Below are 144179 nucleotides of genomic sequence, written 5' to 3'. Positions count from 1 at the left end.
CTTTTACCCCGAGCGCTGGGAGCGCTTTATTCGTAAAGGCCGGTGTTTACCCGTCATTGTCCTCGTCGGAGGGAGCCTACCCCTCGTGTGACCCCGTGTATTATTTAACTCGAGGGAGCCTACCCCTTGGTTCATTTAGCCCCCGCCTCTAGTGCCTGGACGGGCCGCCGAGCTGCCCGCGACGACCCGGAAGTGGTTGGCCGGCCGGCCCATTGGAGCGCGGCCCGGCCGGAAGTCCCGCCCTGCAGCCGTGGAGCGAGAAGGAGCCTGGAGCAGCTGTTCCGTCTTCAGCGAAGCCCCGGAGAGTAGGAGCCTCACCCGCTGCACCAGCGAATCTGCCCGGAGGAGCTCTCCCGCCTGCCGACGCCGCTGACTGGGAAGAAGTCTCCATCCTGCAGAAGTCCCGGTGAATGCTGCTCCGGTTCGCCAGGCTCCAGGGGCATTGGTATTTCGAGCTAAGAGGCTCCCCACAATGCGAGGCATTGTTGGTAGGACCCTGAGAGGGCTCCGGGGGCCATTGTCATTTCGAGTCCCCAGGAGGGGGACTCTGCTGATCGTCCCGCATCTTGGTGCCAGGGCCCGAGGCTCCAAGGCGCCCACAATTGTTTGACGAGCCGCAGAGTCTCAGGCGGCCCATTTGTTTTAAGAGCCTGCGAGGCTCAGACCCGGCCTCATTGTTCTTCGAGCCCTGAGAGGCTCTTGGGCCCCAGTTGTTCTTTAGAGCCCCGAGAGGTTCCTGAGTGCCATTCTTTTGTTTTTAGAGCCCAGAGAGGCTCACTGCCCACAGTCATTTGATTTAGAACCCAGCGAGGCTCTTGAGGGACACAGTCAGTTGGTCAGAGCCCGAGGCTCCCACGCTGTGTTTCGCCCCACCATTGTTCTTGAGCCCACGAGTCTCCAACGTTGGCATCATCATTGTTTACAACTGCCCAGCACTTAGTGGGCAGTTGCCACGTTTAGGTTTGTGTTCTTGGCTGCCTGCGCAGCCTGCCCTGACATTTTGGACTACGGGCATTTCAGCCCTTGCAAGGCCAGTTGGCCTGGGGGACAGTTCTAGTGTTGTGCCATGTGCACCTTGCGCAATTTATGATTTACTTGCCAATGTGACCTGCTTAGGTGATTGTTCTATGTTATTACCTTTGCTAAATGTGACCTGCTTAGGTGATTGTTTTATGTTTCTTTACCTTTGCTAAATGTGACCTGCTTAGGTGATTGTTTTATGTTTCTATGGGTCCTGATAATAAGGTCCTAGTTCCCTGCGTGATTTTCCTAAGGTGGTTAGGGTTGCGTAGGAGGTATTTACCCTTTACCAGTAATTACTGGTTGTGTGCTACATTTACTATTTTGGCGCTACAGTCATTATATGTCTATGTGCTAAGTGTTATACCTACAAGTATTATTACTCCTACAAAGTGCCAATTACAACAAGTACAAATTCTAAAAGTGCCTACCCCTGACGGTGGTCCATGTGGCCCTGTCCTGTACATAAACTGGAGTCGCATCACTTTGGATGCGCTCCAGAAACATCTCAACAACTCCCAACCCTGCTTGTCAACCGACCCTGACCAAGCTATTAACGAACTAGACACATGGATCAGTCAGGCCTTAGGTGCACTGGCCCCCATAAAACCCGTCAAATCTTACAGGACGGCACCTTCAGCCCCCTGGTACTCCAATGAACTTCGGCAGAAAAAGACCTTCTGTAAATCGCTTGAACGCCGCTGGAGACAGAACTACTCTCCGGACAGTAAAGTCATCTATAAAACTGCCCTCAAAGACAATCGGAGAATGATAGAGGAGCACAAACGGGACTTCCTGGCCTCTAGAATAAAACTCGCCAGCAATGGAGCCAGGGAGATCTTCAACATTGTTAGATCCTTCACAGACCCCGCTGCGTTGACCAGATCCCAGCCCGCCTCACAGGCATTATGCAACAAGCTTTCTCAATTTTTTGAGGACAAAATTGAGAACATCCAAACATCCTTTCCCCCTTCTAATACAGAAGGAGACGACGAGCGATCCACTCCTCTTATACCATCGCCACTCTCTCTGACTGAATTTGCGGTAATATCGGAAGCAGATTCTATGATTGAGCTCCTTAAATGTAAATCAGGCTCCCCTAACGACCCTTGACCAGCAAAGGAATACAAAAAACTGGCACCCCTACTTAACCCCTATTTAAATCACATCTGGAATGACTCACTCCGTACAGGATGCTTCCCTACCAAATGGAAGCATGCCTCCCTAGTCCCCATTCTGAAGAAACCCAATTTAGATCCTGACCTCCCCAGTAATTACAGGCCCATTTCCCTCCTGCCTGCCCCAGCCAAGGTCTTGGAAAAGCTGGTTCATTCCCAATTGGCTAGTTTCATCGAATCCAATGGGCTCCTTCATGCCTCCCAGCATGGCTTCAGGTCGGGCCATAGCACGGAGTCGGCCCTCATTGAAATGGCTGACTCTGTGAGATGGACGCTTGACCGAGGGTCGAGGGCGGTGTTAGTGCTGCTGGATCTTTCAGCAGCATTTGACACCGTCTCTCATAAGATCTTGCTGGGAAGGCTGGAGGACTTAGGGCTAGGCGGCTCTGTTCTGAAGTGGCTGTCATCTTACCTGTCTAATCGCACCCAGCAAGTCTTTACCCCTCCCTTCACTTCCTCTGCCAGGCCACTTAAATGGGGAGTCCCACAGGGTCCTCCCCTTAGCCCGCTTTTGTTTAATGTTTATTTCACCCCTTTGGCTAAGCTGATCTCCCAGACTGGGATCAAATTTACATCTGATGCTGATGACATCCAGCTACTTTTCACATTCGATACCCCTTCTGCATCTGCTTTCAACCCGCTGAAATCCTGCCTAAGAGACATTTCCAACTGGATTGATGCTAATTCCCTCCGTCTCAACGCAGGTAAAACGGAGATTCTGTTTTTCAACTCTCCTTCTCCATTGGATGCCAGCCTGTGGTGGCCTGAAGACTTGTGCCAGGCCCCCACGCCTAAAAACTCGGTGAAAAACCTAGGAGTACGCTGGGATACCCATCTCAGCTTCGATACCCAGGTACAAACAGTCGCAGCCTCATGCTTTGCCAAAATCAGAACAATCAAACGGCTTATTAACTATCTGCCGGAGGAATGCCGCAAGACTGTGATCCAGGCATTAATCATATCCCACCTTGATTATGCCAATGCCCTCTATCTTGGTATCACTGCAGGCCTGTGTTACAAATTGCAGACGGTTCAAAACGCCGCCGGCCGGCTGGTGGAGAGAATTCCTGCCAGACATCATATCTCCCCTCACCTCCGTAAACTGCATTGGCTACCCATTGCGAAAAGATGCGTATTTAAAGCAATGACACTGGCATTCCGTGCATCTAAAGGCAATGGGTCGGGCCATTTGAAAAATACTCTTCACCCTTATGCCAAATCCAGGGCACTACGCTCCAACTCCTTATTTTTCCTAGAAACTCCCCGATTTAAGCGTTCCCGTGCTGGTGGAAAAACCTTTGAGGTCTGTGCCACCAAGCACTGGAATAAGCTTCCCTTAGCTCTTCGCACATGCCAGACAGAACCAGTATTTCGTAAATCCCTTAAAACCCTTCTTTTTTCCTCTTAGTTTGGTACCTCCGACCTGTCCCTCTAGTTCTCAGAGTCTCCCAGCGCCGGGATGCCCCGTTGGGGCCGCTGTGCGCTTTACAAAACACACTAATAATCCTCTGTAAATTCTGCCTGTGCCTGTTGGCACATTGTAAAGTGTGTGTTTATCTAATGTGTTTTTGCTGTAATACAAAGGCTATTTTTTATATAACCTTGTATGAAGTTTCCTTTGTAGTGGGCCTTGGGTGTTGTTGCTGGGTGCGCGCGCAAACGCTTTACACATGGCCTCCGAGATTAGCCTTGCTGCTCGCGTCACGTTACCTAGAGAGTGAGCAGAGGTTATCTCGGTGTGTAACTCCCTTGCCCTGACTTGGGAATGGTGATCCCTGACTGACTTTGGCGCGAGCCTTGGCGAGCCAGGGGTCCAGTTTCTAACAGTATCTATAATAAGTCTCACGTAATACTTGTGCAAGGATAAACAGGCTACAGGCATCCTAAACTCTCATTTGAGCTATCAAGAAGATACCTACCTTTTATCCACATTGCAAATAAAAAATTTGAAATCACAACAGCAAAAACCGGGTTGGTGTCTGTTTTTAATATCCTAAAGATTTCTATATAATTTCTAATACCCAGGTTCCTGCACAGTTGGATCACCCACTTAGTTCGGGGACTCTTGTATGCTGGACAGAAGAAAACCACGTGTATCACGGTTTCTTCATCCACTAGACACCCTGGGTAAAGACTGCCCTTGGTGCCTCCCCACTTATTTGTTCGGGCGTTGAGCGGGGGAGTCCCATATCTAAATTGGAGATACCATTTTTTTACTAAAACAGGTTGCATAGTGTCTAACACTTGCTCAAACTTGTAATGCCACTTAAAATCAAGGAACCTGTAAGTTAAACTAGAGGGGTCAACAGTCTGTACAATGCAAGACAACTTGTATTCCTTCACAGCGCATGCTAGGGACTTTTTTGAAATTTCCACACATGAGATTTCTGGTTTAGTTCATTAATCTTCCAACCCCATTGTTCAAAATGTTTCCCTAATAAAAGCCAGCCAGGGAATCCTACCCACCCCAACGTAGACAGTACCACTCTTAATTCGTCCCTATAATGGGCCAGTTCTGGGGTGCACCAAAGACGTCGCCAGTACATCAGTTGGCGTGCTGATATTAGATCTGCAATGGGGCAGATACCCAGATCCATTCTGAGTGGTACAAGGGGAGTATTTTTTGGGAGGCTTAAAATCTGTCTCATAAAACTATTTTCAGTTACTGTGAGAGTATTCATTGGGCAATGCCCCCACAGCTCAGCCCCGTATAAAGTAGCTCCCCTAGCTTGTATTTTTAAAATTTCTAGTGGCGGAGTTATATCTTTTTGGGCCGATGTTTTATACAATTTGAGGATCCCCCCAATAGCTTGGGTTAATTTTAGATTTTCCTTATTAATTTGTGGTTCCCTCTTCATTTTGTCACTTAAAGTAAGGCCTAAGTAGTAAAAGATGGAAACCCTATCTAAAGGGTAGTCATCCATTATGGGGTGTGGACGATTGGTGGAATTCACGTTAAAAAACATGTATTTTGCCTTTGTGATATTAACCACCAAGTTTCTCCTCTTGCAAAATTGGTTAAATTCCTCTAAGACACGCTGCATCCCCATAGGTGATTTCGAGAGGAGCAGGGTGTCATCCGCAAACATTAATGCAGGAAATTTGCGGTTTGCTAGTTTAGGTGGATCAATATCTTTAACAGCACAAAGGTCTTCAATCAACCTGTTGAGAAAGAGGGAGAAAAGAGTAGGTGCAAGCACGCAGCCCTGTCTCACCCTCTTTTCAACGGGGAAATGTGATGTTAATTTGTCATTCTTGGCGAACCTGACCCTGGCAAAAGTTCCCTTGTGGAGGGACCTGAATTAATGGCATAAATAAGGTGGGGCACCCATGCCTAGCAAGATGGCCCACAGCTGATCGCGATCCACCATATCGAAGGCAGATTTTATATCGACAAATGTGAGATACAAACTTCCACCCTCAAGGACTATATGCTTCCAATAGATCAGTTGTAGCCTAAACAACTGATCTATGGTCAAAGTTTTACTCCTAAACCCAGCTTGAAGGGTAGTTAAGATGTCATGATCCTCCATCCATTCATGGAGTCTAGTCAGTAAAACTCTAGTATGTATATTTTTTGACACATCAATGAGACTAATGGGTCTATAGTTTAAGGGATCAGTTGATCTTTTTTTATAAATTGGAATGATCTCCGCCCCAGCCCATGTGGGGGGGGTGGAGACAGTCCATTAAGGATCGCATTAAAAAGTAGTTGAAGGTATGGGGCCCACACTGCCTGTTCACTTCTGTACAGGTCCCCTGGGATTCCATATAACCCAGGGGCCTTATTTGGTAGTACCTTCTTAATTGCTGATGTTACCTCGACTAAAGTACAGATTGGTAGATCCATGTGTGGGGCTAAGATTCGAGCATTGTATATATTCCCAGTTACGCTTACGGCTTCGTTATAGCTAGAATATAATTCTTTAAAATAGAGGTGCCACGCTTCCTCACTAATATTAGGCTCAATAGCAGTCTTGCCTTCAGCTCGTCCAGTATGGACTAAATTCCAGAAACTTCTGGTGTCTTTATGATCTAAGGCATTTTTAGATGCCTGTCATCTTGCCAATTCCCAGTCTGCTTTCGCAGAGGTAATCGTTTCTTTAAAAAAAAAAAACACTTTCCCTAATACTTGTCCTATCACCCTCTTTAAGGCATGACAGGAGCACTCTTTTTGCGTCTCTGCATGCCGAATTATACCAAGGACTTTTCCTCTTGATTGTTTGTTCTCACTTAGCTTGTTACCGGGTAGGTCCTGCGCTAGGGTTCTCTACTCCAGACCAGCTCGGTTGCGGCTGACGGGACCCACGTCACACATGGTCTGGATCTGACACATAGCACACAAAAGCCTTGGATGGGAAAAGAAACAAACGCAATCTACCCCCCTATGGGACTCATACTTTTTGGGAACCCTTCTGACTACTAAGGGCTTTGATAAATGGGATCTTATTAGGCTCTCTAAGCTGGGGGCGACATGTGGAGAGATGGTAAAGTGATCGAGTTCGTATTACAGCAAGAATATGACCTAGCAGATTCCGAAATATTTAAATAGTACCAAGTCAAACACGCCCTGTATGCATGCCTCACTGAAGGGGAGACGTTGCCTGAGGCAAATCTGCCTGAAAACAGGCTTCTTGATGTATATATGCCCGATAAATCAATATCCCTTATATACCAAAAGCTCATCAATCACGCAACTGATCCTCTTATAAAAGTTCAGAAGAAATGGACCGATGAGCTATTAGAACTAGATGACGAAGACTGGATAGAGGTTCTAGCTTCTCCCAGTGAGGTCGCAATCTCATCAAGACTGAAATTAGTGCAATTAAAAATCCTACACAGGACATATTATTCCAGCACTGCCTTGGCCCTGATGGGCAATGGGGACGGCTTAGGGTATAGAAGAAACTGTGGGAGGGAGGATACTTTTATGCAAATCCTATGGGAAGGCACCAGGATTTGTATGTATTGGACGGAAGTGCTCAAATGTATGTCAGAGGTGCTGGGCATGGGCTTGAACCAAAATACTAAACAGTGTCTGCTTATTATATGGGGGCCGACAGACTTGACAAGTAAAGAGAAAACATGGGTAGCCCTGGGACACATGATACCCAAGCGTAACATTGCTAGATTATGGGGAGCGAGGGAGACCCCAGGCATGCATTTATGGAAGCAAGACATGGATTGGTGTATGTTGAGGGAAAAGACTGTCTGCGTTTCTAGAGGATGTCCCCAAAAAAGGATTCATATATGGTTGAAATGGAACGAGTATCATGATAACATTTGTGCTCCACCCTTCTTCCTACCCTTCCCCTCCTTGATGAACCTGTACATGCTGAACACTGCAATACCTAATTGTAGTTAATTGTGTAGCACCTATGCCATCCAAAAAACTGTTTGTAAAAATGGTATGTCATGAGAATCCAATAATATTTTGACTGTAACAACCTTACTGTCTTTAATAAAAAGATTTTTTTTATGAAATAGCATAAACCCTGGAGGCAAGCATAATTGTGTATGTTGAAAAGTATGTGGTGCACTGTTTACAAGTCACTAAAACGTGAGGTGTAGGTATTACTGCCTTTTAAACAAACAAAGGCCCAGCACACCTAATATGGTTGCAGAGGTATGTTTGAAAGTAGGCTGAGGCTTATATCCAAATCATGTCCCAAAAATCTTGTGAGAGAGGCCAAACCTTCTGTTCACAGTAGATAATTCATGAGTGTATTGATTGAGTTAGCTGTCAATGATAATCCAGAGGTTCTTGATGTGGGTAGTGTGGGTGGACATTGGTGTTGGTTTGAGTTCAGCTGGCCATCAGGTGGAGTTCTACGGCAACACGTTTTTTCCGAAAATCACGACTTCTGCTATGTTAGTGTTCAGCTGGTCTTCATTCAATCAGTAGCTTCTGTCATGTGTGGGTGAACTTGGTTCGGGTGAAGGTAGTTTTCACCAGGAGGAAGAGAATCCGCTTAGTGTCATCAGTGTAGGATAAGACGTTATCTCATGAGTGTGGATTCTGCTTGCAAGCGGAAACATCTAAATGTTGAAAAGGGTTAGGCTGAGAGATGATCCTTGTGATACACCGATAAGCTGTGAGTAGGAACACTGAGGGTCTCGGCTGACTGATTTGGATCTTCCATTTTGGAAGCAGCATATCCATAAGAGTGTGGGCCCTTATATTCCAATATCATGTAGACATTGGATGAGGATTGGGTGAGATATAGTGTTTAATGATCCAGAGAGGTCCAGGAGGATCAGGGCTGCTGCATCTTCGCAGGTCAGGATCATACGGATGTCATCTGTTGCGGCGTTGAGTGCTGTGATTAGGTCTGTGCCATCAGGAAATTGGTGCACGTTGAGATGGTTGGTTTTGCATTAGTTGTTCAGCTTCTACAGGACTTTGGCTGAGTATGGTAGCAGGTAGATGGGTCAGTAATTTGCAAGCATAGTTGGGTCTACAGATGACTTGTTGAGCAGGGAGAGCACTGTGGCATGTTTCCAGGCATTCAATAGGGGGCTGTTATGATGAAGGGATTCAGGATTTCAGGATAGGGGTAAGTGTTGAGGCAATGGGTAGTTCTTGGGCAAAGACGTGGTGTGAGCCAGGGTCCAATGATACTCCAGAGGGCTGTATAGTAGGGCGGTTTCATCCGTGAAGATGGCAGGCCATATGCTCAGTGTGGTTTCCTTTGATGAGATGTGGAGTCATGTTGTGAGGTCTGTTGGGATGGGGTCAAAGTTGTTTATGCTGATTAGTCAGCTGGAGAAGAATTAGGAAAGTTTGAAGCAGAAGTTGTTGTGAGGGAGTGATGCTACTGAAGTGACTGTTGCAATGGTGAAATCTTTCAGGATGGTGGAGATCTCTTTGCTGCTGCTGGTGTTGGCATCAATGTACTCCGCAAGCGCTGAGTGTTTAACCCTTTCCATGCGTTGGACGGCCCCCCCATCTGACGCCACAGTGGACGTGTGCTGAGGACGGCTGGGGGCCGTCCGAACCTCACCCACTCATTTACACCGCGGTCAATGGGTTAAAGTTGCAGATCTGCTGGTGATAGTGTCTGAAGGCAGATTTAAAGGTTATCTTGTCTGTGTTGTCCTGGATCTTTTTCCAGCTGAGTTACAGTTGTTTGCAGTGGTGCTTAATCATCCTGAGCTTCTAAGTGTACACAGTTGATTTGTGCTGTGAATCTATCGGCTTTATTGAAATTGAATGGAGTCATGGTGTCAGCACAGGCAGTCATACAGTTGTTAAAGTTTTTGATGGAGTTGGGTAGGCACCTGCTCTGTTTGGTCCAGTGTTCCATGAGATTGGTTGACCTGTCTTTCTCTGGGATTTTTTTCCAGTCCCGGTGAGATGTTTTGGCAGTGTGTAGATCTGTACTGATGCAGGACGGGGATGGTGAATATGACAAGGGCGTGGGAGACTGGAAGAGAGACAGTGTGTGAGCATAGCTTGATGGAGTTGGGAAAGCGTTAAGAAGCGCGGGCAGTAAGAGGGAGAGAGAAGGAGCAGGAAATCTCAAGAAGGGGTGAGAACAAAGAAATTAGCGAAAAATAAAACAAGTTGAAATAGGAAACAGAGAAGACATGAGCAAGATGTGAAATAGTAATCGAGAATGAAAGCAAAGAGCAAACAAAATCACATAGAGCTGAGACAGAGCAGAGAGAAGATAGGCAAGAGTGAATGTGAAATGAACAAGCAAAGAAGGCAGAAAAAGAATTAAAATGGCATTAAGAAACAGATAAGCAGAAAAACAGTAGTTAGTGGCAACCAGCAGGTAAACAGAAAGGCAAGCAAATAAACAGTGGTGATAAGAAAACAATAAGATGCAAATCAGAATAGAGCGTGGAGCAAGAAAAAGAGAGGGATAGAAAAAGAGACAAGAGAGAACTAAAGAGAGAATGACAGTGAAGAGGTAGCCGGAAGAGAGGCAGGAGCCTAGTCCTAGATGTAAGTCCTAGGCAGTGCTTAATTTGTGCCTGTGCTTTCCGGTGCTCAGCACCGGCACTTAATTGCCAGGACCAGGACTTATGACTGTCTGCCACATGGTTGTGATGTCTGCCAATTTAGGTACTCCAATTATTAGTATTTGTCTCCAAAGCCATTCAGATAGCTTTGGAGCCCAGTAATAGTAGGAATTGTCACACTTTTAGGAGTGTGATGATTAGTGTGTTGGTGCTATCCTTTACAGTGCTGCCAGGGGCAACTAATGGTGCAAGCTCTAGTGTCCTCCTGTTGAGGGCCCAGGTACTACATTTTTTTTTTACAAATTAAGCAATAAATCAATCAATCAATTTTAAAGCGCACTACAAACCCGCGAGGGTCTCAAGGCGCTGGAGGGGGGGCGCTACTGATCGAACAGCCAGGTCTTGAGTATCCTCCTGAAGGTCAGCAGGTCTTGTGTCTGTCGTAGGCTCAGTGGGAGGGTGTTCCATGTCTTGGCGGTAAGGTGGGAGAAGGATCTCCCACTGGTGGTTGTTCTTTGGATGCGTGGGACGGTGGCAAGTGAGAGGTCGGCGGAGCGTAGCTGGCAGTTGGGGATGTTTAAGGGGAGCCGTCTGTTGAGGCAGGCTGGGCCAGTCTTGTGGAGTACCTTGTGTGCGTGGGTGAGGAGCTTGAAGGATATCCTCTTGTTGACGGGGAGCCAGTGCAGGTTTCTCAGGTAGGGGGTGATGTGGCTGTGACGTGGTACGTCGAGGATCAGTCATGCCGAGGTGTTTTGGATGCGTTGCATTCGTGGTGATGGTGATGAGCTTGGTCGGGGCTCCCGCGTAGAGGGCGTTTCCGTAGTCGAGTCTGCTGCTGACGAGGGCCTTAGTGACTGTCTTTCTTGTATCTTTCAGGATCCATCTGTAGATCTTGCAGGGCATGCGGAGGGTGTTCCAGCAGGAGGAGGAGACGGCATTGACTGCCTTGGTCATTGAGAGCGTTGAGTCGAGGATGATTCCCAGCTTGCGTGCGTGCGTGGTCGGTGGTTGTCGGGGCTGCCCCCAGTGCCGTCGGCCACCAGGAGTCGTCCCAGGCTGAAGGGTTGGAGCCGAGGATGAGTACCTCCGTTGTGTCCGAGTTCAGCTTCAAACGGCTGGTCTTCATCCAGTCGGCGACGGCCTTCATTCCTTTGTGTAGTTTGGCTTTGGCTGTGATGGGGTCCTTGGTGAGGGAGAGGATCAGCTGAGTGTCGTCGGCGTAGGAGATTATGTTGAGGTAGTGCTGTCGGGCTACGTGTGCGAGTGGACCATGTAAATGTTGAACAGCATCGGGCTGAGGGAGGATCCCTGGGGTACGCCGCAGATGATCTCGGAGGCTCTGGTCCTAGGGTAACTAGGAGGAGACTATGAGGCACCTGCCTAATCTTATATTTTGGTGCAGATTTACACTTGGAAATAGTGAATAGCGCAAAAGTCTAGATTCACACTTAGGTGAAGGAGTAGATGTACCAGTAAGCTAAAGTATAACTGTAAATTTAGCTTTTTGAATAGGCCCCTTTGCATTTCAATCAGGATTGCTGGCGCTATTTGAACGAGAGCCTGTCTAGATCAAAAAGGATCATAGAGCGTTTTGACAGCCTAGCTTCTCATAGCCTAAAGGATTTCAATTCCAGGGATATTAGTTTACTCTGTGTAGAACCTCGTGGCGAACAGGGCTTTGTTTCCATGAGTCAGCAAGGTCTCCATCCTTGCAAAGGAGCCCTGAATGTAGGCAGGGGGACTAAATGAATATATTTCCTGGTGTTTAAATACTTTCTGGCATAAAATAAATCCCAATCCTTGAAATATGTGCAACATTTGCGAGGGAAAACATGCATTTGCATAAAAAGATACTGCTGGTTGGCACACAGTTCAATTGATATCTCCTTAAAGCCGAATTCTTCCTTTGGAAGTGTCTACTCGATTTGCAAAATGCATTTTTCATGAAGCTCTTGACAGTCCGTGATACTGAACACAATGCACATTTTATTCAGACTCTGCTACAAAATGAGCAGACGCGGTGACCACGTTATCATGCAGAGATGTGAGGGTCACTTGCAGTTTCTTTTTTATACGCTGTTAAATAGTGGCTCACACACCTCTACCTCTCACACACCTACACGCACCACTCACTCTGTCACAAACACATACACTTGTAGATTTTCGTTTATACACCCGCATTCATTTTCGGTCTCTCTCACACACACATTTATTACGTGCACACAGTCACACGTGCACTCTCTCTCCAAAACACACTCACTGTCTAGATCACACATGGAGAAAAAAACCACAAAGAGAGAGAATTGTCACTCTAGACGGCGCCTGAATGACATTTTATCCTCAAATCTGAGATAGATATTTTTTCTTTATTAATACATTTTTTTTTTACAAACTCTTCAATGTTCCAATGGGAGGGAAAATTCCACAAACCATTACCGAGCTTTCCTTCAGAGGATTAACAAGGCAGGGCAGCCAGCTTTGTCTTATTAGCGGAGACACTGACTGCCAAGAAAGACCAATGGCAGACAGATAAGACTCGAGCCGCATCACTCCCTCTCACCGAGGCGCGCGCACAGCTCATTCTCGATTCCAGAGCGGGGACTCCGTCAATTGTACCACTCGAAAAATTACTCCTGTTGGTGCTTGGAACACCTCGGGGCTTTCAATGACATACTATCACTTAGAAAGGGAGCACACATGATATTTATTGCAGGGGTTACTTGTAAGATAAGTTGAAGATTTGCTGAGAGAGCTTACACTGATTCATGCTGTGCTTGTGTATGAATAACAATGACTTTGAAAAGCTGCAACCGATGCCGTGACACTGTTCTCTATTGTTCAGTGACTGTCTCCACGCTGTTGCAACAAGCCGTCGACATACATTGTGAGAGCGGTTTCTCATTTTATGGAGGACACGCGATGCTTTGTGCGTTTTTTACCTGGGTAAGTGAGACGCAAGCTTAGAAAAAAATCAAAAAGTATAAAAGCAAACCGCCGCCGCACGTGGCTCACAGAACAACATTCAACGTGCAAACAAGGTCATGGGGTAATGGGGAGAAAGGGTAAAACATATTTCCTCACACAGTCTGTGTACATGCAAACAGACGCCCTTGCCTCTTGTGAGTATTTTACCTCAAAATCCAAGGTTAACTGATAATGGGAGTATATTTATGATGTAGTGGGCGTGTACTAAAGAAGAAAATACATCAAACCCTCTCCCACTTACGTGGTTGATTTCATCAAGTATGGTGGGGGGGACTCCAGTATTTACTTTTGAACTAGGAGGCAGTCTGGATTATTCAGTCATCAGGAATGTCCAATGGCATGAGTAGTATGGAAGGTTTTTTGGCTGATCCTCACTGTTGAACCCCACCCTATGGGCCTCATTTATGAGGTTTTTCCATAGGGAAGCGCAGGAAGGCTTCCTGCTGCACTTCCCCACGGCAAAAGAAAAGGGCAGGAATGCGCCGTATCTATAAGATACGGCGCATTCCTGTCCTTTTCCCCTGCACCAGCGCGCAATGGGCTGCTTGCACCAGCGCAGGCACCTTTGCACAATGGTGCAAGGGTTCTGGCCTTGCGGGGATGGTTATTTTTGTACAGGAAGGAAGGGAAACCTCTCTGTACAAAAATAATCACAAGAGACTTTTCCTCTTTCAAGTGTGCTGCAGAATGCTGCACACATAGTTTTCAAGTTTATTTTATTTAGCGGAGTGACTTAAAACCATTGCTACAAAATATCTCATTACGTATCATCAGTTATTAAAAATATTAAAAACCAGTTAAAAACATAATAACCAAACAGTGTTTACACTACATTAAAGGAATAAGCAGTTATTTACCAGCATCCAACTTTTCCTTGTCAGCTATATTGCTGTTCTGACTAAGCATTTTCTTCTCCACTTGTCTTAAGAATTTTACAAAGCGGCACTTAAGCTGCGTGTCCTCTGGTGCAAAACATGCCAGCACAGCCTGTCTCCGTCTGCAAATACCTCTCTGGTTAAAAAGTGGCTTTAAAAGCTGTCTCCTTCCCTTTGGTAGTTCCTTGCATGTGCAGAGGAGATGCAGCATATCTTCTTGCGATGTACCACATAAACAACATTGGGATCAGATTGTTTTTTCAGCCAATTTGAAAAGTGCTTTGTGCATGGCAATAAGCCTAATCTGTATTTTAAAATTTTAATTTTTATATGTTTGGCAAAACCTGAAGCTAGATACTTTTGTGCAGTCAGGGAGGAATAGAAGCTCAAGATCATCCAGCCATGCGAGCTTCTAGTTAGGGCTGCCTTATCTTTAATCCAAGATTGGTATTTTATTATTTTCTTTGTTGATTTTTTAAGGAGGCTATGATTTATAGGAGTTGCCCAAATCCCGGTAAGACCCAGAGTGGACACGCTAGTTACTAGCTATTTTGCCGCTGGTGACGCTTGTTTCTGTTGTAACTCAGCCCACAAGTGCCAATTTAGGGTACCTGGTTTAGATTTCCTTGCTTTGTCCCAGAAGATAACTATCGCACCTTTTCTTGCAATGGTCTGTTTTTGAACACCAAACTCGAGCCTGATTTGTACTAGAGAGACTCTTGTTGGCAAAGCAAATATTATTCTGTACACTTTTGTGATCACAACATCCAAGAGCTTCGAGTCCCTTCCCCTTTTTGCTTTGCTCCCGTAAGTTATTGTGGGTAGGAGTTGTGCTCGTATAACTTCAACTAGTGGGGCAAGTGAGGGGCCCGTCAGTTTGGAATTGAGGTCTCTCATTGAGACGGCTAGGGCTATGCCCTTCATTTTAATTGTATCTCTTTGGGTTACAAAGTGCCTGCCTTTACCCCCAAATATTTGTACTCTGTAACTGAGTCAGTTCGAGTCTAATGCCAAAACCAGACAGGTATTTTCTCAAGGTTCTTTTTAATTGTCATGGTTTTAGTTTTTCCAGGTTAATATTTAAGTCGCGGGCCTCAGAATATTCAAACGGGATATCAAGCAGCACACATAGAAAAAAGGAAAAACGAGGAGTAATAAAGATATTTCTTCCCATTGCGCACTTTTGGCACTGCCTTAGATTTATGATTTCTCGTAAATCTGGGGCAGTGTCAAAAGGCCATGGATGTTGGTGGGAACACCCACAACATCACCCATTGCACGCCCCTTTAACACAGAACACTGCGTTAAAGAGACTGATATTTATCAGGTAGCAGTATGCCAAGAAAAGTGGCTTAGGGCTGCCTGATAAATATCACGCAGACTTCTGAGCCACGGAACTTCACAAAAAGCGAAGTTCCGATGGCGCAAGGGGCTTCATAAATGAGGCCCTATGTGTGTAAGTGTGGAATACTGAGCACAGCTGTACAGTCAGCTACACTATAAATACAGTCACCCTGAAACTCCGTCAACATGTTGTAAGGAGGTATTTGAACCTTAATCAACCAATCTCAGCAAGGGTAAAACAACTGAAGAAGGTGTCTACGTGGCAGTCTCATGTTTTAATCGGTCATGCTGGGTGTACCTAAAAAGAATTAGGTTATATACGTTGTCCACAATATCGTTGATTGTATAGTCTCTAAATTGATACAGTGGTACCTATTGAGACTTAATCCTAAACATTAAATCACAACTCATGGGCATCTCATATAAACCACACACTATTGTCTCATTAGGCTGTGATTTCATAAGAGTAAGGCAGCTGTGTTTAGTCCACAACAAGGGAGTGCCTGACAATCAAGCGCGGTCCACATATTTTCTACAACTTAGCCACATCAGGCCAGTGGGAGACTAACAATTTTAGCGCTCACGTTGATCGTTCGTATATTTTGGCCCACATCTAAGTTGGCCAAGCATTCTTTGGTGCTAAAACCAAAGAGCATAATACTTAACAAAATGAACTCAAAATGCACTTCTTTTTCATTTCAGTAAACTGAAATATCAACTGTGAGCATCCGGGAGGCAGATGAACGCAGGGTTGTAAGTCTTTTGCATTTTGCAGCTCCCTGGATCTACAATCAAGGGCACAATGGCCAGATGAATAGAGATAGCCCGGCATGGGAGGATGCAGTGGTTTAAGCTGTGCTAAGCAGTTCGAAAGCTACATGTTGAAGAGCAGACACACCACAGTCATGGTTTTTCATCTCTCCATTTGGGTCTAGGAGTGGTGTTTCTACAGTGTTAGAATTAGATTAAACACCTGGTGGTCCTGAGAGCCATTGTTGAGATCACTGGACTCTTCTCTCCAAAGATGAAATTAAGTTGTTACTCGAGACAGGGGCGCTCTTCTCCTACTCTTTGCCTTTGTGCTATGATGTATAGGCAGCAGATAGGAGGCACTGTGATTACCCCATAAGGAAATAAAGCTTCGTCCTCACTTTAGGCAAGCTCAGCACAGTACACTGAGTTGGTCAAAGACCACTTAGTGTCGTGGTGGGCTGGTGGGTGGGGGTGGTGGGCTCTCAATGTACTTTGCCGGCACCCCCTCAAGTTTCTTTGCGTCACTGTCCGGGCACTACTGCACCTAGAGCTTCAGTTATGATAGACCAGTTTCAGAAAGTTGTCAGATTGAACGTAAATTTGACTATATTTGAGATTTTCCCTTGGGAAGTCCTAGTCGACTGAATATATTAGAAATGTAGGTTTCCTCGTACACAAGGATAAGGTGGAGGCAATTACATCCAACCTCATTTCCATTCTTTCATTGCCTCAGCAGAGATTGGAGAGGTGGATTCGACTAAGAGTATCTCTGGGGCCCGTTTCACTAAGACCAAAATGATGCTTTTACACACCGTTCTGTATATAGTCAGTAATTTGCCACTTATTCTGAATGGGGTTTTGAAGGGGCGGCCGACCAACGGGAGGCCTGTCACCCCGGGGTTATTTTGGGCCCGGAGGGAGAGGGGGGAAGGCGACCATGGGGACATGGGTAGTTGGGCTCCTTGGGCTGGTGGCGGGTGCGTTGGGCTCCTTTTGGGCTGGGGCTTGGGCTAGTGGGCTGGGGGGATACTTTAACGGCCATTTTGCGTCACTGACCACCATTTCGGTGGCATTGACACAGCAGCCGGAGGGGGTCCTGTTCTCGTGTTTTTGGGGTCGAGGGTATGGGTTGGGGGGTCAGGATGATGCGGGTGGGGTCAGGGGGTTGTGGGTCCGAGTCGGGGGCATGGGTTGGGGGGAAGCCTCAGCAGGCGGCGTGGGGGGGATGGGGTGGGGTGGGGTTGGCGGGTTCGGGGGGGTGGCTGGAGCAGCCGATGAAGAGGGGGGGCACTCCGCGGGTTGGGGACCGGGGCCACAGTGGGGAGGGGGTGAGGGCGGAGACTTTGGGTGCCTGGGGGGCGTTTTTTTCCCAGCATGCTGGACTCCACGTTTTTTCCTTGGCAGGAGTGTTGGGAGAGGAGCTCGGGTGAGCAGCTTGTGGCTCCAGTCCACCGAGGGGATGGGCTGGCTCTGCCTTGTACGGGCGGTCGTGCCCCACCGAGGGACACAGCAGGAGAGCACAAGAGACGGCAGTGCGATGGGGCTCCGCCTGCTTCACCCCAAAGGGTTGAGACGGCCGCCGGGGGTAGAGGAGTGCACAGTGAGGTGGACACTACAGCTTGCTGGTCATGTATGGCGGGCAAAAGGAGAGTGAGTGTGGATTTGGGTGCGTTGATGAGGTGTGTCAGGAGAAGGTGGGGTTGAGTCGAGGGGGCGACCAGGAGCCGCGGGGATTGCACGTGGAAGAGGATGGAGAGTCTGAAGAGGAGGGGGAGCTTCGGGAGGGGGGGACAGTAATGCTGTTGGAGGTATATTGCAGGTAATGCTGTGGCTGGATGCACCCAGAGTGACGGCCCCCTCAGCTCCACTGGTTAGGCGGCGGGATCCAGTGCGGACACCGGCCTTGACACTAGGTAAGGTTGGGGACAGAGCGGGGAGTGGTGTGGGCAAGAAGCGCAGCGCGCAGGTGTGGGTGGGGACGGATGCAAGGGGGAGGACTTGGTGCGGCTGGTGAAAGGATGATATGTGACAGATGCGGGGGTAGGTACGGAATGGGTGGGACCATCGAAGGGGGTAGCGTCGGCGAGCACCAGGGTGGACGGCGGGGGCAGTGCAGCAGTGGCGGGAAGTGCGAAACCGGACAGGGGGCCGCCGGGGGGAAGGAGAGTTGCGTGGTGCCCGTGCATAAGCTCCCAATATGGGGGTGACAAAACCGCTGGGGGCGCTCCTCTCGCTGGCGACGAAGGAGAAAATATGGAAGGGGAGTATGTGGAGATGTTGAAGCTCCTTCACAGGGAGCTAACGTCTAAGGAGGGGTCCAAGGAGGAAGGGCAGGAGTTGGCGGGGCGCCCCAAGGCGCGGCTGACGATTGACAATTGGTCGGCGGCATTCCTCATATACGCTAGCGTATACTGCGAGAAGTATCTTGATAGGGCCATTGCTTTGTTCAAAAACATGGATGTGGTGCGGAGGGCGCAGGTGATGCACGGCGGTTACACTTGGTCACATTATGATGAGGAGTTCCGGGCGCGGAAGGCGTCGGACCCGGAAGAGAAGTGGGGGGAATTGGACTCGGACTTGTACCAGCAGACGATGGGCTAGGCAAAGTTCGGGCGCACCCTATATACGGTCAGCGGCCTGCCGCTCGCGCCAAGCCCCTTTTCTGCTTGCCCCATTCATGGGGGGGTGGGGCAGGGGGAGAGCGCAGGGCAGAACACGGTTGGGGCTTGTTGAGATTTCAACAAGGGCGCGTGCGGTTGGCAATCGTGCCGTTTTCTGCACGAATGCTCAAAGTGCGGAAAAAGACACCCAGTGGTACGCTGCTGGGGAGTCGGAGGTCCGTCGGGACAACAGCCCGTGGCATTGGGATACCAGGCTGGGGGGAGGGGGGAGGCAGAGGGGGAGCGGGGGCTCTGGGAAAGGGCTCGTACACCAGTTGGGCTGGACCGGCTGGAGCCATTGCTGGCCGCCTATCCGCGGGTGGACGATACGGCTGTCTTGCGACGGGGCTTCTGGGAGGGCTTTTGTAGTAAAGAGCTGGAGACCACGAAAGAAGTACAGCTGGTTTATTGCAGGAAAGCAGCAGGAAGCAACCACGACACAAGCTGGCCAGGCACAAACTGTCGCAGGTAAGAACACAGGTAAGGATCGTGGTACAGCATAGAAACAGAAGAAAGGTAAATATACAACACATCTCCTTCCGTAGAATAAAAAAGAAAACATGTCACAAAAAGGAAACTTAACGCATAAAGTAAACATGTCATGGAAAGGAAACTTAGCCAAAACTAAAGAGAGCTAGCCGAACTAAAGAAAGCTAGCGATGTCAGCAATGTAAATTGAGCAATCAAACAAGCAAGAATCACCAGTGAAACTAAGCATTGAAATGGACACACGTCACCCCTCTAAAAAAACTAATCACAACAGAAATCATTAAGGTGTGCAGGGGGTCTACGGCACCTCTGAGGCCTGGAGGCAGACAAAGGAGGGTTGGAATCAGGAACAGGGTTGGGAGAAGAGAGAACGGGATCAGGAGCATCCCCACCCCCATCGCCCCGCACCAAAACATCCACAGGAGCAGACGCAACAGGAGCTGGATCCTGAGAGGGAATGAACATGAACCCAGAGGATGGGGAATCCTGGGCAGGAACAGAGGAGGAAGGTGAAACAGAAACAGGACCAGTGCCAGCTTTCTGATAGAGAGCGACCCTCCTTAAATTCCATTTTTCTCCATTAGAGAGAACTACATAGTGAGGATAGACCATCTTTACAAGAAAGGGACCACGGAATTTGGACAAACCACCCGAAAGGCGACCGGACTTTATTTTGACGAGATCACCTTTGGCAAGTTTGCTTGAAAAAGGTCCAGGAGGGAGGCACCCAGAATCCTTACCAGAAGGCAGACACACAGAACCCTTACCAGAAGGCTTAGGAACACCTTGGGCCCGTATAGGACGACTACCAGAAACACCCTTAGTAGCTGGTAGGCTCACAGAACTCCCACCAGGAGAATACTTAGTAGGCAGACCCATGGAACTCTTACCAGGAGGCCTTGGAACACCTGGCATCTTACCCAAAACTGACTGACAAACCATGTCCTTGAGCCAAGAGGGAATAAGCTTGGTGCTGGGGACTCTACCCCTCATCATTTCAAAAGGGGATTTGGACTGAGAGGCATGAAGAGTGGTACAATACGCATACACCATCTCACGAACAAGGGAAGAGACAGAAGAACTGCTGGAGAGAGCCATCTGAACAGTGCCTTTCACCAATCTATTAAGGCGCTCACAAAGGCCATTGCCTTGGGGATTGTAGAGAGAAGTCCAATGGTGAGAAATACCGCAATCAGCCAACAAGGCCTGCATGGCATGCGAGACTAACTGAGTACCATTGTCAGTTATAAGAACACTTGGAAAACCCTCCATAAAGAATAGGGACTTCAGGTGTTTGATGGTAGTTTCCGTAGTAATATCCTTCATGAACTCCACGGACAACCATTTTGAATGGCAGTCCACAATGACAGCGGCAAACCTCTGTGAAAGAGGTAACTCGGCCATAGGACCTATGAAATCCAAACAGATGGTATGCCACGGGATCTCTGGAAACTGCAACGCACCCATTTGGGACCCCACAGCAACCTTCAGTCTCTTTTCACCCACCTTGCAAGTATGACAGTCCTCAACCCAAGAAGACACCATAGAGTCCATACCGGGCCACCAGAAGTTTAACTTGAGACGTTGTTGTGTCAGGGTTTGGCCAAGATGACCCTCATGGGCTAAAGAAATGAGTTTGGATCTCAAATCAACAGGAGGCACAAACTTATCACCACGCATCACAACATTGTCACTGCATACAGACAAATCATCAATGACTTTTAGGAAGGGCCGAACCAAAACGTGGACACAGCTCTCCCTGCGGGAACCAAGTTTAACAGCTGGATGACTTCCTGTAAGACACTATCCCGAGGCATGGCATCCACCCACTCAGAACGAGAGAAAGAGCTCTCAGTTAGTAGAAGAACATCATCAATCCAGGCAACATTCTCATCAAAGCCCTCCAAACTAAAGCCAACATCAGCACCAGACGGAACAGCCAACCTAGACAGACAATCAGCCTGGAAATTCCTCCAACCAGAGATGTGGGAAATGTCAAAGTGGTACTCCTGGAGTTTGGAAGCCAACCTCGCCAACCTTGGAGAACCAAAAGCCCCCCCGCCAGGAGAAAGGATGCGGATAAGGGGTTTGTGATCCGTCTTAAGATTGAAACGAATGCCCCATAAGTAGGGTCGAAAATGGTGAACACCCCACGCAGCAGCCAGAGCCTCCTTCTCAATAACAGAATAATTCTGTTCACACTTTGAAAGAGTGCGTGAAGCGAAAGCAACCAGCCTGTCACCATCCCTATGAGACTGCAACAAAACAGCGCCAAGACCATGAGCACTGGCATCCACCAAGAGAGTGGAAGTCTTGGAAGTATCAAAGGGTGCCAGCACCTTCGCACTGCAAATAGCTTCCTTGATCTCCTTGAAACACATTTCTAGTTCTGGGCCCCAAGTAAATTTGCAACCCTTCTTTAACAAAGCCCTCAGAGGCAAGGTCTTCTCCGAGAACCTCTCCACAAATTTGGAGTAGTATTCGATTAAGCCCATGAACGACCGCAACTGGTCCTTGTCAGACGGGCAAGGGGCTAGGCGTATTGCATCAAGAAGATTCTTCTTTGGTTTGACTCCGTTGACTGAGATCTCATGTCCCAAGTACTCAATGTTCTGGACGAGAAAAGAGCACTTCTCCTTACGCAAAGTAAGGCCAGTGTCCCAAATTCTGTGCAAAACATTTCTTAGCACAAGGTTGTGGTGCGCCACAGAGTCTCCAAAAACCAAGATGTCATCTTGAAAGAACACCACGTTCTTCAGCCCCTTGAATATTTCACTGACCAGTCTTTGGAAGACACTCGCTGCCGATATCAACCCGAAGGGAAGGCGAGTAAATTGGAAAATCCCATCAGGGGTGATGAAGGCAGTAAGGTGTTTCGAAGATTCATGGAGTTTGACCTGATGGTAGGCACTCTTCAGGTCGAGCTTGGAAAAATATCTGGCCCCTTGAAGAGTGGACACCATCTCTGCAATGTTGGGTAAAGGGAAGGTGTCCGCAACGACACACTTGTTCAGGGACCTGAGGTCCACACAGAATCTCAATTTTCCGTCTGATTTTTTAGAAATCACGACGGGCGAAACAAATGCTGATGCTTCTGTAGGCTCTATCACACCGGATTGAAGCATCTCCTCAATCAGGAGTCTCACCTCATCACGGATAGAGATGGGAATCCTCCTTACACGATGCTGCACAGGCAAACTACCCTTCTTTAGTTTAATAAGATGGGCATACCCCCGAAGCTCACCCAACTCCTCCCTGAACACAGACCCAAATTCAGAGAGGATAAATTCGATAGAGTCATCATCTACAACCATAATTTGATTCTTTGCCCTTGGATTGATAACTATATATAGGTCATATTGATGTACCCAACTCAGAATGGGGGGACCATCAATCGAAACATAAACCTTCCCAAATATAGACCTTTTCTCAAAGACAATCTCAGACTCGAAGAAACCAAGGATTTCAATCTTCTGACCATTGAAACCCTTAGGGGAAATGTCACTGTCATGCAAATTCACCCCCTCCCAAAAAGCGTCAAAGGTAGACTTTGGTATGATGGTATGGCGAGAACCAGTGTCAACCATCAACAGCACCTCATGGGAATCGATCTTAAAAATGGCTTTGGGTCTGTTTTGTCTTGGATCATCACAGATAACATTGACATCATCAATGACCAGGAGTCTATCAGGTTCAGTTACAGAGTCATCGACGTAGTCATCAACGATAGCAACTCTCTGCCTAGCTTTTGCCTTGCACATTTTGGAGAAATGTCCAACCTTGTCGCACTTCAAACATTCCTTGTTTGCGGCAAAGCAAAACCTAGCGTCAGAAGAGTGGCTACCACTGCCACACCTATTGCAGAATCTACTTGTTGGTTGTTTCTTAGCAGGAGGTTTGGGTCTGTTTTTCACTACAGCAACATTGTCTCCACAGCAATGCTCACACTCCGCCACAGTACCTTTGTCAGAAACAACAGAGACCTCTTGATGAGGGGAAGACTTATGTGAGTCTAGGACCTTCATGCATTTGCTGGACTCCTCAATAACTTTAGCCAAGTCAATTGCATCTTTCAAGGTCGGGTTCTTAGCAGCCCATAACCTCTCTTGAATCTTTCTGCTTGAGCACTGGACCACTAGTTGGTCTCTAATAAGTTCGTCGTTTATAGCACCGAACTTGCACTTTATAGATAACTCTCTAAGTCTAGCCACAAAGTCATCTATTGTCTCTGAGTCTTTTTGGCGTTGTGTGTAAAATTTATAGCGGTTCATAATCAGGTTCTCCTCCTTGGCAAATCTGATCTCGAGACGATCAACCGCTTCCTTAAACTCATCAATATCTTGTGGATTAGCTCCTAGTGTGATCGGTAAGAATCTAAAAATTCTTTGCCCTTCCTTGCCAAGAGTACTCAAAAGGATAGCCTTTTTCCTTTTGGGCGAAAATTCCTGTCCGTCTAGCGCTTCAAGATAATTGTCAAACATTATATACCAGTCTTCCCATGGTATCTCAGGAACCCCAGGCTCGGGTAAAAACTGAGGAGGTAAAGTAACCACAAACTGTTGTGCCATTTAAAAGGTATAATAAAGTCAAAATAAGGTAAAACAAATGAAATTAGCACAACCAGGTTAGAGATGTGATTATAGTATAAGCATACCTCTGTTGCATGGAGATTGGCAAAAGTCCGCAAAACGATGCCTTAGCGCTGTGACAGCTGTGACAGGAATGAGGAAGGAAGGGTTTCAGCGATGAAAAATCACGTTCAAACCAGCTAAGATGGCCGCCACCGCAACTCAATCGAAATCGAGGCTTGGCAGACAAACAAAAGGAGCTAAAATGGCCGCCGCTAGGCAACAGCGAAAACAAGGCTTGAAATCCGCCTATCGAGGCTTGAAACGCAAGCTTGAGCGTTGACGGAGCTTGCCGATGAAGGGTCTCCTAGGCAACAAGCGCCAACAACAGGGAGACGATGACGTCGGAGCCACTGCCGTTGCTAGGGCTAACGCTGCGCTCGAGCTTCAAGAAGTACTCACAAGTACACCACAGGAGCACCATCAGCCGGATTTGAGGGGCACCACGTGGAAATAGGCAGAGTCCACACGCAGCAGGTTCGTTTCTTGTCGAGGATGTTCCGCTGTGTACTGCTAACTGGAACGATGTCTTCAACACATCAAGCACCAGCTGGAGGTCTACAAGGCTTGCTGGCCAGCGTTCAAGACGTCGCCAAAAATTGTAGTAAAGAGCTGGAGACCACGAAAGAAGTACAGCTGGTTTATTGCAGGAAAGCAGCAGGAAGCAACCACGACACAAGCTGGCCAGGCACAAACTGTCGTCACCTAGAACACTAGGAGGGAACAGAGCCAACTACATTCTGGAATGGAGAACACAGGTAAGGATCGTGGTACAGCATAGAAACAGAAGAAAGGTAAATATACAACAGCTTTCAGTCGGGGTACGAGGGGCCGTGGATGGCGGTGCACGCGCGGAAGGAGGTGGTGCAGGAGAAATTGTTCAAGGAAGTGAGGGAGTGCCGCATAGTGGGCCGCTTCGCAGAGCCTCCTTTGCCAAACCTGATTATCTCCCCAATTGGGGTGGTGCCCAAGAAGGAGCCGGGGCAGTTCAGGTTGATACAGCACATGTCGTGGCCGGAGGGGTCGTCGGTGAATGATTTCATTTCGGCGGAACTCACGCCGGTGTCGTACTTGTCGGTGGATGTGGCTCGGAAGATCGTGGCGGCGGCAGGGCGGGGGGCACTGATGGCGAAGTGCGACATTAAGTCAGCTTTCAGGTTGCTCCCGGTGCATCCGTAGGATCACCAGTTGTTGGGAATCCAATTGGATGGGGGTGTTTTCGTGGACAAGGCGCTGCAGGTGGGGTGCTCGATCTCCTGCGCTTTGTTTGAGCATTTCAGCTCCTTCCTGCAGTGGGCTTCTTCCTGGCACACAGGCTCTGAGACGGTGACACACTATCTGGATTTCTTCTTTCTGGTGGGACGGCCCGGTTCGACGGATTGTCAGCAGCAGCTGGACAATTTTCAGGACTTAATGGGTTACTTGGGTGTTCTGTAAAGGGAGCAGGATGCACACCTAGTATTCCTCTTTTTTCAAGTTCATCTTCTTATGTCTGAGATATGCGTGCTGATTGTGTAAAGTGCTATGCCCTGTCAGCACTGAAATTATAGACATCACTGTAGTGAGGCTTCATCTCGCCCCAAACAATCGCACTGCTGAATGTGCGAATTTCGCAAGTGTATATTTATTTATTCAACCATATTCCAAGTTCATCAATGTACTCCATGATAATCCATATTCATTTTAACTTCTTCTCAATTTTTGTGCGAGTCCACATGCTATGTGTCAATGCCATTTCCGATTTTTTACTGCTCACTCCACGTCTATCCGGACTTTTTAAATGAACAGGACTGAAGCATAAATTCATGTCAGGCAGCGTTTATTTTAAAAAAGTACCCAATGCATTTCGGGCTCAACGCCCTTCTTCGGGGGTCACTGTGAATAGAATGATAAATAACCACAATCACTCATACTGCTTGTAATTTCCATAAAACATTCCCTGTTACTAACCCATAATAAATATGTTGTGTAATAGCAAAAGCGTTTATATCACTTTAACAAAGCCTAGCGCGGTGATTGCATATATTGCAAAAATGACAAGCAGCCTACCTCATCCTTTCTACCCTGCTTGTAAAGTTTTCCTTATTTATCAGCTTCCGATATTTTGAAACCACCCTCTCCCCCGTACCAGACACATTGATTTCTAATAAACCTTCCTACATCCCTCCTACCAGACAGCGTGTCAATTATGTTTCACTTCCAACCTTCTGCGCATTTAATCTACAATCGCCCTTACTCCACTCGTGACTCAGTTTGTGAAATGCCATAAACATATCTCGCATCTCAACTCCCCCACTTCCGTTCTAAAACCACCATTGTTTTATCATTCTATTCACAGTGACCCCCGAAGAAGGGCGTTGAGCCCGAAATGCTTTGGGTACTTTTTTAAAATAAACGCTGCCTGACATGAATTTATGCTTCAGTCCTGTTCATTTAAAAAGTCCGGATAGACGTGGAGTGAGCAGTAAAAAATCGGAAATGGCATTGACACATAGCATGTGGACTCGCACAAAAATTGAGAAGAAGTTAAAATGAATATGGGTTATCATGGAGTACATTGATGAACTTGGAATATGGTTGAATAAATAAATATACACTTGCGAAATTCGCACATTCAGCAGTGCGATTGTTTGGGGCGAGATGAAGCCTCACTACAGTGATGTCTATAATTTCAGTGCTGACAGGGCATAGCACTTTACACAATCAGCACGCATATCTCAGACATAAGAAGATGAACTTGAAAAAAGAGGAATACTAGGTGTGCATCCTGCTCCCTTTACAGTGCAGTTTGTTACAGATGCCCTACACCAGGATTGCACCCAACGGATGAAGATTGAGACGATAGATAAAAGGATTGATAAACATGATGAAAAACCCGAGTCTGCATGCCAGGAGTAACAACGTGGTTCATTAAGGACGGCCGTAGAGACGCTCAAGGAGCTTGCAATGACTATGAAAACGACAGTTAAAACATTCACATTCATTAATACTTGTACTGTGGGATTTACCATTATTTTACACTTTTTTATTCTGAGAGCCGCATTGGTTCACTCAACTGCGATGAACTGAATTGTGGTAAATGCAGTCACTCATTGAGTAAAATTACGTGTAACACAAAGCGGGTGAGAGGGCGGGAGATTGAAACAGAAGAGCCTCATTGGGCAGACATAATGATTGGTTAAATAAAAGAGGGATCATGGGAAAGCAATTGACGAGAAGGCAGACGGAGTGGAACAGATGGCTTTTTATAACGTATGGCAGGTACGAGTTAAACAGAATGTTTCTGAAGGACATGACTCAGGGGATTGATTACCGAGGGTGAAAGGGAGTGAGAACACGTTGTAAAACAATGGTGGTTTTAGAACGGAAGTGGGGGAGTTGAGATGCGAGATATGTTTATGGCATTTCACAAACTGAGTCACGAGTGGAGTAAGGGCGATTGTAGATTAAATGCGCAGAAGGTTGGAAGTGAAACATAATTGACACGCTGTCTGGTAGGAGGGATGTAGGAAGGTTTATTAGAAATCAATGTGTCTGGTACGGGGGAGAGGGTGGTTTCAAAATATCGGAAGCTGATAAATAAGGAAAACTTTACAAGCAGGGTAGAAAGGATGAGGTAGGCTGCTTGTCATTTTTGCAATATATGCAATCACCGCGCTAGGCTTTGTTAAAGTGATATAAACGCTTTTGCTATTACACAACATATTTATTATGGGTTAGTAACAGGGAATGTTTTATGGAAATTACAAGCAGTATGAGTGATTGTGGTTATTTATCATTCTATTCACAGTGACCCCCGAAGAAGGGCGTTGAGCCCGAAATGCATTGGGTACTTTTTTTAAATAAACGCTGCCTGACATGAATTTATGCTTCAGTCCTGTTCATTTAAAAAGTCCGGATAGACGTGGAGTGAGCAGTAAAAAATCGGAAATGGCATTGACACATAGCATGTGGACTCGCACAAAAATTGAGAAGAAGTTAAAATGAATATGGATTATCATGGAGTACATTGATGAACTTGGAATATGGTTGAATAAATAAATATACACTTGCGAAATTCGCACATTCAGCAGTGCGATTGTTTGGGGCGAGATGAAGCCTCAATACAGTGATGATTACTTGGGTGTTCCCCTGGCACCAGAAAAGGCGCATGGTCCCAGTTTGGTGAAGTCCTTCCTCGGTATAGAGCTTGACTCGGCTGCCAAGGAAGCAGGCCTACCGGAAGACAAGAAGGCGGCAATGGTGGCATTGGTGGCCAGCATGCTGGACAAGTGGAAGGGGACGGTGCTGGACGTGTAAGTGATGTTGGGGCACCTGATCTTTGCGTGCCGAGTGATGCGGGCGGGGCGTACGTTCTGTCGTCACCTAGGTTTGGCGTTGTCTGGGTTGACGTTGCCACATCATCACTTGCGGTTGTCGGCGGGGACGAAGGAGGATTTGCGGATGTGGCTGGCTTTCCTGGGAAGGTTCAATGGGGTGCCCATGGAGCCAACGAAAGACTGGGAGTGAGATGTCACGTTGTATTCTGATGGGGCTGGTGTTGGTGGCTTCGGTTTGTACTGGGCGGGTCAGTGGTGCGCGGAACAGTGGCCACCGCATTGGCAAGCAGGGGGCTGCAGCATTGCATTTCTGGAATTGTTCCCTCTGGTGGTGGCGGTTTCAGTGTGGGCTCTGGATTTGGCGCACAAGCGGGTCCTGTTCCGGGTAGACAACATGTCCGTGGTACAGGTGGTAAACAGGCAGTCGGCTCGGGACCCGCAGGTGCTGAAATTGATGAGGGTTTTCGTGCTTCACTGTCTCGAGCATGACATGCTTTTGCAGGCCTGGCATGTGCCTGGGGTGGACATTGACATTGCGGATGCTTTGTCTCGTTCACAGTGGCAGAGGTTCCATGGACTAGCCACGGAAGCAGAGGAGACCAAGACGCCAGTGCCGAGGGAGCTGTGGTCGGTGGGAGACTCTATGTCATTCAGCTGGTGAGGGCGTCGGTGGCAGCGTCCACTTGGAAGGCGTACGTGCAGGCTTGGAAGTAGTTTCGACAGTATGGTGCCGTAAGGCAGGGGAACAAGTGGCGGCGGGAGGAGCAGGTGGTGCGGTTCATGTTGGCCTTGATGGATAAAGGTTTGTCGAGGGTGACGATTGCGGGGAAGTTGTCGGCGGTGGCGTTCATGGGGAAGCTGTGGTGGGGGTATCCTCCATCCGCGGGGGAGTTGGGGGTGAGGCTGTTGGAAGGCTGGGCACAGGAGAGAGGCGCGAGTGTGTGTCAGCGGAGGCCTATAACAGAGGATATGCTGGGATGCCTGTTGGCGACGTTGCCGTTGGTTTGTCGAGACGGGAGGGAGTTGGTGTTGTTTTCCACGCTCATGTCCTGGTTGTTCTTTGGGGCGTTTCGGGTCTCAGAGTTGGTAGGTCTGAAAGGGGGGGCGGGGGTCTTGTGGGAGGAAGTGGAGGTGCAAGCGCGGGAGGTGACGGTACGCTTGCGACGCTTGAAAGCGGATCAGCTGGGAGTGGGGACGTGGGTGGTTCTAGGGCTGGGGAGGGTGGACAGGGTGTGTCCCGCGGCGTGGGGCTGGCGTTTGGCAGCCGAGCAGGGGTAGTCAGGAGGGGAGGTGTTTGGTAGGGGGGGACGGCAGGGTGATAACGGGGCAGGTGTTGTGCGTCCTGCGGCACGCCATGCCGTGGATGGGTGAGGACCCAAATGTGTTCGGGATGCATTCCTTTAGAATATGGGCGGTGACGGACGCAGCACGACACAGCTGGGGGAAGGAGGACATTAAGTGTTTGGGTCGGTGGAAGTCGGATTGTTACAAGAAGTATGTACGGTTGCGGGGGTAGGCGAGGGGCAATGACAAGGATGATTTTCCACCCTCTTACATGTGTATCTTTGCAGGTGCTGTGGCAGGGCCAGCTGCGGCGGTGTTGGAAATTTACATTGTGGGACATTCCTTTGTCAAAAGAGCAGAGAGGGCCGTGTGGGACAAACATCGGAAACTTAATTTGGAACTGGACAACAGATTGTTTAGATGTCATTGGAGGGGGAAAGGGGGGATGCGTTGGCATGAGTTGATGTCGTTGTTGAATAATGTGGTCAGGGGGGGGGTTTGTCCTGATGTGGTGATCATTCACTTGGGGGAGAATGACCTGGTGCTGTGCAAGGGACTGGCTCTTGTGAAGCAAATGAAACAGGACTTGTTGGAGATCAGGAAGAAGTGGGCGGGATGTCATGTGACATGGTCCAAATTCATTTCTAGAAGGGTCTGGCGGGGGGCGGAGCGCCCAGGGACTATCGACAGGGCAAGGAGGAAGATCAATAGGGAAATGAAGGAATTTTGTGCAAAGGAAGGGGTAGGGGGCATGGAGCATCCTGAACTGAGATACGGGGCTGTGTATTTTTTCAGAGAGGACGGGGTACACTTTTTTCTCGGTATGGGATGGAGCTATACATCGTTCAGTTGCAGGAGGCCTTTGATGTAGCTTTGGGTGTGCGCAGATATCCAAGGGGGGGGTTTCCTATGGGGGGTCGAAAGTCAATAGTTGGCTTCCGAGTGGCGCTTTTCCTAGAGAAAAAGGGGCTAAGGGTAGGAGGCCTGGGTTAGTTTCACATGGGGTTGGGATTCCAGAGGTCAAGGGATGTGTTGGTCTGTAAGGAGGCATGTTGCTGTTAGAATGTTGTGGTTATGTTGGGATTATATAGAGAATGCCGGGAAATCATTTAAGGGAGGGGGTGGGGTTGGTTAGGTACTTCTTGTTTAGCGAGGTTTAGTTTTGTTCGGCACAGGCCAAGGTTCTGTTATTTAGGATGCACCTGCTTCCAATAAAGCGGCCTCTGTCACACCTTAACACTGTGTCTGTGGTCGGTCTCTTCCCCCCTGCCCTCCTGGTGGGCCCCAATGGGGTTTTTGGGGGGTGGTGACCAAGGGGAGGCCTGTCACCCCCGGGGTTATTTGGGGCCCGGAGGGAGGGGGGAGGCGACCATGGGGACATGGGTAGTTGGGCTCCTTGGGCTGGTGGCGGGTGCTTTGGGCTCCTTTTCAGCTGGGGGATACTTTAACGGCCTTTTTGCATCACTGACCACCATTCCGGTGGCAGTGACACAGCAGCCGGAGGGGGTCCTGTTCTCATGTTTTTTAGACCGCCCTCCCTCCCCGTTGGCTGGTAGATTTGGGGGGTCACCTCCCAAGGGTCTATTGTCACTATCCTGCTGCCTGGGGGGAAGTACTGGGTCTGTTCTGGGTCAGGCGAAAGGGGGGTATTGTTCCCAGAAGGGTTTTCTTGGAGGCCAGTGCATCAGGGATCGGGTGTTTGTGGGTTATCGTGTCGCTGGAACAGGTGCAGGTGTGCAATATAGGAGGTTGGTGCTTTTCTTAGAGAAAAAGGGGCTAAGGGTAGGAGGCCTGGGTTTGTTTCACATGGGGTTGGGATTCCAGAGGTCAAGGGATGTGTTGGTCGGTAAGGAGGCATGTTGCTGTTAGAATGTTGTGGTTATGTTGGGATTATGTACAGAATGCCGGGAAATCATTTAGGGGAGGGGGTGGGGTCAGTTAGGTACTTCTTATTTAGCGAGGTTTAGTTTTGTTTGCCAAAGGCCAAGGTTCTGTTATTTAGGATGCACCTGCTTCCAATAAAGCGGCCTTTGTCACACCATAACACTGTGTCTGTGGTTGGTCTCTTCCCCCCCGCCCTCCTGATGGGCCCCAAAACTACTTTTTGGCCAAATGTGACTGGCCCCTCAATGACTCGTCTTATATGTCATGGAAAGTGCACTAAAATGGTGTATGATACACTGGCGTGACCTGGGGTTTCAGGGGCGATAAAAGCTTCAAACATGTGTTCATGTTTTTTCAACTGCCCATCTGTAGCATACTATATATCAGTTTTGAGAAGATTGAAGGCTGCCACTTGTGTTAATGGAGTGTCAATGATTTAGTGCATATAGGCGGCGATCTTGGCTCATGTATCCTGAAAACCACCACGCAAGTGGATAAGTCCCCAGACCTGTGGACCCTCAGCATCCGTATGCTTGCATCGTGATGCTTTGATGTTGTGTCATTCACAGTGACAGCCTACTTCGCCAGTAAAGGGTTTTCAGCATGATGCTGTGGGTCGCGATTGAGGAAGTTGCCTCGGCTAGGTTCATGCAAATATGTATAGTCTGAAACATCGTTTTAAGGATACAGTTTTAGGAGTTATAGTTATAGGAGGTATAGAAGATCTTAATCCCTCATTAGGTGATTTGTCCATATATATTATTGGTTATGTCGTGGTAAACGCTTTCATGAAAACACTCTGGGATGTGATACCCCTGGGACCCCCAAAGTATCAGTTCTTGAATTTCTTATTAGCAAATAGATTTTTGTGTTGGCTGGTTACCATTATGAATAATTTCTGATGGGCTGTAGTGACACATTCTCTTATTATTTTCTGAGTGAGATGACAGCTTAGTCTAAACTGTGTGCTCATTAATTACCAGCAAAATTACATTTGTGATGTGAGCACCTCTAAATTAGGCCCACTAGTTCTGCAATTGCGATAATTCATGATCGTTTTTTAACAAAAACATACCATAAGCTTGTCTTCATTAGCAAATTTTAAATATGCACCCTCTCTTGTTAAAGAAGATGCAAAATACCCATCGCAGATTTTTTTTTACAAACGATGTAGACTCTCCATTCCCCAGCCTGTGATTGGTCAAATGTTCTGGCAGCCATAGTGAAAATCATTAGCTTTCAATTACTACAAGGCCCCATAGTAGTTATAATGGGATTGTTGCCACCAGGTTGACGTTCAGATTTTCAATGAGTTTCTGCAACAGAGGGCAGCAAGTGAAGTTGATGCGCTACATTGCATGACCGGGAGCAAGCCATACTACGAAATATCTTCAAAGAAATGGTACAATTCTACTCCCTCTATATGCTGTTGCACTTGTGGTTGCCTTTAGCCAATGCATGTGTCCTTATGCCATAGTGCAAGGGTGTCTGCAATAAGGTCAGGATAGTTCCTTCCTGCACAAAAGCTATCCTTTGAGGCCATTTCTTCTTTTTATGTGCTGTAGAATACAGAACACATGCAAAGAGGAAATTATCAGGAGAAAGATATATTTCATTGTTACTACTAGCATGGTAGATGTACCATTTTGGCACAAACTCATGTCTACAAATATTTATAGATTTGGGTTTGCGTCAAAATCCAGGGATGAATGCACAAAAACTCCCATGCACCACCCATGGATGTCTACCTTATGCAAAGTAACCAAAGATAGAGCAATCCGCTGAGCTCTGTAATTTGTTTTAACCCCTTCCATGCTGAGGACATGATGGTTGGGTTGCATCCTCGACTTTGGTGCTGCTGTGCTAAGGACATAACCATTACATCCTCGACACAGCAGTCAGAAATCCCTCTGCAGTGAACAGCAGAGGGATTTATTTTTTTCTTTTTCAGCCTCAGGAGCTGAGGAAGAACTTCCCAGCTGCCTGATGCCTTTTTCCCCTTCATTGAAGTGCCAATCGTCACGCATGGCACGCTGATGAAATTACACTGAAACTCAAAGTGAAATGAGCCAATTAGCTAATTTTACTTTCACTGCCTATATGCTCCTGGTGCTATCTCAGCCCGGAGCATGTAGGCAGATGGGAGAGGTATCATTGGAACAGGGAAAATTTCCCCTTTCCAATGGTATCCTTCTCTAGTGTATCCCTGTTTGGGGATCCTGTAAGAGGGCGTTCCACAATCAGGGATCCACTCACTAGACACCAGGGAGAGGGGAACGGAGAGCAGGTGGGTGTTATTATCCCTGAACTGCTCCCCAGGGGGACAGAAGGCCCCCTAGACACCAGGGAACCTGCATTTTGCTGGCTTGTGTGTGAGAGCTTGTGTTTAGCTGGCAGTGTGTGTGGACTAGCATTTGGCTGGCAGTGTCCGTGTGGACTGTCACTTGGCTAGAGGTATACGTTGATGGGACATGTCCGGCAGTGTGCATGGACTGTCACTTGGCTAGGAGTGTGCATGGATTGTTGCTTGAATGGTGATGTGCTTAAATTGCTCTTGCTGCCGTTGTGCGTGCATGGCGCTCGGCTAGTGGAATGCATGAATGGGCTTGGCTCGCAGTGTGCCTTGCTTGGATCCTCCAGAATCTTATTACCCAGAAAAACCTGCAAACCTCAAATTTATCTAACAATTCACACTTTCCTCACATTTTGGTGTGAAAAATGTTACAGATCACAGGGCTAGCACAAATGTTCCACCAAGAAAAACTGCTATATACAAGGGGTCTCAGGGAAAAATGTAAATACCTAATGTGAATATACTCCCCAACAACATATGAAATAGCAACACAAATATCCACAGGTCTAAGACAGTATAAAACAATTGGAACTAACAAATGGATCCTACGCCTCAAAGAAAATTTATTTGGAACAAATGGATTCTCATCAGTCACCAAATGGTGACATATTTCATCATCTGGGTCTCCTCCTAAATATCACATTAGTGACACTCAAAGCTGCACCCTCGCTGATAGAAAGGGGAGCTCGTGGATGTTATTAACTATTCAAAAGAAATGCTAGTTAGACCTCTAGATGTAGGTGATTAGTTATATGGGAATCATGATTGCAGTGCAGTGTCAAGTGACAAGTGAGTGTAAATGTGAATTAAAATTGACCAAAGGGAGACAAAATTATTTATTCACGCCTCCCAAAGATCAAGCATTACAAACAGTGCAAAAAGACAGCCTGAAAATAATAACTGTCTAGATGAAAAAGGTCAACATGTTTCATCAATTTGGATAATTCATCCTATGCCTTCACCAGGACCAATGATGTTGCTACTGCAAGTGAAAAAATGTGTGAATGAAAAAAACGTTATACATAAACACACAAAATCACAGGTGTAAAGAGATGGAACTGATTCAACCTCTATACCTGTGGTTAAGGATAACAATTCCTCTGAAAATAAAGATTTATGTTACAGAAACACATTTTTCTTTACAAAAATGATTCCAGTAAGATCTGCTCCAATTTAAATATGTATCCATTGGGCGAATAAATTCTATTATGCCCACTCCGTATACAGCTGTAGTATCTATGATTTCAGCTTACCTATTTTGAGAGGTTAAGACCTCGCATAACCTGGCCACGGCTCAGGACATAGGATGCACCGCTCTATAAACAGTAAGAAAGAAGAAAGAAAAACCACATCTGTGTATCATCACAATGGGTCTACTACCTTTCTACTATGTAAATATGTACAACTTTTCACTATGAATGCACCAAGTCGGCACTAGTAATACACCTAGCAAGGGTCGCAACCTCCAAACAATTGCCGCATCCACATGCTTCTAGCAACACAAAACTGGGACTGTATCACTATATCACTATATCTATATGGCCCCTCATAATAAACTGTGTTAAGTTTGCAATCTTCTGTAGAGTTATACTTAATGTTCACTTCATCTCCAATGGACAAAGTAATCAGAAAGCATATCTGCATCTAAAATGTTGCTGCTGAATTTCAACCGCTAGTCCAGCGTTACATCATAGAGACATAAAGATCTTAAAAAAGCGGCAGGCTCAACTTCACCACATAGGTGCATAAGACATAGGCCTCATACATGGGCCCCATAAGTAGTAAAAAGTGGAAAAGTAAAAAAGTCTGGACGATCTAGCGCCAGCGTTATCTATCAGCCCTCAGCAGTCTCTGTAATTGAACTCAGAGCAGTCTTTAGTAAACCAATGTATGTCCTCTCATCTTTTTATGGCCGCCTACCTGTCCGTCGGTACCTCTGGTGGTTCCAAACGCTGTCAGGGAGGTAACTGCATCGGTAAGGCGCCATCTTTCATTGTGTTTCCTTCCTTGTACATCATGGCACGTCACAAACGGGGCGCATCTCTCGCGTCTACCACGTGACTACATTCAAAGGGACACCTGGGAAATGTAGTAATATCCAACGATGAAGCCTCAAAATCAATGAGTTACATCTACTGGCATCGTACGTCAATCAAACACAATTACGAAAAAATAACGGAATTATTGATCATGCACATCTTTTTGGATAGTGTTGATCTTATGCACATTTCTCGGTATCTAGAGAGTATAACAGCCCATGTTGACTTGATACCGTGCACATTTCTCGATATCTACAAGTATACCAGCCCATGTTAACATGATACCATAACGTACACCGCGATCTCGATGTATTATTCCTAGCGACCACGTTCTACAGTGTAAAAATCACTACTGGTCTTGCAAGCTTTGATTATCATACACATCTATCTAGATGTTGATGGATGTGTGACCATATTGTGATTTTGTTTTAGTGACCAGTAACCATAAGTGTCAATTACAAGCCTGCCGGATGACCTGTCTACCGGTGTGCCTGTCGTCTAACTTTACACTGAACTGCATAAGGCAGGAACATATCCTGCAAGGCAAAAACAGGATGTCTGGTTGGACACCTGTAACTCATGTTTCAGGTAGACAGCCTCTTAGATCAAAATACCCAGGACTTGCATGTAAGCACAATTCGGTTTGATGTTTAGCTTATAATAAATTACTCATCTATATCTATACTACTATTATAAAGAGAGAACACAACCCTTTGAGCCAGGTAAACTCGGGAACCACAGCGCCAATACACAAACCCGATACATCCTTGAAATTGTCAGGGTGTGTAGATGGACATAGGCTACATAACATTTAAAAAAAAGTAAATTAAAAAAATTAACTTTAAAAACAAAGTAGTCCCCTGAAAGAAGTGCCGGCCGCGACGTCTGCGTCATGACATCGAGAGCGCGGGGAGGAGCGGCGTGCAGGAGCAACAGGAAGAGCGGAGGACATGTTCGTGGGGAGGAGCTGCGGACAGACGGGGAGGAGCAGTGGACAAGCGGTAATGACCAGCGAGAAGCGGAGGAGCAGTGGAGCGGTAAAATCAGCAGCGCGAGGAGGAGCGGCGATTAAGGTAAGTGAACCATCCAAGAGCCGCGGTAAGTGAACCATCCAAGAGCCGCGGGTGCGCAACGAGGGACGGGCGGAGGGACTGGCGGGAGCCATGGGTGCACGCAAGCCTGAAATGCTGCCCCCAGCCCCCTTCTGCCCCGGGCAACACTGCCGCAAGCTTGAAATGCTGCCCCCAGCCCCCTTCTGCCCCGGGCAACGCCGGGGCGGGCTGCTAGTTACTATTATAAAGAGAGAACTTGCACCTTTTGGCCAGGTAAACTCGGGAACCACAGCGCCAATCTACACACCCGATACATCTATGAAAATGTCAGGGTGTGTAGATGGACATAGGCTATATAAATTACAAAAAAAAAGTAAATTAAAAAAATTACGTTTGTAAACAAAGTAGTTTCCCCCAGAAAGTAGCGCCGGCCGGGACCTAGCGCTGGACACGACGTGACGTGCGTCATGACGACAAGGAGGAGGGCGGTGCAGTAATGCCTCGATTGCAGTCTCTCAGGGCCGTGTCTCTCTTCTATGACTACGGCTCTGCAGCGAGCTGTGTGCGAGATGGCGACAGCGTGGGAGCCGAGTGCCGGGCTGGAGAGTCTGAGGGACGAGTGCGGTAGAGCGGAGGGCCCACACTTGAGCGCACTGAACGGAGAGTTCCTCTGCCGCTGACATCTGCCGCTCAGAGCTGGCGAAGGTTGCGGGGCCCGGGGAAAGGTATGGAGGCAGCAGTTTGGGAGGAGGTAGGGGCATGAGTGAGTCTGGGCGGGAGGGGAGCGGGAGTGAATCTGGGCGGAAGGGGGGCGCGAGTGAGTCTGGGCGGGAGGGGGGCGCGAGTGAGTCGGGGCGGGAGGGAGTCGGTGCGGGAGGGGTCGGGGCGGGAGCGGGTGTACTACCCCCAACCCCTGTCTGCCCCAGGCAACGCTGAGGCGGGCTGCTAGTAGATTATAAGAGTAAAGACAGCCTCTAGTTTGAACAGATTACTCAATGAGGATAGTGCTCACAGTATTGTCCAAGGTATGGCATCATTCAACTTATGTAACTCTGTAATCTAAACACCCATTTTTGTTTTTATCAATAAAAATCTTGACACATTGGTGATGTGTCCCAGAATCAATGGTTGTTCCAAAATATTCAGTGTTAAGTCTTCAGGACTATGTTTCATTTCTAGAAAATGGCTTGTTAATCTTGTTGATTGTTTTCTGCACCTCACCGTACTTTTGTGCTCTAGAATTCTCAATTTCACTTTGAGGGAAGTCATGCCAATGTATTTTAAGGCACATGGACAAGTAATCATATAGATTAACTTCTCGCTGTTACAGTTAGTAAACTTCTTTTGTATCCAAGGCCTATCTGTGCCTGTGTTCACACTTTTAGTGATTTTAGTTTGGGAGCAAACAGCGCAGGAGGCACAAGGGTAGTGACCTTGAACTGCCGGTAGATCCCACAAGGTGCCTATTGCGGGAGCAGGTTTAATCCTTGGTCTTGTGTGTACCAAAAGATCACGAAGATTGGTACTCCTTTTGAAGGCAAACATAGGAGGTGGTATACCTTCATTGCCTATATTCGAAATTATCCTGTGTTTCCGAACACTTTTCTGAATTCCCGATGACAGTGTACTGAAAGTATTGACAAATGTCATCCTGTTAGCATCAGATTTAACTGCTTGTAAGTCGAACAGAGCCTCCCTGTTGTTATTAGAGGCCCTTTTTAAAGACCATCCAACCAATTTTTGGGGGTAATTTCTAGACCGAAGTTGATTCGAAGTTTGGAGGCATGGTTCTCAAAGCTCTCCTTCGTGGAACAATTTCTCCGAACCCAAAGAAATTGTCCAAAGGGCAAATTATCTCTAAGAGATTAGCGGTGATAGCTGTCATACCTCAATAAAGAGTTTCTGGCCATCATTTTGTTGGATAATTCTGTCTCTATGCCAGATGGTGTTGCCACAATAAGTAAATCCAAAAAGGTTAGTTCTTCTTTGTTGGATTCCACAGTGAATTTCAAAAATTCATTGCGGCTATTGAGCCATGTCAGGAAAGGTCAATAGACTTTCTGTCTCCTCGCCACACAACTAGAATGTCGTCTATGTAGCGCCTCCATAGACGTATTGAATCACAAAAAGCATTAGTCTGGGTTATTACATGTTCCTGTTCGAAACTATGCACGTATAGATACGCCAGGCTGGGAGCGAAAACGCTTCCCATACTGGTTACGATACGTGCAAATATATGGTGTCTTCGAACTTGAGAAAGTTCTCCTTCATTGCTAGTTTAGCGCAGGCCATAAATAAGCTAACTGGAGTGATGGAGTCCAGATCTCTTTCTGACGAGAGTTGTGCAATCACATCTAGCGTCTCATCTTACGGAATAGACGTGTACAGGGACTCTACATCGAATGAAACCAGCACATCTGTTGCAATATCAAACTCCACCTGAGGTAACAACCGGAGTACATCTTTTGTGTACTGCAGGTAAGTAGGCATTTGCTTGACCATAGGTCTTAGAAAATGATCCACAAAAGTGGATAAAGGTTCCAGAACAGATCCCAGTCCTGATATAATTGGTCTTCTCACAGGAAGTCTCTGCGGTTTGTGTACTTTAGGAAGTACGTAAAAATAAGGCATGACTGGATATGTTGTTTGTAAAAAGGCTGCCTCTTGGGTTGTTATCCAGCCCTCATTTGTAACTTCTTCAACCATAGTGGAGATCATATTACTTATTCTTTCGGTCGGATCATCTTTGAGACAATGATATGCTCTCCTGTCTTCCAATTGTCGCAGGCACTCGGTAGGTAAATCTCTGTGTCGAGCACCACAATAGCCCCGCCTTTATCGGCTGGCTTAATAGTGATCTTTTCGTCATCAGTGAGCTTCTGTAGAGCCAACTTTTCTCTCTTTGGAAGATTACAAAAAGAGTTCTTTGCCCAGTGCTGCAAAATCTTCATACACAGCTTTCTCGAACTTAAGTACTTGTGCGGCGTCAAGTGAGCTGGAGGATTAAAAGTTGAACGTTTTTTAAACCAGTATTGGCATCCAAAAGGATACTCTCTCTCTTCGTGCTACGCCTTTTTGAAAAAAAAGGTCAAACAAATTTTCCAAAAAACTTCGAGAGTTCACATTGAGTCTGGAAGGCATCACCTTTGTAGGTAGACACAAAATCCAAACCACGGTTAAGTACTCAAAGTTCATCATCAGTTAAAGCACGTGAGCTTAAATTCATAACTAAATTGTCTCTGTGCTGGTCCCTCCTTGTTGAGGAGTCTACTTCTTGGAACTGGGGAGGCTCCTGGGAGATGGTGGATGGCTCCAGTGCACCTGGGCCTGATGGTTCTGACATCTCCCTTTGGATCGCTCAAGTCCTACCCCTAAAAAAAGCTGGTTATTATAATTATTAGTGAAGTGGGGCGGTGGAAAAGGCCCTATGGGTGATTGCATTGCTTGATGAAACGGTGGGTCTGGAATTCCCCAAGGATTGGGTTGCCACCATTGCTGAAATTGATTAGGCGGGCGTCCTCTCCATCTTTGTTGGACTTTATTCTGTGAGCCGCCTTTCAAAGACAAATCTGGGTCACTGGACCACTCTTCTGAGCTAGAGGTGCCGTAAGATGAGCCCTGCCTCCGTCCTTTGCTGTTAAATTCAGGTGGAACATAAGTCTCACTTATGTATGGATATACTCTTTCATTAGTAAGTGCTAAGTCCTTCTTGAATTTCTCAATCTTGGAGAGTAAGATCATATCTTTGAACTCTTTGTTGGCTTTATTTGATTCCTCTTGATTTTTCTTAAAGATTGTGCCTGTTATAGTAGTCTTAATCTGGGATTCCAATACTTGGATTTCAATTAAAATAGCGTCTGGCACACGCTTGGCCATACTGATGATTAAAATCAGCCAATCGCGCGTGCAGCACCAAGCTATTCGAGACCAGTCCTTCAGAAAGGTCTTCTCATGGAGAAAAAGTCTTGGGGCATTAGTCACTAAGAGACCCGTTGGCGCACAATTACTCCCTTTGATCCTTTCCTCACCCCCTCACTCCCAAGCCCCCTTGCACCCAATCAGCCCACCCATTCCCCTCCCTATTACTCCACCCTCCTGGCCCTCTCTCACAGTCTCCCCTTCCATTCCTCCTCTAACCTAACATAACATAACATAACCCCCCCTCACTCCTCCCCTCTCAACTAATCCTCACTTATGCTGAATCACAATACTCCTCACCTAGATTCCCCTGCCATTCCTCCTCCAACCCCCCTCACTCCTCCTCTCCCAACTCATCCTCACACCCGCCGAATCACAATACTCCTCACCCTGATTCCCCTTCCTTTCCTCCTCCACCCCCTCATTCCTCCCCTCCCAATTCAGCCTCGCACCCTCTGAATCACACTTCCCCACACCCTTCTTCTCCCAGCTCATCATCTCCCTTCCTGAACGACACTCTCACCATTATCCTCCCCTCACTCCTACACCAATCCGCAACTGTACCTCCTTGCTATCTCCTAACTTCTCATTCACAGAGGTCTCATCTCCCACCTACCCTGACATGCCACTCCTTCTCCCCTTCAACTACAGCCCTCCCTACCTGCCTGCCTCGGCTCATCTCCTCCTCAGAACAGGCCTCCTGCCTGCATCTGCTCACTGCCTCCTCAGAGCAGACCCCCCCTCTGCAGCTAACGCCGAACCCCTTTTGTCCTCCTCCCCCCCACACCCTATTTACCCCCTCACTCTCATCTCAAACACCCTTCTCAACATCGAACTTAACCTCTCCACTCTTACCAGAGATCTCTCTCGTCTTATGAACGATTTCCTCAACCTCAAATCCAGAGACCTCCCTCCCCGAAGAAACACCGCTAGCCCTTGTCTAATAAACCCGACCACCCCCAAACCATGGAAAACAACTCCCTTGCTTTGTCGGGCTCAAAGACCACTCCGCACCACCTTCACCCTCTCTCACCGGGGAGATTTCCGACCTTCAAAATTCCTACCCTCCATACTCCTCAACCATGAACACCCCTCCCCCCTTCTCTAGCATCACCGTCATATTAGGGACTAGTCGTATTCCCCTTTCACCTGTCTCACCTAGACCCCCTCCTCATCTCACCTCCATCCATGCCCTCCCATCTCCTAAACCCACTCAAAAACCCCTCACCTACATGCTTGTTAACTGCCGCTCCTCTGCCCGACATGCCATAGAAATCTCTGAAACCATCCTTAGCGAATCCATCGACATTGCGTTCCTTACAGAATCTTGGCTTAATGTCCACTCTACAAGCATTCTTGACCTACTCTCACCCCCGGGCTACTCCATCATTAGGAAAGATAGACCCATCCGAAAAGGCGGTGGTGTAGCTATCATCTTCAAAGATGAACTACAGCTCTCCCTTATCAATAACACCGAATATGCCTCCTTTGAATACCTTATAGACAGACTCAAAATACAGGGTTCCTCCCCCATCCGCCTCCACAATATATATAATCCGCCTGGAAATCACTACCCATTCATTGACGAGCTATCTAACCTTCTTACCCAATCCTTACTTTCCAAATCTAAAAACATCTTCCTGGGAGACTTTAACCTCCATTGGAATGATACCAAAGATCCCTCAATCTCCCTCCTCTCTGACCTTATCGAAATTAATGACCTCAAACAAATCTGTCAATCACCAACCCATTCCAAAGGAGCCCCCCTTGACGCTATCATTACCAGCAAAGATCTAGCCCTCCTATCTGACATCATTCTCATTGACTGGTCAGACCATCACCTTATCCTGTTCTCCATAACCACCTCTGCCTCCCCCCCTCCTTCCAAAACTATTAAACCCATGAAAATGATCAGAAATCTCAGTCATATCCCTCCCGACTTACTTGAATCCAAACTTCATGCCCAGCTTCTCGCTATCCCTCCCTCCCTTAACACGAATGAACTAACCGAACAATATAACAAAGCTGTCACTGCTACCCTTGACCTTCTAGCCCCTCTCAAACTCAAAAAACAAAGAAATATCCCCTCCAAATCCTGGTTTAACACTACCTAAATAATGAAAGACGTAGACTCAGATTAACTGAAAGATTATGGAGACAGCACCCCTCTCCCTCTAACCTGGCCTGCCTCAAACTTGCTAGATCGTCCTACAAAAAACACATCTTTAGACAAAAAACTTCATTCTTCAGTTCACAACTAGATCGAGCTCAAAATAGGCCAAGAGAACTATTCAACATTGTGCGCAATCAAACTGCGTCCGCTCCCCCTGTCACACTGGCCTCGACGACCAGATGTGAAGAAATAGCTCTCTTTTTTTCAGACAAAATTAAACTAATTGAGCAATCCTTCCTCTCTACTGCGCTTCCTACCACTAACCCGAACCTCTCTCTTAATATCCCACCCTCCTTCATAACTCGCCCTACACCTACTACTGCCCATCATAACTCTGATCTCCCTCACCCCCCTTTGCCCTCCATTTTCCTTGACTCCAATCATCCTAACTCTCTTACTAAAAATAATGCCACTTGGCTTAACTTCCAGCCAGTCACTGAAAGAGACATCTTTAACATCATTTCCAAACTCAAGCCTTCCTCCCACACCAAAGACCCTCTCCCCTCCAAACGTGTCCAAAACCTAAAACACATCATCACCCCTTCCTGGACCTCTATTATCAACAGCTCCCTTGCCACCGGCTGCGTCCCCACTTCATTGCAACTAGGCCAAATCACCCCCATTATCAAAAATCCTTTGGCAGACCCAAACGACCTCAATAACCTTCATCCCATCTCCAACCTTCCCCTTCTTTCTCAAGCCCTGGAAAAATTTGTTCTTCTCCAACTAGATAGACACATTGAACACTTTAACTTACTAGACCCCTTCCAATCTGGCTTTAGGAAAGGATGCAGCACTGAAACCGCCATGCTGAACATTGTTGACGACATCCACCACTCACTTGACAATGGTGAATCTAGCCTTCTGATCCTCATTGATCTCTCGGCAGCGTTTGATACTGTAAACCACTCTGCTCTTCTCAATGTTCTTAGAGATTGTTTCGGCCTGAATGGTATGACACACAAATGGTTCGTCTCATACCTACAACACCGTTCTCAACAAATCAAAATACAAAATTGCCTATCTATTCCTACCTCCATCTCCTAAGGAGTTCCGCAAGGATCCATCCTCTCTCCCACACTCTTTAACCTTTTCATGGAACCCCTCACACTCATTCTTAAACAAGCCGGGATCAACTACCATCTCTGTGCCGACGACACCCAACTCTATTATAAGATTAAAACTAATGCTGAAGTCCTTCACCTCAACAACACTCTCATCAAGATTCAAGCCTGGTTCCACATTAACCACCTCAAACTCAACCATAAAAAAACTGAAATTATTATTTTTTCCCCTAAAAACAACCAGCTCCCCATTCAGAATTGGATCTCCGACCTTAATGCCCTCAACTGCTCCTTATCTTTGTCCTCCTCAGTCAAATCACTAGGGATCTCCCTTGACAACCTCCTTACACTCAAGGTACACATCAGTAATTCTGCCAAAGGAGCTCTCTTCATTCTCCGCCACCTACAGAATATCAAGCCCTTCATCCCTATCGATGATTTCAAACTAGCAGTCCAATCCCTTGTTCTTTCTCGCATCGACTATGGCAATGCCATTCTCACCGGAATTCCCAAGATCTACCTAGCACCTCTTAAATCTGTGATTCACCTTGCAGCTAGGCTTACCTTAGACTGTAAGTGATTCGACCACATCTCCCCTGCCCTTAAAACCCTTAAATGGCTCTCCATTGAAGGTAGATCCACTTACAAAACAGCCTGCATTACACACAAAATTCTCCATCAAAACACACCGGCCTACCTCGCTAACAAACTCACTAAAGCCGGTTGCTCCCGTTCCTTGAGAAGTACTAACACCCTACTTCTTATCCCCCCCTTCTAAAAAAGAAAACCGCCCAGTCTCAATCCTTTTCCGGCAATGCTCCTTGCATTTGGAATGCCCTTCCAACTGACCTTCGCAGCAACCCTTCCTACTCTAGCTTCAAAAAAGAACTCAAACTACATCTCCTCAATAAATACTGGGGACCCTAATCCATATCTGTTCTCTTCCACTGGCCACATCTGTCCGACCCTAGATGCATCCGCCCTCCCTTTTTTTTTAGCCTTACTTGCCCTTCCTACTCGTCACTTCCCCCTCCCTGTTTACCACCTTCACTCCTCCTTGCTCCCCCCTTCCCTTGTCCACCTTCAGCCCTCATCCCCTCCAACCCCCCCTCACCGCTGCCCCTCCTGCTTTCTTTCAATTTGTTGCCTTTTGATATTTTTGATTATTCACATCTTCCATATTTTGATGTGCTTATTTCCCATATGTATCATTTTGAAATCTATCAGGCGGAGACTTATATGTTGTTTATATACATTGATGCTATGTATGTCCCCTGTCTTATTGACCTTCTTGTCACTAAAATGTAAAGCGCTCTGATACCCCTGGGTCCAGCTAGCGCTATATACAACCTCTAAAATAAATAAATAAATAAATAAGGTTCCTGTTTTGTGTTGTTAGAAGCATGTGGATGCCGCAATTGTTTGGAGTTTGCGACTCCTGGTAGGTTTATTGATAGTGCTGACTTGGTGCACTCATAGTGAGAAGTTGTAAATATTTACATAGTAGAAAGGTGGTAGACCCATTGTGATCATACACAGATGTGTTTTTGCTTTCTTCTTTTATAGAGCTGTGCTTCCTATGTCCTGAGCCGTGGCCAGGTGAGGCGAGGTCTTATCCTCTCAAAAGACGGGTAAGCTTAAATCATACATACTACAGCTGTATATGGAGTGGGTAATAGAATTTATTGGCCCTATGGATAAATATTTAAAATGGGAGCAGTTTTCAGTTGGATCTTACTGGAATAATTTTTGAAAAATACATTTTTTGTTTCTGTTACAGAAATTGTAATTTTCTGAGGAATTGTTATCCTTAAGCACAGGTAAAGAGGTTTTATCAGTTCCATCTCTTTACACTTGTGATTTTTTGTGTTTATGTATAAAGTTGTTTTCATTCACACATTTTTTCACTTGCAGTAGCAATATCGTTGGTCCTGATAAAGACATAGGATGATTTATGCAAATTGCTGAAACATGTAGATCTTTTTCATCTAGACAGTTATTATTTTCAGGCTGTCTTTTTGCACTGTTTTTAGTGCTTGATATTTGGAAAGCAGCTTCAGGATTGGCAGCAGGGGAGGCTAGGAGCCTGTGCCTGCAGTGGAGCCACAGGAGGAGCAAAAGACTGATGATGCAGCAGGCGGCAGGCAAGATTCCCCCCCCCCCCCTTTTTTGTTGTTGTCCTCCCAGCCCCTCCCCTCTCCTTCAATACCAGCGACAACTGCAAAAAAGTTATATGTTGTTTGTTGGCTGCTAAGTATATTTCCATACCCACATGCATGAGTGTGTATTGTGAAAGGGTGTAGCCTAAAACACTGCAGTTGCATGTCAAAAGAATTTCGCTTGGCATGCAGAAAACTTACTTTTAAACATGATCTATTTCACATAAAAGCATGTCTTATTTTCTTCAGGGCTTGGTGTTTAAAGAATGTAAGTGGTGAAGCAAACTTGCCTTCTCCACATGGTCACCCTAGATATGATTTTACTTTTTCTGGGACCTGTGTTTTCTGGCTTTAGGACTCTCTGTGCTTTTTCACAACTAAATAGTAGTAAAATGTCTGTGCTTCCAGACAAAATTGTGCTATATGCTGAAACCTCCTGTTTGAGCCATTTAACTTCAGCATTAGTCCATTGTAAATGATGCCTAAAATGCACTTATGGTATGGTAAGTTAAGTTTCATGTGGGCTGCACTCTGTACAGTGTCCACATATATGACGAAAGTCTATGTCTACCAGGCGAACCACTCCACTCCATCTGGGTGGCAGATTAAATTCACTGTAGTGACACATGGCATGGGAAAATCCATTAGCAATGCAAGAAAAGCCTATTTCACATATCCATGTCACCCCTAAAGTATGCCTTGTAGACCAAAACGAAAGGTGCGAAAGCAAAGTACACTACATATTGGGCTTAGTGTGCTCTCACACTGAAATAAAACCCAAAAGCTATTTTACTGTGTAGCTCTTGCTGTATTATTCCTTGAGAAGGTCTAAAAGGGCTCAATAACTTCATTTCCTATATCCACATGGCTAAATACTATAAAAATGTTTCAAAGCTATTTCATACTTAATCTTGAAAATCTGTTTTCATGAAGCAATCTGATTTTTGATAACGTAAGTGGAAAAATAACCTGATAGAAATTTATCTTAGGTTGCCTGAGTCAGAATTGGCTTAAAGGCAGTTCTGTCACTTACCACACACCTAGGTCTAGAATACACACCCTTGGCGGGGAGAGTCAATGACTCTGGCTCAGAAGACAAAAACCTATCTCTGGGTCCAGGAAAAACAAATTGCTGTTAATTGCTGACCACTTAGCAGACTGTAGCCATCTGGAAGTGAACAGCAACAGAGCAAAGAGCTGCTTTAGCACTATCTCCTTTGACTTGGAAATGATAAGGAAGTCTTCTCCCATTCATTCCCTATGACCCTCCCAATCAGCCAGTAGGAGTAAGAACCAGTTTTATCTCTATCAAATGGGATGAGAGATCAAAAACATAGAGGAATGGCTAAGAATCTGAAGGCAGGTTTGCCTTGTGGCACCTTGGTCTGAAATCCTGAAAGAGGGACTCCTGTGTAATTCTACAGAGAGGCAAAGAGGAAGTGCTGCGGTAGGTGGTGGGGAACGGCAAAAATTAGCCAGGATTAGATGGTAGAAGATCTTCAAGTCAGTGCCTTGTGCACAGGATAATTTTGACACATTAACCACCACCCCCTTAGAAAATTCCTGAACCATGGAGGTCTCCACCTGAAGTAGAAACCCTTGCTGAAATAAGACTCCCAGTTGATGCTACAGGAATAGATCTCATTCAAGGATTCAAGGAATCCTGGAGGCACTCAATGACAACTCTCAAAGGGTAAAGTGGCTGGGCTCCTATTTACCTGCTTCAGGGACACAAAATGCTAAAAGATATGTGACATCAAGAGGGCCCAACTGGCCACAGAGGACTGTAGCCTGCAGGAGAATTGGCTGAAGAGATATGATGCCCAGTAGCATGCACAGAGGAGCTGGGGTGACAAAACTGACCGGAAGGAAACTTTATAATAATTGGAGGTTTTACATACCTCTCTCACCTGACTTACTCTGTCTGGGCAGTTTACATGATGTGTGGAGTTCTCATAGAATGCTGTTGAAACGTGTTGATCTCTATAGCCATCTCTTCAGAGTTGGTGGAACCACTCACTAATTACCATTAATTTATTGCCAAGGGGACGGATCCCCCTCCCTCACCTAATTTTACACGAATTGTATTATTTGTTTAGGCCTAAAATATATCATCATACATTTGTATACAACTACTATTGCATAATATTGCCTATGTGTTCACTCTGCTGTCTAAACTGTCCTCATTTGCACACTTATATGGCTATAATATTTTATATTCTAGTTCACTCCCCTCTTCTCTCTCAACGACTGAAGTTCATTGCCTAGGCCAATGTCTTTTAACGCACCACACTTAACTGAAGAGGATTGCTAATGTGATTATCCCTTGTCCAATAAATTCGACCCTTAACTTAGACAATTTATTGTGTTAAGATTTTTAAAATGAAAGCAGAGTTGAAATATGTATATGCAAATTGCCCCAAATTTAGAAATGACTGAGCAATGTTACCCATTTTTAAAGGTCATAGGTTGTGATAATTATCATGAATATTGAAAAGTTGAACACTTTTGTAATCTGAATTTGTACAAGTCTAAAGGGTTAATTCCGATCTCGGTCAGAAGGACTCCGAATCGGATTCGCCTTTGCCCAAACCAATCCGGAGCCCTTATTGCTGACGGAATCGTTCCCTGTTCCGAACGACCAAGTACGATGCCTAGAATCCCTTAGCACTGACCGAATCAGTTCCGAAAGGCATTCGGAGAGATCGAGCCTTTCCGTAGCCAGTTCGTACAGCTCTATGGACTTGGTTTCCGAGCGAGCAAGTACGATGAATGATTCAGACAGACGTTTTGAATTGGTTTACCAGGAACTAATCAGCTGCCGGAATCTGTCTTTGGGGGCCCATAGCAACCCCCCTTAACCCGGGGCCCTCCGAATCGGGCCCATGAGGGTACCCATGGTTCCCCTCTACTCTACCGTGCGCAGTGTGGAAGGCACCATGGGGTTCCTGTCACAGGGTACCCGATTTTCCCCAGCCACCCCTTTCTTCAATGGGAACCTGTGTTAACATTCAGAACACAGGCTCCAATTGAAGTCAAGGGGAGTCTGACTGAATGTATCCAGTGCATACGGATGCATCGTCCTCGTTTGGTCGGCTTACCTCATTCCAAGTCATCTGGATAGCATTCCGGAACTGATTTGTTCGGTATGCTTTCCGAACGAGATTGGAATCGGGCCCTAAATGTTTAATTGATTCAAGGATTTACAGAAAATCTTTAAATGGGTGCAAAAATTCCCGTTCATGGAGTCATAGGGCATTTATCGCTGGTGTCCTAGTGCATTCATATTTGGACCCTCAAACTACAAAACAGCACTTGACTTTTGTAATTTTCGGGCAAAACAGGCCAAGCCTGACTCAGGGAGTTCCTGTGGGCTAAAAGTGTAGAACTCAGTAAAAACCAACAATAACACCTTAATGAAACAAGTTTCAGCCAGTTAGTGTTTTTAATCAAATATATATATATATATATATTTAAATGCAACACCAGTACATCACAAAATCACAAATATATTCAGGACTACTGTGGTCAAAACCTCAGGAAATCCTATTGGGAGCTTAACAGTGTGCGAATTATCTACCATATTCATTTATCAGATGGGGCAAATCTTATCTATTTCAGTATTCTGTGATTTTCTGTGTGATAAAATATCCCCTCACTCTTCCTAACACTGTTAATCAACCATGCCTTCCTAAAGGCCTATTGTCTTTAATGTATTTTTTTCCCAAGTATGAAAGCAAAAGACACACAATAGATGGTTGGAATGCAGAACAAATCAAAACATTCACCCGCAGTCAAGGGATCTGGGTTGAATCCATCATTCTTTTGCTCACCATGCCACCCCAGTTCAGACCTGGCCATATGAAAATCAGTCTTGACCCTGTGCCTCATGGGAACACCGTACTGCCAAGCCAGGTCCTCCCTGGACTGGAAACAAGCATCCTAGAACCGGTTTCGGGGTTTCACCCCTCTTCAGCCAGGATAGCTTGATTCCAGTGGCACAATGAGCCCAGGACCCACGTCTGGGCATACCTGCTGCACTTAGGGCGAGAAAGCAAAAGACACACAATTGATGGACGGAATGCAGAACAAATCAAAACATTCACCCCAGTCAAGAGATCTGGGTTAAATCCATCATTCTATTGCTCACCATGCCACCCCAATTAGACCTGGCCATATGCAAATCAGTCCAGCCCAAACTGCCAAGCCAGGTCCTCCCTGGACCAGAAAGGAGCATCCTAGGACCGGTTTCGGGATTTCACCCCTCTTCAGCCAGGATAGCTTAGTTCCAGTGGCACAGTGAGCCCAGGACCCACGTCTAGGCATACCTGGTGGTGTTAGGGTGAGAAAGCAAAAGTCACACAATTGATGGACTGAATGCAGAACAAATCAATACATTCACCCCCAGTCAAGAGATCTGGATTAAATCCATCACTCTTTTGCTCACCATGCCACCCCAGTTTAGACCTGGACATAAGCAAATCAGTCTGCCCGGTGCCCCCAGGGAACAGTCCAGCCCCAACTGCCAAGCCAGGTCCTCCCTGGACTGGAAATAAGCATCCTAGGACCGGTTCCAGGGTTTCACCCCTCTTCAGCCAGGATAGCTTGATTCCAGTGGCACAGTGAGCCCATGACCCACATCTGGGCATACCTGGTGCACTTTGGGCGAGAAAGTAAAAGACACACAATTGATGGACGGAATGCAGAACAAATCAAAATATTCACCCCCAGTCAAGAGATCTGAGTTAAATTCATCGGGCCCGATTCACTGAACTAACTTAAGACAAAATCCTAAACTTACTACTTTTAGTATTCACAGACGTTAGAATTTTGTCTTAAGTTTGTCTTAAGACAGACTTAAGACAGACTTAAGACAAAATCCTAACTTCTGTGAATACCAAAAGTATCAAGTTTAGCATTTTGTCTTCAGTTGGTTCTGTGAATCGGGCCCATCATTCTTTTGCTCACCATGTGACCCCAGTTTAGACCTGACCATATGCAAATCAGGGTTAAGACAGTGAGGGACAGGAAAAAAACAAATAATAACCCCCACACCTTGAGAGAAAATGCCAGGGTGTGATATGCATTCGTTTTTCATTTTTCATACACATACCTATATTTTGGGAGTTTTTTCTGAAAAGCACCAAATAGTGTAAACTTTGATGAATGACAGTCAAAACCAATGGCAGCTGTCTTTCAAACCTTTTGTATCTTGATGGTGGTAAGGCATACATGATATCTGTTATTTTTGCGACAGAGTGATCTGTCTGCCAAGCTCTGAATCAGGTCCAAAGTCTCCTTATAGGGACATAAACCAAAAGCAATGTCCAGCCCTCAAAATGCAAAATACTCACATAAGGTCTCCTGATATGACACAATTGAAACTTTAGCCTGATCTTAGTTTTCCATTATGTGATCTCATTGTCCTGGGTCTACATTCTTACATGTTTCCGCTACCAAGGGAGACATGCTTTATTTTCCTTTTTCGGACAGGTAAATAATTAACAAATAACTCAATGTTTTTTAAAATCTTGTTCAGATGTCCATGTTTCTGTGGGGTCCGATCCATTAAGTTTGCAAACAATTTAGCACAAAGCAGTGGCTGAGTCGTATGTTTTTAGATCAGACTTAAGGAAAATACCCCAAAAAGCCCAGCCAAAGTTACCATTCAATTGAATGTACTTTTTTATAAGAATTAATAGGTTCTGAAATAATTAAAAGTGAGTGATACTGAAGAGATAAATATTGCTTAATAAGAAGGGCTGATTCAAATTTCCTATTATGTTCAGATTAAACGTTTTGCAATATGTGAGTGATCTAATGAGATAAAATAATAGAGGTGAACTTGTAATGATGATTTACGTTAACACCAATTATTTAACAACCATATTATTTAAGCTGCTTCTTGGAAAACAAATCATACCAGATGATCACAAGGCAAAAATCGAATCCCCATGGTCAACAAAAAACGAACTATTCGTATTTTTTTATATTTAATTGTGTGAGGAAAATGCATCCTATAACTAAATAAATGTTAATGCTTTTAATTAGATCACGATAACAAAATCTTAATCATCCAGTCATGTGATCTAAAAGGAATGGAAAAATGTTTATTGCATTTTCAAGAACGCAAATAAAAAGCAAAACAAAACAATAAATAAACATAGATTTTCAGATAACAGACATCGGATAAAAATATAGCATGATATAATGAATTAAGAGAAAGTCAACCTTACAAGTGCAACATATCACACAGTCACTGAAGGCATATGTTCTTCAGAAGTCCACAGGGATTTGTATAACTTCTAATTGCTAAAAGAGGAGCTTATTCCCTAGAGAAAAGCCAGTTATTATCTGTTAAACCAGCCAATCAAGGTTTTAAAGTCATTCGCTGATGTCGATGTAATGTGAACCACATAAAATTCCTGTCCTCTTTACGATGTTTCATCAAAAGACCATTAATAAATGACACAAAATTCATGTAGCTGTTCACCTTTTAGAATTTCATTTTATTTTGTAACAGTAATTTTTAAATACATTTGCTAAATAGACAATACTTCTCAAGTGGTACTCATGAAAATGTCCACTGTTTTTATCGTGTGGAAACTAGTCGAAACGGTTCAACCATTCATAAGGTCATTGGTGCTTCACCATCCTTAAAAAGGCCAAAACAAGTCCTAAAAATGTTACATTTTTCAGTACATTTTGACTTCAGGTGGAAACCTTTGACCAATTACCCATCGGATATTGAGTTGCCGGGCAAAGTATATTGACAAAATGGTACATTTTACCTCAAAATAGATTAAAAGGTTTTGATCTCATTTAGAGTTTGGCAGTTGGGATACTCCTTTCGTCAAACTTTCAGTTCCCATGATGGTTTTAATCAAGATAATTGAGAACATGATCCCTTAATATTGTAGCCAAAATATTCAGGCAAAAATATTGAAAGGTAATTGAATATCAGCAAGTATAGATTTACCATTCTTACCTGCCCATCTACGTACCTTGACGATATATGTATCATCAAGGTACATGTATGTGGAGTTAGGCATAACTTCTATATATTCTTACCTGTTAATATTTGTACCCATTTTATTTTGGCTATGGAATTAAGAAACAACGATATTCTCTACTTGATAGTCAGGAACCAATAACCTCCAGCTCTATTCAGAGCCAGAAGAACCACCATGTTTCTGATGGCATAGCAAATGCTGGCTGTTGAGAAACCTTTGTCCAATGGCCCAGTGGATATTGACTATAATTTGTAATAGATGGTGCACTATTAGTTAATATAAAAAAGCTGAAATAAAGATTGACTTGAGGTTTGGCATGTTGGGTGCTTTCGCAGGTGGCGTCTCCGTCCAAGAGGCGCCTAGGATATATTAGTAAAGTAGTGCACACATGGAACTGCGTGTGCATCCCTGTGGGAAGAGGCACTCCAGGTTGGTTCGTAAAAAGATTCCAAGATTGATCAAAGTGTAGTTTTTCTTTATTTATATAAGTGGATATTGAGCCATTGGACAAAGTATCTCAGAGCATCCACTTTATTTAGGGCAGATGTGTCCAATTTCTTTTTTCTGTTCAGGACCAATGTACCCTTGTCTCTCCCAAACATGAAAGCAAGAAATTACGGCCACAAGCTGGGAGATACCTCAGCATGTTGGGGTCATTTCAATTTTGTTTCTCAATAATAAACTCCAGCTTTGGAAGCATTTGCTTTCTCTGCTGATGGTAACCCCTGAAAAAGCTGTCCCTCTGCCCAAGGACCACTCGGACACCTTTTCTATGGTGACAGGATCGTCACTTGTTTTACCTGACTATGTCCCATGGAAAATGGTAATTTGCCCCTTCATGCATGGAAAAAAAACTCTGCACTTTGGGAACATATACTTTTTGTGCGGAGAAAATAAACTCATGCTTTGTGAGTTAGTTTTCTCTGAATAAAATAGTTTGCTGAGTGGGTGCTTTAAACAATGTTCCATCTCACATAGAGAAAATGAAAACAGCTATACATCTTCAAACTGATCATGAACTGTTACGTTAAGGTACTTTTTGGAAGTGTGATAATGTAGCCACCAAACAACAACCTGTCAGCTATTGAAATGCATTTAAATTAAATACATGTTTAATTCCAAAACAGCTTATATTCTCATCAAATATTCACATATATGACTACTCTGTATACGACGATTCTGCCTCCCTGCCTATATATCAACTTCACATGCAAGGAATGTCCAATGATATTTGTTTGCAGTATGTTATTCCTGTCAGCCTTCGGATGGTCGTTCCACAAACGTTTTGCCTTCTTCCTCCATTTTTTGCTGATCTCGGTTTTGCTGGCCTTAGGACTCTCCACACATTACCATTGCTAACCAGTGCTAAAGTGCAAGTGCTCCCTCCCTAAAACATGGTGACATTGGCTCATATACAAGTGACATACTTAATTTACTTATAAGTCCAAGGTAAAGTGGTACTACATGCACCCAGGGCCTGTAATTTGAATGCTACTAGTGAGCCTGCAGCACTGATTTTGCCACCGACTTTGCTAGCCCTTTAAACATCTCTCAAGCCTGCAATGGCAGTTTGAATTGCAGTGTGCAAACTGCCAGTTTGACCTGGCAAAATAAACGTTTACAAGGCCCTAATCATCCTTTTTAATATGTCACCCTTAGGGTAGACCCCAAACAGCAGTGCAGTGAATTTAAAAAGTAGGGCATGTACTTTTAAGTTTTATATGTCCTAGTAGTGAAACTCTTAAATTCGTTTTTCACTACTGCAAAGCCCACCTCTCCTGTAGACTAACATTGGAGTTATTACATTTAATAAGCTGTATATTCCAAATGAGATCAGGGAACCAGTTTGTGTTTGGTGAATTGTAATTAAACATTCTAATTTATGGTGAAGTTAGATATTAAATTACAATTTTGTAAATGTCACTTTTAGAAATCTGGAAGACAGGTCGTAGCCATGTAGTCTCTCTGGTCACATGGCTGGGTGTAGCTGGCAGCTAGGCTTTGTGTAATCCTCCTAGACAGCCACACACAACAGAGAGCTTAGATATGTCTGGATAGGCAATCACTGGCAGGATGGGAAGGCGGTGCTGGACCCAGCTCTATTTAAATAGGCTGTGTCACCCTCCACACAAAGGGCAGCATCCCCCTGTAGTTAGTGTGTAGCGAGGGCAGGGAAGGCAGAATGTCTAGGAACTTTAAAAGGAAACCACTTGAATGTTCTCTCCAAGTTCAAAGGCACAACTGGGTAAATAAATACTGGACCTCAGACACTAATTCTTCAGTACACTTCTGAACCTGTGAATGCCAGGAAGTAGAACTGCTGTGCTGCTGAAGGACTGCCAATCTGCTGCCCTTCTAGACTACTGCCTTGCTGTGCTGTTGGCTTTCTGTGCCGACCTGCTGCCTGCTGACCTTTTGCCTGGGTGAGAAGAACTGGACTAGGGGTGGGGTGAATTTGCCAAGTCACGCTACGCATAGCTCAGCGAAATGGTAAAAAATCTCCTCTGGGGGAAATATCTTGCAAACATGCATTTTGAATGCACGAACAGGCATAAAATTCAGTGAAGCCGCGGATCGTGACATTTTTGGCAATTCCGCATTCTCTGCGTAACGTGAAATTACCCAAATTGCGCAAATTCCGCAAGCGGAATGAAATTTACCACCCAGGCCTAAACTGCACCTGCATCTTTTGAACCCTGAACCCGATAGTGACTCCAAGGGTGAGTTGGCTGGTCTATTGATGATTCTCAGGTACAGAAGGCTCAAACAACCTTGACCCAGCACCTCACCCCTACTATCTGTGAGTCTACCCTGCCAAGTGGTGCCACCTCAGTCCTGGACCCTTGGAAGTGGGCAGATGCTGCTCTACCAGCCTCTGTGGATTCAGCAGAATCAATACATCTCCTCTGCTGTACGGCACAACCCTGAGCAGAAGCAACGCATTGCTGCTACTGAATGCATCAAAACCACCACAAAGACCTGAATTGTGTTACTTTTCGTTGCTGCATCGGAACTGCAACTGCACAATGTATCCTCGGTGCAGGCCCTTGCACCCCTCATCAACAGCAGCTGTGACAATGACACTGTTCTCTTACCTTTTTTAGGTTAGGGTGCTTGGAAATCCCAGGAGCGTCAGGGTAAAACCGCGAGTTTTATCTTGTCACACACACACCTCAGAGGTTAGGGTACACCTTAGCGTGTGTATATCGCCAGGGTGTTCTTTTATTTTTATCTAACTTGGACCTGATGAAAACTAAGCCTAATTGGCAAGAATGAGCAGAAACATGTTGACCTTTTTGCACATGTTGGATACAGTTAGTTCAGTTTTATAACCAACCCGTGTCCGCCTTACCCAATTTTTAATGATTGCTTACTGTTCCTTTATTAAAGTTAATTTTTGGAACCAGTTTTGCTTTCTTTTAAATCACTACCCACTATCACCACATCACTTCACAATTGATAAAAAACCAGCTCCACTGTAAATACAAGTGTCACAGCACACCGGGGAGACACTCAGTCTTCCCGGTGGGAACCCTATGATGAAGCATGTCACCAACCAGGTTGCTGAGTGAGGGTTCTTTTTACTACCTACTGTTTTTTTCACTAAATCACTCACTTTTCTGATTCCCTGATTTATGATTGCAATCACTAGCCCTCCCTGTTTTGATTTGCGCCGAAAGTCACTCCTTTATTGTTGATTTGTCTTTGTAAGGGGACGAGGAGTGCCTCCTAACCCTGCCTCTCCTATTGTCAGATTATATTATAGAAACCTACCACACTTGCCTGTGGCAGAGAAAGTGATGTTGTCAGGGTACATCTACCTCCCTCCATTTCCAACTCTGGTCTGACAGAATAGCACTAGGCTAAATCCAGTTATTTCCAAATCTCCCACCTTCCCCCATTCGTCTATTCTGAATGGGATTGGAGAACATGTTCCGACTGCTTGTGCTTGGGTAACCCATGATAGACAGGTCAGGGTCCTGCTCCCAAACAAAATTCTATTGGGAGAATCCTGACTGTTCTATTTCAGTAAATGTTTCCCTAAACCCAAAATGTCTCTCAGGTGACTTGCCTGCACGAATATCATCATGCTTCTTTGGTTGGCTGTGTTACAATGTTCAGGGCAAGTGTTCCCAGTGTTCATCAGATATCGCCAAAAGTAATAAAGGTAATACCATTCTGTGCTATGTGGGCATTACAGTTTCTGGAAGGTGACCTTGGAAAAGGAACATACAGATCCAAAGGTACTAACGGGCATATTACCAAGCTCGTTGCACTGCTGGTTCATCACTTTTTGTGACGCACTCGCAGTGCCGTGTGGTGCTTCATATTACAGGGACACATAAAGCCACACCGCGTGGCTTTTTTTGTCTGTGTAAATACGGCCCTTTTCACGCAGCACTTTTTGTGAAAGGGGTGTTCCGTGGGTGTTGCTATGGGTGTTCCCATGCACAACCCATGGATTCTGCTGCATTCCCACATTGGCAACGTTTTGTAAACCTAGGAATGTGTCAGAATCCTGTGCCTTCCCAGGGGAGGTGGAAGGAAGTTCAACAAGGAGAAATACTTTTTTTCCCTCGTTCTTTCCTCTTTCTATGCATTCTGCATTCTGCAGCACACAGCGAAGGAGGGAAACCCCTCTAGTGATTGCCTTTGTGATGAAAGGCGACCCTTCCTGCACAAAACCAATCATCCCAGCAATGCAGGCTTTCTTTCACGATGGTGCAAGGGTGCCTGTATTGGCGCATGCCATCCAATTGTGCGCCAGTGCAGGGGAGATCTCAGGGATACGTCATATTGTTGTAAATATGATGTATCTCTTTGCTTTAGAAGTAACGCAGCACGGCGCAGCCAAATAGCTTGAGGCACTGCACTGCATTACTTCCTTGAAGATATGGCCCTAAGATTCAAACAGTGCTGGGATCAAAATGTACTGCGCTCCATCGCACCCTGTCTATAAAGATAGGTCTGCCATTGGCCTCATCTGCTGTCCTGGGGTCACACCAGGGCTGTCTTGATGCACAGCCTCGCACAACGGCACAGAGAGAGTGTGCACGGCCTGGCGTAGTATGTGCATGGAAATTATGACCTTCCAGTACAGATAACTATGTGTACAAGACAGCAGGATTGCTAGACGCATCGGATGGGTGCATTGGTTTTGTGTGGAAATCAACGCATTCCTCCTGCACCTGCTTCGACTAAGCATTAGTACTTGATGCAAAGTTCAGTATGGTCAATTTAGTATATTCGGCATTGGGTTAAACGTCCCGAAAAATGCTTCCTTGACACACAGCTGTTCAAAGTAGATTTGGCGCTGTGAAAAGTGCAGCTTTCCTGGGCAAAACACCTTTTCCATCTGCAGCAATAGTGGTTGAAGATTATGGGACGTGGAACCTTCCTTCTCTGTATTTTATCTTAATCTCTGAAGTAAAGGAAACGCAAAAAGCGTTTTATGATAAATCATAAATAACTTCAATGTAGACTCTGAGAATAAAATCGTGTACAGTCAAATATCTTACACTGTGCTGTGAATTTGTGGAATGGCCGTTTGACCACAGGATTTCTGAAAAGTGAAAAGTGGAAAATTGTGGAAAGAAATTTGATTTACATTCAGATGAAGTGTTCTAAGGGGACAAATCTGAGCTATGTTTGGGAGAAAAGAATAGCCACAAATATAAGTAGCAAAAAAATCGCCTACTTTATTTACCCATTCAATAGAAAACAGACTGCAATAGTAGGCGACACAAAATCAAGAAATTAGAACCAAAAACAGTTTCTCAGTATTAAGAAGTCCACGGTTTCAATTATAATTACTAAATTAGGAAGCGCGGATTACATGTCAGGAGCCCTTTCCTTATGACTGTGCAGCGGCTGGAGATTATCATTCATACTGATTTTTCAGACCGAGTTAACTAACATTCTTTGCATGGCTGCCTGAGTGAAACTAATAAAAAGGAATTCAGTGTAATATTAAATGTAAATATTCATTAATATCACAGGCAAATACACATTATGATCTCTGTGAGATTATTGATATTCATAGGTGCCTATCAAAGGGCAATGAGGCAAGTGATTAACATTATTTAACTCTACACTTACAAACGTGTGCAGTCCATCAATACAGAGCCACTCTTTAGGGTGGTATGATGTATCAGTTACGCACTGGCAGTGCATCTGTTAGGTTCCAGCCTTTGGTATTCTGCTTTTATAACATCTTACCCAATATTGCTCGTCTGAATGACCATGTGAACATGTACGGGAAAGAAATAAGGTGAGCGTTTCTTTTTATCTGCATTGGTTGTGCACAGAGGCCGAGTGGGAACCAAAAAAAGTCTTGGCAAAAATGCTTAAAACAGTGTCGCTACATTCCTTCTCTCTTTCACCTATCTCTCACTCTCTCTCATTTTCTCTCTCCCCTCTCTTTTTCCTTTCTCTCTTCTGAAGCACCCATTGCGCCGGTCTCAGTTTTTTGGGTGAACTGGAGAAAGTCGCAGAGGGGTCAGCAGGTTAACTCTGCTTTCAAAAACCACCCTCCAATGGCTTCTTGCCCTTAGGGGAAATGACCATCAGTCCTGACTGGTTGTACGCCAAGTTCATGCGTGTAGTGAGTCAACCCCTACGTGTGAATCCCTGATCCCAGCAAGATGGGGCACGCAGGCGTGGGCCCAGGTTACAAATAAAGGGGCGCAAGACTGCTTGGGGTCTTTGGCCCATAATCAGAAGCGAAATGTGTGTCTCTTCATTGGTCACTCATTGCCTACCCGCTCTTTGAGTTTTTCACTACACTGGTGATGAGAGTGGCAGTCCAGGGTGCGACCGCCACTCACTATGACCTGTTGGCCCTACTGCATTGGCATACAGCTCCTGCCCTGAAATGTGCTGCCTGCATCGCAGTTGCAGTCTACAAGGAGTTTTAGCCTTCACAGCCAGGCCCCAACAGATGATGCTCCCTGGACCTTAACCAACAGCAGCTTGGCCATGGTGGCCCCTCAGACTCATGGGCCCCACACTCTTGAGTAAGCTTCAACCTGGCACCTACTCCACCATCAGTCACACGCATCAGGTGTGATTGAGCCCCCATCAATCCTTCCATTGCCTGAGGCACTCCATCTGATCCCACACTGCACTTCAAGGGCACTGGCCAAGCATTGCTTTGCCTTCCCTCAGGGCAGTGGACTCTGTACCCATCCTGGCCTACCTTGAATACTTCTTCGATCTCACGCCATGGAATATGATATCGCTCACGCACATCATGCAGAAACAACTCTGCCAATGGCCCAAACATTGGTGGTCAACACCTCAGTCGCAGCTCTGCTACTGTTTAATGAGCTTGATGACCTAGCCACTTCTGCACCTTGATGAAAACCTGGGTGGGCTATCTAAACAACTAATTCAAGGCCACTAGTAAAACAGATAGGGTTGGGAAAAACCCTGCTACTCCACTAGGTAGGGAATTAGATTTACAAACTGTTTAAGCACCTATCAGAGACTGGTGCAAATGACAACTACCACACAGCAGTGAGCGCTCTTAAGGCCCATTTTGACCCCTAACTTAACACTAACTTTAAGCGATTCAAGCTAGGGCAGGCGTGCCAGCAGGAGGGAGAGTCCATCACTACATTCTATGCACGCATCCTCGAGCTAGCCAGCACCTACACCTATGACCATCAACCAGAGGAAGTGCTTACATAGCTTATCCAGGGGTGCAGGCCAAAGGTGCTCAGAGGTATGAGTCTATGACAACCAGGTATGAGCTTGTAGGACATTCTGATCCTCACCCGTCTCATGACCTCTCGGCGACACGAGCAGCCAAAATGACTCTGCACTATCCCGCACCCAGAGCAACCATCAACCCCCACTAGCTAGATTCCATAAAAACATGAGTGAAAGTGAGAGAGTGCAACCAGCTAAACCGACATCCAGCACACTTTGCTGGAACTGCGGAAGGGAGGAGCACCCACTTGGCACCAACATGGCACAGAGCAAAATGCACTCCGCTTGTGGTAAACTCAGACACTTCGCCAAGGTCAGCAGGAGTGGCCACGAAGCCGCAGGTAAAGTGGAAGAAAATCACCCAAGAAAGCAGTCAGGTGCCTCGCGCTGGGTGAGACTGACCAGCAGGACCAATTTCCGCAACTATCATGGGCAATGACCCACCATGAAGACACTCAGTCCGAAGATAAAGAGGAAATCTTCCTGCTATCATTCACAACAAACATGAAGAAACGCTTTAGCCAGTAGCCAATCTGTTAAATCACAGAGGGAGGAATGGTGGTTAAGGCTCTAATCAACACAGGGGCATCCTTAAATGTGATGAGCAGCTACCAATATGCCCACCTGTGACCCAGGCCTACTCTGGCGCCCTGTTCCACAAACATATAGACTTAAAGAGGCCAGGCCCCATTCCCACTACTAGGCCCAATCGACGTACCAGTGCAAAGCAACGCAGGAAGGAGACACCGGCGGCGTACCGTTCATCAAAGGAGAGGCAGAAACCTTTATGGGGTGTCAAACAGCTTCTAACACAGCCATTCAGAAAAAGATTCATGCATTCTAAGTAACAAATCTGTCAACCTCCTGATCACTGAGATGAGCAATAAATACATTAACTACTTCACGTAGCATGGTTCGGACTGTGCTAACTTTTGAGCCACTATACAAGCCTCATTCCTTCTCACATTGATGTGGGAGATTCCCCACTGACTGATTTACCAAGTATCTGGCCATCCTTCTTGAAGGCAGCAGTCCATGCAGGAGCCTTTGTAATCAGAAACCAGGGTATATTTGACCATGTCTCCCAGACCACGAGCGACAGTCTTCATGCAAGTATCCTTTTCATGGTTTTCAGCATCACGGTCAAGGTTGCTACTCTAAGAAAGCAAGGTGAATTTACATCAAACTCGCCACCTCAAACATGTGTGATAAATAAATAAATGATGAGATTTATAAACTGCATGGTTACTTAAAAAAGTGTTCCAGGGCTAAAATACAGAAAGGTATAGAGCAGAGAAGTCACCCAATTGAGGTTTTTAGAGCTTAATGGAAGGCTGATTTGTGTGGGATCTTGATCAGTGCAGGAGGAAGATGGTGCCAGGCAGCCCCAGCTAGTACAGAGATGGAATAGTTACAACATCTTCCCCAACGGAATCTGGGGCAAAAAGAGGCATGGCAGAAGCAGAACATACGTCTCTCATGGGTACATAATGTTGAAATCGCCAGATAAGATATTTTCAAAACATGGGCTAGCTTCCATTGAGACGGGCCAACTGACCACAACTCATTTGAAACGTATTCGATGGTCAGCAGAAACACTGCCAGAACTAACATTGCTAGCAAAATAAATAATTGAAACAAAGATCTCTTATGGCAGCAACTCAGTAGAGAATTGGTCAATTTTCACCAATAAATTATTAATTCAAGCACCTAAAATTAATTATGCACAGAAAAATAGGTATATGCCCATTACAAATATTTTGAGTAAGTCCTATTTGCTAAGAAAAGAACTGAGAAAGGCGGTGAGAAAAAACAAGATCCGAAAGTCCTAAATCACGCTTGGGAGAATATAAAGGATATCAGGAAGCGTTATAAAAAGCAAATCTGGAAGGACCAGAAAGCACAACAGGAGATATTCTGGACAAAGTTACTTTTCTGTGCCAAACAAACAAACAACAGGCTCTTCTGGAAACTAGTAAATGGTACAACAAGACCAAAAGAAGTAATAAATACTGCCTCTGTAACAGAGACTGGATGGGTCGTACATTTAAGCAAAATATTTGAAGACCTCACACCATTCCCTACAAGTGAAACGGACAACAACAATACATTTCTGGAGCCTAAACTCTCAGGGAAGAACTCAACCGGACCACAAGACCTCGGTACCATCCTAGCTCTACCACTAGCCCTAGCAAGTCAACACTACACAGTAGAAAATATATCCAGAATAATAAAACTGGGACGCAACAATGGGGTTCCTGGCCCAAATGGCATCCAGCAGGCCATCTTCAGGAGTGATCCCGATTTTTGGGCAGGACCCTTGACAGGCCTTTGTAATGAAATCGGTATAACAAATACCCTTCCCCCGAGCTATAAATGGTAAATCATCAACCCCATCTTCAAGGGAGGTGACAGGTCGGACCCGGCAAACTACAGGCTAATCGCACTAATTGATGTCGAAGCAAAATACTATGCTTCATTAATCCTGGAGGACTTGGTAGAATGGTCCAACATAAAAGGGGTGATTCTATTCAACCAAACAGGGTTTCGTAAAAGGATATGGCACAACAACAAATATCTTAGCCCTTGCCACAATTGCGGACGAGTGCAAAAGTCCTGTAAAGAAAACTACAACTATGTTTCATAGACTTCATAGCTGCGTTCAACGGTGTTAATTGTGGTCTGTTATGGAGTAAATTACCGAAAATGCGTCTCCCGCAAACAATATTACGACCCATAGTACAATTTTACACAGGTACGTGTGAAAATAGCAAATGGCATAAAATTGTCCAGGAAGTTACAAACAGAAATCGGATTAAAACAAGGCTGTGTATTAGCCCCCCCATTTATTCAATCTCTTTATGGCAGATCTCTTACCACGATTGGACCAGGCAAAGGCAAATACACATTCTCCGCACCTGGCTACACTGCTCCTAGCGCATCTTTCTTATGCAAACGACATAGTCCTGCTTAGTCTAACCGGAATAGGCCTACAGAGAGCACTTAATGAGCTACTAATGTTTGCCAAGACTAAAGCCCTGGAAATTAACATCACAAAAACAAAAACTATGTCAATCACGAATTGTCTGCGACATCAGTATCAATTCAAGCTGGGAGACACAGGCCTTGGAATAGTTAAAACATATAAATACCTAGGGGTATATATAGAAAATCGATTTTCCAATTTCAGAAACAACATCTGGAAAAAAGGAAACAGCCTTACTTATGCATTCTGTGCCCTTGCAAAAAAACTCCAGGGTCCTTCCTTAAGCCGCTAACAGCAGTGATGGCCGCAAAACTACTACCTACAGCAACCCATGCAAGTATAGAGTTAAATGGCAAGGACGCAAAACTCCTAAACTCGCTGAAAACAAAGACGTATAAAAAAGTCATTAGTCTACCTCAGAACACATCCCCGGCCAAGGTCCGACTGGGATTCGGCCTTATCCAACAGGCGATCGGGAGAAAATATGCCGCTATTAAAACCTGGTACAAACTTTGGCAGAACCAATCCAATATCTTAAATGATTCCCTGTGGTGTGCCTAGGAAGATGATCCAAGCTCAAGTTATGGCAAATTCTGAAAATGGCACTGAAGGAAACCAATACAACTGAACTTTGGGCGCAGAACCCTTTCTTCCAAGTCTTCTACAGAATGACAAACAAAGCAGCTAAGCTACAATCACCATTAAAATATAAAAACAATTAAGCCAAAAGATCCCATGCTTGGATGGTTCTCCAATCCTACCCATCACTACGACCGGCGGAATACCTCAGTACAACATATTTACCTCACTTGAAACTTTTTGTTAATGGCGATTAGATTTGGAATATTACCAAGTTTTTGGCTGATCAACCTGCATGGAGATATAAAGGCGTCAAAACATGTAGCTTATGTGGTGCAACATGGCAAGATTTCATTTATCTCATCTGTGTCTGCCCCATCCTAAAATCGAACCGCGTATTGCTTCTAAAAAAAGGCTTTTACTGACAGTGGAATTCGAACTTGCAGATCAGCCATCATCAAAGGACTCGGTATAACAGACCCTCAGTTAACCTGTAAGATGATGAAATTTGTATTACTTTATGAAAATTGCAGAAGGAATCAGACACTTCCAATCCAGTAATGTCTAGCAATGTCATTTAAATTTAAAAATGCTAAATGTGTTTAATGTCAATATCTGATGAAACACTAATTCCATTAAAAATTTTATGATACAGAAAGATGCTTTGTTCTTAATTGTTAACCTGATAAGGATGATAAAATAAGTAACATGCTCTTTTTCTATATTTTAAATCATTTTTGTGTTCGTAAATTGTTAAACCTTCATTCATATCAAGACATTGTTATAGTTTTTACTAACTTAAACAATAAAGTGTTGAGTGATTGATATTTTCGACCTCAATATTGGAATGCCCAGTAGATGATCATTAGTGCTTTGAAGAGAATTGTCTTCTTTAAAGAGAGTCAATGTCATTTTCTCAGATAAACAGAAATATGGTCTCTCCAGGGAAAGCCCAAGATCAGATGGGCTGTGGCTATTGGTACAATCTGCAGTTTTTTGATCAATCTATCTAGTAAGTCAAAATAAAGTCCATTGCCAAAGTGCTATCTGGATGTATTTAGTGCATGTACTACAGATTTGCGAGTAGACATCGATAGAAAATCCAAATATTTGCGTAATGATCTCAAAAGAACAAAGCAAGAAGATACTACTGAGTTTTTCTGGTGAATAAAGATTGTTTATTGCCAATTGTTACCCTCAGGTTTCTTACTGAAGAGGCAGGCTTGACAGGGGGTGACAGTCCTAAGGGTCCGCAGTCAAACAACCATTACACTTTTAAAACTACAAAACAGAAGGATCTCAGTTTTATCTGCATTGCAAAGTAAATGGTTAGTCTTCAGCCAATGCAAAGTTCTGGTAAAGCCATCTTTATTTTTCTCCTGAGGGAAAGGGGAGAAAGTATTATTAACCATGAGGAGGAGTTGCATGCCATCAGTATAAGAGGTGGTCTTTGAGCCAAATGATTCAGTAAGCTTTGTCAATGGGGCTAAGTGAATGTTAAATAAAGTGGGTCTTGATAACACCTAGGGCACATTCAATCTCAGCTTCTTTACAGAAGAATAGAAAGGGGACATCCAAACTTGTTGCTCTTTCTCCTCCAGAAAAGATTTAAGCCATCCCTAGGGTTGGTCACATATTCAAGTCCCAGAGAGACACTGTGCTAGAAGGTAGTGTGAAAAAGTATCAAGGCCACATATACATCTAAAATTATAAAAACAGCACTATCTCCTATGGACATCGTATGTTTGATGGCTTCAATAATCTGTAAGAGTACAGTCACTGTGCTGTGCCCGTGGGAGAAACCTGATTGGGTAATGTAACTTACTGTTGGCTTCCACATGATAAGCCAACTATGTATTAACAAGCTTTAACAAGATCTTCAAATCCGCAGATAACAGAGAGATTGGACAAAAAATTACCAAAGTCTCTGGATTGGAGTATAGTTTGTTAAGCACCGGGATCCCTTGAATCCTTTTCCAATATGCTAAATACACAGGCCCAAGACACCGAATTATTTAAGAGTTGCAGCAGTAATGGTGCAATTATTTTTCCTGCCATGTGCAGGATGGCTGGGGTACAAGCATCATCTAGCCGGCCAGATTTATGCAAAGAAGTGACAGCAGAAATGTAGCCCTGCTTACAAAGAAGACACCTAAAAGACCTGGAATGATCTACACCTGCATTTAACCCTCTCGTCTGCAGTTCATAAAGTATATATATTATTTTCTGTCTAACCAAAAAAAAATCAGCATATGTGATCATCATTTCAGGAGATTCCAGATATTTCATCCTGGAACAAATATATCAAATTAGACTGCATTCTCCTCTCTTAAATTCAGATCAAAGTGACACATTTAGAATTTTTTCGGAGATACAATATTTCTTTAACTGCTATGATAAATACTAGAGCAACATCAATGAAAAACAATATTAATTACATTTATCAGTAAATTGAAGAATACATAGGGAACAGTAGTTGTATACAGAAGTTTTCCCTGTTTTCCCTGTGACACACAGAGCATTTAATGGTGTATGCATAGAGGCCTAGGCCTGTCCTTAGAATGTCAAGGTCCAGAGCCTGTTCTGTGACCTGGAGGAGTCCATAAAGCATTCCCTCATAGCGGGCATATAAATACTGTCCATGCCACGGGCAGGTCACATAAAGTGGTGGTAGAAGAAGACCAGATATTTGGGACTCCTTAGTGTGGTCTTATCTATTTCTCTGTTTCAAGGAGAATGTGGTCTACTGACCTTTCTTTTTTTTAATTCTGCTGTTTTGTGAACCAAAAAGATTTCTGGTGACATTACCAAGTCAAGTGCATGTATGTGCAAAGACAATGTGGCACACACATAGCAGTAGGATTCTGTGTGTGCTGAGAGTCTGAGTACTTAGACCTGTGGGATCAATTTTGGATGGCTCCTTGGTTCGCATGGTACAAGAGGGAAGCTTGGTACGGCTTCAGCAGACATTGAGCATGTATAGACTGCATTCCTGTCTCTAGAAGGGGAGACGTGACACTGAAGTATGGCAGGATGGAGACAGCGTCCCCTCAGAAATTCAATGAGTACTTTGTTAGTAGAGTACTGCTAATTCGTTTTTCTTGAGCCCTGCCATTTGGTAGATAGGAGGGGTTAAGGGTAGGACTGCAGCTAAAGTTTTTCAAGGTATTAACGTTTCTCAGCAGACTCTGTCTTTTTGTTTGCCTCTGATTACTGCTTTTGGAAGGCTGATGACAGGTAGATGCAGACATCTCATAGTTCATTGTGCCCTTATTGTGGATAGTTCTCCTTTCAGCCAGCATCATTGCTACCTACAGCAAATGCCACCCCCTTGTAAAAAGACTGTGTCTTTGCCACAAAATAACATAAACTTGTGTTGACATATTAGGCAGTGGATCTGCATCTTCTATCTGGAAAATGTGTTTAGAAATGGTATCCAAACCAGCCCACTTGGTTTCAAGTTCTTCATGAACAAGGAAGGGAGTGTTCCTCAAAGTACCCAATAGATTTCCATGTAAGCAGGGCTGGGGTTTGCATGACAGCCAGTCCCTTAACTTACAAATATAGGAGCTGAGGTTCTACTTAGAGCCTAGCAGCCTGCCTACATGCTGAAAGAAGAGAGGTGTGTGCCTGGCCATGCAATGAGGAACACCTGTGCAAGAGGTAAACAGCCATAGAAAGTGATTAACTATAAGGGAGTGAAGTCACAAGCAATCCGCGTGTGTGTGTGTGTGGGGGTCCACTTGGTCAAACAGAGTGGTTCTTATCATGAAGCACACCAAGACTTCGAAAGCACATAGCATCTGTGAATGGCAATCAATCAATCAATCAAAGACATTTATAGAGCGCACTACTTACCCGTAGGGTCTCAAGGCGCTGGGGGGAGGGGGGTGCTGTTACTGCTCGAACAGCCAGGTCTTCAGCTTCTTCCTGAAGGAGAGGTGGTCTTGGGTCAGGCGCAGGTCGGTCGGGAGGGAGTTCCAGGTCTTGGCGGCCAGGTAGGAGAAGGACCTTCCTCCTGTCGTTGCTCTTCGGATGCGGGGGACGGCGGCGAGGGCGTGGTTGGCTGATCGGAGGTGGCGTTTGGGAGCGTAGAAGTTGATTCGGTTGTTGAGGTAGCTCGGGCCTTGGTCGTGTAGGGCTTTGTGTGCGTGGGTGAGGAGGCGGAAGGTGATTCTTTTGTTGACGGGGAGCCAGTGCAGGTCTCTCAGATGTCCGGAGATGTGGCTGGTTCGTGGGATGTCGAGGATGAGTCTGGCTGAGGCGTTCTGGATCCGCTGGAGTCTCTTCTGGAGCTTGGCGGTGGTACCGGCGTAGAGGGCGTTGCCGTAGTCCAGTCGGCTGGTGACGAGGGCCTGGGTGACGGTCTTCCTGGTCTCGGTGGGGATCCACCAGAAGATCTTTCGTAGCATGCGTAGGATGTTGAAGCATGCAGAGGAGACGTTGTTGACTTGCCTGGTCATGGAGAGGGAGGAGTCCAGGATGAAGCCCAGGTTCCGTGCGTGGTCTGTCGGTTTGAGTGCGGTGCCCAGGGCTGGAGGCCACCAGGAGTCGTCCCAGGCGGAGGGGGAGGAGCCCAGGATGAGGACCTCTGTCTTGTCTGAGTTCAATTTCAGGTGGCTGATCGTCATCCACTCGGCTACCTCTTTCATCCCTTCGTGCAGGTTGGCTCTGGCGGCGGCGGGGTCGTTGGTCAGGGAGAGGATCAGCTGGGTGTCGTCGGCGTAGGAGATTATGTTCAGGTTGTGTTGGCGTGCAGTCCGCCAGGTGACCAGGAGACTGGTGGGGATGACTCTGAAGTACTTTGCTGGTGAGGCGAGTACTAGGCATGGGCGGAAAATCCGTTCCGCTCGCGGATTTTGCGGATTTTCGGGAAATCCGCAATCCGCGAGATTTGCGAATTTCCTGAAAAATCCGCAAATCCGCGAGCAGCGGATTTTGCTCGCACTGCTCGCACTGTTCGCGTGAGTTCGCGCCCCGCGAATAAGTGCGAAATTGCAGAAATACGATTTTAGCAAAACTGAAAGTAACTACTTACCAGGTTCAAAAGTTCAGGCTCATCATTAGTAGCCATTTCCTGTAGTGCTTCCTGAGGGGCCCCTCCAGAGTTCAGTTGCCAGTTGCAACTATTATGTGACCCTGCTCTGAACCTCAGAATAGTTACACATATGCCACAAAGGTCCTGAATTACAGCTAAGGGAGACAAGCAGGAGCCAGGCTGGAAGTTAAAATCCATTAATCAGCCCCTAATTCATTATTGTCAGTTGGGGCAGGGCAGGTGTTGTAACTAATTTTGCAACAATGAAAGCACTTAGCAAGTGCAAAAGATCACTAATCAGGGCGCACTAAGGAAGCAGGTGCCAGCTAAAAAAATATTCTGTGACACATTAATCAGCCCCAAATTAATTCAGGTCACTTGAGGCAGGGAAGGTGTGCTTTGCTTTGCCAAAAATAATGTACACTGGACAACCAGAGGGTGTGGTGATGAAACAGAGGGTGGCATGGGTGGGCCAGAGGGTGGCATGAGTAGTCAGAGAGTGGCAGTGGTGACAGAGAGTGGCAGTGATGAAGAAGAGTGTCCCAAACAGGTTGGACACGTAGAAACAACAAGTTCGCAAAACTTGCGACCCGACAGGTAAGTTCGCAAATTGCGAAATTGTAAAAACCCTCGCGAACTGGCAGAAACACGGGCGAACACAAAAAAAAAAAAATCCGCAAATTCGCGGGAATTCGCGGATTTTGCGGATTGCGAGTTTGCAAATCCGCAAATTCGCGGATTGCCAATCCGCAAAATCCGCTCATGCTTAGCGAGTACCCTGAACAGCCCAGATGTCGCAACTACCAAAGATGGTCATAACTGACTTGAAGGTCGTACCTGTCATTGCCACTAAGCATGGGCGGAAAATCCGTTCCGCTCGCGGATTTTGCGGATTTTCGGGAAATCCGCAATCCGCGAGATTTGCGAATTTCCCGCAAAATCCGCAAATCCGCGAGCAGCGGATTTTGCTCGCACTGCTCGCACTGTTCGCGTGAGTTCGCGCCCCGCGAATAAGTGCAAAATTGCAGAAATACGATCTTAGCAAAACTGAAAGTAACTACTTACCAGGTTCAAAAGTTCAGGCTCATCATTAGTAGCCATTTCCTGTAGTGCTTCCTGAGGGGCCCCTCCAGAGTTCAGTTGCCAGTTGAAACTATTATGTGACCCTGCTCTGAACCTCAGAATAGTTACACATATGCCACAAAGGTCCTGAATTACAGCTAAGGGAGACAAGCAGGAGCCAGGCTGGAAGTTAAAATCCATTAATCAGCCCCTAATTCATTATTGTCAGTTGGGGCAGGGCAGGTGTTGTAACTAATTTTGCAACAATGAAAGCACTTAGCAAGTGCAAAAGATCACTAATCAGGGCGCACTAAGGAAGCAGGTGCCAGCTAAAAAAATATTCTGTGACACATTAATCAGCCCCAAATTAATTCAGGTCACTTGAGGCAGGGAAGGTGTGCTTTGCTTTGCCGAAAATAATGTACACTGGACAACCAGAGGGTGTGGTGATGAAACAGAGGGTGGCATGGGTGGGCCAGAGGGTGGCATGAGTAGTCAGAGAGTGGCAGTGGTGACAGAGAGTGGCAGTGATGAAGAAGAGTGTCCCAAACAGGCTGGACACGTAGAAACAACAAGTTCGCGAAACTTGCGACCCGACAGGTAAGTTCGCAATTTGCGAAAGTGTACAAAACCCTCGCGAACTGGCAGAAACACGGGCGAACACAAAAAAAAAAAAATCCGCAAATTCGCGGGAATTCGCGGATTTTGCGGATTGCGAATCCGCAAATCCGCAAAATTCGCGAACGCGAGATCCGCAAAATTCGCTCATGCTTAATTGCCACCCAGATAAATTTGGGACCAATACTGCTGAAGACGAGAGCCCCCCTATGAGATGCAGCACAGACCTCTTCGAACAATTGACTTCCAAGTGTTGCCAGCATGATGACATATGTTCAGAACCACTGACACCGCAAGACAAAATCTCAGGTAACTACAGAGCCTAAAACTGTGAGTATGAAACTCGGAAGAAGTCTCAGGCCCTCATTTGCAATATTTTGACATCGCCCTTCCTGCTGCAGTTCCCTGATCCAGTGGGACACCAACCTACGGACAAGTAGCACTAAATCACACACATTTGGGCCCATTAACCACACTCATTTACAGTATCCAGTTGATGAAACCCTGCCGGAAATCAATTTTTGGGCTTCTTTACATGTCTGTTTGTCTAGAGAATTTGAACCTATTTATTTATTTACTAAGCCTTTCCTTACTCATGGATCTATTAGTTGAGTTAGAATTGGTATTTAATTACATGAATCATTTACTTATTTAATTTCATTGAATAACCACAGACTATGTTTAAATTATAATGTTTTATCTGGAAATTTTAGTGAATCAAATACAAATTACAGTGTTAACTCCATCATTCTGAGAAGGAAAAATTCAATTGGCTTAAATTAGTCTATACTTTTATTGACAAATACCTCAGGAAGAGAGGACAGAGAGAAAAGGCAAATTGACAAAATACATGTTATATTTACCTAGGATGGTGTGAGATCAGACCCCTCTGGCCAAGAGTTTGGACCCCACAAATTACCAGGTATCAGGTTCAGGACAGGATTAAACAGGTCTGTTCACCTCGTCTGGATTTAATGCCTGCGTCAAATCCCTCTCAGATACTAGTTCCCTCCTCAACAATCTTCCGCTCCTGGTTCCTAGTCCCTCGCCTCCTCGGTCCACTTCCGCAACCTTGTTCCTAAATTTTATTTTGAAAATTCTAAGTCTGCTTTCAGGTAATCAATCAGCAATCGGACAGCATGTCTATCTTTTAGCGTTCTGGCAGCGATCAGCACATTTCAATTTGATAACTATCCTAATTATACTTTCTGGTGGCATGTTCCACCCCCAAATGTTTCAAATTTATGTAAATTGTGTATTCTGATTGGACAAGCCAAGGGGGATGATCGTCACACCATAGTAAATGTAATACTTTTCTAAAGAGCATTGTCTTATGTACCCGCCCATTTAATTTGTTTCTCCCAAGCTTTATTCCCACCCATTTTCTCATATTAAATTAAAACATTGCATTACATTTGAACATTTGTTCATTGAGTCTTCAGGATGTTCCATCACTTTCTCCCTATGAGAAAAGATCGTCCTTGACCATGTTCCAGCGCTTGGGATCACGACTCCAGGGTTGTATTCTACTGAGACTGAGCACATTACCCACGTGGGTTTAAGCCTCGTTTCACGATTTAGGCCCAATAACAAACTAACAGAGAAGTCAAAAAGACAAGAAGTTAGACTCAAATAAAATGATTTCACTGTATACCACTTATGCCTACACTTAGTATAAAACGCAGTTTAGTTTTGAGTAAAGCAAATGATTAGCATGTGAGTTCTAAAGCGGCCCTTTTGAATGTTAGTGCGCAGAAGCAAAGCTTTTCCTCCAAGCGTTATGACATCATGCTGTTGGCGCATGCGCAACTCGTTTCCCGCTTTTTAGCAGCCATTTTAGTCTCATTCAAATTATTTGTTAGTAGACACATAGGCAAGCTTCCCCTGCTTCTACATTGTATACAGAATTTGTGTAAATTAATATGACAAACAATGTATTAATACTTTTTATGATTATAGGAGAGGATTCATCCAGCAAGTTGCTTACATGCAAATCCTTGCTCCATCAGCCCTATGTCAAAAGAAAAGGGCAGGAATGTGCTGAATCTCTGCTATAAGGCACATTACTGCCCCCTTTCACAGCACTGGCACACACATGACTGCCATGCACCAACACAGAGACCCTTGCACCATGGTGCAAGGGTATCTGTGTTGAAATCAGGTTGTTTTAGTTAGAGAAGAGACACCTTCCCTCGCAAAAACAACCCTCACACCACATTTGGGGAGGCATAGGCCTTTGACACATTCCCAGTTTAATTGTAAATCTGGGAATGTGTCAAATGCTTTTAGTGCTACATGGAACACCCACCATAACGCCCATGGCATGCCACCGGTTGTGTTTGCATCTACATATTGGGGATATCGTTGAGCTGCACCTGTGCCTAATTAGGTTTTTATTCATTTTTCACAGCAGGTATTATTGATGTTGTTGAGCTACGCTAGCTAGGGAGGGCACTAAATGGTGTAGTACTTGTGTAAGTTTGCATTCAGGACTATGTTGCTGTGTCTGAATCCCCTAATTGCATTCTATAGTGTTACATTATGCTGTGTGATTGTAGTACTTTCTTTTAACCAAAAGGATGAGCATTGGGCTGGACAATAAGCTATTGTGTCTGTTGATTGATTGTTGAGTTCTGAGCTCTTGTCCCCACACTACCCCTCCTGGAAGCTTTTGGTTGTTCTCCCTCACTACTCTGAGAGTTAAGTGTGGTAATGCTGTGGAGCCACTGTAGGACAGACCTCAGGCAACCAATGGCAAACAACCTCAACCACAGAGGTTGGGGCACATCAGCCCTTGTCTGCTTTCTGTCCCAAACAGGGTCTGACAGTGAACATTTTTCTTAGCATGCAACCAGAGTGTTTATGTGAATAGGATGAGAATATTCTAATTTTGTATTAGAACGAGTTACCCTAAAAATGAAGATCAGCTGAAAAACATATCTTTTCTAATAGGTAATGCAGTGGAGTATTTCACCTTAATAAGTGAAGTTGATTCAATGAAGAGTTGTCAAAATTATGAAACAATGTGCCTGATTACGATGGCTGGTGGATCGCCCAACGGATTACAATATTGGCAGTCGGAGCTCAGAGGTCAGGCGGAAGACTGCCACCTCCATCCGCCAACCGTCAAGGTGGCGGTCTGACTCCAATCCCTACAATGAATTGGTGCCTATGCAGGCACCGCCACAGGGATTAGGATGTCCCTGTCTGACTGCCTTTTCACGGCGGTCCCACCGCCATGCAAAGGCAGACAGAAAGTGACTTTGGGGGACCCAAGCAGGGCTCCTGTCCCCCGTGAGCCACTGCTAAGTTGTCTGGGCACATGTTTTGCCCCCCACACTTCCATGCACAGTATGCCAGGCATCATTTGGTTCCTGGCACACGGTGCATGGATTTGCACTAATTGCCTTTTTCTACTGTGGCTTGTGCCGAGTTCCTTTTCTTGGGCCACAGCACAAGCCACTGCAGAAAAAAGAAATGTAAGGCCCCCTGTACGGCAGTGCTACCCTAATAAGGCTGTTGGGCCCACCAACTTCATATTTGGATGGTCACCTGCGCGATACGATGGAGGTGGGAGGTCCTACAGACGAATCGCCATTGTAATCAGGCCCTATGTTTGAAGGTGAGAATATTGAATAGCAATCAATGCAAATATTGTTTTGTGTTGTATTTTTTTGTTGTTTGTATGAGGCAATGAGGAATATGGGATATTTCTAAGAATAAAGGTGAATATTGCTGGGTTGTAATGTAGTGTTTTTAAATAGGCCTATCTTCAGCTCTTTCAAAATTGGAGAAGGGCAGGGCAGTCCTGATGGATACACTTATGCTACTCCAGATAGCAAGTGAATATGGAAAAGGTTGGTTCCCTTTTGTTTTACATTTTTGAACTTCTTCATTTCAAGTCAGTTGGTGTCCAATTTTACCATTATTAAGGGAATGAAGGAGCATCATGACTCACTCGATGCGTATAATTTGTTATAGGAGTCGTTGCCTTTTTCCTTGCCTATGACCATATGCAGTGTTTTCCTGCTTTTGGCTAGGTTTATGCTTTACAAATACCACTTAAATGCATGTTGATGTACAGATTGCAGTTCATAAGGCATAGTTTAACTAATAAATGTGAATAAACTATTGAAATGGGAATGGAAAGTAATCCAGGCAGTGTTGGGCATATGGGGATCTTTCAGACAAGAAGTTCGAGAAGGATTTAAAGAAATATCAACCACCAATTAAAACTGTTGATCCAATTCCCGAAGTTCAGATTTCAACATTCAGAAATGTTTCCATAAGGTTATTGGTATGCATTGGGCAGATCAATTACATTTATGGCATTCACAAAATTCCAAGAGAGTTTTTAGAAATGTATTACAGCCATAGAATTGCAGGAGTAGAAAATTACTTCATGTGAAAATCAATTGAGTGAAAATTGTGCATGTGTTTTAAATCATGTTCAAATATGCGTTTGCACGAAATTATTTTGTTTTGCGGTAGGGAACATTTGTTATGTAGAGATAAACTTCTTACACCCCTTCAAAAATGGGAACCCCTTCCCAAAATAGGTGGACTCCATAAACACAAATGATACTGGATAATTTTGGGAATCTTAGTCTTCCAGGGGGTTGCACCTCTGTTACTCAAAGGCTCACTGCATAGATTTATATTAAACTTGAAAGTTTTGGAAGCTGTGTTTTATTCTCGGATTCACCTCTGTTGCTTCTGGGTGGACTTTTTAGATTCACATTACACTTGATGTTTATGGGACACCGTCTCATCCAGTGGGTTACCACGCCTCTGTACCCAAGGGGTCTCCATAGATTCATAAACTGGTGGTTTTCCAAAGCTACATCTCTCAGTGGTTTGCATTTCCCCCATTCCTGCATGGATGTCTTAAGTTCGTAATAAGGTTGGTTGCTTTGAGAAGTTATATCTTCAGGTGGGTGGCCTCATTGCTGTTCTTGGGTGGGTTCAGAAGAGTATTTTCCAGTAGGTTACCTTACACTTGTTTGTCTAGTTCCTATGATGTGGTTCTTTTGGCAAAATATTCCTGATTACAATTGTGCTTCCTGGAGAGGCCATTTCATGAGTGAAACTTTTGGTGATGCAGCTCTCACGATTCATGGCAAAACAGCATGGCTATCAAATCCAGATGAAAAGCCATACCATTAAGAAAATTAGTAATGGAGTGGCAATAGTTTTCTTTCACTCTTTATCAAATGCCTGCTTTCAAGATTTTTCATCAGCATTATACACTTTTTTATTCATTGCCTACTCTCCTTCTTCAACCTACTCATGGTATTCCTAACATCGGTCTATGGACAAACCCAACCTTCTTGTTCATTTCAATAAATCAGGTATGCCTCAATCAGATCCCTGCATTTGATATTAACATGCTTAAACCTCCTCCATCTCTTCTGTGGTCCTATACACAAAGTTGCACATATCCTCTCTGGAAACCTAGGGCATCCACAGCATATAACCATGATAAAATATCTGCCCATAATCTGGATCAGCTACTATGCCTTTCAACTTGATTTGTACCTCTGCCCTCCTCCTGCCTGATACTCCATTACCAATGCCCAATAAGACCCACGAGGGCATGGAAGAGTCCTAACTTCTGTGCTATCAAATTACAACCAGCTGAAAACTAGCACATTAAAAAATATCGATGTGCAATAGTTCTATATCTGGCTCTTCAAAGGCATCAAGACCACGTCACATGTGTTGACCGATGGATGATCATTTGGCTTTACGAAGATGTAAGGAATCTGAAGAAAGAAACAAAGTCACTTAAAAACAATAGAAAGACAAATGGTCCCCAATGACAAACCCCCAGCCATCACAAAGGTGAAAAGACATGAGCATTCCCATATAAGGAATTTCACAGACTCATCAACCAAATACTGCAAGCCAAAATGCACTGCTTCAGGAGCCAATCCCTTGCAAAACCTATGCAATGCATTAGAAGACAGCAACCTTCTTTAGGCCAAGTACATGGAAAACGACCTCATGCACAAGTTGAAACGGACATTCACACCTCAGTGTTCATGTCCCAAGAAGCTGCATTCCATCCAAACAACCCACTTTATCTTCATTTAAGCAACTCTCATTCTTTGATTTCAAGGTACTCATTAAAGCTAGTGGGCCACTAGCTTTGCGGCAGACCTGTGCTCACCATTAATACACATGAAGATCACCCTCACCACCTCTTCACTTTCCCAGCCTGTGTTCATTAACAACTTCTTAGCGTCTGATATCGATCCCAATCACCTCATGCATGATCCTAAAGAAACAATAACCCAGCTAAGTTATTGATATATATTTTTTCACATGGAAATCTGCTTTATTTGAGGAAAACAGCTTTCTCCTAGACCATCAAACAGGATTTTGCCCAGGCAGAGAGATGGAATCTCCATTGATTTCCATCCCAAATGATCTTATGGCTCCATTTAACACAAGTTACTGCTCTACTACTACCATGAATACCTTCTGCATTCATCACAGTGTATCACCTGGCCCATTTTCAGAGATTGATCAACGCTGGAAGTCAAGTACCATCCTGGACTGTATTTCCTCACAACATTCAGAAAAAAATCACCATTGACAAATTTCTACTCTTTTCTTCTCCACTTCTGAACTCTTATGAAAGCATATTTGGATGTTCCCTTGCAGTGCAAGAATCCACAAATGTTCCACTATTTCTACAATCCTCTTCAATGACTACCCAGTTGTATTCAATTTGATCTGACACAACAGTGCAAAGGCTGATTACCAGTTGGGCCTGGAATCCTGATCCATAAACCAATAATTTCATGTTGAACAACCTACACTTGTTTTCATGGAGTACGGATCACACAATGCGCTGCCAAGTGTTCATGGAAACACAGCAACCATTTTCCATTGCTTTCAATAATATAAGCCCAGCTATTCGTTAGCCTTTCAGATTATGAACTTTTGTCTGAAGCAACCTGATTTAAATATGGAAAAGGAGCCAGCAATACATTTAAAATACCCATAATATGTGGACTAATTTTCTGTCTGTTAGCCAGGGTAATAGAGTGGTGCTACTATATTTTTAAATGTGTTTGTTTTGTTTATAATTCGGATGCATGATAAATCCTGAGTAGAACATTCCATCTGACTGTTAGATTTGCCTCCCCAAGAATCGTGCACACTATAAATAGCAATGGAGGATACTAAAACTGTTTACCCACTTTGGCCGGATGTACTAGAGGTACGGGGCATGATTTGTGCCAGTTAGGTAGGACTCACATGGATGGTGAATATAATCAGACATGCACATACATATGTACAATTTTTATATCAATGAGATGTGTTATGGAACAAATTCAACTTTTTATATCCACATTTATTCCATAAACTATTTTTGTTTGTTTTTTAGTTAGTTCATTGAATGCACTTCTTCAGTCTCTTATGACATGCGTCAGACTCAATTATCTCTAAGATTAATGTAGCATACATAAGCAAATGGACTGCTCGAAGCATCCGTTGTAACGGATCATAGAAGTGCCATTTTCCTTTCATTTCCGATTCTTGGGCCAAGGAGATTGAAAAAAGCCATTACCAAATGTTTCCCTTTAATGTTTAAAACTTGTATAGTGATTATAATGTATAAGGTAAATTATAGGATGTGTGACAGACATTTCCTGATGCTATAAATTGTGTGAAAATTGCAAAAAACACAGTTGATGGACAGAATGTAGAACAATGTCATACATTCACCCCAGTACAAGGATCTGGGCCTAAATCCATCGTTTTTTTGCACCCCACACCACCCTGGGTTAGACACTGGCTATATGCAAATCAGCTTTGACCCTGTGCCCCATGGGAACAGTCCAGTCCGAACTTCCAAGCCATGTCTTTCCCAGACCGGAATCAAGCATCCAAGGACCGGTTTCTGGCTATCAGCCTTCATTCAGCCTGGATAGCTTGACTCCAGTGGTGTGGAGAGCCTGGGACTCACGTCTGAGTATACCCAGCACACTCGGGGTGAAAATTGCAAAAAACACAGTTGATGGACAGAATGTAGAACTATGTCATACATTCACCCCAGTACAAGGATCTGGGCCTAAATCCATCGCTTTTTTGCACTCCACACCACCCTGGGTTAGACACTGGCTATATGCAAATCAGCTCTGACCCTGTGCCTCATAGGAACAGTCCAGTCCGAACTACCAAGCCATGTCTTTCCCAGACCGGAATCAAGCATCCAAGGACCGGTTTCTGGCTATCAGCCTTCATCAGCATGGATAGCTTGACTCCAGTGGTGTGGAGAGCCTAGGACTCACGTCTGAGTATACCCAGCACACTCGGGGTGAAAATTGCAAAAAACACAGTTGATGGACAGAATGTAGAACAATGTCATACATTCACCCTAGTAGAAGGATCTGGGCCTAAACCCATCGTTTTTTTGCACTCCACACCACCCTGGGTTAGACACTGGCTATATGCAAATCAGCTCTGACCCTGTGCCCCATGGGAACAGTCCAGTCCGAACTACCAAGCCATGTCTTTCCCAGACCGGAATCAAGCATCCAAGGACCGGTTTCTGGCTATCAGCCTTCATTCAGCCTGGATAGCTTGACTCCAGTGGTGTGGAGAGCCTGGGACTCACGTCTGAGTATACCCAGCACACTCGGGGTGAAAATTGCAAAAAACACAGTTGATGGACAGAATGTAGAACAATGTCATACATTCACCCCAGTACAAGGATCTGGGCCTAAATACATCGTTTTTTTGCACTCCACACCACCCTGGGTTAGACACTGGCTATATGCAAATCAGCTCTGACCCTGTGCCTCATAGGAACAGTCCAGTCCGAACTACCAAGCCATGTCTTTCCCAGACCGGAATCAAGCATCCAAGGACCGGTTTCTGGCTATCAGCCTTCATCAGCCTGGATAGCTTGACTCCAGTGGTGTGGAGAGCCTAGGACTCACGTCTGAGTATACCCAGCACACTCGGGGTGAAAATTGCAAAAAACACAGTTGATGGACAGAATGTAGAACAATGTCATACATTCACCCCAGTACAAGGATCTGGGCCTAAATCCATCGTTTTTTTGCACTCCACACCACCCTGGGTTAGACACTGGCTATATGCAAATCAGCTCTGACCCTGTGCCTCATAGGAACAGTCCAGTCCGAACTACCAAGCCATGTCTTTCCCAGACCGGAATCAAGCATCCAAGGACCGGTTTCTGGCTATCAGCCTTCATCAGCCTGGATAGCTTGACTCCAGTGGTGTGGAGAGCCTGGGACTCACGTCTGAGTATACCCAGCACACTAGGGGTGAAAATTGCAAAAAACACAGTTGATGGACAGAATGTAGAACAATGTCATACATTCACCCCAGTACAAGGATCTGGGCCTAAATCCATCGTTTTTTTGCACTCCACACCACCCTGGGTTAGACACTGGCTATATGCAAATCAGCTCTGACCCTGTGCCTCATAGGAACAGTCCAGTCTGAACTACCAAGCCATGTCTTTCCCAGACCGGAATCAAGCATCCAAGGACCGGTTTCTGGCTATCAGCCTTCATCAGCCTGGATAGCTTGACTCCAGTGGTGTGGAGAGCCTGGGACTCACGTCTGAGTATACCCAGCACACTCGGGGTGAAAATTGCAAAAAACACAGTTGATGGACAGAATGTAGAACAATGTCATACATTCACCCCAGTACAAGGATCTGGGCCTAAATCCATCGTTTTTTTACACTCCACACCACCCTGGGTTAGACACTGGCTATATGCAAATCAGCTCTGACCCTGTGCCTCATAGGAACAGTCCAGTCCGAACTACCAAGCCATGTCTTTCCCAGACCAGAATCAAGCATCCAAGGACCGGTTTCTGGCTATCAGCCTTCATCAGCCTGGATAGCTTGACTCCAGTGGTGTGGAGAGCCTAGGACTCACGTCTGAGTATACCCAGCACACTCGGGGTGAAAATTGCAAAAAACACAGTTGATGGACAGAATGTAGAACAATGTCATACATTCACCCCAGTAGAAGGATCTGGCCTAAACCCATCGTTTTTTTGCACTCCACACCACCCTGGGTTAGACACTGGCTATATGCAAATCAGCTCTGACCCTGTGCCCCATGGGAACAGTCCAGTCCGAACTACCAAGCCATGTCTTTCCCAGACCGGAATCAAGCATCCAAGGACCGGTTTCTGGCTATCAGCCTTCATTCAGCCTGGATAGCTTGACTCCAGTGGTGTGGAGAGCCTGGGACTCACGTCTGAGTATACCCAGCACACTAGGGGTGAAAATTGCAAAAAACACAGTTGATGGACAGAATGTAGAACAATGTCATACATTCACCCCAGTACAAGGATCTGGGCCTAAATACATCGTTTTTTTGCACTCCACACCACCCTGGGTTAGACACTGGCTATATGCAAATCAGCTCTGACCCTGTGCCTCATAGGAACAGTCCAGTCCGAACTACCAAGCCATGTCTTTCCCAGACCGGAATCAAGCATCCAAGGACCGGTTTCTGGCTATCAGCCTTCATCAGCCTGGATAGCTTGACTCCAGTGGTGTGGAGAGCCTAGGACTCACGTCTGAGTATACCCAGCACACTCGGGGTGAAAATTGCAAAAAACACAGTTGATGGACAGAATGTAGAACAATGTCATACATTCACCCCAGTACAAGGATCTGGGCCTAAATCCATCGTTTTTTTGCACTCCACACCACCCTGGGTTAGACACTGGCTATATGCAAATCAGCTCTGACCCTGTGCCTCATAGGAACAGTCCAGTCCGAACTACCAAGCCATGTCTTTCCCAGACCGGAATCAAGCATCCAAGGACCGGTTTCTGGCTATCAGCCTTCATCAGCCTGGATAGCTTGACTCCAGTGGTGTGGAGAGCCTGGGACTCACGTCTGAGTATACCCAGCACACTCGGGGTGAAAATTGCAAAAAACACAGTTGATGGACAGAATGTAGAACAATGTCATACATTCACCCCAGTACAAGGATCTGGGCCTAAATCCATCGTTTTTTTGCACTCCACACCACCCTGGGTTAGACACTGGCTATATGCAAATCAGCTCTGACCCTGTGCCTCATAGGAACAGTCCAGTCCGAACTACCAAGCCATGTCTTTCCCAGACCGGAATCAAGCATCCAAGGACCGGTTTCTGGCTATCAGCCTTCATCAGCCTGGATAGCTTGACTCCAGTGGTGTGGAGAGCCTAGGACTCACGTCTGAGTATACCCAGCACACTCGGGGTGAAAATTGCAAAAAACACAGTTGATGGACAGAATGTAGAACAATGTCATACATTCACCCCAGTACAAGGATCTGGGCCTAAATCCATCGTTTTTTTGCACTCCACACCACCCTGGGTTAGACACTGGCTATATGCAAATCAGCTCTGACCCTGTGCCTCATAGGAACAGTCCAGTCCGAACTACCAAGCCATGTCTTTCCCAGACCGGAATCAAGCATCCAAGGACCGGTTTCTGGCTATCAGCCTTCATCAGCCTGGATAGCTTGACTCCAGTGGTGTGGAGAGCCTGGGACTCACGTCTGAGTATACCCAGCACACTAGGGGTGAAAATTGCAAAAAACACAGTTGATGGACAGAATGTAGAACAATGTCATACATTCACCCCAGTACAAGGATCTGGGCCTAAATCCATCGTTTTTTTGCACTCCACACCACCCTGGGTTAGACACTGGCTATATGCAAATCAGCTCTGACCCTGTGCCTCATAGGAACAGTCCAGTCTGAACTACCAAGCCATGTCTTTCCCAGACCGGAATCAAGCATCCAAGGACCGGTTTCTGGCTATCAGCCTTCATCAGCCTGGATAGCTTGACTCCAGTGGTGTGGAGAGCCTGGGACTCACGTCTGAGTATACCCAGCACACTCGGGGTGAAAATTGCAAAAAACACAGTTGATGGACAGAATGTAGAACAATGTCATACATTCACCCCAGTACAAGGATCTGGGCCTAAATCCATCGTTTTTTTACACTCCACACCACCCTGGGTTAGACACTGGCTATATGCAAATCAGCTCTGACCCTGTGCCTCATAGGAACAGTCCAGTCCGAACTACCAAGCCATGTCTTTCCCAGACCAGAATCAAGCATCCAAGGACCGGTTTCTGGCTATCAGCCTTCATCAGCCTGGATAGCTTGACTCCAGTGGTGTGGAGAGCCTAGGACTCACGTCTGAGTATACCCAGCACACTCGGGGTGAAAATTGCAAAAAACACAGTTGATGGACAGAATGTAGAACAATGTCATACATTCACCCCAGTAGAAGGATCTGGCCTAAACCCATCGTTTTTTTGCACTCCACACCACCCTGGGTTAGACACTGGCTATATGCAAATCAGCTCTGACCCTGTGCCCCATGGGAACAGTCCAGTCCGAACTACCAAGCCATGTCTTTCCCAGACCGGAATCAAGCATCCAAGGACCGGTTTCTGGCTATCAGCCTTCATTCAGCCTGGATAGCTTGACTCCAGTGGTGTGGAGAGCCTGGGACTCACGTCTGAGTATACCCAGCACACTAGGGGTGAAAATTGCAAAAAACACAGTTGATGGACAGAATGTAGAACAATGTCATACATTCACCCCAGTACAAGGATCTGGGCCTAAATACATCGTTTTTTTGCACTCCACACCACCCTGGGTTAGACACTGGCTATATGCAAATCAGCTCTGACCCTGTGCCTCATAGGAACAGTCCAGTCCGAACTACCAAGCCATGTCTTTCCCAGACCGGAATCAAGCATCCAAGGACCGGTTTCTGGCTATCAGCCTTCATCAGCCTGGATAGCTTGACTCCAGTGGTGTGGAGAGCCTAGGACTCACGTCTGAGTATACCCAGCACACTCGGGGTGAAAATTGCAAAAAACACAGTTGATGGACAGAATGTAGAACAATGTCATACATTCACCCCAGTACAAGGATCTGGGCCTAAATCCATCGTTTTTTTGCACTCCACACCACCCTGGGTTAGACACTGGCTATATGCAAATCAGCTCTGACCCTGTGCCTCATAGGAACAGTCCAGTCCGAACTACCAAGCCATGTCTTTCCCAGACCGGAATCAAGCATCCAAGGACCGGTTTCTGGCTATCAGCCTTCATCAGCCTGGATAGCTTGACTCCAGTGGTGTGGAGAGCCTGGGACTCACGTCTGAGTATACCCAGCACACTCGGGGTGAAAATTGCAAAAAACACAGTTGATGGACAGAATGTAGAACAATGTCATACATTCACCCCAGTACAAGGATCTGGGCCTAAATCCATCGTTTTTTTGCACTCCACACCACCCTGGGTTAGACACTGGCTATATGCAAATCAGCTCTGACCCTGTGCCTCATAGGAACAGTCCAGTCCGAACTACCAAGCCATGTCTTTCCCAGACCGGAATCAAGCATCCAAGGACCGGTTTCTGGCTATCAGCCTTCATCAGCCTGGATAGCTTGACTCCAGTGGTGTGGAGAGCCTGGGACTCACGTCTGAGTATACCCAGCACACTCGGGGTGAAAATTGCAAAAAACACAGTTGATGGACAGAATGTAGAACAATGTCATACATTCACCCCAGTACAAGGATCTGGGCCTAAATCCATCGTTTTTTTACACTCCACACCACCCTGGGTTAGACACTGGCTATATGCAAATCAGCTCTGACCCTGTGCCTCATAGGAACAGTCCAGTCCGAACTACCAAGCCATGTCTTTCCCAGACCGGAATCAAGCATCCAAGGACCGGTTTCTGGCTATCAGCCTTCATCAGCCTGGATAGCTTGACTCCAGTGGTGTGGAGAGCCTAGGACTCACGTCTGAGTATACCCAGCACACTCGGGGTGAAAATTGCAAAAAACACAGTTGATGGACAGAATGTAGAACAATGTCATACATTCACCCCAGTACAAGGATCTGGGCCTAAATCCATCGTTTATTTGCACTCCACACCACCCTGGGTTAGACACTGGCTATATGCAAATCAGCTCTGACCCAGTGCCTCATAGGAACAGTCCAGTCCGAACTACCAAGCAATGTCTTTCCCAGACCGGAATCAAGCATCCAAGGACCGGTTTCTGGCTATCAGCCTTCATCAGCCTGGATAGCTTGACTTCAGTGGTGTGGAGAGCCTGGGACTCACGTCTGAGTATACCCAGCACACTCGGGGTGAAAATTGCAAAAAACATAGTTGATGGACAGAATGTAGAACAATGTCATACATTCACCCCAGTACAAGGATCTGGGCCTAAATACATCGTTTTTTTGCACTCCACACCACCCTGGGTTAGACACTGGCTATATGAAAATCAGCTCAGACCCTGTGCCTCATAGGAACAGTCCAGTCCGAACTACCAAGCCATGTCTTTCCCAGACCGGAATCAAGCATCCAAAGGACCGGTTTCTGGCTATCAGCCTTCATCAGCCTGGATAGCTTGACTCCAGTGGTGTGGAGAGCCTGGGACTCACGTCTGAGTATACCCAGCACACTCGGGGTGAAAATTGCAAAAAACACAGTTGATGGACAGAATGTAGAACAATGTCATACATTCACCCCAGTACAAGGATCTGGCCCTAAATCCATCGTTTTTTTGCACTCCACACCACCCTGGGTTAGACACTGGCTATATGCAAATCAGCTCTGACCCTGTGCCTCATAGGAACAGTCCAGTCCGAACTGCCAAGCCATGTCTTTCCCAGACCGGAATCAAGCATCCAAGGACCGGCTTCTGGCTATCAGCCTTCATCTGCCTGGATAGCTTGATTCCAGTGGTGTGGAGAGCCTAGGACTCACGTCTGAGTATACCCAGCACACTCGGGGTGAAAATTGCAAAAAACACAGTTGATGGACAGAATGTAGAACAATGTCATACATTCACCCCAGTACAAGGATCTGGGCCTAAATCCATCGTTTTTTTGCACTCCACACCACCCTGGGTTAGACACTGGCTATATGCAAATCAGCTCTGACCCAGTGCCTCATAGGAACAGTCCAGTCCGAACTACCAAGCCATGTCTTTCCCAGACCGGAATCAAGCATCCAAGGACCGGTTTCTGGCTATCAGCCTTCATCAGCCTGGATAGCTTGACTCCAGTGGTGTGGAGAGCCTGGGACTCACGTCTGAGTATACCCAGCACACTCGGGGTGAAAATTGCAAAAAACACAGTTGATGGACAGAATGTAGAACAATGTCATACATTCACCCCAGTACAAGGATCTGGGCCGAAATACATCGTTTTTTTGCACTCCACACCACCCTGGGTTAGACACTGGCTATATGCAAATCTGCTCAGACCCTGTGCCTCATAGGAACAGTCCAGTCCAAACTACCAAGCCATGTCTTTCCCAGACCGGAATCAAGCATCCAAGGACCGGTTTCTGGCTATCAGCCTTCATCAGCCTGGATAGCTTGACTCCAGTGGTGTGGAGAGCCTGGGACTCACGTCTGAGTATACCCAGCACACTCGGGGTGAAAATTGCAAAAAACACAGTTGATGGACAGACTATGTGGCAGGGTATGCTCAGACGTGAGTCCCTTGCTCACTTTGCCACTGGATTCAAGCAAGCCGGGCTGAAGACAGCTGGGGAAGGCATGGCTTGGCAATTCGGGCTGGACTGTTCCCATGAGGCACAGGGTCAGACCGATTTGCATATAGCCATGCCTAAACTGGGGTGGCAGAGTGGGCTAAAGAACGGTGATGGATCAAACCCAGATCTTTTGACTGAGTGTGACTGTTTGATTGGTTCAGATGCACCGTCCATCACCACCCCCTTTTGTACTGCTTTTGGCCGCCATAAGTGTGGCAGGGTATGCTCAGACGTGAGTCCCTTGCTCACTTTGCCACTGGATTCAAGCAAGCCGGGCTGAAGACGGCTGGAATGCCAGAAACCAGTCCTCAGAAGCTTGTTTCCGGTCCAGGGAAGGCATGGCTTGGCAATTCGGGCGGGACTGTTCCCATGAGGCACAGGATCAGACCGATTTGCATATAGCCATGTCTGAACTGGGGTGGCAGAGTGGGCTAAAGAACGGTGATGGATCAAACCCAGATCTTTTGACTGGGTGTGAGTGTTTGATTGGTTCAGATGCTCCGTCCATCACCACCCCCTTTTGTACCGCTTTTGGCCGCCATAAGTGTGGCAGGGTATGCTCAGACGTGAGTCCCTTGCTCACTTTGCCACTGGATTCAAGCAAGCCGGGTTGAAGACGGCTGGAATGCCAGAAACCGGTCCTCGGAAGCTTGTTTCCGGTCCAGGGAAGGCATTGCTTGGCAATTCGGGCTGGACTGTTCCCATGAGGCACAGGGTCCGACCGATTTGCATATAGCCATGTCTGAACTGGGGTGGCAGAGTGGGCTAAAGAACGGTGATGGATCAAACCCAGATCTTTTGACTGGGTGTGAGTGTTTGATTGGTTCAGATGCTCCGTCCATCACCACCCCCTGTTGTACTGCTTTTGGCCGCCATAAGTGTGGCAGGGTATGCTCCGACGTGAGTCCCTTGCTCACCTTGCCACTGGATTCAAGCAAGCCGGGCTGAAGACGGCAGGAATGCCAGAAACCGGTCCTCGGAAGCTTGTTTCCGGTCCAGGGAAGGCATGGCTTGGCAATTCGGGCTGGACTGTTCCCATGAGGCACAGGGTCAGACCGATTTGCATATAGCCATGTCTGAACTTGGGTGGCAGAGTGGGCTACAGAACGGGAATGGATCAAACCCAGATCTTTTGACTGGGTGTGAGTGTTTGATTGGTTCAGATGCTCCGTCCATCACCACCCCCTTTTGTACCGCTTTTGGCCGCCATAAGTGTGGCAGGGTATGCTCAGACGTGAGTCCCTTGCTCACTTTGCCACTGGATTCAAGCAAGCCGGGCTGAAGACGGCTGGAATGCCAGAAACCGGTCCTCGGAAGCTTGTTTCCGGTCCAGGGAAGGCATGGCTTGGCAATTCGGGCTGGACTGTTCCCATGAGGCACAGGGTCAGACCGATTTGCATATAGCCATGTCTGAACTGGGGTGGCAGAGTGGGCTAAAGAACGGTGATGGATCAAACCCAGATCTTTTGACTGGGTGTGAGTGTTTGATTGGTTCAGATGCTCCGTCCATCACCACCCCCTTTTGTACCGCTTTTGGCCGCCATAAGTGTGGCAGGGTATGCTCAGACGTGAGTCCCTTGCTCACTTTGCCACTGGATTCAAGCAAGCCGGGCTGAAGACGGCTGGAATGCCAGAAACCGGTCCTCGGAAGCTTGTTTCCGGTCCAGGGAAGGCATGGATTGGCAATTCGGGCTGGACTGTTCCCATGAGGCACAGGGTCAGACCGATTTGCATATAGCCATGCCTAAACTGGGGTGGCAGAGTGGGCTAAAGAACGGTGATGGATCAAACCCAGATCTTTTGACTGAGTGTGACTGTTTGATTGGTTCAGATGCACCGTCCATCACCACCCCCTTTTGTACAGCTTTTGGCCGCCATAAGTGTGGCAGGGTATGCTCAGACGTGAGTCCCTTGCTCACTTTGCCACTGGATTCAAGCAAGCCGGGCTGAAGACGGCTGGAATGCCAGAAACCGGTCCTCGGAAGCTTGTTTCCGGTCCAGGGAAGGCATGGCTTGGCAATTCGGGCTGGACTGTTCCCATGAGGCACAGGGTCCGACCGATTTGCATATAGCCATGTCTGAACTGGGGTGGCAGAGTGGGCTAAAGAACGGTGATGGATCAAACCCAGATCTTTTGACTGGGTGTGAGTGTTTGATTGGTTCAGATGCTCCGTCCATCACCACCCCCTTTTGTACCACTTTTGGCCACCATAAGTGTGGCAGGGTATGCTCCGACGTGAGTCCCTTGCTCACTTTGCCACTGGATTCAAGCAAGCCGGGCTGAAGACGCCTGGAATCCCAGTAACCGGTCCTCGGAAGCTTGTTTCCGGTCCAGGGAAGGCATGGCTTGGCAATTCGGTCTGGACTGTTCCCATGAGGCACAGGGTCAGACCGATTTGCATATAGCCATGTCTGAACTGGGGTGGCAGAGTGGGCTACAGAACGGTGATGGATCAAACCCAGATCTTTTGACTGGGTGTGAGTGTTTGATTGGTTCAGATGCTCCGTCCATCACCACCCCCTTTTGTACCGCTTTTGGCCGCAATAAGTGTGCCAGGGTATGCTCAGACGTGAGTCCCTTGCTCACTTTGCCACTGGATTCAAGCAAGCCGGGCTGAAGACGGGAATGCCAGAAACCGGTCCTCGGAAGCTTGTTTCCGGTCCAGGGAAGGCATGGCTTGGCAATTCGGGCTGGACTGTTCCCATGAGGCACAGGGTCAGACCGATTTGCATATAGCCATGTCTGAACTGGGGTGGCAGAGTGGGCTAAAGAACGGTGATGGATCAAACCCAGATGTTTTGACTGGGTGTGAGTGTTTGATTGGTTCAGATGCTCCGTCCATCACCACCCCCTTTTGTACCGCTTTTGGCCGCCATAAGTGTGGCAGGGTATGCTCAGACGTGAGTCCCTTGCTCACTTTGCCACTGGATTCAAGCAAGCCGTGCTGAAGACGGCTGGAATGCCAGAAACCGGTCCTCGGAAGCTTGTTTCCGGTCCAGGGAAGGCATGGCTTGGCAATTCGGGCTGGACTGTTCCCATGAGGCACAGGGTCAGACCGATTTGCATATAGCCATGCCTAAACTGGGGTGGCAGAGTGGGCTAAAGAACGGTGATGGATCAAACCCAGATCTTTTGACTGAGTGTGACTGTTTGATTGGTTCAGATGCACCGTCCATCACCACCCCCTTTTGTACTGCTTTTGGCCGCCATAAGTGTGGCAGGGTATGCTCAGACGTGAGTCCCTTGCTCACTTTGCCACTGGATTCAAGCAAGCCGGGCTGAAGACAGCTGGAATGCCAGAAACCAGTCCTCAGAAGCTTGTTTCCGGTCCAGGGAAGGCATGGCTTGGCAATTCGGGCGGGACTGTTCCCATGAGGCACAGGATCAGACCGATTTGCATATAGCCATGTCTGAACTGGGGTGGCAGAGTGGGCTAAAGAACGGTGATGGATCAAACCCAGATCTTTTGACTGGGTGTGAGTGTTTGATTGGTTCAGATGCTCCGTCCATCACCACCCCCTTTTGTACCACTTTTGGCCACCATAAGTGTGGCAGGGTATGCTCCGACGTGAGTCCCTTGCTCACTTTGCCACTGGATTCAAGCAAGCCGGGCTGAAGACGGCTGGAATCCCAGTAACCGGTCCTCGGAAGCTTGTTTCCGGTCCAGGAAAGGCATGGCTTGGCAATTCGGTCTGGACTGTTCCCATGAGGCACAGGGTCAGACCGATTTGCATATAGCCATGTCTGAACTGGGGTGGCAGAGTGGGCTACAGAACGGTGATGGATCAAACCCAGATCTTTTGACTGGGTGTGAGTGTTTGATTGGTTCAGATGCTCCGTCCATCACCACCCCCTTTTGTACCGCTTTTGGCCGCCATAAGTGTGGCAGGGTATGCTCAGACGTGAGTCCCTTACTCACTTTGCCACTGGATTCAAGCAAGCCGGGCTGAAGACGGGAATGCCAGAAACCGGTCCTCGGAAGCTTGTTTCCGGTCCAGGGAAGGCATGGCTTGGCAATTCGGGCTGGACTGTTCCCATGAGGCACAGGGTCAGACCGATTTGCATATAGCCATGTCTGAACTGGGGTGGCAGAGTGGGCTAAAGAACAGTGATGGATCAAACCCAGATCTTTTGACTGGGTGTGAGTGTCTGATTGGTTCAGATGCTCTGTCAATCACCACACCGTTTTGTACTGCTTTTGGCCGCCATAAGTGTGGCAGGGTATGCTCCGACATGAGTCCCTTGCTCACTTTGCCACTGGATTCAAGCAAGCCGGGCTGAAGACGGCTGGAATGCCAGAAACCGGTCCTCGGAAGCTTGTTTCCGGTCGAGGGAAGGCATGGCTTGGCAATTCGGGCTGGACTGTTCCCATGAGGCACAGGGTCAGACCGATTTGCATATAGCCATGTCTGAACTGGGGTGGCAGAGTGGGCTAAAGAACGTGATGGATCAAACCCAGATCTTTTGACTGGGTGTGAGTGTTTGATTGGTTCAGAATGCTCCGTCCATCACCACCCCCTTTTGTACCGCTTTTGGCCGCCATCAGTGTGGCAGGGTATGCTCAGACGTGAGTCCCTTGCTCACTTTGCCACTGGATTCAAGCAAGCCGGGCTGAAGACGGCTGGAATGCCAGAAACCGGTCCTCGGAAGCTTGTTTCTGGTCCAGGGAAGGCATGGCTTGGCAATTCGGGCTGGACTGTTCCCATGAGGCACAGGGTCAGACCGATTTGCATATAGCCATGTCTGAACTGGGGTGGCAGAGTGGGCTAAAGAACGGTGATGGATCAAACCCAGATCTTTTGACTGGGTGTGAGTGTTTGATTGGTTCAGATGCTCCGTCAATCACCACACCGTTTTGTACCGCTTTTGGCCGCCATAAGTGTGGCAGGGTATGCTCAGACGTGAGTCCCTTGCTCACTTTGCCACTGGATTCAAGCAAGCCGGGCTGAAGACGGCTGGAATGCCAGAAACCGGTCCTCTGAAGCTTGTTTCCGGTCCAGGGAAGGCATGGCTTGGCAATTGGGGCTGGACTGTTCCCATCAGGCACAGGGTCAGACCGATTTGCATATAGCCATGTCTGAACTGGGGTGGCAGAGTGGGCTAAAGAACGGTGATGGATCAAACCCAGATCTTTTGACTGGGTGTGAGTGTTTGATTGGTTCAGATGCTCCGTCCATCACCACCCCCTGTTGTACCGCTTTTGGCCGCCATAAGTGTGGCAGGGTATGCTCCGACGTGAGTCCCTTGCTCACTTTGCCACTGGATTCAAGCAAGCCGGGCTGAAGACGGCTGGAATGCCAGAAACCGGTCCTCGGAAGCTTGTTTCCGGTCCAGGGAAGGCATGGCTTGGCAATTCGGGCTGGACTGTTCCCATGAGGCACAGGGTCAGACCGATTTGCATATAGCCATGTCTGAACTGGGGTGGCAGAGTGGGCTAAAGAACGGTGATGGATCAAACCCAGATCTTTTGACTGGGTGTGAGTGTTTGATTGGTTCAGAAGCTCCGTCCATCACCACCCCCTTTTGTGCCGCTTTTGGCCGCCATAAGTGAGGCAGGGTATGCTCAGACGTGAGTTCCTTGCTCAGTTTGCCACTGGATTCAAGCAAGCCGGGCTGAAGACGGCTGGAATGCCAGAAACCGGTCCTCGGAAGCTTGTTTCCGGTCCAGGGAAGGCATTGCTTGGCAATTCGGGCTGGACTGTTCCCATGAGGCACAGGGTCAGACCGATTTGCATATAGCCATGTCTGAACTGGGGTGGCAGAGTGGGCTAAAGAACGGTGATGGATCAAACCCAGATCTTTTGACTGGGTGTGAGTGTTTGATTGGTTCAGATGCTCCGTCCATCACCACCCCCTTTTGTACCATAAATTGTGTGAAGACAGACTGAAGATCATGGTTGCTTCGATAAAATGGTGATCACTTTTTATGGATAGCCTATCTTTTATGATGGCAGCCATCACTATGTGGATTGTCTGACCGGAGTTCGGACTCTTTATTCATTGCGCATTTAATACCTATAAATGATGTGTATATACAAATTAAAATCAAAAAGGTTCTATGTATTGTTAGATTGTATAACCATATCCCTAAAATGTGCTTACCAAAGTGGATATGGAAAAGAAATGGTAAAGTCATTCAAAAGTCCTTCAATCATTTAGACTAATCTGTAAAATATGTGAAGAACTCACAATCAAGTTAAGACTAATCAAAAACTAGTAACCTTTTTCTAACAAGTTACAAGAAGCGGTCCCAATCAGTTGTCCTACTTGGGTAGAACTCATAGACCATACCTAATCAGGGATGCTAACAGTGCATGATATGGTTGTGCAAGCTATCAATACATAGAAACTTTTTTATTTTCATTTTTGGTTTTGATATAGATTGGAAGTTTAATCTACTTGTTAGTTTATTCCTTTACTGGTAGTTTTAATAGCACTTGGTGGTATGACACTTTTTGTAACTTTTTTCTTGGAATGTTTTTAACATTTGATGGTGAAATGGTACTTATGGGGTGTAAATAGGCACTTCACTCCTTTTGCTGTAGCCTGGACTTGAGATGTTTTGGCACACTGTGAGTGAATGGTCCACATTTGTTGTCTTGTTTTGACATACACTTTATTTACTTTATATTATATGTATTTGTTCATTTTGTTATTCTATTTTTTCAATACTAGATTGTCCAGATGGCCTTTATGCACATCTTTTTGTCCTGATGATGGTCTAGTGTACTGATTAGCATTTGGAGAGTGAAACATCGACAGATTGTCCTCACTAACATCAACGAGCTAACTACATTTATTTACTTGCATTCTACAGTAATCTAGAAGAGATTTCTGTTTATAAATGCAGATTGTGTTAGATGGATAGACCGATCCGTACTGATTATTCTGAACACAAAAAACCTTTTTGTAAGGTCAGTGTGGTTGGTTACTGTTATTGTGAATAATGAGAACCCTGACTGAATGTGTGAAGAAAAGTATGACATAAATAAAACGACTTGTAGTAATCTAATGGACAAGTAAAAAGGTTGCTTATGATAAGAATTAAGTTGTGCTGGTATGCCTTTATATTATTTCATTATGATATTAACTATGAAGGGTTGGATTAATGTACTAACCTTAAGAGAAAATATACAACAAGTGACTCCTTCAGGATAACTTTGAAATGTTCTAAAATTGCCATTTTCAAAAATGTAATTTAAATTCCAACGTTATCATTAAAGATGATTTTTTACAGGGTGTGTGGCTAGCTGACGAAGGAAATGACCGCTGTTTAGAGGGGCTCTATCATCCAACAGACATACTTATCAATCCATCTATAATCCGCTGGCACAAAGCTACCAAAAAGTAGCAGATGGAGTGGCAGAAGCGGTGCAGCAGCGATCGTAATGTCCGTGGTTCCTGGCAATGAATTCCGGCAGGCCTGCGTCAGTCGAGAAGAGGCGCGACTGTGGCCAAGCGAAGGTAGGCAGCGAGACCCAAAACAAGAGGGGGACTTCGTGTAACCGAAGGAACCAGCAGAGCGGTGCATGACGGTGGTCATCCCGGTGGACCAGTGGAACACAGCGGAGACCTTGCTTTGATCCGTCGGCCACGATGCAGCCCTAGCGGAGCTCCGAGACTCCCAGAAGCTGTCAGTGCAAGACACGGAGACACATAGTAAGTAGGCCAGATCGGCCTGTACAATCCGAGACCCAATAGACATCCCCTCAGAAGCTATTGTCTTAGAACTGTGAGAGCGAGTCCCAATACACTCACCATTTAGGGTCAAACTCTGCATCACAGAGATGTGCTACAGGAAGCACCGGAGCTCAGGGTATTTTTGACTTTGGGGCAGTAGAGCCATATGAATAAAGAGCTCATACCAGTGTAGACACTGGGGTGCGCAATCCTTTGAGTGGTGGCCTCTCTCCCCCACTGTAACACATGAGTAGATAACGCCATGCATCATGGCCTGGGAAGGGTGGCGGCCATCTTGTATCGGCATTAACACTACCGAAGGAGGATCATATGGCCCACTAATGCCCCAAAAGAGAAAACACAGATGTCCAATAAGGTCACATAAGCGTTCCCCCACTGTGACATACAGTCCCTTGGCCCCCCCTAATAGCTGTGGCGAGTACTGAACATGTCCGGTCAGAGGTAGGATACCCAAAAACCTGCGTGTGGCTTACCAACAGCACAGGCAGTTGGCGGTGAGTACTACCTCCTGCCACGCTGACCAACGTGAATCCGGTGTAGATTTGTTGCAATGGGAGGAAGGGACCAGCACAGAACGCATCAAACAAAACTAGACAATTATGCCTGCGCCAAGGGCCCACCAGAACTGTCAGACCACGAACCCACCCACAACTCCAGAACCAATAGAGGTCACACTGCAGGACATTATGCGTACATTAAATAAAGTGCATACCTCCTTGGACACACAGATAGGGTCGATTTCTATGGAACTCTCCTTAATACGAGCGGACTTTAAGAAAATGGGGGCGAGAGTGACAGAGGTCGAAACACTCCCAGGAACTCTTACAAAGGACACATCCACACTCCAGCGCCAAGTACGTCAACTTGAAGCCGACAATAAGCTTATGGCGGCAAGGCAGGCAGGCCGCTCCAGGCAGAACAGCGTTAGAATCATTGGAGTGCTGGAGGGGGCAGGGGAGCCGGCATTAGACCTATTTGTTGAAGACCACATAAAGAACCAGCTACAGCTCCGCAGCCTGTCTGCTTACTTTTTGGTGGAAAGGGCCATTCGAGTATCGGGGGGTAGACCCAGACCGGAAGCCCACCCCAGACCCATACTTGCCAGCATTTTTTAATTTCACGACTGCAAATTGATTCTACAGACAGCAAGAGTCGCCCCCCCTTACGTCTCAAACACAGTACAGTGAAACTTTTTACTGACTACACGGGCACGAAGCAGTAACCAAGCTTTTTGGAAGTGAAGAAAGAGCTGAGAAACCGTGAACTCAAATACGCCATGCTCTTCCCGGCCAAACTAAGAGTAGAGGCTGAAGGAAAGACTTGGTTGTTCATGACACCTGAAGAGGTCCAGGAATGGTGTCAACCAGCGAGCTCTGGCTAGGCTGGGAGAAAACTCAACAATCATGCGCAGGAAACAGCGCCAGGTGATTCGGAAGAGACAAGGGCAGTAGAGGGGTCAACGATGGTAAGGGACGAAGAGTTAACAGGCCCCTCTCCACTGCTGCGTCGTTAGATGTGAAGTAGTTACTCCACAGCATAACAAATAGTGGAGTGACAAATGGCGGGAACAGCTGTGCTGAATCCACGCTTTGTGACCACAGCTCTGAAATCAGAGGACTACGCACGTTGGTTAAGAAGATAGCAGCAGACATGGATGCATGCTGGACTGCTATAGACTTTGCCCCCGCTTTACGCTTTTACTGATAGACCCTGTTGGAAGCTGGCTAACACACTAGGCTGTTGAGGAAGGGATGTGTTGCATGGGTCACTGGACTGCCCTCCCCCATACAGGTTTTGGGGTATGGGAAATAAGCACTCTGTGCAGTTGGGGAGGTGGGTAGTTCTAAATCCGTCATGCAGGGAATCAGGGAGGGGTGTCAGAAGGGGGCAGAGTTACATGATTTTTATGTATTTCATTTTGCATGTTTCAAACAATTCACAATGCCAGGTACAAGCTTCCACTCAGCGCTCCGTCAGTTACTCTTAGTTGGTTTCCTTCCATTCATCAGATCAATGGCACAAGCAGCTATACCACTTAACACTGGGACTATGGCACCAATGACTCCTATCATAGCTGGCCAGCCTTTCTCTATATTCTCATGGAATGTCAATAGCCTTTGTGATAAAATTTAGAGAGGACTGGTTTTACAATAGCGCCAGTGGTAGCTCTGAGCCAAGAGTCATACTTGGTGGGAACTGCATGTATGACCCTTGATAGGTGGGGATTTGGAATGGTAGCACACTCTGAGTTCGCCTCTGGTTCACGGGGAGTGGGCATCCAAATTCGGAAGCAATATCCACTGATTAATAATAAGACGTAGACAGATGACCAGGGCCACTTTGCAGCCATCTCATGCCAGTTGGAGGGACGCTCATATAACATAGTATCCATATATATCCCACCGTCACTGCAGTTGGGGGCACTTCATTCTCTTAGCTCCTTCTTATTGGCACTTCCACAGGGTGAAATCCTTATTGGTAGTGACTTTAACACCACGGTCAATGACACTCTAGACCAAAAGCCCCCCAGAACCCAACTTGGTACACACTCCTGATTTGCAGAATTTCTGGATGCACTGGGCCTCATAGATGTCTGGCGTCCTCGATTTCTGCAAGACGAGCAATATACCTTTCATTCTGGGGCTCACAATAGACTATCAAGTATAGACTAAAAAACATGGTAACTCAGACATGAGACGCACACGAGACCAGCGACAGGTTACCAGCCTTTTATTTCAGGTACAGTTGTGCAGTTCATGCCGGTTCATTAGAGCAGCTTTCCAACAGCCTGACGCGTTTCAGGTTTCCCCTTTCTCAAAGGCTTCTGGTAAGTTTGTGCTATGGCGTGCAGTACCTCCCATAAATGCAATATTATCACGCCCCTTTATGTCAGCAATTTCATAACTTCAGGCTGTTGGAAAGCTGCTCTAATGAACCAGCATGAACTGCACAACAACACTTGAAATAAAAGGCTGGTAACCTGTCGCTGGTCTCGTGTGCGTCTCATGTCTGAGTTACCATGTTTTTTACAAATTGAGGCGGACGCTCATCCGCCGAGACTGCATCACTCCAAAATAATTAGGAGGCCAGGAGGTTTGGATACACCGTTCTCATTTCTGGAGCAACGATGAAGGATTGAAGTTGTGCATCAATGCGGGGGCCCAGTGGGGGCTATATGGACAGCAGTCATTAGTGTGCCAAAATACGGAGTGAATATTTGTGCACTACATCTCCCAGAAGTCATGAAATTGCCGAAATAAAGGGGCATGATAATATTGCATTTATGGGAGGTACTGCACGCCACAGCACAAGCTTACCAGAAGCCTTTGAGAAAGGGGAAACCTGAAACGCGTCAGGCTGTTGGAAAGCTGCTCTAATGAACCGGAATGAACTGCACAACTGTACCTGAAATAAAAGGCTGGTAACCTGTCGCTGGTCTCGTGTGCGTCTCATGTCTGAGTTAGACTACCTACTTATGCTGGGAAATAGTTTGGGGATGCTAGAGGTAGTAACATTCTTACCTAGAGGCATCTCTGATCATTCTCCTGTTCTCATCAGATAAGCATCACATGCTCCATGTCAGCTACGCATAATCCATATACATCCAGGTTTTATTAAAAACCCCGGAATCAGGAAAGGTTTAGCTAAAACAACAAAACAGTACTTTACCAAAAATTTACATTCAGTGACCTCCCCATACAGTTATAAAAGAAAACAACAGGAAGAAGTAGAGACATTGGAGCAGGAGATAGGACAGGCGGAAGCCATACACTCCCAAGATCGCACTGACACTAATACGCACAAGCTAACTTTGAAAAAACAGGAATATAGAGATTATATATGGGAAGCAGCAAAAGCCATGCTCACAGCTACACAGCATACGGTTTATGAGGGTGGAGATAAGGCAGGCAAGCTGTTGGCCTGGCTGGATAAATGAGAGTGAGCAAGTCGCTAGGTAACACAGCTACAGCTCGACAATGGGGACACTACAACAGACCTGCAACAAATAGTAAACACACTGGCACTTCACTATGAAAAAGCATATATTTCAACAGCCACAGCCATGCTAGAGGATGCCCAGGCCTTTTTCAAAGCCATCCATATGCCCACGCTTGCACCAGAAGATATTCAGCTACCAAGGCTGATCTAACACCCGTAGAAATTGAATCGGATATAGGTTCCATACAGGCAGGGAAAGCTCTCAGACCTAATGGTATACCCATTGAACTATACGAAAGAGCGGCGACTACACTCACACAACACCTGCTCCATATGTATGAGGCCAGCCTGGATGCTGGGGACCTTCCCAGAGACCAGCGACTGGCAACAATAGTAGCTATTCTAAAATCGGGTAAGGCGGCGAAGGACTGGGTTTCTTCCCGACCAATCTCCCTGTTAAATGCAGAGGCCAAGATTTTAGCCAAAACATTGGCTGCCAGGCATCAACCCCATCATACAAAATTCAAGCATCCAGACCAATGCGGCTTCATGCCAGGTAAAAATACGGTATTAAACCTGAGACGCCTGCATAGTGTGATGGCCCGTATACCCACCATCCAAGAAGACGCTATCATCTTCTCCTTAGATGCACGTATGACCTTCAAAATGGTGGAATTGCCTTTCATTTTTGCGGTCCTGAAACACATGGGGTTTGGTCCCAGGTTCTGAGCCTGGGTCCAGTTGCTATACATTAAACCTGTGGCGCAAGTAGTGGCAAAAGGCTGCATCTCTGCTGACTTCCCTTTTGGGCGCGGGACACAACAGGTCTTCCCCCTGTCGCCGCTCTTGTTCACCCTGGTGTTGGAGCCACTGGCAGTCTGGATAAGAAGAGATCCGGTCATTTGCGGGCTCCGCTGGGTGGAGGGTTGGGAAGGCTGCATTTCCCTATATTCGGATGATGTTCTGTTATATATGGCACCTCCCGAGCGCTCGATCAGTAGGCTCTTAGACATCTGTGAGTCATACGGTAGGTTCTCCGGCTACACTATTAATTGGTCTAAATCTAATCTGTATGTCCTAAGTGGTTCCCCACCGCAACTGCCGGCTGGATGTGCAGTAAAAATAGTAGAGGGGTGCTTTAAGTACCTCTGAATCTACCTCAGTCTGCAGCCGAAGGAATGCATCGGAAAAAAAACCTGGAACTCCTGAAATGGCTTCGCAGTGATACCATACATTGGCAATCCCTACCGTTGACGCTACTGGGTAGAGCAGCACTTCTCAAGATAATGGCGCTCCCTAGGGTACTTTACGCCCTAGAAAATACACCGTTTCTAATTCCCCTTACATATTTCAAAGCAATTGAGGCAGAAGTTTGCAACCTCCTCTGAGAGTTAAGGGGTGGTATGATGGCAGAATCGGCCTCCCAAACGTACAAATATATTACTGGGCCTCCCAACTGGTTGTGCTCAATCAATGGCTCCATGCTCCCCAGGAAGACCCAGCATTCGGCATAGACAGACATGCCTTGGGAGAGGGATGGGTCATAACGGCGCTTTACAACAAATCCCAGTATAAAACAGTGTGGTCACGGCAGTAAGCAATTCTTTTTTTGAAACGTAATTATCATAGTAGCAAAACACAAAACTAATTTGTTGTGGCACGTATCCACTTCAATTGTTTTATAGCAAGATAGAGTATTTGATATTTGATATTTTTGGGGTATTTCTAAAGCGCGACGTTCGCTCCGGAGGGAGCATCTTGGCGCTAGGAAACCTGTGTGAACCAGTCCAGTAGGATTAGATGGAAGCTTTGGAGTAGTCGTCCGGGAGATTGAAGATCCATGTTTTTAGGAGCTTTCGAAAGGATTTTTCCTGGGTTTGTTGTCTGAGGGTTTTGGGCAGTTTGTTCCACGCTTTAGTTGCAAGGAAGCTGAGGGTCTTCTCACCCTTCATTTTTAGATTGTATTTAGGTAGAAGGATGAGGTTATCATTGGTTGAACGAAGGTGACGGTTGGTCACGTAGTGGGGAAAGCGCTTGTTGAGGTATTTAGGGCCGGTTTTGTTGTAGGCACGAAAGGCTGTGATCAGGATTTTGAAGAAAATCCTTTTATGGAGTGGGAGCCAGTGAAGAGAACGAAGCGCTGCGGAGATAGAGGATCTGCGGGGTAGACCCAGAACAAGACGGGCGGCTGTATGAAGTACGCTCTGCAGTTTTTGGGTGGTGCTCTTTTTGACTCCTGCGAGCAAGCCGTTGCAGTAATCCAGTCGCGAGATTATGAGTGCAACTGTCACCGTCTTTCTGGCGTCGATGGGGAGAAAGTCGAAGAACTTTCTCAAGGATCTGATTGTTCCGAAGCATTTGCCTGCGACGGTTCTGGCATGCTGATCGAAGGAGAGATCGGAGTCAAAGGTAACGCCGAGATTCCTGGCAGACGAAACTGTCTGGGGGGGGCGACGGAATTGTCTGGCCACCAAAGTGCTGGACAGAAGGAGATATTTGTGCCAATCGGGAGGATCTCCGTTTTACTCGAATTGCACTTCAAGTGGTTGTTGTCCATCCATCGGAATACTTCAGTCAGGCAGTGTTTGAGGTTAAGTTCAGCTTTAGTAGATGATTCGTCCAATGGCACGATGAGTTGTGTGTCATCGGCATATGAGGTGACAGGTATGCCGAATGATTCTATCAGATTGAGGAGTGGGATGAGGTAGACGTTAAACAGGAGAGGACTGAGGATGGATCCCTGCGGGACACCTGAGGAGACAAGTTTGTCTTTGGAGTGAAATGGGCCTAAAGTGACGGTTTGGGAACGGTCGGAGAGAAAGGACTTAATCCAAGATAGGGCGGAATCAGAGATGCCAATGTCCCTGAGTCTACTGATGAGGATGGTGTGGGAGATGGTATCAAACGCCGCCGTTAGGTCGAGAAGGATTAGGATGGAGTTTTTTCTCTGATCTTGTAGGGTTTTTATAGTGTCGGACAATTCAATGAGAGCAGTTTGAGTCGAGTGCTTGGGGCGGAATCCGGATTGTTGGGGATGAAGAAGGTTGTTTTCATCTAGATAGCATTTCAGCTCTTTATGGACTAGCTGTTCTGTGATTTTTCCCAAAGCTGGGAGCAGCGAAATTGGGCGGAGGTTGGTGAGGTCCGTCGGTGGTTTATTTGCCTTCTTCATAAGAGGTTTGATGATTCCTTTTTTCCAGCAGGTCGGAACTATGCCAGAGCTAAGCGAGGAGTTGATTAAGTTGTTAATGAGTGGGTTGACCTCGTCGATTAATTGGTGGAGTATCTTGGGGGGACAAGGATCGGATGGAGCACCCGATTTGCAGGCCAGGATGGCTTTTTCCGACTCCTCAAGAGTGACAGCGGCGAAGCGACTTAGCATACAGCTTTGGGGGACCAGTGGGGGGAGTACTGGGGGAGTGACAGGGGGGGGAAAGTTGGATTGAGGCAATTTTTTCCTCGAAATAGTCAGAAATTTGATCACAAAATTTCTGAGAGGGGGGGATTTCAGGCAGGAGTGCCTTAGGTTGCGTGAATGATTTAACTATCGCAAACAGCACCTTTTGTTTTTGGCCTGCGTTTTTTTATGGCGTTGACGTAGTAGTGTTTTTTTGCCAGTTTGATTTCTGAAAGGTAGTTTTTTCTTATTATGATATAGGAAGTACGATTAGTGGCTTCGTATGTCTTCTGCCATTTTCTTTCTGCCTTTTTACATAGCAGATGCGCATTTGTGAGTTCAGGTGTAAACCAAGGGGCATTGATTTTGTTTTGCCCCGGGAGGTACGGGGGCGTGAGGGCGGAATTCTGGGTTTGATTTCTTGAGCGATCCAGTTGTGGAAAAGATCGGTATCAGTATCAACATTGCCGGAGAGGATGGGAGCTTGAGTTTGCATTGAAGGATTAAGAGTGAAATTATCCTGAACCTTTTTCCAATTGATGTGATTGCCAGGGAGGAGAACAGGTTTATCGCGATTGGGTAGGTTTTCGTTCAGGATGTGAAATGGGATCAAGGAGTGATCAGACCAGATCTGGGGCAGAGGCGTTAGTGTGATCAAGGAGGGGGAATTTGTGCAGACTCCATCAAGGGTATGACCCAGGGAGTTGGTGGGTAAGGAGACGAGTTGTTTAAAATTGAACATATCAAGTGTTTGTACGAAATTGATGGTACGAGTATCTGTCTTTGATTCTAGGTGAAGGTTAAAATCACCAAGGAGGGAGAAGAATGGGTATCTGAGTGAAAGCTGTCCTAACGAATCGTACAGTGAGTCGAGGAACTCGGATGCGTTGCCAGGTGGGCGGTAGATAAGTCCGCCTGAGAATGAAGTGTGCTCGTTCAATTTGATAGAGAAGCCTAGTCCTTCTGTATCTGGTGCGATTATATTTAAAGCATTTTACAGATAGAGGCAATAACATTGCTCGTTGTGGCAATTCTGCGTTATCATACAGTGCCGTTGGTGTGAGAGGAAAGGAGGAAAGGGGATGAGTACTGAGTGGTCACGTTTGGGTAGGGGACAAGGAAAGGTATTAGTGGCATGAATACATAAACATGGCTTGGTGTAGACGTTTCCGCCTATGGTTGGTCAAAAGTTCCCAGGAGTACACATAACTCAGATAGGCCGGAGGTTATTTATATAAAGTGTCACATGAGTTTGTTTTTAAATGTTGTCGACATTTCGACCCCTCAGGGGAGGAATATTAGCCTTGCGGTAGGGTCTTCATCAGGACTGGAAAGAGCACCTATGAATGATTAGAAAGATGTATAAGAGCACGCAAGAGTCATTTTGTGTGCTACTACTGTGTCTGGTAAAAATACCTACTTGATAGGAGGTCGGGGAAACTCCACCGTAGGAATAGGAATGACGGGCTTGTGTAAGCTTCTGGATAGGGGAGAGAGGAAAAGACGGGAGCGATCACAGGTTTGTTGTTGACTCAACCAGGGAGGCTAGTACTGAGTCACCTAATACCTCAACGTAGGAGGAACAGGTTGGGGTAGAACTTACTCCTGATTACTTGGTTAGAAGTATTGCAGCCATCTCGGCTTACAAATATGAGGGAACAGTCAAGTGTTTCTCCTGTTGCTTAGTTGGAATATCTGCAGCGTCTGCTTGCAGATATGTGGGAGCAATCCTGTGTTTCCTGAAAAAGAAATGTTAGGTGACTCTCAGTATGGCAAAGAATACGTGTGCAAATTGTCAAGCGTCCCCCTGCCTAAGTGACCAAACAGGTGGGGGCCGTGGTTAAGATACGTAACCTCCTCACAGGGGGGGCGCCATCTTAATGGCTGTGGGAAAGAGTAGGTCGGTCTAGTGTGGTTGAAAATGTTTCGATTTTAAAGTAAGGAGATCTATAATAAAATGCATATGGACAGCTCAATAACTTCCGGGCGGCAGTAGCGGCTGGTGATCTAATATAGATCTATATGCGTGGGTGGGAGTGAGCGGACACCAGTAGGCGTGCTATGAAGATCTAATGGAACCTCGAGAGGGAAAAAGAAAAGGCCGAGCGTCATGCTCGCTTACCTGGCTATCCCGGCCAGAACTTTTACCGGAAGCCGGTTCCAGACATATTCCGGAGTTAAGTATGGCGTAGAGTCCATGCGTGAGGGCGTTAAGACGTGCAATGTCTCAGCTGCTCATAGTGGCAGAGTCAGAACATCCCTACCATATAACATGGGTGTGTGACTAAAGGGATGAAGGGTTGGTGTATCCTTAGTAAACCGCGGGAAGAACGTCATAGTCATTTGTCGCACAGATGGAAGGCCTATGTCCTGTTTACAGTAATGTGTAATCAAGGGCAAAGGGCTGGGTAGATCTCCTACGTTTATAGAATAGCGTCATATGGAGCTATCAAAGGTGTCTACTGACTGTGACACTTAACAATACTGGATCTCCACGTGGCACAAGTCAACATCAATCATATATACATGGCAAATTAGTACAAGGTACATACTGAAGCCTTGCCGTGGTACCTGCAGAATAGGGAGCGCTTAGTAATACATAGTTGGTAGTGTAGTTTAGTTCCTATTTTCCCAATAGGCTCTGCGCATTAGACTAACATAAACGATAGTTTAGACGTAGGACTGAGGTCGACTAGGTCTCTAGTGAATATGTTAGACTTAATTTAGGTTTGCCAGCTAGCTCAGAGGTCACTAGAAACTTTCTCGAATGAACAGGGAGGAGTGAACTTCCCTGTTTAGACAAGAAGGGATTCAGCTTCTGACAACTTTGCTCCCTTGGAATAAGGAGTATATCTCCAAAGTTGTGTGAAAACAATAGATAGCTATTTCACTCAGTCAATTGTGCATACTTAGTTTCACCAGAGAGCAGAGAAATAGAGAGACGGGCGTTTTCAATAAAAGGTGTTATTTATTGAGCAGTCTTCTTTCTCATGCAAGAGAAATGAATTGCCACAATTGCAATACTTGTTATAAAGTAAAGTGCGTACAGTAAAAGAAGTATTATGAAATAATACTGTAAAAGCATTGATATGGTTTCTGAGCCAAATGATACTTAAAAGGTATAAAATATATACAGTTACATACAATGATAATAGTTTGACTAAACGTACTCAACTGGTGCTTCTAAATACACCTAGCCCGGTGTACCTAACCTATGCCTAGTACGTGGGAAGGAGTAAATGAGCTGCAGTTTAAGTTAAGTTAGTTTTTACCAAGAATCTGACTCAAGAATTCTCTAAGGGCAATCAGCTCCGTACCTTGGTTTTAGAATGGAGGAGGTCTTGTATCTCGCTCTCAGGACTCGATCTCCCAGTAACCCGCAAGGGTGACTGGAAACACTGGAGCTGGATTTTCTCGGCAGGAGAAAAAGACAGTGTCTTTCTCAGTGGTCAAATGGGAGGGACGGCTTCCTTCGGCACTCGCATCAGCTGGGCTTCGGATAAGTAGATAGCCGCTCTGCTCCACACCACCGTGTGTTGCTTAAGGCAAACACTGGTATATTTATACCTGGAAGGTGCCGTGTTTGACGTAAGGTTGGACATAAGACGTCAATAAAAGATGTCACTAAGAACTGGCCGTTCTTTCAGTGCTCGCAGGAGTTCTAGGACAAATCAAAACAAAAGCACCGGGAATTCCCAGGTTGCTGGAGGTTTGGTTTGTTGAAAGAACTCGTTGTGCTTTCTAGGAGTCTAAGGAAGTAGCCTTGCTGTATTTGGTTTGCATTGGCTATTACTAAATATGGATTTGATTCTTATGCCTTTATAAGGGTATGATTTGTTATAACCACATAAGGACATAAATCGGGAATATTTTATTAGGGTCCTAGATAAAATCACAACAGTGGTACATCGTGAAACACAACTTGGTGTTTGTACATAGGATGGTCTCCACTGTTATTGGGTATAGTACACAATGTATGGCAAAATGTGATGTATTACTATGCTTCAAAGGTAGCATACAAAATCATGTCTCTGCAAAAGTGTCTGTAGCTAGACTACAGATGTTGAGACTGCAGATAACTCACATTAATCTGTCCACTATTATGTGTTAAGGCCCGCCAGTTGTGCATTTGTGCCCTCCAGTTCATTCAGTCCATTGATTACAGCGTCCAAAGAGAACATCGTTTTGCACTCCCTGACATTAAGAATTGATCCATTGCCCCCACCTCCTGGTCCCACTGACACCTTCTCTAATACCAACCATCTGATGGAATCTGGTGGGTGTGTGTGTTTTGAAGTGTTCAACTAGTGGTGCATCCGGGGTGTTGCAGCGAATCCTGCTGCAATGTTGCAGTATTCGTGCCTTAACCTTCTGTCTAGTTTGTCCCACATATAGTAGATTACATGGTCATAAGATGGCATAGATGAAATTACTGGAATTGCAATTTGTGTGTGTCTTAATCTTGATGTTGTGATTTCGGTACGTGAATAGTTTGGTTTCAAAGGTCGTTCTGCAAGCCTTGCACAGTGTGCATTTAAAATGACCCACAATTGTTGGAAGGGTCCACATAGTCTGGATTGTAGGACTAGGTGGTGTGTCAAGGAGTGAACGAACTACATGGTCTTGAACATTTTTGGCCTTCTTGAAAGCGTGCATGGGAGGTTCCTGTTTGTCTAGTCCATCAGATATCAGTTTCCAATGTCCATTAATGATTTTTTTAAATGTATTGCTATGCGTGCAGTACGTTGTAACACAGAGCATTCTATTGGTGTCAGGTCTAGGTGGTCTTGGTGTCAGTCGTGTCTCTCGGTTCTGATACCATGCTCTTTTTCTGGCTCTCATGACGAGTCTCCTTGGGTATCCTCTCTCCAGTAGGCGAGCAATGAGATCGACTGATTCATGAAAGTAGTCTTCTTTCCAGGTACAGTTCCTCCGGATGCGGAGGAACTGGCTGAAGGGAAGGTTGTCTCGGAGGCTTTTGTTGTGGTGGTTGGTATATCTCAGTAGAGAGATCCTCTCAGCTGGCTTTCTGTATAGTGTAATGTATAGGTGGTCTTCCGTTGTCCTGATCGTGAAGTCCAAGAAGTCTATCACCCGTCTGTCCAGAGTGGATGGTGAATTTGATTTCTTCTGAGCAGGTGTTTAACCATTCAAAGAGACCCTGTAGCTCAGTTTCGTAACCTAACCAGATCAGTAATATGTTGTCTATGTATCTCCGCCAATCGGTAACATTTCCCCTATATGGATTGGTGTCGGAAAAAATGTGCTGGTCTTCGAAATTATCCATATATAGGTTGGCTAGGTCTGGAGCGAAGGCTGCCCCCATAGCTACTCCTATGGTCTTAATTTAAAAGTTATTCTGGAAGACAAAGAAGTTGCGCATCATGGCCACCTCGAGGAGGTTAACTATAAATTCATTGGGCACAACAGCTGGTTGTGGTCCTTTTTCTAGGGCTTGCCTCATCACCTCTAGATCTTGTTGTTGCGGTATACTCGTGTAGAGTGAGGTGATGTCAAGGGTCACCATCAATTGCGATTCTGCTTTGAATGTCATCCTGTCCACCAGGTTTATCACCTCCATTGTATCCCAAAGGTATGTTTTTGTTGTTTCAGCTAGAGCATTCAAGAAGAAATCAACATATTTGCAAACGGGTTCCAAAAGCGAACCGCAATCAGATATAGTGGGTCTCCCCGCTGGTTTCTCTAAGTTCTTGTGCACCTTGGGTAGTGTATATATCGTATGGATGCACGGCTGTGCATTGTTGAGATAATTACACTCATGTTTGGACAGGAAACCGGCCTCTATGCCATCCGCAGTTATACTGTGGATAAGTCTTCTTACCTCTTTGGTCGGTTCTGTGGGGACAGACTTGTAACTGATCCCATCTTGTAGTTGCGAGTAGATTTCATCCTTGTAGTCGCTAGTGTTCTGGACCACAATCGCACCACCCTTATCCGCCGGCTTAATGGCTATGGCCTTGTTGTTCTTGAGTGTGTTAAGGGCCTCGCGATCAGTAGGCTCTTAGAAATCTGTGAGTCATACGGTAGGTTCTCTGGCTACACTATTAATTGGTCTAAATCTAATCTGTATGTCCTAAGCGGTTCCCCACTGCAACTGCCTGCAGGCTGTGCAGTACAAATAGTAGAGAGGTGCTTTAAGTACCTCGGAATCTACATTAGGCCACAGCCGAAGGAATTCATCGAAAAAACCTCTTGGAACCCCTGCAACGGCTTCGCTGCAATACCATACATTGGCAATCCCTACCATTGACGCTGCTGGGTAGAGCAGCACTTTTCAAGATAATGGAGCTCCATAGGGTTCTTTATGCCCTACAAAATACCCTGTTTCTACTTCCCCTTACATATTTCAAAGCAATTGAGGCGGAGGTTTGCAACCTCCTCTGGTAGGGTAAGCCAGCCCGCATAGCCACGCATAAATTAGTTAAGGGGTGGTATGATGGCGGAATTGCCATCCCAAACGTACAAATATATTACTGGGCCTCCCAACTGGTTGTGCTCAATCAATGGCTCCATGCTCCCCAGGAAGACCCAGCATTCCGCTTGGACTGACATGTCTTGGGTGAGGGGGGTCATGAGGGCGCTTTACAACATATCTCTTATGGGACCAACCGCGCATATGGTACGTATCTGGTACTTAGCGCTTAAGCAGCTCGGCTTGTACTGTATAATAAGTCAATTGACTCCGCTCTGGGAGACCCAGTGGCTAGGTAGGCTCATAGGTAGTAAAGGCTTTAAACAATGGGACTTAATCGGCATCTCGAGAGTTGGGGATATGTGGAGTAAGTAAGAGGTCATCACCTTTGATCAACACCAAAAGAACCATGAAGTGGCACCCACAGAACTATTCCGCTACACTCAGATCAAACATGCGCTCAAGACGGCCATTCAGGCACCGTGCAAATAGGGAGGCCTCTCAACTGGAAGATAGGCTCTTCACAAACTATCTGGATAAGAAAGCCATATTCCTGACTTACTGCAAGATTATCAACAACCAACCAGACCCAATGCAATGCTAAAAGAAAAATGGCAGGCCGAGGTAGGAGAACTAGACAAGGCGGATTGGCGTGAGGCTTTTGCGTCCCTACGGGAAGTAGCGATGACCTCCATACTGAGACTAGTCCAGCTAAAAGTACTACATGGAATATACTACACAAGGGCAACTCTGCATAAAATAGGAAGGGCGGCTGACCCATTTTGCTTAAGGGGCTGCAGGGCACTCGGTACATTTTATCATACATGGTGGGAGTGCCCGCAGATAGAGACATATTGGGGGACAATTATGCAAACAATTGCACAGGTTAGCGGAGTCTCTGTATTACCTGAACCCATGAGTTCCCTCCTTAACATTTGGGAACCTACAGACCTTAACCACACAGATCAAGACTGGGCAAAGCTGGTTATGATGTTAGCCAAACGCAACATCGCTAAACACTGGGGGGTACAGGTTACACCAACGTGTCGAGAGTGGAGTAGGGATATGGATGGAGCAATAGTTGCGGAGAAGGCAGTCTATATGCATAGAGGGTGCCCCAAAAAGTAGAAATGGGTGTGGAGAAAGTGAAACAACTTTAGAGGGAACTTTTGTCAACCACCTCCTACTGAATCAGCGGTGGATATAAGTGAATAAAAGAGGCTGGTCAATGTAATTTACTGATTATATTGTACAACAAACACTTGCATAATCCTCCAGTTGGCACGTCTTGTGATGTGAAGCATGTATACTTAAGAGTTATTTAACGTTTGAACTCTGTAAGTTAAATGAATGCACAATAAGAGGATTTAAAATTACAATTTCTCTGCCACCGAACACAACAGTCCTACTTGCTCCCAATCAAAAGTTAGCACTTATTAAATGTAATGAGGCAACTCAATGTTATCCTATGGAACAGCAGGGCCTCACAGTAAAATATATGTAGGAGTTTTTCACTTTCAGGACACGTAAAACTTAAAAATACATGTCCAAACTTTTAACTAAAAACCCAACTGCCCTATGGGCTGCATTTGCCTACTTTAGGGGTGACTTATATGGGATATAAAGAGAGTTTAGTGCACAGCAAGGGTATTATTTTGCCAAGTTGAATTGCAGATTAAAATGCATTTAGGCTGCAATGGCAGGCCTGAGACATGTTTTAAGGGGCTGGTTAAGTGGTAGGCACAATAAGTACTGCAGGCCCACTAGCATCATTTAATTTACCAGCCCTGGAGATATTTATCCTAATCTAATATGATATTTTTTGCATGAATAACATCATAGAGCCTTAGGGCCAGATGTACAACCCTTTCTTGCACTTGCAAACAGGAGATCGGCCCGTTTGCAACTGCAAAAAAGGAGTAATTAAATTTAAAAATGCAATTTTGTGAGTCACTGACTCGCAAAATAGTGTTTGGTCTCTCTCTGTTAGGTAGTGGTGTCACTTCCTAATAGAGAGACTCACTGCCATGTACTATTGTGTTGCGACTGCATTTATGGCCACAAAACACTCACAGTTTACCACCTACTTCAAGTAGGTGGCAAACCACTCACTCTTCCCCTTTGTGAGTGTGTGAGCTATTTTATTAAGAGCAAGCAGTGGTCCCATGGACCATTGCCTGCCCTTAAAAAATTAAACTGAAAAGTTACATTTTTCTTTTTTAAATGCATCCTATTTTCCTTTAAGGAAAACGGGCTACATTAAAAAAAAATATATGCTTTATTTAAAAAGCAGTCCCAGACATGGTGGTCTGCTGACCCCATTAGGCGAGCATTCCCAATGGGGTCACATATTGCTCTTGCCTCATGAATATTGATGAGGCATGCAATTTGCAACTCTATTGGGAATCGCAAACAGTGTCTGAGACACTGTTGTATATTGCACTTTGCAAGTTGCAAAGCAATGCAATTTGCGAGTCACATAATGCAAGCATCGTACATCTGGCCCTTAGAGTCAGGTCCTACCCTAGGCTTGACTCTGGGAGGGGTCCCCCTTTTAATTTGTGCACATTAAATTATAAGCACAATTCATTTGTTCAATTCTCTTTCACTTTTTTTTGTTAACCATAGGTGATCCTATTTCTCTCTTCTCAGATCTCTCCAAACCCTAGTAGCACTCCTTCCCATTTCATATCTGTGCCTGGATTCCATAAACACATGCTGTTTGCAGAGCTTGAAAATAGCTTATGTGCTACATTAAAAATACCTTACTGCTGTTATTCCAATGTTGACAAAATAAGTAACAACTTCTAAAAGTAGCTGACACAGTTAAACATATCTGTTCTGTGCAAAAAGCTCCGCACACAAATATTGTGTTTATAACACATGAGCAGAAATATCCAGAAAGCTGCACTGGTTGCTCTATTAGCTGGCATCATTTGCACCAACTATTGCACCTAACAGTCTTTAATTATTTTTGACTTTTTGCATTTGATGTTTATGTAGGGTCAGAGGGCCTGATTCACAGAACTAACTTAAGACAAAATCCTAAACTTAATACCATTTTGGTATTCACTGAAGGCACTTACTAATTTTGGTATTCACAGAAGGCACTTACTCATTGATGAGTAAGTGACTTCTGTGAAAACCAAAATGAGTAACTTACTCATTTTGAGTAACTTACTCATTTTGGTATTCACAGCAGGCACTTACTCATTGATGAGTAAGTGCCTTCTGTGAATACCAAAATGAGTGGGCGCCTTCTGTGAATACCAAAATGGCAGTAAGTTTAGGATTTTGTCTTAAGTTAGTTCTGTGAATCGGGGCCAGGTGTTTTGAAGTAGTTACATGGAGTCAGGTTGGGGCTACATCCAAAAAGCGGAGAAAATATATCTTGGCACTTATTTATCAAAGGTTTTGTGCCATGCTTGCATCACACAAGGGGACACAATAGCGATGCAAAACTTGAATGAGATTTACCAAGCCACGCAAGGCCACTTTGTGGGGCTTGAGAATTCTAGAGTAGCGCAAGTCAGGGCTAATCACTGCATTGCGTTACTCTGCAACAGGGACATATGCCATGGGTGGGGCATGGGTGTTCTCAAACATCAACCCATGCATTCTGACAAATTTCCAGATTTACCAACTCTGACAGATCTTGGAATATGTCAGAAGTGTACGCCTGCCTATCAGAGGCAAATTGAGGAGACATATCCTTATTTCTCATAGTTTTATAATCTTTCAATGTGTGTTGCATTGTGCAACATACATAAAAAGAGGAAATTGCCTCTAAGAATTGTTTTTGTGCAGTAAGGTACCCCTACCTGCAAAAAATGATCCTAACTACAATGCAGGTATCTTTGCGTCATGGTACAAGGGTACCTGCATTGGATCTAGGCAGCAGTTTGGGCACCAGTGCAGGTAGCGAGCAGGAATGCACCATATATAATAATAAATACGGTATGCTCCTGCCCTTTCCTTTTCACGCATCACAGCACGGTTGCCTGCTGTGTTGCATTGCGTGAATATTTGTCAAATATGCCCACAGTCACTAAGGGGCATATTGATCAATTATTTATGCTATGCGGCAAGCAACCTTTCGGCCCTGCGTGTAAGGGAGAGGGCAGGAATGTGCTGTATTTAACATTATACAGCACATTCATCCTCTGCTGCACAAACTGCTGCACTAATGCAGGCATCCTTGCAACAGGGTGTAAGGGTGCCGGTGTTATAGACAGGATTGTTTTTCTGCAGGAAGGGACACCTCTGCACAAAAAACAATCCTCAGTGGTGTTTTCCTCTTTCTAAGTGTGCTGCAGGATGCTTCACACTTAGAAAGAGGAAACAAGGAGAAATAAAGATATTTTCCCTCATTGCGCCTGTGGTGGAGGGGTGTACAATTTGGGCATATTCCCAGGTCTACCAGTGTTAGTAAATCTGGGAATGTGCCAGAATACATGAGTGGAGGAGTGGGAACACCCACGCTCCACCCATAGCATGCCTCCCTGCTTCAGAGTAACACAAGACAGTGATTTGCCCTTCCTTGCATTCCTTTAGGTTATCAAGCCACATAGGGCCACGCAAGGTGGCTTTGTGTGGCTAGGTAAATCTCATTTAGGCTTTGGGTCACCCTTGAACAACTTTGCGTGGCACAAGGGCAACTCCAAACTGTGATAAATATTAGCCAAGTTTATCAACTGAAGATCCAAAAAACTGGTTTCTAACCATTCTTTTCTTGTATGACAGCAGGGTGTGATCCATAGCAAATCACTTAGGGCCATATGTATCAAGAAAACGATTTGCGATTCTGAATTAGCGATTATTACCAAATCGCTAAATCCGAATCGCAAATCGGGATGTATCAACGCAATCGCAAATTTTTAGCGATTCAGAGAAAATCGCTAAAAATGTGCGCGATGCAAAACAGCGATTCCTTAAAGGTAAAAAAATCGCAATTTAGCGAGTTCGCAACCAGTATTTCGCTAAATAGCGCGATCGCAGCCCGAAAATCGCTAAATTGCGATGTTCCCACGCGAATAATCACAATTTAGCGATTTTCTGGAAACATCCAATCGCAATCCTGATGCACAATGATGACATCACCATCCAGGAAGTGAAAGATTACCCAAGGTGCTTCAGGACAGAGACAGAGAGTGTGAGAGTGTTGTTTGGAAGTCAGGAGCAATGGCAGAAGGTGGAAACCAGGATGTCCCAGCAAGCCAGCAGGACCAGCAAGAAGGGGAAGCAGGCAGGAAGAGGAAACTAAAGTTTTCAGAGGCTGAACTGGAGACCCTCATCACCGAAATGGTGCCACACCATGAGGCATTATTTGGGAGGAGTTCCCACAAGGTTCCAGAAGCCAACAAAAGGAGGATTTGGGAGGGCATCCAAGCTAAAGTGAATGCCCTAGGAGTCACCCACAGGACAGTGTATGTGTTGAGGAAGCGCTGGTATGACTTGAGACAGCGCTCCAAGGAGAAGTTGGCTGCCAGACTGGAGCAGTCCCAGCTCACCGGTGGGGGAACCTCCCACATCCCTGACTCTACACCACTGGAGGAGCTGGTAGAGGCCACACTGCTTAACCGCATCGCTGCTGCGGTTATTTTTGCGCTGTGCGGCTGTTTTCGATTAACTGCGTTACATGACGAGCTCAGCTCGTCATCCGCACACGTCACCCGTGGCTGATGACGAGCTGAGCTCATCATCAGCATCGAAGTGGCTACGCAGACTGTTGCGGGCGTGTCAGTGCTCGACAGCTCAGCACAACCTGCTGCAAGACCAGGTAAGAAGAATGCCTCCCCACCCCAAACCACCCCCAGCAACCCCCTGCAGCAACCTAGGTATAAGGGGAACCACATGGCAGGCTAGAGCAATTACACAGGCAGACACAGCAATGCATTATGGGAGTTGTAGTCACCATAGACTGTAATGTAGAAAGTAGCTACAGATTTTAACTTAGTACAATTTTTCAGGTCAGGATAGGTGAATGACACAAGTAAAGTCAGGGAAGACTGTGAAAAATTTATTTGAACATCACATATAATGGAAAAATAAATTAACGTGTGCTGTTCTATCCACAGCACCTGCAAGTGGGAAGGCCACAGCCACTGCACCTGAGACAGGACCCGAAGCCTCTGGAGAAGGCAGCCATGGCAATGATTCAGATGGGGAGGACAGTCCTTTCATCCGGCCACAGGGACAAAGTAGGAGGAACGTCAGGCCATTGAGGATTATGGATGACGATGACGATGAAAATGATAATGTGCAGTCTGATGCACCAGGAATCCAGAGCAATGTCCAGAGGCAGGCGTAGACCCCGCACGGCCATCAGCTCCAATGTCCAACAGGAGGAATCTGTGTTCGCAGGCCTGGAGATGCACATGCTGCAGGTTCACCGGCTGCAAGCGAAGCACATGAAGGCCATTCAGAGGGAGATCAGGGCAGGGAACAGAGGCATACGGGAGGAAATCAGGGGGGCTGTGCAGGAGCTAACTGCAGTTGAGAGCGGAACGCGCAGCCAGGCGCAAAGAAATGGCCCGCATGGACCACTACACGCGTGATATTAATCGCCTGGCTTCCTCCACGAATATGCTGGCAAGGCGTGCCATAGAGACACAGCGTGAATTCTCCCATGGTATCCAGGACATAGCCACTGTAGTGGTGCAGTCAACTGCCACCCTTGACGAGCTGCGTGCGCTGCGCATTGCTGGACCCGGGGTGCTTACCCCCAGTGAGGAGGACTCACAGTCGGTCCAGAGCTCTAACACACCACCACCCACTGTTGAGAGGCACCGTAGTGGCCGGAGCACCAGGCCTGCCACACTACAATAGGGACTGTTTTGAAAAGCAAATACCACACAGGGGAGTTATGGTGCCAGCAACAGTGTAGCACTTGCTGCACTAATGACTGCACTAATGACTGATTGAGTAGCACTGTGATGGAAACATGTGCTTTTGTTTTGGAGACTTCATCCATGTTTGTTTTGGATGTGTTACATTGTTGCAATTGGGTAGTAAACACGTTTGCAAAGCAAGAAGTTGTCAGTGTATCATTTTCACTCACCTAGAAGTAGTTTCGCATGATCTCATCACGCCTCTGTCGGCCAGTTGCAGCAGCAGCTACGCCAGCTTCCATGTGTATGAGTCCAGGTCTCTCCACGTCAGAGGCGTCGGAGTCACTCAACTCCATAGGTGTCCCTTTCCTGATTGCAATGTTGTGGAGCATGGCACAAGCTACAACAATTTTGCAGCACGTCTCAGGGCTGTATTGGAGGGCTCCTCCACTCTTGTGTATGCATCTGAATCTGCTCTTCAAAATTCCAAATGTTCTCTCGATGGTGCCTCTTGTGGAAATGTGTACCCGGTTGTAGCGCCGCTGCCCAGCAGTGGCAGGATTCAGGTAGGGTGTCAGGATGAAATCCTGGGATGCATAGGCACTGTCCCCTGTGGATGGAAATGTGTAAAGGTCAGTCACTGTGATGCACATGCTGGCAATGTCAAATGTGGGCTGACAGTGTGTGCTGTTACCTAGTAGGTATCCCTCTCCAAATTCCCCTCTTGAGAGTCTACGGTATAGCCCTCTGTGTCGGAATATGAAGGCGTCATGTGTGCTTCCAGGGTACTTTGCCACTATATCGGTGATAATGTTTTTGGCATCACACACCATCTGAATGTTCAGTGAGTGGTAGCATTTCCTGTTCCGGAATACATACTCTATGTTGGAGGGGGTGAAATGGCTACATGTGTTCCATCTATACATCCTATGACGTGGGGAAATTGGGCTATGTTGTAAAATTCCTGCTTGGTCTGTGCTAGTTCCTGTGGGGTGCTGGGGAAGTGTATGTGATGTTGCATCCTATGTGTCATGGCGTCGAGGAACGCATGGAAAAAGCGCGACAGGGCACTCTGTGACACCCCTCCTGCAGAGGCTATGAACCCCTGAAAACTACCTGAAGCCAGCAGGTGTAGTGAACAGAGGACCTGGATGTGAGTGGGTGTGGCTAGTGTCCTGCGGGTGGGGTGTTCTAGGTGGGGCCTGAGTTCCTCTATCAAATCAAGTATGCTGTCTTCCTCCAGTCTGTAATGAGTGTAGATATCCTCCTCAGTGCGTTGAATGATGGTGGTGCGTAACCGGAATATCCTCTCCTGCCGTCTCCTCCTCTGCGCCAGAGCTCTCACTCTTCGCCTCCTCACTATCATGTACAGGCCGGACATTGTGGTAGGGAGTGTGTTGCATTCTGGGCTGCAATTTATAGTTTGCACCTGGTTACCACCTGCTCCCACTTGATGGTAATTGCGATTCCTTATTTTGCGATTTTGAGTATTTCGCTATTTGCGATTGTTTGATACATTGCATTGCGATTTCTGAATTGCGATTTCCACTTTAGCGATTTTCGCAAACAGGTTTCATCGCTAATTTGGAAATCGCTATTGTAATCGCTATTTAGCATTGTCGCTACGCTTGGGAATCGCTAATTTGCGATTCCTTATTTTGCGTGCGTTTTTGACTTCATACATTGCGATTAGCGATTTTTGAGTCGCAAACGCTACTTTTTACCGATTCGCAGCGTTTGCAACTCGTTTTTGGCTTCATACATATGGCCCCATATCACACTGTTCTTCAGTTCTCTCATCTGCCAACCATTAGCACCATTTGGAACGTGCTAGTATAAAGCAGTGTACAAACAACTAGGTTTTTATATTCACATTTGACTGAAATAGCAGTCATGACGTGCATTGTGAGCTAAGAGGCGACAACGCTGAGTTTCCCATAAAGGGACACATTGCCACTTCAAAGAGGCGCATGCCTAGGCCGGGGGGGGGGAGGGAATGAGGAGATATCCATATGCACTGCTGCTCGTTCCAGATGGTCTGCAGCAACAACAGCCTTACGCGCAAACAGTTGTTTCATTCTCAAACCTTGTGGCAGACTGCAGGTTTTCAACCACATATGATACTGTGGTATTTTGCTAGTAGAACAGTTTGGAAAGCGCCTTGGTCAAATAAGTAATCAACACTTGATAACCAACAATGTGGCCGATTACTGGATGGGTTGGAGGTTACCCCACCGACCTCTCCTCAAAAGCTGAAAAAGTGCCTATGCTCACCAGCACCTTCATTTTTACACAACATTCAGTACAATACACACTGCCTCATCTAATCGTATACTTAAACTCATTGTTATTGATAATGTGGTGCTTTGAAGTAGTAACAAGGCGGCATGCTTGGTGTTACAAATCACGTGAGGCAAGCATGACTAGCATAAGTTATTTTTTCCTGAAAACCAGTCTGCACACAATTTCTTTGTTTTCAGAGATACACAGCACTGAGGTTCTTTGTCTGTCTGAAAAAGACATGCTGCTGGCATACAGGCGGTGCTCGGCACTGCCACGGCTAGCACTGGCCGCTGTGCCCTAAGATCCTCCCTAAAACGGCCTCATCTTGTCTGCATCACTATGAATACATCTGCTCATCATATGTTCAAATATCTGAGTCCTGTTATGGCTGCTGCAGTATTCTTTGAAGAGCTAAGAGGAATCCCAAAAATCTCTCTGGACCCTTTGTCTGGAGCTGGTCCTGCTGTACTGAAAAGACACAAGGAAGAAAAAGCTCCCTGGGCCAATCAGACCCCATTTTTTTTAACTATAGTTCTGTGGGACTCCAGAGGGACCAATCATCCAAATATATCTATATTTTTTAACCCTTCCAAGCTTTCGCCAAACACTTCTTTTAATGCTAATTTATCAAAAACAGCTGATCTGATAAACACAAAATAATGAAAGCATGCTTTCTGAGTAAAGTTCTAAACTTCTGCCAAATTTGGTGTAATTCAGTTCAGATTTTTTTCTTACCACTTCCCAAAACTTCCTATGAGAATTAACAAAGGAACATGTTTTGGGACCCTCATTTCTCTGAACTGCCACTTAACCAATCACCCTAAAATTTTCCTGTACAGAGCTGAGGTGAAAGAACTTTTTTGGGGAAAGTTTTGTGAAGACTCATCAACTGGTGCCCCTCTGCATATGGAAAGTGTGATCTAATTGTAAATAAACAGATGTGATGGCCATTTATATGTAACCTTGTGGGGTTTGCAACTAGGTAGTTATAGTTTTTGTCTGCTATTCCATAGAAAGAAGGTTTTTTGGTTTGTTGATAACTTTGGCCCTATTTGCCTAACCTTCCCAAAACTTTCTAAGCTCATCCACCTCAGCTCTTTCCTGGAACGTTTCGGGTTGATCCATCATGCCAGGGTTGAGAAAAAAGGGGTGGTCCAAAAATGCTGAATCCCCATGCATTTTCCATAGACTTCTTCAGGCAACGCTACAGCAAAAACAGCTGAACGGAAAGACACAAAATTTGGCAGATAGCTCGGTCTTTGTCCACAGATTATTCTTTTTGTGATTTGGTGCAATTCTGTTCAGTGGTTTTTGAGAAATGAAGGATAAAAAATAATTGTATATTTTGGCAGTTTGGTCCACAAGAGTTTCAGAGACTCTCATTTGAATGCAAATTTACATTTAGAGCATTCTGATTGGGCCAGGGATGGCGCGTTGATTGACGGATGGCTCCCTTGTGAAGCAACTCCGAGACCTCTCCGTCTATCAAGCACGCGTCGGACTCGGAAAACACTATCGGCCACGGGAAAAACGTCTGGACGGGCCGATCGTAAAACTCTATGTGGAAACCACGCACGGTTTGCAGAACCCAAGCGTCTGCAGTAAGCGACGCCCACTCCTCGTAAAAGGCCGCTAGCTGACCTCCCATGAGAACCTGGTCTGTATGAATGACCCTCACCATTGGAGTTGTTGGATCCAGGATTCTTGCGGTAAACCCGACCGCCGAAGCGCTGCCCCCTCGTGGGGTAAAAGTTGTTGAAGTTAGCTGAGGTTTGGTATTGGCCTCTGCCGGAGCCTTGCCCTCTATTACTGGCATTCTGTCCTCCACGGCCGGTCGAGCGGCCCCTGCCACGACCGGCCCATTGGGAGAAACGTTGTTGAAAAACTCGCTTAATGCTGGACTGTGCCTTATCCAGCGATGTGAAGGTGGACACAAACTTTCCCAGTTCATTAATGAACGGCTCTCCAAAGAGGCCACCCTGGGCAACCGCCCCCACTTCCAAAGAAGCTAAATCCCCTAACTTCGGGTCCAACTTAATGAGCAGTGACCTCCTACGCTCAGTCGACAGGGCACAGTTGGCATTTCCTAAGAAAATTATTACTCGCTGTGCCCAATTCGACAACACCTCCGGGGAAATACCAGTGCCTGTGGCCTTCGCCTCTACCGCCATATCGAGGATCTTCGTGGCGGGCCCAACCGCATCCAACAATTTATCTTGGCATGACCGCCAGGAGTGGTTGATGCCCTTGCGCTGGTCCTTCATACATTTCGCCAGGAAGGTGGCCATTTTTGCGTCTAACTCTGGCGTCAGGGCCACCTTACCCTCTAGCGTGGGCCTCGGACACTCCCATCTCAGGCACCCCTTAGCCTCCTTTTCCAGGGGCTTATGCAGGTGACCCGCCACGAACTTTGCCACCGCGTCACCCGGCGTCCAGGCGGCGGACCGCGGATGCATGATCTCATCCGGGTCCAACATGCCTGAACTGTCCCGGGGTAACTCCGCGGCCGAGCCCAAGGGGCGCCAAGAGCGCACCGACTCCTCATCGTCATCCGTGTCGGGGGAATCTGCCCCCAGAGACGGAGGAGCGGTCCCCGAAGCCACCGAGGGCTCAGGACCCGAAAGTGGTGCGGAGGGGACAGCAGTCGCCTTAGCCAAAAAAGCGTCTCTGAGGTGCTCAAAGACGCACCTGTCCACCCCCTGCCCCCTTCCGGTGTCCCCTCCCTGCAGGGCTTCTTCGGGGCAGAAGGGCCCTCACCTGAGGGGCCCGGGCCACCAGTAGGTGCTCCCATATGGGCCTGCGCAAGCTTTGCGCACTCTTCTACGATGCGCGCTGAAAGGCGGTCCTCCATGGGACCCACCACTTCAGTCACGCAGCAATAGATAGAACTATCTACAGCCTGGTAAAACTCCTCATCTTGTAAATAGGAGTGTGACTCCTCTTCAAAATAATCCCCTTGCTCCATGGCTTGCTAGGAAGGATTTTTTATAAGACCAAAAAAATGCCTCTAAAGTCTTACCACCAACACGGGGTGTCAGGAATTACAAGTATGGGCAGACTGTAAGGCTGCAATACAGTTTAGGGCCAAACAAACTGGCAAGTAGGGCTGCACCCACCCCCAACGCGCTGACCCTCCACACAGGGACCGGGTCTGTCACCCCCAATGCGCGCTCAAAACCACATGAAAGTAATGCAGTGCAACGTTCGCCTACTGGCGTTTCTCGCGGTCACCTCCGCAATACAGACCCCGAGGGGCGTAGTTAATACAAATTGAGGCCAAAGATACAGACCCGGTATACCGGGCGTAACAGGGGATACAAGGGCAAAGCTCCGGTGCAGGCTGTGTCCTCAGCGCGGCTCCTCCGAGTGAGGAGAGCGCGCAGAGGAGCAGCGAGACGAGCGAGCGCCCCCTCGTGGGTGTAATCACCGCACCCCAACCGGGAAAAGTCACGTAATGAGCTAGAACGCTCCCGCGACCAAGGGGCTCTGAAAAGAAAGAGCACGATCAAAAACAACAGAGCACCATGCACTCCCGTCCCTCAAAGACGGCAAACACCACAATAATAATCCCCAAAATTGAGAACTAAAAATGGCACTTAACTGGCTGCGTGAGCAGCGAAGAAAGAGGAGGAAGATGGAAGAGGTAATGGCTATCTACCCTGAATGGACACTATGGAAGGACTACACTATGGATTATTATGGCGGTCCCAAGGGAGTTGCAGTTTCTTGGACATACAAAATTCCTTTTTTCAATGCTTCTTGGTTTTTCTGCATATAAGCATTGTTTGAAGCTTTTCTTGGATGCTGTGTTTTGTTTCTTTATTAAATAGCGAAGGAAGAAAAGCATAATCCGAAGCCTCCGGTCCTGACATAGAATTCAGAATTCCCTAAGTAAGAAGGGGAATTTTCAGGCATTGCACTGGACCAGATGTAAATGGGAGCTACTGGATCCAGCTGTTCCGGTGTTTGTATTTCGGATTGTATCTGTCCACCATGACAAACAAAGGTGAAGCCTGCAGGATTAATTAAAGAAACAGAGTGCACAAGTACAAAACCGAACAAACTAGCAACTAGACACACTATTATTCATCTGAAACAGGCGAACTGGACGACTTTGCGATTGTTTATGCCATCAATCTTATGACACCTCAATAAACCCTTCTAATAAAATAATCAATACATTAATTGAACAAAGAGCGCGGCAAAACACCCGCAATTTGACTTGCATTCTTGAAACAAGAGGGTTACAATATGTTTTATCATCTCAGCTGCATATGACAAAAGGTTGGATTATTTTTTGTTTTGGTTTGCTGGAACTATTTTTCATTGCAGACTCGCGCATTCAGATTTGCCATGTGAAGAAATGGAGAAAATAAGTCAATAGATTGGTGGTCACTCTATCCCTGGATCTTTCTTTGTTCTCGTTTGGAAGAAGTGAAAATCCTATTTCGACTCTTTCAATACACTGAAGAATTACTATGAAATAGATTTCATGTCACAGTGTGTTAGGGTGCGGCGTTTTTTTCTTTACTTTCGCTACACATGCTATTGCAAGGTGTCAACTATGTTCATTGTCACACATTAAGCTTTTCCAAGTCCTCACTGTATTTAGAAGCAAAAGGTTAGAGCAATTCACTGTAAGCAGCAAGGGCTTGACACAAAAATCCTGTTTGGAGAAATCCGAATACCTATTACATTCACATCATTTTCGCTCCTTAATAAGGGAGCAGACATAGTACAGTACAGGAACTGGTGGTCCTCTCTGCGCAGTAACTCCAGGATACCTGTTCGTTGCTGAGTGACTGCCACCCATTACTCAGTCCACTCCACCCAGAAAGCCACCTAGTCCAATAAAAGCTTTCAAGGGTCTGTGTAATGCTCCAAATACTTAGTGGTAATTGCATTACTCCGAGTACCATTCAACCATAAATAATTAACCAATGAGGTCACTGCACCTCACAGACACACCCAGTTCCCTTTTCAAAAATTTAAAAGCACCACCCTCCCAGGACCTCCTGTTTTAGTTGACACAAGGCCCCATATAAAACAGTTGGCCTGGTCATTACAGAGCGTGAGGGAGGGGTTAAATAAATATGGTGAAAACGTACTCTGAGTAATTCAATTACCAGTAATAATTGAAGCATTACCTCCTCATAACGTTTTCTCCATAATTAATTAAGTAATGAGAAATAGCAAGCAATAACATTGATCAGGATAACTGACTGTTCATGCCTCACTCAGTTTATTATGTCCTGGAACCAAACCTCCTATTACGTCATAGAAAACAGCACTTTTGACCCCAAAACATCATCCGGGTCAATTTCCTGCATCACTCCGTTGTGTTGCACAAGCAAATATGGTGTAGCCTATGTTGCAACCCTACAAATTTCAACCAAAGATGTGCCCTGATCCTCCGCATAGGAAGTGGACCTGGCTCTAATGGATCTGCCTTCCACCCCTGCAGTACATGGAATTCCTGACTCCCTATATGCCAATGCTACCAAAGATCTCATTCACTACTCAGAGTCTGACAGGAAAGTCCCAGAAGGCCCAAAATTAACACACAAGGAAGAAGTAATCCGGAAATCCGAAACCCTATCCGAATAAATCAGAGTAGCCCACTTAACATCCAAAGAATGTAACTCCACCTCCTCTGAGGAAGAAGGATAAGGATGAAACACCAGTAAAATAACCTCCTGCTCGCTGTAAAATACAAAATTTACCTTAGGGATAAAAGAAGGATCAGGACGTAAAATGACCCTGCCCTTGAACACCCTAAAGAAGGGATGTCTTACTGATCAGGACACAATTCCCCCTACCTCTTTTCTGATGTAATTGCAACAAGGAAGAACGTTTTCAAGGTAAGTACTCTCAAACCCACCCTCTCAATAGGTTCAAAAGGAGACATCTGCAAAACATCCAGGACTAAAAAAGAACCTAAGATGGGCCTTGCAGAATACCTGTGCTGTTTCAAACTTTCACAAGCATGTTCATTAGAGATGCTCAGCTGCCTCTGGAAACTGGACAAAGGAGAAACCGCAGCCCTCATCCTCCTCGACCTCTCAGCGGCGTTCAACACAGTCTCTCACCGCACCCTAATACGCAGACTCCATGTTGCAGGGATCCAAGACAAGGCCCTCGACTAGATCCACTCCTTCCTCTCCAGCAGAACTCAGTGGGTCAGACTCCCCCCTTTCCTCTCGGGGCCTACACCTACCACCTGCGGAGTCCCCCAGGGGTCCTCCCTCAGCCCTACGCTCTTCAACGTATACATGGCGCCGCTCGTCCCCATCATCAGAACCTACAGACTCAAGATTGTGTCATACACAGACAACACCCATCCTCTCCCTATCCAATAAACCCAACACCCCCAGGCACAACTTTCGAGAAGGCATGGAAGCCATCCCCAAATGTATGAAAAATAGCTGCCTACAACTAAACATTTACAAAACAGAAGTACTCATCAGGGGCCCAAACCTTGATGCCTGGAACGACACATGGTGGTCCCCTGCCCTTGGAAGCCCGCCCACCACCACGGACCACGCACGCAACCTGGGAATCATCCTGGACTCAGAGTTCAAATGGACCGCCAGATCAACTCCTGCTTCCACACCGTCCGCCTCCTATTTAAGACCTTCAAATGGATCTCCCTTGAACACAGAAAGACCATCACTCATGCCCTGGTCACCAGTAGGCGCGACTACAGCAACACACTCTATGCCTGAATAAACAAAAACCTCACCGCAAGCTACAGAACATCCAAAACGCCGCTGCACGACTGGTCCACAACCTGCCAAGACACTGCCACATCTCCCAGCACCTGCGCACACTCCACTGGCTCCCCATCAAAGCTAGAGTCACCTTCAAGATGCTAACCCACGCTCACAGACCCTCCATGACACCAGGCCAGCATACCTGAACAGCGGACTCAAATTCCACACACCCCAAGGACTCTATGATCAGCCCAGTCATCCTACGTCGTGGTCCCCCGCACCAGAAGGACCAGATCGGGAGGCCTCTCCTTCTCCTTCCAAGCAGCCAGAGCCTGGAACAACCTTCCGCTCCACCTCAGACAGATAACATCACTCCCCATCTTCGCAAGAAACCTCAAAACCTGGCTCTTCGACAGACCCCCTTCTTAATGGACTGGAACCTGCGACCCCCTCAGCGCCTTGGGACCCTTTCGGGTGAGTAGTCTGATTCATTGATTGATTTATTGAACTGCAGTGTTTATTCCCCAGGGCCAAAAGAAAACAGCAGCATGCCAGAAATTCAATTTGCTGTCTTCTCCCTGGAATCACTATCTCCGGCTCCATCACTCGGGCACTCCACAGCCCCAGAGCACAACCCCACCTACTTCCTCATTGAGCAGTACGCCGCTGCTCAAGCCCACTTGCCTTGTAGCACCAAGAACACAACCAGTGCCAACAGCAAGCCGCCGGAACCCCACATCTATCCAAGATCAGAAATTTGCACAAAATAACGCTGCAGCCACAAATGAGTTGCACCCTCCTGGGTATCTGCAAGGCACAACTAAACCTGGAGGTCTCTGTGAGGGGTCTTTTAACTTTTTGAAATGGGAGCTAGGTGCAGCTGTAAGCTGCAGCAGCTACATTATGTAATTAATTATGTGGACAACGTCATCAGAATGTAATGTCTGATTTAGCAGGAAACCATGTCTCTGGCTGTGGTAGGAATTGCAAGGAGTATGGGAGTTTTAACAATAATTGCCCTTTGGGTGCGAAAAATAGAAAAATTGCCAAGAGAGTTAATGCCGCATTCCTATTAACTGCAGTAATTCCTCATTTTTCTGAGACCTTTTTGGGCCAGACTTGGAATCCTCAGGTATTTCGTAGCCCAAAATTACGATGAAAAGTATTTGTATGTTCGGTTTCTTGAATACCAATGGGGTTTACATGAGCAACCTGTGATGGAACCTTACCGTAGCACCTTAGATCAGCTAAGCCATGCAAAGGTAAGGCTCTATATTTGAATTTACACTTCAGGCAATGTTATTTTATGTTATGTTATATTATGTTATGTTACCCATTCTTCCTGATCACCCCCACAGCTAATGAGCTTTTGCACTGACTGATGGGGCAGAAGAGGGAGTAGGCATTCACAGGCTCTTCTCTGACCATTTCCCACCCTAGACGTGGTTGCAATGTGTTCCTGCAAGGAGTTGGCATATATTTCATCCAGTGTAGTCAGGGGAATAGAACAGCCACAAATTGGTTGGGGTTTAGAATGAAATGGCTTCTCCATGGAGACATTTTTTTGAAATTGGACCTCCGTACTTCATTTACAGAGATTTGTACCATTCACACAATTCGACACTGGAGAGCAGCCGTGCCAAAAAACATTCCCAGTGCAAAGTATTTCACCAGTAAAATCGTACAGTGCTCCTGATTATCATCTACCCTTTACTGCTTCTCCCATGCCCACCAACTTGCGGAGTTAGCACATGCGCATTTGTAGGTGACTTCTTACCTATCTTCCGTGGACATTTCACAAGAAAGCCCAATTCACTTGGAACATGTTGATCTCCAAATTAACATTTTTGTCCTTTTCCTGCACTCTTTCATAGTAACCAATTGGTCACGTCTCACGTTAGAGACCTTCTGCCAATCCTTGATTTGTAACGAAGGATAATTTGTATGCTGTTATTTTTGTGTCTAAATTCACAAAGTTAAAATCTCAACTGTTCCAGAACGCAACATGTCCCAGGCTTAAATAGTACTGACAAAAGGTGTTACACATGACATGGTGCTTCTTGGCATCTGTTGCAGTTACCAAGCAACGGATATCGTCATTGCTGAGGCATGAAACTAGTTCATGCCTGAAAAACGCTAGTTAACCTTTTCTGAACACTGCAGTTTCCAGCCACCAGAAACCTACAGGATGCAATGTGCCCATCTGGCAAGGAATCTTTCAATTTTTCAAGTGCTGCCATGCTGATCTTTTAATTCTGGAAAAAGCGATGACTTGATGCCTCCTCATGCCATGTCCACTGTGAACAGAAACTTATTGACTTTGGTAAAATCAATTTCCATTCTTAAAAGGTCATATGCCCACATGCATCAAACTCCCGTTTTGCGATTCCAAATTGGCGATTTTTACCGAATCGCAAATATGGAATCGCAAAACGGGATGCATCATTGAAAGTGGATAATATTTGCGATTCGGTAAAAATCGCAATTTTTACCGAATTGCAAATATTATGCGAATTCAAATGTGCGATTTCGCATTTCCCATTGATTCCTATGGGCCAAAAGGCCCATAGGAATAAATGGTAATTGCGAATTCGCAAATTGGAAATCGCAAAATGTTGATGCATTCCATGGGTGCAGGGGGGGGTCCAAAGGACCCCCCCTGCACCCCTGAAATGTATTTTGAAATGGATGTTTCACACACACATGTCCTAAGGACATGTGTGTCTGTAACATGAAAGTGTTTAAAATGCTAATTTGAGCATTTTAAACATTTTTCGCAAATTACCACGAGGTTCAACCTCGTGGTAATTTGCACTTGCAATCTTCAAGATCGCAATTTTTTAAAACAATGATGCATTGCATTTAAGGAATCGCAAAATTGCGATTCCTTAAATGCAATCGCATTTTACAAAATCGCAAAATTAGCGATTTTCAACAAAAATCAATGATGCATCCCAAAAAGCATTTTTGGAATCGCAAACGGTCGATTTTAAGGAATCGCACCGTTTGCGACTCCAAAAATGCTTGATGCATGTGGGCATTGGTGCTCAATGAACGGTGATCTCGATGCTTTCTCCTCCCCTCTGTGTGCAGAGGAAGGATTGAGACACTCACGACTGCAGTGAGACAGTCAACCCATCCTGTGTCAAAATTCAAATAAACAGATATTGTGCGAACCCAAACAATCACATCTGTGTGTCACGAGAAGAAAGGAAACAATTTATCCTTAAATATTCAATTCCATTTAATCATGGACCCTTCACATATTTACTAGTCATACTCTTTGTGGTTAAAGGAAAAGATTCTAGCTCCATCAAATATGGAAACCAGGACTTTCATGCCGAATACTCTTTCCTACTACCACTTGTGATGACCTGACAATCTGGCAACTTCAGGGAAATACCCCTAAATTCAGTGCTCAATTTGTAATAAAAAAAAGTCCCAGGACTCTCGCCAGGAGGCCACTGCAGCTTGCACCAGACATTGACCCTGCCATGCTGCCCATGATAGTAACAACAAAACTGCTAACCATCACACTCCTACAATTTTGACACTTCGGACTATTTCAGGCCCCCAAAGCTATAAGAATGACTACAGCAGCAGGTAATAGTAATTTTTAATGCATATTGAATTAATAATTTACTGTTGTTGTGGTCATCTCTAAATTAGCAAGGCTGGCTGTCACAAGTTCAGGTATTGACAATTAAGTGCCAGTACTGAGCATCGGAAACCACAGCTCAAATTAAACACTGCCTTAATTTGAGCGCTGAAACTATTGTTTACTTCTTAAAGATCCAGTTCCTTGGGCCTGGGCAAGGAAAGGCAGTGATCCTAATTTTTAATAGTCAATTCCTAGGTTTTTAAAGAAACCTGAATAGCTCCAAAATGCAGGAAAACAATATCATGAGAGGGGCGGATCTTCCTATGAAGCGTAGGTGAGTTGACCCTCTGCTGTGAGCAGCCACAAGCTGTGCTGTTCTTTTTTAATCAATTTTATTTTTTAAGAATTTTCTCAGTCACAACGCCTTCACATTCCACAGGGTGGTGCAAATCTTTTTGATCAGCAGAATGCGGGCAAAGGCTAAAGTCAATTGCGGTTGGACAGATCTCATACTGTGACCACCTGGCATGTGCACTTCAGGCCTCTTGAGCCAGCATTGTGTTAAGGAGCCAGTGGTATGGTAGCAGAGCCCCCTAGACTCCTTTGGAGCACTGGGTTCACCTGCTGCAACCAATCCCTGTGTGGGTCTCATGCTGTTTACTAAAATAAATAGCATGGTAGTAGTACAAGGATTGGTTCTGAGTATGGAACTTTAGACCTATTCTCAAACTTAGTGAGGGGTGGGAGTATGACAGAAAATGGCCATCACAGTGCGATTTTACTTTGAAGCCATACAGTGATTGGGCACATACATACCTGTTCTTTGTCAGTGAGGTGATGCTTTCCCCGTCGTGTGCAACACCCTAAGCGGCAGCGAGCATGAGGTTGCTAACTTGTATTCTGATGCACTATGCATCCTCAGGAGGATGGGCCTTGGGACTTCTCAGGGAGTAAATGTCAAATTTAAACCACTGTGAAGTGGCAACAGACATTTGTGTGAGATTGCAGGACACGCAAAGTTAAGAATGTATTGTGTGTGTGGGCACGTCCGCACACAGAGTACTTTCCTTTGGTGTGGGAGACTGCTTTGGCAGTGTGTGCTTTTAAAAACCAATGGGTATTTGTGCAGTTAGACAATTTTTTGTTTGTCCGACTGACGCTTGCCCCACTGCTTTCCCAACAACTGTGTTTTGCAAAAACCGCTAAAAAAACAAAAACGCCATTGACAACCCAAAAGGCAGGCAACCAACTCCAGACCAATTTTCTTTAGAAATGCTTGTTAATATTTTGTTCTTTGAGACCAAAATAGGATAGTATATTCGTATATCTACGAGCCATGTGGCTGTTCTTGTAAAAATCCCTGTTGGTTACAAGAGTAGAGCTAGGACTTGGTGGTATGGAGACTAAGGCATAGGCTTTAAAAGCGTGTCGTGTCAGAGCTATCAATATTTAGGTAAGTGCGTTTCATTGCAGCGGGTCCCCTCTCCTAGAGGAACTGGCCTTTCTCCACACAGCCTCAGTGGAAATGAAGCCTCTGCTTACCTAATGTAACCTGTCATCAAACACTTGAGTTCGTCAGAAGCCTTTTGCCGGCTTCAATTTAGGAGCCAGCGTTTTTAAATGTCACATGCTCTCGACCATACAATCCCACAATTACAACTCCCAGCTCTCTGTCTCCTGCTTCAGTTGCTGAGTTAGGTTTTATTACCCGGAAAGGTAGAGGTTGAGTTTTTGGAAACAAGAATGTCACTTAGCCACCAATGTATTATTACAATCTTTAGAGCAGATACTTAGATTAGGTTACTTGCAATGGGGGGGTGTCCTTATCTGAAATAATTTCTATGGGTTGCAGCATGGCAGTGTGTCTCCTATTAAACAGTGTTCCTATCAATTCAATCAATCTATCACTCGGTCATTTATACAGCGCTCAGCTACCTCCAATGGAGGTGTCCCGGAGCTAACAGCGGATCCAGTCGAAGAAGAAGAGAGGAATGGACTACGAGCAGGCGAACAACCAGGTCTTCAATGCTTTTTGAAATACTTCTTCAGTCTCTGCCTTATGTAGGTGGTCAGGCATGGAGTTCCACAAAGATGCAGTTCTCACTGAGAAAGCTCGACCACCGATCCTGGCTTTATAAAAATGGAGGATCCTAAGAAATTGCTGGAGATTGGATCTCAAGGCCCTAGTATGGTGATATTTCCGGAGTATCTGTCTCAGGTACAGAGGGCCCTTATCTCTGGAAGCTCTAGAGGCGATGGTAAGTGCCTTAAACTCTATCCTCCTTTGGACAGGCAGCCAATGGAGGCTCCGCAGATGGGAAGAGATGGGTGACGAAACAGCACATTTCTAATAAGTCTGGCCGCAGCATTTCCTATAACTTGCAGCCTTTGAGTCAGATAAGCTGGAAGATCGAAGTAAAGGCTATTGGCATAATCTAACTTGATGTAACCATAGCGTGGACCACAGTCTTCCTTCAATCCATACGTAGGAGATGCAGGAATCTCTGCAAGGCTTTTAATTTCCAGAAGCAGGCGAGGAGATTTGGCCGATCTGGGCTTTAAAAGAGAGGTGCGTGTCAAATTTAAACCTGAGATTCCTAGCAGAATCCACTGGGATGGGTGAGGCATTTAGCTCTGTTGGCCACCAGAGATTGGAGGTCGGAAGAGAGGATTGATTGTAAAGCAATACCTCCGTTTTGTCGGTATTTAATTTCAGGCAGCAATCCATCATCCACGCCGAGATGTTGATCAGACAGTTCTTAAAGTTGTTGAAAGCTGCCTCAGAGTGCTCTTTGAAAAAGAACACCAGCTGTATATAATCAGCATAGGAGACAGCTTTCACTCCCCACTGCTCGCCTAGAGAAGCTAGCAGGGTAAGATAAACATTAAATAACTTGGGGCTCAAAGCTGAACCTTTGGACACCCCACAAATAAGGGGTTTGGGTCAGGAGATGTGGGGACGAAGAAATACTTCCTGTGACCGGCCCTCTAAAAATTAGTGGAACCAGGCCAGTATGATACCCGTCACTCCCACGAGCTCAAGTCTCTCCACCAGGATTCGGTGAGACACCGTGTCAAACCTGGCAGATAAATGCTACAGCACAAACATTGCGGAGCTGCCCTGGTCTAAGGCTTCATGTACAGTTTCTGCTCCTTCCAAAAGGGCTGTCTCTGTACTATATCCAGATGTAAAGCCAGATTGGGAGTCGTGAAGACAATTGTTAGACTCAATGCCTCAATTATCTCAGTAATATCAATTCTCTTGCAGGAGATTTCGCAGTCATCTCTTAGAATCACCGCAAGCCCGCCCCCACTTTGTTGCCAGCTTGATTGGCAGTGACAATCCGAAGAACCACAGGTATCGCCAGCAAAATATCAGGATTTGTACTTTCTTTTAAGCACGTTTCGGTTAAAAACACAAGGTCCCAAGCATTGGACTCCAATGGAAACCAGACATCGTCTGCGTGTTTTAATAGAGATCTGCGGTTTATTAGGCAAGCCTTAAGGTTGGAGCTGGTGGCAATATGGTGTACTGTAGGTGTCTTTAGAAGGGAGGTACAGGCGTTTTTCCACCCCTCTTCCTTCCTCAAAGAGAAAGTGCAGAGATGGCAGTCTATCTCCTGACCGAGCTAGTCCAGGCAGTTCGCGCTGTTGTCAAGGTAGATGCAGAGAGGCCCACGACAGGCTGACTTATTCATACCTAATAGCTGCTCCCTGATCCAAACTAATAAGGCTAAGGGGAAAAAAGGTGCAGCGTGGCTGGCGCTGGCCGCGGTCCGGACGCGGATGGGTGCAGACAGGCTTGCCTTAGACGCACCTTCGGCCCGCCAGCGGCCCGTCCAATGCGAGTCCGCCACGTGGGAGCCATTTAATAGAGAATCTTGAGGTCAAGCGGAAAACAACTAGGTCACTGACCCAAGATGGCGCTTGTCAGTGTCCCACTTGGGATACTGAAAATGGGCGCATTGCTAGATGCGTGATTCTGTCGGAAAAACTCGGCTTAGGTGCAGGAGAGAACCCGCCACCCAGCGAAATCCCAGGTATGAGGGGGAGAGGACAAAAAAATGGCGAAGTGCACCCTGCAACACGCAGCAGTGCAAACAGACTAATTGATACGATCTAGCAGCGAAGACTAGCAGCAAATAGTTAGCCGCATTTGGGAAAACAGTGTCACCATCATAAATTAAAACCTACTGCACCCTACAACACGCAGTAGAGCAGAGAATTAAAATAATACTAAAAACAAAGTACTAGGTAAAATAGTAGCAGATAGAACACAAGCGGTAGAGGCTCACCATTATCTACAGGAGTATGCATTGTTGCCTATTACAATGGCATTTGGAAAAAAAAAACATTCTTATGCTTAATTTGCATACAACTTTGTTTCTTCCTCCCTTATGCATTTAATTTCTTATTCTTCTCTTTTCCCACCACCACTTTTGGTATAGTGGCAGTCTTATTCCACATATTTCACAGCAGCATTTTTTATTGTCATCCTTACATATACGCCTCAATCATATGTTGACTTAAATCACCTTTTTCTCAACTCCTAACCTCCCTTTGGCTGTGGAAAGCTCTTCAATTTTCTACACCTATTCATCTAGCCTCACTCCTCCTTTACTATATCTACGTTCATCAATCACTCTGTGTTTTAGAATTCAGTTTATTATTATCATCTCTTGCTCCAACGCACCTCTTTTGCTTTCCAAACCTGCTCCTTTTATCACACACATCTCTCCTATGCTCTGTACATCTTCTCACTTCTTTGTTTGCGCACATCTTTCCTGATTCTTTCCGAGCTCCTCTACTTGTTCTTCGCTGATGTTCATAAAATCCATCTTCTCTTTTTTTCCAACTCACATCTCCATATGCTTTTTTCTTCCTGTTTTTCCACATCTATTTAATTTGTTTATGTCCGTGACTTTAGTAGTGTCTTGTCAGAGCTACAATCCCAGATATTTCAGAAAGAGAAGAAACCTTGGGGCATTTAAACTTTGGAGACGGTTATCACTGCTAGAGCTTCTTGCAGCATATTTAAAATGAGAAACAATTTGCAGATACACATTTTTGGGCAAAACGTAGAAAGAAGTTTACCTATACTCTGTACGTTCTCTTGAAACACCGCAGCAAAATGTTAATGTGGGAGACACAATTAAATATTTTGAAAGCAGCCAGATTATATTATTATTTTTATATTTGATTTAGCCACCCCATCAACGAATCCCTTTGTATACCCATCCATGTATTAATTGATGCTAAAGAACAGTTGATGGACGGAATGCTGAACAATGTCAAACATTTACCCTAGTACAGAAATCTAGGCCTAAATCCATTGTTTTTTTTGCTCACCATGCCATTCCAGTTTGGACCCAGCCATATGCAAAGAAGTCTTACCCTGCTCCCCATGGGAACAGTCCAGCCCAAACAGCCAAGCCAGGTCCTACCTGGACCGGAAACAAGCATCATATGATTGGTGTAAGGGTATCACCCCTCATCACCCTTTATAGCTTGACTCCAGTGGCATGAATGAATGAATACTAGCCTTATAAAGTGCAAACTTTGCTCAGAGGCTTCAAGGAGCTGCGGAACGAGGCCAACAGCTGATAATGAGTAGCGCTCACGGTGATGAATGGGTAAAAAGCCAAGTCTTCAGAGCCTTATGGAAGAAAGAGTGAGACTCCAGTCCAGAGATTAAGGAGGGAACAGAAATCCAGAGTTTAGCTGCAGCAGAAGAAAAGCCCCCCCCCCATCTTACTCTCCTACACCTTGGGACTACCAGCAGATTCTTACTGGCAGATCTCAACTGTGTGGTAGAGACATATCTTTGAAAGAGCCTTTTAATGCCTTCCGACCCAGTGTCATAGAAAGCCTTGTCAGTGAGGCAGGGGGCTTTAAACAGGATTCTTCGGCCAGAGGGGGGCCAGTGCAGCTTATTGATAGTAGCTGAAACAGGGTGGTATTTGGGAAGGCCCATCATCAGCCTGGCAGCAGCATTCTGCACCAGCTGTAGTCGATGCAAGAGTCCTAAGCAGAGAGCATTACAATAGTCCAATCGCCCAACAGTCCAAGTAATTGAGAAATCTTCCTGAGTGTCCTAAAAATCCCAAAGCAGGTGGACACCGATCTACTAATCTGGGGCCCCAGGGAAAGGGAGTTGTCAACTAAGATGACAAGGTTTTTCAAGCTGGACCCGGGGCAAGGGCCAAGCGTATCAGGCCATCAGACCTCTGACCAGATGTCCTGTCGGTTTCCCAAGACTAAAATCTCAGTTTTGTCCCCATTGAGGCTAAGATAATTCTCAACCATTCAGGAGGCCACTGCCTGCATGCAATTCTTTTAATTGGTTGCCAGTGCTTCTATGTTGTTGGTAATAGACACCATCATTTGGGTGTCATCAGCATAAGATAGCACCTCCAGTCCAAAGGATCTAACGACCCTGGCTAGAGGAGCAACATAAATTTTAAAAAGGGTCGGGCTCAATGAGGAGCCCTGAGGGACTCCACAAAACAACTTATTGGGACCTGAGTAAAATTGACCCATCTTAACTATTTGTGACCAGTCAGTAATAAATGAGGTGAGCAAGTTCAGGGCGGCACCGCTGATCCCTATTTCCCCAAGTCTGCCCACCAACCTTAAATGAGAGATGTATCAAAAGCCGCTGTAAGGTCCAGAAGGATCAGGAGTGTCGTAAGAGCAGCATCAACCTGACATCGGATGTTATTGACTACAGATGTTAACGCCGTCTCAGTTCTTTGCTCACTTCTAAAACCATGCTGCGAGCCGTGGAGCTGCTGGTGTTCCATAAAAAAAGCAACTAAGATAAAAACGCAGGTGTTTCTCCAACATTTTCGCTGGGACTGGTAAAAGGGAGATTTAACTCAATGGGGTCCAAGCAGGACTTTTTTAAAATGGGTTTAACTACCGCAGTTTTCCAGGAGATAGGACACTGCCCTGATGTGATAACCACATTAAGTGTTGAGGTCAGGTGAGGGACAATAACCTCCCTTCCTAGTTTCAAAATCTTCAAAGGACAGGACTCCAACAGGGAACCGGACTTGATTCAATTTAGCAAACAATCTGTGTCTTCTTGCCGTGGTGGGAAGGTGAATAAATTACCTTCCTTCAGGGGTATTTTGGGAAAGCCCAAAGAGGAGGGGTGCGATGAAGAACTGTTAGACCTGGCACCTTGGCGTGAGTCTCCCTTCCACTTTTTGCTGATGTGCCTCCGATGTTTTGCTGGTTTTCCGATACTCAGGGCACTGCGCCACGGCTGACCCGTGCCGCAGTGCAAGTGCTCCCTACTGTAAATTGTACATGCAATTGGTATCCATGATTGGTGCATTGGATTTACTGTCAGTCCCTAGTAATGCGCACTAGAGAGTGCCGGGGCTTGTAGATGCCAATACTGCTGGTGGGCCTGCAGCGCTGGTTGCGCCACCCACCGAAGCAGCCGTAAAGATGTGTCTGGGAACTGCGACCGCAGAACCCGCGTGCGGTCTCGTACTGCCACGCTAGCTGGGCAAGTGCACCCACTTGCCAGCCTCGAACCTTCCCTTGACTACATATTAGTCACCCCTATGGTAGGCCTGCGGGCAGGGTGCGTTGAAGGTGTAAGGTAGGACAAGCCCTGATGTGTGTGGCATGTCCTAGTAGTGACTTACAACCAAAACCGTATCTCACTATTGAAGGCTACCTGCTCCATTAGGCCAGACTGAGCTGCCGGAATTATTACACCCTATAATCCCAGCAGGCTCAAGGAGCATGGTAGCGAGTCATGTTTAGTATGCCTGAACTCAGGATGATAAAATATTTCTTTTAGTAAAGTTTATTTTAGTATCCTGGGTTTGCAAATGCTACTTTTAGAAAGTCAGCATTTGCTTGCTTAACCATTTCAGCCCGCCTCTGCTGGTATGTGTATCTGACTGTCTGGGACGTGTGAGTGACAGGGCTGGGGGGATGACAGGTGGTGAATGCGCAGATTACACCTTAGTGGGAGGTAGGAGTGCCTCTTGACTCGAACTGTAGCTGTGCTCGGCCACCACAATGCTGGCTCCACCCTCCTGGGGAGCGGCTGATGACTCCGCCGGCACCTGGCCCAGGAAGGGCGAAGCCCCCATCAACAAGGTACTCTGGCCACCCCTGTCCGCACAATGCTGGCTCCACCTCCTGTGGGGCGTCTGATGCGCCTGCCCCTCACACTGAAAGCAGAAGCCGGAGTACACCCACCGGGGTACTCAAGGACTGAGAGTGGCTATGCAAAGGCCCCCCTGGCCTGCGAGAACAAAAGAATTGGCCTATAAAAGAAGGAGCCCTGCTCCTTGAAAATTAGATCCTGTTTGGGCTACAGAAGGACTCTGCCCGACGAGAAGGACCGTGAGAGACAAGGAAGGGTGCTGACTCTTGCCTGTGTCTGGTGCCTTGCTGCCGAAGGAGAGGAAGAAGAGAAGACTTTTGCTTTACTTTGTGCCAAACTCTGCTAAAGAGATCTCCAAGGGCTTGCAACTGAACTTGCCCCCTGACCAGCGCCCCAGGACCAGTGGGCGCTACACCCTGAAAGAAAGCGACTGCGGGTGCTGGCCATCGCTGCAGTACCGACGGAGGAATCTCCTCCAAGGCAACGACATCCACCTGACCATCGTGACCGGGGCCCAAAGCAACAGCGAAAGCAAAGTGAGGACCAGCCGCCGCTGGCCCGAACACCGTGACCGCAACTGCACCGGGAGCCCGAGAGCAAAGCGAAGGAGAACCCGTCCGGTCCGAGCTCTCGAGTTGACTGCGCAACGAGCAGCCACTCACCTGCAAAGACGGACAGTTGCCCTGTGAGAATCCGCAAGGTCGGTAGCCTGCCCGACAGCCCGGCTGTGAGCGCACCGCTGCACCGGCACTTGGCTGGGTACGTCCTGCACTTGAGGACCGTACTGCCACTTGCCGCCACCACACAGCCGCCGCCTCCAGGGTCGGAGCGGACGACGAGAAGAGGACCCTGCCGCCACAGAACACCGCTGCCCCGGATGACCCGTGAACTGCTCGGCTGAGAGCCGAAACGAACAGCGACCCCGGGAAGGCAACGTGACGTGGGACAGATCCCCTGGAAGCCGCCTGCTCCACAAGAACTTTTGTTGACATCGGCCTGAGGGCCCTAAGAGAACGCTTAAACTGCTAGAAAGAACTGTGGTAACCTGAACTGAGTAACTTGCAACCGTTATCGTAAAGTACGTTGTCTGTATTCACAAGCCTGCTTAAAATCTATATAAAGATATATATTTTTACAGAATACAGTCTGGTCTCGTTGTGTGGTGGGTTGGTTGTAAAGGTGTACTATTTCAAGTGTTTAACCTATATGCCCCAAATATTAGCCTACGACTGCTTAAGCCACACTACCTAGAGGGTAAGCAGAGGTTGTCTGGAAGGTAACCCTCAGCCCTGACGAGGAAGAGGAGAGTCCCTGCTTGTCGCTAGTGTTGCACTGTGCCAACTAGAGACTCCCCCTTCCTACATCAGACGTTAAATCAAACGTGCTGAGGAACCGGGCAGCCCCTAGCCGATCAATGAGCTCGCCAGCTGCTGGGGCAGTTTCCAGACCTGTTCTCCCTGGTTCCGAGTGTCACAGATTGGTGCGTCCATGATGTGGACACTGGAGACAGCTTACCTGTGAAGCATAAGGCTTACAGGGTGACTGACAGGGTCCGGGCCTGCATCAAGGAGGAGGTCTCCAAGATGCTTGCCCTGGGGGTGATTGAGTCTTCCAGCAGTCCTTGGTCCAGCCCCGTGGTCTTGGTTCCGAAGGCTGCTGCGCCGGGAGCCACACCCGAACTCCGGTTCTGTGTGGACTACAGAGGACTCAATTCAGTCACGAAGACTGACGCGCACCCCATCCCCAGAGCTGACGAGCTCATTGATCGGCTAGGGGCTGCCCGGTTCCTCAGCACGTTTGATTTAACGTCTGGGTACTGGCAGATCGCCTTGACCGATGGGGCAAAGGAGAGGTCGGCATTCTCTACACCAGATGGGCATTTCCAGTTTCGGGTTATGCCATTTGGAATGAAGAATGCCCCTGCCACCGTTCAGAGATTGGTCAACCAGGTGTTGGCTGGACTGGACGAGTTCAGTGCCGCCTACCTGGATGACATCGCGGTGTTCAGTGGCACTTGGCCCGAACACCTGCGACACCTCTGGGAAGTGTTGATGGCCCTGCGCAGAGCAGGCCTCACAATCAAGGCAAGCAAGTGCCAGATTGGGCAGGGTTCAGTGGTGTACTTGGGACACCAAGTTGGGAGTGGCAAGGTAGCACCCTTGCAGCCCAAAATTGAGACCATCCTGGCTTGGGAACCCCCCAAGACCCAGACTGCAGTGAGAGCCTTCCTGGGGCTCACTGGGTATTACAGGAGGTTTGTCAAGGGTTATGGCACGATCATGACCCCCTTGACAGAGCTGACTTCGAAAAAGCAGCCCAGGAATGTGATTTGGACTGACACCTGTCAGAAGGCTTTTGACACCCTGAAGACTGCCATGTGCACGGCGCCCGTGCTCCTGGCTCCTGATTTCTCCAAGGAATTCATAGTGCAAACAGACGCTTCAGAGCATGGTGTAGGGGCGGTTCTTTCACAGATGACTGAGGAGGGCTTTGACCAACCCGTAGCCTCCATAAGTAGGAGGTTACTTCCACGGGAAAGTAGGTGGAGTGCAATAGAGCGTGAAGCATTTGCTGTGGTCTGGGCGCTGAAGAAGCTAAGACCCTACTTGTTTGGGTCTCACTTCCGAGTTCAGATGGACCACAGGCCCCTCAGATGGTTGATGCAAATGAGGGGTGAGAACCCGAAACTGTTGAGGTGGTCCATTTCTCTACAGAGTATGGACTTTACGGTGGAACACCGCCCTGGCACCGATCACGCCAACGCTGACGGTCTGTCCAGATTTTTCCGCCTTAGTGATGTGGAACTCCCTGGGGAAGGGTAGTTCCCCCCCACATTTCAGCTGGAGGGGACACATGTTAGACCTGGCACCTTGGCGTGAGTCTCCCTTCCACTTTTTGCTGATGTGCCTCCGATGTTTTGCTGGTTTTCCAATACTCATGGCACTGCGCCACGGCTGACCCGTGCCGCAGTGCAAGTTCTCCCTACTGTAAATTGTACATGCAATTGGTATCCATGATTGGTGCATTGGATTTACTGTCAGTCCCTAGTAATGCGCACTAGAGAGTGCCGGGGCTTGTAGATGCCAATACTGCTGGTGGGCCTGCAGCGCTGGTTGCGCCACCCACCGAAGCAGCCGTAAAGATGTGTCTGGGAACTGCGACCGCAGAACCCGCGTGCGGTCTCGTACTGCCACGCTAGCTGGGCAAGTGCACCCACTTGCCAGCCTCGAACCTTCCCTTGACTACATATTAGTCACCCCTATGGTAGGCCTGCGGGCAGGGTGCGTTGTAGGTGTAAGGTAGGACAAGCCCTGATGTGTGTGGCATGTCCTAGTAGTGACTTACAACCAAAACCGTATCTCACTATTGAAGGCTACCTGCTCCATTAGGCCAGACTGAGCTGCCGGAATTATTACACCCTATAATCCCAGCAGGCTCAAGGAGCATGGTAGCGAGTCATGTTTAGTATGCCTGAACTCAGGATGATAAAATATTTCTTTTAGTAAAGTTTATTTTAGTATCCTGGGTTTGCAAATGCTACTTTTAGAAAGTCAGCATTTGCTTGCTTAACCATTTCAGCCCGCCTCTGCTGGTATGTGTATCTGACTGTCTGGGACGTGTGAGTGACAGGGCTGGGGGGATGACAGGTGGTGAATGCGCAGATTACACCTTAGTGGGAGGTAGGAGTGCCTCTTGACTCGAACTGTAGCTGTGCTCGGCCACCACAATGCTGGCTCCACCCTCCTGGGGAGCGGCTGATGACTCCGCCGGCACCTGGCCCAGGAAGGGCGAAGCCCCCATCAACAAGGTTCTCTGGCCACCCCTGTCCGCACAATGCTGGCTCCACCTCCTGTGGGGCGTCTGATGCACCTGCCCCTCACACTGAAAGCAGAAGCCGGAGTACACCCACCGGGGTACTCAAGGACTGAGAGTGGCTATGCAAAGGCCCCCCTGGCCTGCGAGAACAAAAGAATTGGCCTATAAAAGAAGGAGCCCTGCTCCTTGAAAATTAGATCCTGTTTGGGCTACAGAAGGACTCTGCCCGACGAGAAGGACCGTGAGAGACAAGGAAGGGTGCTGACTCTTGCCTGTGTCTGGTGCCTTGCTGCCAAAGGAGAGGAAGAAGAAAAGACTACGAGAAGACTTTTGCTTTAGTTTGTGCCAAACTCTGCTAAAGAGATCTCCAAGGGCTTGCAACTGAACTTGCCCCCTGACCAGCGCCCCAGGACCAGTGGGCGCTACACCCTGAAAGAAAGCGACTGTGGGTGCTGGCCATCGCTGCAGTACCGACGGAGAAATCTCCTCCAAGGCAACGACATCCACCTGACCACCGTGACCGGGGCCCAAAGCAACAGCGAAAGCAAAGTGAGGACCAGCCGCCGCTGGCCCGAACACCGTGACCGCAACTGCACCGGGAGCCCGAGAGCAAAGCGAAGGAGGACCCGTCCGGTCCGAGCTCTCGAGTTGACTGCGCAACGAGCAGCCACTCACCTGCAAAGACGGACAGTTGCCCTGTGAGAATCCGCAAGGTCGGTAGCCTGCCCGACAGCCCGGCTGTGAGCGCACCGCTGCACCGGCACTTGGCTGGGTACGTCCTGCACTTGAGGACCGTACTGCCACTTGCCGCCACCACACAGCCGCCGCCTCCAGGGTCGGAGCGGACGACGAGAAGAGGACCCTGCCGCCACAGAACACCGCTGCCCCGGATGACCCGTGAACTGCTCGGCTGAGAGCCGCAACGAACAGCGACCCCGGGAAGGCAACGCGACGTGGGACAGATCCCCTGGAAGCCGCCTGCTCCACAAGAACTTTTGTTGACATCGGCCTGAGGGCCCTAAGAGAACGCTTAAACTGCTAGAAAGAACTGTGGTAACCTGAACTGAGTAACTTGCAACCATTATCGTAAAGTACGTTGTCTGTATTCACAAGCCTGCTTAAAATCTATATAAAGATATATATTTTTACAGAATACAGTCTGGTCTCGTTGTGTGGTGGGTTGGTTGTAAAGGTGTACTATTACAAGTGTTTAACCTATATGCCCCAAATATTAGCCTACGACTGCTTAAGCCACACTACCTAGAGGGTAAGCAGAGGTTGTCTGGAAGGTAACCCTCAGCCCTGACGAGGAAGAGGAGAGTCCCTGCTTGTCGCTAGTGTTGCACTGCGCCAACTAGAGACTCCCCCTTCCTACATCAGACGTTAAATCAAACGTGCTGAGGAACCGGGCAGCCCCTAGCCGATCAATGAGCTCGCCAGCTGCTGGGGCAGTTTCCAGACCTGTTCTCCCTGGTTCCGAGTGTCACAGATTGGTGCGTCCATGATGTGGACACTGGAGACAGCTTACCTGTGAAGCATAAGGCTTACAGGGTGACTGAAAGGGTCCGGGCCTGCATCAAGGAGGAGGTCTCCAAGATGCTTGCCCTGGGGGTGATTGAGTCTTCCAGCAGTCCTTGGTCCAGCCCCGTGGTCTTGGTTCCGAAGGCTGCTGCGCCGGGAGCCACACCCGAACTCCGGTTCTGTGTGGACTACAGAGGACTCAATTCAGTCACGAAGACTGACGCGCACCCCATCCCCAGAGCTGACGAGCTCATTGATCGGCTAGGGGCTGCCCGGTTCCTCAGCACGTTTGATTTAACGTCTGGGTACTGGCAGATCGCCTTGACCGATGGGGCAAAGGAGAGGTCGGCATTCTCTACACCAGATGGGCATTTCCAGTTCCGGGTTATGCCATTTGGAATGAAGAATGCCCCTGCCACCTTTCAGAGATTGGTCAACCAGGTGTTGGCTGGACTGGACGAGTTCAGTGCCGCCTACCTGGATGACATCGCGGTGTTCAGTGGCACTTGGCCCGAACACCTGCGACACCTCTGGGAAGTGTTGATGGCCCTGCGCAGAGCAGGCCTCACAATCAAGGCAAGCAAGTGCCAGATTGGGCAGGGTTCAGTGGTGTACTTGGGACACCAAGTTGGGAGTGGCAAGGTAGCACCCTTGTAGCCCAAAATTGAGACCATCCGCAAGGTCGGTAGCCTGCTCGACAGCCCGGCTGTGAGCGCACCGCTGCACCGGCACTTGGCTGGGTACGTCCTGCACTTGAGGACCGTACTGCCACTTGCCGCCACCACACAGCCGCCGCCTCCAGGGTCGGAGCGGACGACGAGAAGAGGACCCTGCCGCCACAGAACACCGCTGCCCCGGATGACCCGTGAACTGCTCGGCTGAGAGCCGCAACGAACAGCGACCCCGGGAAGGCAACGCGACGTGGGACAGATCCCCTGGAAGCCGCCTGCTCCACAAGAACTTTTGTTGACATCGGCCTGAGGGCCCTAAGAGAACACTTAAACTGCTAGAAAGAACTGTGGTAACCTGAACTGAGTAACTTGCAACCGTTATCGTAAAGTACGTTGTCTGTATTCACAAGCCTGCTTAAAATCTATATAAAGATATATATTTTTACAGAATACAGTCTGGTCTCGTTGTGTGGTGGGTTGGTTGTAAAGGTGTACTATTGCAAGTGTTTAACCTATATGCCCCAAAGATTAGCCTACGACTGCTTAAGCCACACTAACTAGAGGGTAAGCAGAGGTTGTCTGGAAGGTAACCCTCAGCCCTGACGAGGAAGAGGAGAGTCCCTGCTTGTCGCTAGTGTTGCACTGCGCCAACTAGAGACTCCCCCTTCCTACAAGAACCTACTTTGAGTACCTCAGGTTGAGGAGTTCCGGGGAAGAATATATTTCCGAGATCTTTGACCTGAAAAAACTCGCCATTCTATCACTGAGGTCCTGGGAGAGGTCGATGTGAGCTGTATCTGGAAAGGCCAAGAGAAACTTAATTACAGTGAAAAGTTCCCTTGAACACCTTAAGGATCCTGTCATTTTGAGGTAAAATAGCATTTTTTCCTCTGGGATGGCAGTTTTACATCCCCTGACACCATATCCTTTCGTAATATCGGCATACTTGCCTAAGTTTCCTCAGTCTCTCAGAGAACCACTGGGCAGAGGGCATTTTTCTGGCATCATAGTGCTCCTTAAGAGGGGCAAGGAGGTCCAAAGCCGCTAAGAGCCATTCAGAAAACTGGATGTAGGCCGAATTGGCATCCAAATGAGATATCTATGAATGGCTATTGAGTGTAATAGGAAGGACCTCCTTATGAATAAGACTAAGATTTCTCTTCTTCTCCACCCTCTTCCTATTGTTAGGAGATACCTGCGATACTGCAATTTGGAGTTTGAAGCGGATAGCGTAGTGGTCAGACCAAGTTGAATAGGGTCCTCAACCCTAAACTGGGAATAGTGGGAGAAGATGCCATTTAATGTGTGTCCTGCTTATGGGTGGGGCCAATAACCAATTGGGATAGACCACAGAAGTTCATAGTTTCCAGATTGATTTGCACCTCTTTGCATAGGGTTTTCTCTAAATGAAAGTTAAAATGGCAAGCACTGGACCCACGTCTGGGGATACCCTTCCCACTTAGGACGACAAATGCAAAAAAGAACAATTGATGTATGGAATGCTGAACAATATGAAACATTCACCCCTAGTACAGAGATCTGGGCATAAAACCATCATTTGTTTGCTCACCACGTCAATCCAGTTTGAACCCAGCCATAGGCAAATCAGTCTTGACTCTAGTCCCCATGGGAACAATCCGGCCCGAACTGCCAGGCCAGGTCCTCCCTGGACCTGAAGCAGACATCCTAGGACCAGTTTCAGGGTATCACCCCTCATCAGCCCATCTAGGTTGAATCCAGTGGCCGACACCTGGGCATACCCATCCCACTTAGAAACACATTCAAGGCTCTTTCAACACACCTACCCATATATTACTGTAATCATTTGTGAACACATGCTCCTGCTTTCTGTTCAGATGTTATCTTTAGGTTGTCAAATGAGGCAGAATTACCTGCAAGTTGAAAAACTCACCTCACACAATGGGTCAACTGCTAAACCACAGCAAAATTTGAGAATCCCAGCAGATCATAAAAATCCCTACCTCAAAACAAAATCTAGCTCTCATGCATGAAACAGATACTATTGTTTTTCAGAGAGAGCCCTAAAATTAAGAATAAGAATAAGAACCTTTTTGAAAGCAAATCAAGCCCAGAATGAACGTGAGCAGTAGCAACCCTAAGAGGAAAAGATAAAGCCAATAAAACGAAATCTCAAGCCTAAAACTCAGTTCCCTGTTACATCTAGTAGACAGCTCTTAGTCCAGTAACATAGGGGGTGGTCGCACCTTTTTACCTTTAGTCACACACTGTAGTGATCCAAGGTAATGGGACCACTGCCATCCAGGTGTGGGCATAGTAGAAACCACAGAAAATGCCTGAATTCGCATGCTATGCAGCTATAGCCCTGGAGGACATCTGAATCGCATTGCTGAATATAAT

At 46.3% G+C, this 144179-nt stretch overlaps 1 pseudogene; it reads left to right on the top strand.

Moving 5' to 3' along the window:
* Positions 1 to 42653: 42653 nt before the first annotated feature.
* On the top strand, positions 42654 to 114541 carry LOC147751111 (uncharacterized; annotated as a pseudogene).
* Positions 114542 to 144179: the final 29638 nt, after the last annotated feature.

The sequence above is a fragment of the Lissotriton vulgaris genome, chromosome 1_1 (genome assembly GCF_964263255.1).
Source record: "Lissotriton vulgaris chromosome 1_1, aLisVul1.2, whole genome shotgun sequence".
Taxonomy (NCBI): Eukaryota; Metazoa; Chordata; class Amphibia; order Caudata; family Salamandridae; genus Lissotriton; species Lissotriton vulgaris.
This window is presented reverse-complemented; position numbering and strand designations above follow the sequence as displayed.